The sequence below is a fragment of the Engraulis encrasicolus genome, chromosome 17, assembly GCF_034702125.1.
Source record: "Engraulis encrasicolus isolate BLACKSEA-1 chromosome 17, IST_EnEncr_1.0, whole genome shotgun sequence".
In the NCBI taxonomy this organism is placed as follows: domain Eukaryota; kingdom Metazoa; phylum Chordata; class Actinopteri; order Clupeiformes; family Engraulidae; genus Engraulis; species Engraulis encrasicolus.
In genome coordinates this window covers 15,356,210-15,469,146 of record NC_085873.1, presented here as the reverse complement: position 1 = coordinate 15,469,146, position 112,937 = coordinate 15,356,210, and the positions used below count along the sequence as shown (strand labels likewise).

The window sequence follows — 112,937 nt, the reverse complement described above, 5'->3', positions numbered from 1 at the left end:
ACTGTTACAGAATTACAACAAATGGTAGCATCCTGGGGTCACAAAGTCTCCAAATCAACCATAAGGCGCTGTCTACACGCCAACAAGCTGTTTGGGAGGCATGCACGGAGAAAACCTTTCCTCACTCACAATCATAAATGCAAGCGTCTGGAGTTCGCCAAGCGGTATTGGGGCTTCAATTGGGACCGTGTGCTTTGGTCAGATGAGACCAAGATTGAGCTTTTTGGCAACAAACACTGTAAGTGGGTCTGGCGTACCACGAAAGATGCGCATGCTGAAAAGCACCTCATACCCACTGTGAAGTATGGGGGTGGGTCAGTGATGCTGTGGGGCTGTTTCGCTTCCAAAGGCCCTGGGAACCTTGTTAGGGTGCATGGCATCATGAATAGTTTGAAATACCAGGACATTTTAAATCAAAATCTGTTGCCCTCTGCCCGAAAGCTGAAGCTGGGTCGTCACTGGGTCTTTCAGCAAGACAATGACCCTAAACATATGGCCAAATCTACACAGAAATGGTTCACCAGACACAAAATCAAGCTCCTCCCATGGCCATCTCAGTCCCCTGACCTCAACCCCATTGAGAACCTGTGGGGTGAGCTGAAGAGGAGAGTACAGAGGAGAGGACCCAGGTCTCTGGATGATTTAGAGAGATTCTGCAAAGAGGAATGGCTGAAGATCGCTCTTTCTGTCTTTTCCCATCTTGTGAAACATTATAGGAGAAGATTCGGTGCTGTTTTGTTGGCAAAAGGGGGTTGTACAAAATATTAACACCAGGGGTGCTAATAATTGTGACACACATTATTTGATGTCAAATAATTATTTCTTTATGTGGGATTTTTTCCCCACTGAATAAATGCACTTGTATTGAAGGTTGGATTTTTCTCTTTTTTTCCATTAAGGTCCCATATTATTTAGAAAAAAAATAAAATAATTGGAAGCTAAAAAACACATCTTAACCAGGGGTGCCAATAATAATGGAGGGCACTGTATATAAATCTGGACTATCAACACTTCAGTTGCTTGCCTACCTGCTGGCTGGCCTGCATGGCATAGCATAGCACTTGCCTGCCTACTGCCTACAGGCCTGCCTGCCTACAGGCCTGCCTGCCTACAGGCCTGCCTGCCTACAGGCCTGCCTGCCTACAGGCCTGCCTGCCTACAGGCCTGCCTACTGCCTACAGGCCTGCCTGCCTACAGGCCTGCCTGCCTACAGGCCTGCCTGCCTACAGGCCTGCCTGCCTACAGGCCTGCCTGCCTACAGGCCTGCCTGCCTCTTTGAGAAAACTTGGGTGGTAGCATTTGTGGCATTGTTGCATATAATGTGCTTGCTGCAAATTAGGCATTGCTTAGAGAGCTAGCTTGTAGTGCTGCTTGTTTGCTGTGCTACTTGGTGCAAATTACGTTTTTACCGACTGGCCAATGCTATTTTCATCATTGGCTCACCAAGAGCTGATACATTAAAAAGCCCACCTCAAACACTCCCATTGTCATTGTAACATAACACTGCGTACACTGAAATTGTAGTCATGCAAAGGACCACTGCAAACCAGCATCTAAATAAAGCATAGTAGCGGCATAGTATCATGCTCAAGGCACTTCAGTCATGGTGAATGATGGGAGGGTGCGAGGTAACATGGCCAGGGTACCAGAGTTATGGAGAATGATGGGTGGGCGGGAAGTTGACATGGCCATATTCATTAACGCATCTATGACCCAGTAATTGCCTGTCATCTCACAGTACATCTTCAACTTTTTAACTGAGGTGTACTGTTATTTTACCTATACTACTGTATAAATATTGTAGAGCACTTTTAGTTTAACAATACTAATACTGTGAAAATTCTGTAGAGTACTGTTTTAACAGTTCAATTGCTGCTGAAAAAATATTATATACTGTGATACATTAAACAGCACTGAGCTGTATTTGTGTTTGGTGTGAAAGTAGAATAGTAGAATGAACAGTAGAATTGCAGGTAAATATAATTGCCAGTAACCGCCGTTATTTTGCAGGGGAAATTTCTTCCAGTGTATGTATCACCAGTTCATTTTGTTTCAACCCAGGGCCAGCCCAAGACATACACAGTGAACAGTTAATAGCACCCTTCAATAAAAGAAATGTACACCCCACACAGTTTGGATTTAGAGCTAACCACTGACATCAAGGCAAATCTGGACAAGGGAGGAGTAATGGGCACATTGTTTTTAGATCAGCGAAAGGCACTTGACACCGTAAACTACCTAGTAGGCCCTACTCCTCTGCGAGCATTGTTCTGGCCAGATCGCCAGTAGATCGCCAAACACAACGTGTTTTATTGGACAAAGTAAACAATTGCTTCACTGAACAACATTTAGAAAGGAGATAAAATAGCTTCAAGACATTGTATTATCTTCAAAATGAGGGTTTTCCTCTGTAGTCCAGTAGCTATGAGTGTAGGCTACTCTTCTGTAGGCTACGGCCTGGGCAACTAGTCATCTCCTGCCTACTTCCTGGTCGCTGCTGATGGATGTGCAGCGAGTCAGCTACCCATACGCAGGACGGGTGGTGACCCTAGTGCTTCCAGGCCTATGCCAAATTTCAGGCAGCAGGCAGGTTTAGCCCTTGGTACAAACTAGGGATGTAAATAAAATGTATCGATGTATCGGAAGTATCGGCCGGCGATTTAATCAAATCGCATCGTATCGTGGGGCATTCGATTATTAAGAATCGAAATGGATCGAATCGCTGACCCCTGTGCAATGCCTTAGCTCCATAACACAATAGTAGTGGAAAAGTAATTGGAAAAAATCGAATCGAACCGAATCGCATGGTATCGTGGGGAATTCTTAAGTATAAAAAAAAAATCGAATCCCTGATTTAAGAAATCGATACCGTATCGTATTGTCATGAAGGCTATGATTTACACCCCTACAAACAGGGTTTTTTTCTGCGACTCAAAAACCCTGTGTCACTGAGTTATGTGGGTGATTATGCAAGATATTCTTTGAGGGAGGAGAGACTGGGGGAAGAGAGAGAGAGACACACACACACACAGAGACAGAGCTGACCGAGTGCACCCCGGGCAAAGGCGTGTGTAGGCCCTAGCACCCACAGCAGGCGTCAGAAGCAATTCTAGGAAATTCATAGGGCAATATATTGTGATTGTAACAGGAGTGTCTGTCTTCTGCCTTGCCATCCACTTTGCCTACAGGGCGAGATTTACCACAACAGCAATGCAACAAGTAAAGGTAGTCGTGTAACATTCCAAAATAACTTTCCATCCATCCTTTCCTTCCAAGTTTTCATGTACTTTTACAAGTTGTAAAACAAAACAAAACTTCAAAGAGAAATTCCCTGAGGCAAAATATATGCCTTTACCTCGTCAATGTTATACCTGTATTACGGGGGGGCGGGAAAGACTTTTGTAGCATACGTACAAATGCTGTCCAACAACCTGGCGGCTTATGATCCTGGGTGGGGGTAATCTCACTTGACCACTTGGGCAGTAGGCCAGTTCACTCACCCACCTCTGAAGACTCACAGTAAGCCTAATACTGAATTACTGCTTTTAAACCAGCGTTACAACTAGAATGAATACCAGTGGTGATTTACCCCTAATAATAGATCAAACTATAGGCTACTACTATTCTACTACCGGGCCTGGGACAAAAAAAATGTTGTTTGGGCACTATCACTCTTAATGGGAAAGAGAATTTATATACTGGTCGATGAGAAGTTGGCAACCTTTCAAATTCAAAATGATCCCATCTGAAAACTAGGAGGCAGATCCTGTTTGTAACTTGGCAGCAACATTATCAAACAAGACCCCAGTAACATCACCTCTGGACTCTCAAGAGCCCATTCTCGTGAAAATCAACTACAAGCTTTGTGGTGCCGCTACGATATAGCCTCACTTTTCGTAGTTGGGCAACGCGTGCTGTCGTTGAGAGTGGGTGAGAGAGAGGGTGAGAGAGAGCGAGTGAGAGAGAGAGACCACCCGAGCAGCGTGCGTGCATTCCGGGAGGGGAGCGCTGTCTCATGCCATGTCTCCCTTCCTCCAACATTATCCCTAACCTTAACTCTAAACCTAACCCTAACCCTAACCCTAACCCTAACCCTAAACTTAACCGTAAATCACTTGTTTGAAATGTTTGATTACCGTCGTTTCCAGTTAGCCTTCAGTCACGCTTGATTGTTGACGTCCGTCCGCATTATTCTTCCCCCCAGAACCAAACTACCCCAATTGTCAGTTGCCCCTTTCGTCGCCCAACCACGAGAAACGAGGCTATACGTTAAGGCACCACGAGGCTTAAAGTTGATTTTGTCTGTTTTTCTCGTAAAGACTTTACGTATGGTGCGAGTTACTGTTGCTCTCAAGCACCACACTGTGGCAATGTACTGCCCCAGTTCAGGAGCAAAGGGTGTACAAAGGAAAGCTGTCTGCCTCAGTGGTGCGTTGGACAGTTCCCCCACAGAGTAAGAGCAAAGGCTATTCATGGGTGGAAAGTCACACACACACACACACACACACACACACACACACACACACACACACACACACACACACACACACACACACACACACACACACACACACACACACACACAATGACATGGAGCACAGAAGAACAGGGAACTTCCTAGTACTGCTGAACCGCATATTTTAGGAGTCTATTGAAAAATGGGGCGTCCATGCTTCAGAGTAACTTCCATAAATAATGATAGAGTTTTTACAAGACTGTGAGAGTCAAATTACTCCAGCAGTGTTTACATTTCTGCTGATAGCAAGTGTAATGTCAATTCTACAGCTCTTAAATATACATAATTGAGTAGAATTAACTCTGAAAATAGTACACTAAACAGAGCTTAAAATTAAGCCTATTTTTGAGTGGGACCAAAAGTTATCTTCATGTCCACTCTTTAAGAGTCATATTAACACTGGTATTTTCACTGTTTATAGTCTATCAACTATGACCATCCCACATTTAAGACAAAATGCCCACTGATGAAAAGAATAATTAGTGAGTCAGACAAAGACACCATATGGTTAATGTTTCCTAAGCCTTGTACAGCTACTGCATTAACAGAAGAGATGTCAATAACTCCCTGGAGCCATAATTAGAGTATTGGCCTATTATTTTATCAACTGTGGTCTGTCTGTCATCTGGCATAAATAATATATACAGTTCTAAAGCTAAGCTTTTTTAAGTATCCATGATTGCCTGTCATTTACAATACTTTATTACTAATTGCCTCAATCACAGCATTAAAAAACCCTGAAAGACACAGTTGGTTCTATGATGGGAGCATTTGGTGAGAATCACAATCATTTGTGAATGGCATATGGGGGCAGTTGGTGAGAGTCATACACACTCCCCTCCTGCTAACTAGCATTTCATGAGGTGACTATTGACTCATTGCAAACAGCTGGGTGGAGGGATGAGAGAGCAATCTTTCTTTACCCTTCCAGGATTACGCAATATTTGCTTCATCGCTTTTTTCTCAATATGAAAATGAAGACGCTAGTTCAGCCCACAGATAACCCTCCAGCCTCCTTGCCCACAATGTAAATATTACTAAATATGTACTGTAGTTATTAAAAGGGACCTGTTGTCCATACACAAGCCTTTCGTTTTCATTCATATTTGGGTCAAAGACGTTTTTTTGGGCTCAGATGTCAGGTGGCACAACGACATCTAATGCCCATAAATTGATAAGTAATTAGTGTTATGCTGCAATGAATGATGCTTCTTAGATAGTCCGCTAAAACCCAACAAACAAAAATCCATACAATAGTGGTACTGACGGTCGTTGTGCTGCCCTGACATGTGCTACTAACTTCACTGACCCATCTACCCATATCATCAATTTCAAGTATTCTTATACATGGATTCACCGTGTTTATAAACACGATGTTGTGAGGAGGGGCAAAACACTGGCAGCAAATCACGTGAGCTTCTAACAATCAGAGGTTGAGTTGTGCGCAGCTAGTGTCACGCAGACAGGAGAAAACAAAAATTTAGAACCCATGTACTGTATTGTCCTCAAAATTGACATTTGCATTTGCCATTGTTAACATCATGCACATTACAGGGGCATAACACTTCCAAATTTCTTGTTTTGTGCTAATATTGCCGCTTCTCTGTCCAGCCTTTAATTTTAGTAGCTTATTTCGAAATGCATGATGCCCATTCATGAATGTGATCTTTTCAGATAACAGTAATATAAACTAAGCGATATGAAAATATATTTTCATCAGTTGAACATCAGTTGGCTGCATGAAAATGAAGATAACATCCAGTAGCCTAAATTCTGGAAATAAAGTATTTTAAAAAATCACACACTTTGCCTTTAAGACAGGCTGCCTTGTTTTTAAGAACAGCCTTACCAACCAGCGCTCTTTTTTTCTTAGCCAAGAGGGTGAAAACATTCTCAAACTTTCTCAAGAGCCCCCCTGGACCAGAACACTTAGCATCACAAAGTGTGCATAAACATACCTTCCTGCAAAGTCTAAAACCTTCCCATACGTTGTTAGAAACAGTATTCACTTCAATGAGTAACAGCCTAAACATATTTATTTACCAGTCCTGTGATTAACATTAAAGCTTAGCAAAATATGTTTTTGCATTTTGAAAATGGAAGGTGTGGGGTCGCGAAAATATTAAGGTCCCTACGGGGGTCCCAGCAGAAAAAAAGTGTGGGAACCACTAGGACAGGGCTATTCAAATGGAGGCCCTGGGGCCAGATGCGGCCCTTGGAGAGCAGGGCTGTGGCCCCCCATAAGGTCAGAACAAAATGAAAATATGTGAAAATATGTGTACTATCTGTGGCCATGCATAATTTGCAATCACTAACACTTCAGGTTGGGGATATCTCTCTACTATGCATTCACATGAGAGTGAAATCTTATGTGAAACAGTGTCATAAATATACCATCCTAAGGCTACTAAGAAATAGAGAAGCGAATATCTATTCTGTCTGGAAAGCTATCCGCTTGTTTCGCACCCTAACCTCAGACACTGCGCTGCTCACAATTATACAGATTCGGGCCTTTCACTGGAGGGAATTTGAAAAACTGGCCCTCTGTGACTTTTAATTGAATACCCCTGCACTAGGGGTTCTCAGCAGGGGCTCTACAGCTCCCCTCCTGGGGGCGTTAGACAGCCCTTGGGGGGCAATGAGGAGACTGATGGATGAACCATCTGCATTACCTAGGCTACATCCGCCTGATTATTTTGAAACAAAATAATGTAGCTTAATGTTTTAATGCAAATAGATAGGCTACACAGAAACATACAAGAAAAGATTATGATTACTATGCCATGTTGTTTTCATCAGTTTTATCATGATGATGCTGGGTGGAATTGGCAGACAAAAAAAGGATAGGCTAGGCCTACAGTGTGCCATTCACGTTTTCCCTTTATGAACTATTGACGTGACTGTGGTGAACCTAATAGGCCTATATAAGAACACTATTAGCCTAAACAGAAAAGTTTCAAACTTTCCCTTTCATGTAGGCTATCAATCACTCACTTTTGAGGGGTGGGGTGTGGAAGCCAGCGCTTCTCGCATGGGCTAGCGGCATGGGTAGAGTCTTTCCAAAGAAGTCTCGCAACTCCTTTCAGTCACTCGTCATCACGGTCCGCTCCTGGGCAATCAGACTGACATGTTTAATTCCCAAGAAATGGGAGGGCAGCAAGCAGGTAAGATGCGGGACAGGACCGATATAAAAAACAAGCTAATTCTGATCATCTTTACAGTCTTTTCGAAGCTATACTACAACAAGATGACTTACGGTACCCTGGCACTTGGTAAGTCTGCTGAGATATGTTTGTTTAAAATTATATATAGCCTAGGCCTAACTTTACTGAGTTAAGTTGACTCGTTATGTATTTGAAGTGTTTTTAACACCTAATGTGTGTTACTTTTGCATATAGCTGTTACTGTCAACCATGTTGTCAACTTGATCACATTTTTGACCAGCGTCTTTATGCAGCTATATTCGCAGACAGTGAATGCTGGCTACATTTTAAGAAAACATGGATAGTTCTAGAATTTAGTCTACCTCATCAGGCACGAGAGAGATGTTTAATTCACTTATTTAACGCCGGAGTGTGCAAGCTGTCTTGATGAGCACGAAGACAGACAGGTCGGTTCTCTTCTATGTAGGCTAGTTTAGTCATTCATTTAAATGTGTCAGTGAAGTTTGACGAGTTTCCATCGTATTTTGGTAGAAATCCTCTGCGTTGACCTTCGCGTCAAGGAAAACAGCAAGGCTCACAGTACGCAGGAGATCAGCAGCACCAAACGTCTCGTAGTGCGCCGTGGCCAGAACTTCCAGCTCACCCTCCACACCAGTCGGCAGTTCAAACCTGATGCGGATGAGCTGCTCTTCACTGTGGAGACAGGTGCGTTTTATTCATGTGATTTTCGGATCCATCATTCCACTATTATAGCATATTCTTTCTTATTTGGAAACCCTGACATTGTAAAATGAATCATTCACTGAAGGCTAATGTCTGTTGATAGTCAGCACTGAGAGAATTGAATTGAACACTTGCAGTTGGTCTACTCTCAAGTGTTGAATTAACTCAGTAATGACTTAAAAGCAGACATTAGAGCACAACCATGACATGGGCAGTCGTGGGTAAGCTGTTAGGGTGTCACACTTGTAGCCCAAAGGTTGCCGGTTCGACTCCCGACCCGCCAGGTTGGTGGGGGGAGTAATCAACCAGTGCTCTCCCCCATCCTCCTCCATGATTGAGGTGCCCTGAGCATGGTACCGTCCCAACGGACTGCTCCCTTGGGGCGCCATTGGGGTCTGCCCCCTTGCACGGGTGAGGCATAAATGCAATTTCTTGTGTGCAGTGTTCACTTGTGTGCTGTGGAGTGCTGTGTCACAATGACAATGGGAGTTGGGGTTTCCCAAGGGGCTTTCACTTTCACTTCATTTGAGTGTTCACGATTCTGACCTGCAGGGGCATGGCCATCGGAGGCAAAGGGCACTCGGTGTGTGTTTGGATTGGGGGAGACCAATGCAAAATCTGGCTGGACAGCCCAGGTGCAGGACAGTGACTACTCCTCCGTCACTTTGGCTATCAGCAGTCCAGCCAATGCCTGTGTGGGCCTGCACACTCTGACTGTGAAGGTCGGCTCACAGAATGCAATCTCCAAACCAGTCGCCAACCTGACGGTTCTCTTCAACCCCTGGTGTACAGGTATGTGAATGTGAGCCTGTGGCATGTGGAGAACTGAGGAACCTTCTTATATCACATTACACTTAGTTGCCGATTTCATCCAAAGCAACATAGGCCTAGGCCTACAGTTTAATTTTCTTTAAATTTAATTTCCTTGCTTTTTACTTATTTGTGAATCACATTGAATTGCATCTGTGTGTGAAATGCGCATTACAAATAAACTTGCCTTGCCTTACAGTTATTACTACTGGGTGAGATTTGAACCAGCTACCCTGTCACTAAGCCCTCTAATCATGAGGTCTCAGCTGACTAGTCATATCTGCCTGCTCATTAATATACCTATTTGTGTGTGTGTGTGTGTGTGTGTGTGTGTGTGTGTGTGTGTGTGTGTGTGTGTGTGTGTGTGTGTGTGTGTGTGTGTGTGCGTGCGTAGATGACTCGGTGTACCTCCAGGATGAGGATGAGAGGCAGGAGTATGTGATGAATGAGAACGGCCTCATCTACAGAGGCTCCAGTGACCACATGGGGCCCATGGATTGGAACTTTGGACAGGTAGGCCTACAGAGATATGCAACAGCACTGTGGTTAAATGACACTTCGTTATATGGGAGACAGAGAGGTTGTAGGCAACTTTCCCGCCTTAAAGATGGGATGTCTGGTGGGTGCATATAGGTTCCAGTAACAATTGCCCTGATTCTACGTAGTTGTGAGACAATGTAGCAAATATTTGAAAATGAAAATGACCGATGGAATATTAAAGGCAGATCCTGCAGCTATAGCAGAAATTATTTTAATGACTTCACTAGTCTGCACTCTGAGTGCTTGGTGTACAATAAAGCATGTTTGGCATATGATAGCTGGCCTCGCTCCCGGGATGATTTAAGACACAACATTTACTGTGGTCATCCCCCTGGTGTGTGTGTGTGTGTGTGTGTGTGTGTGTGTGTGTGTGTGTGTGTGTGTGTGTGTGTGTGTGTGTGTGTGTGTGTGTGTGTGTGTGTGTGTGCGTGTGCGTGTGTATGCTTGCTTCACTTCACTCCTCCCTGTTTCTTGCAGTTTGAGGAAGACATGGTTGACATCTGTCTGAAGCTGCTAGATGTGAACCCCAAGTGCCTGTGCGACTCTGCTGAAGACTTCTCTGAACGCTGCAATCCCATCTATGTAGGGAGGGTCATCAGTGCCATGGTATGTATGGGGGCACACACGCACGCACGCTCACATGCTACACAAACAGACACACACACACACAGATACACACACACACACAGATACACACACACACACACACACACACACACACACACACACACACACACACACACACACACAGTATGTCACATAAATTAGTACACCCTCACATTTTTGTAGATTTGTAAGATATCTTTTCATAGACAACATTATAGAAATGTCCCTTTGGCACAATGATCAGTGACCTGTTAACAATATATAACCACTTACATTTGTTGTTCACTCACAAAAAATCAAAATACAGCCATTCATGTTTGAACATGTACCCACAAAAGTGAGTACACCCCAGATTAAAATCTGATAGAGAAGGGGCCATGTTGGCCCAAATCGTCTTGAAATGAAAGGGGATTAAAAGGGAGGTCATCGGTGTGTGTGTTTGAACCTTTCTTTACGTTAAACTTTTACATTTTGAGTCTGCACCTGGATTAAATAGATTGGTGTGAGATTTGAATGAAATCCGATGGAGAGTATCATGATCTGCTTCAGTAGTCACAGTGCATGTTGACATGCATGTTTCTTTTAGGTGTAATTCAGATTTCCAATGTTGACGGAATTCATGCGTCCCCAAACCATGTCAGTCCCATTACCATGCTTGACTAGCCAGATGATACAAATTTCGTAAAACTCACTTGTTTACCACCACACATGCTTGACACCATCTAAAGCAAATCTGTCTATCTTGGTCTCTTCAGACCACATGACATGGTTCCAGTGATCCATATCCTTGGTCTGTTAATTTGTCTTGAGACTAAGATAAACAAACTTGCTTTACTTGAACATGGCTTGGAGCTACATAAATAAATGCGCTCATGCACGAATCGTGCCCGCGCACGTGTATCCTACAGCAAGCATACCGAGGTCCAACAGAGTGAAAAAATTCAAAAGGTTCAAGGAGTAAAAGCCAAGCACAGTTTTGCTGATACAGTATGTAAAAATATGAACTCATACACATATTGCAAGACTCTGTTTTACAGAACTCACCACGCCCAGTCATCACACACACACACACACACACACACACACACACACACACACACACACACACACACACACACACACACACACACACACACACACACAGTAAGAGGCTACAGGGTAAACGAATGACAAAGAAACACCCGGAGACTGCTAATCACAGATGGTGAATTTAAAGTTGGAAGGAAGTAAATGTATACAGATGTCACATATTCTAAAATAATAAAATGACGAGACCGAGACTGGAATGTTAGTGTCATTAGATTGAGGTCGCTGAAGGCACTCCTTGGTGAGGCATTCCTTTCTCTCTCCTTGGGCCCGAAGTCTTAAAAACGTACAGACTGTGTCCGTGTGACTTTATTGATAGTTTGCTGATCTAAAAGTTCATTTTCTTGACATCCCCCACAGATCAACGCTAATGACGACCGCGGTGTGCTAGCTGGCCGCTGGAGTGCTCCGTATTCAGGGGGTGTGGCCCCCACCCAGTGGAGCGGCAGCGTGGACATCCTCCGGCAGTGGTACAAGAAGCGCTGCGCACCCGTCAACTACGGCCAGTGCTGGGTGTTCGCCGGGGTGATGTGCACTGGTGAGCTTAAAACAGATAGGCCTACAGATACTGACGAGAACAGTACATACCGATAAAGATACTGACACAGACACGCACACACATAATCAAGATACTGACACATACACACACACACGCACACACACACACACATACAATGAAGATACTGAAACGGACACACACGCACAGCACACACAGATACAGACAGACACGTAGCTCAAAGCTCTGCAATAGTCATATTTTAATCTTCAGATTCATGAAGAATATGGTATTTTTGCAGTCATAGACATGACTGGTTGCAATTTAAACCCTCTGACTCATGTACTACAGCATACTGTTTTACAGTACACTTTCCCCAGTGCAAGATAGTGATATGTGGTGTGTGTGTGTGTGTGTGTGTGTGTGTGTGTGTGTGTGTGTGTGTGTGTGTGTGTGTGTGTGTGTGTGTGTGTGCGCGCGTGTGTGTGTGCGTGTGTACTGTACTGCTACTAGTTATGAGGTGTTTGGGAATCCCCTGCCGTGTGGTCACCAACTTCAATTCGGCCCACGACACGGACAAGAGCCTGACTATTGACTCGTACTACGATGAAAACGGCGAACGCGCTAAGGCCAGCCAGGACAGCGTCTGGTGAGTTTACTCATACTGTACATGCACTCCACAGTATACGAAATAGTCCATTTTGCAATAAACTATTATTGTCTATTGTACAGATTAATCTACAATGAATTTGTGTGTGTGTGTGTAGGAACTTCCATGTATGGGTTGAGGCATGGATGAAGCGTCCAGACCTCTCCAGGGATTCAACATATGACGGCTGGCAGGTGCTGGACCCCACCCCTCAGGAGGAGAGCAAAGGTACACACATACACACACACACACACACACACACACACACACACACACACACACACACACACACACACACACACCAAGATTTCACAATATTTTCAGATTAGTTATCCACATGGATGTGGCAGGCTATCACACACGCACACACACACACACACACACACACACACACACACACACACACACACACACACACACACACACACACACACACACACACAATTCCTCCAAGTCTTCTCTATCTTTCACATCATGACTCACTGTACTGTATATCTTAATTCATTCATATTGGTTTCTTACTCATGTTTTGCTCACTCTTGAGGTGCTCATTGTTCATCTGTCCTCTTCCCTTTAGGAGTGTACTGCTGCGGTCCATGCCCCGTTAAAGCCATCTTGGAGGGCCACACGGACATGAAGTACGACGCGCCGTTCGTCTTCGCGGAGGTGAACGCGGACCAGGTGTCCTGGATGGTGGGGAGGGACGGCTCCAAGCGCAAACTCCACACCGACACCAGGACTGTGGGCAAGAACATCAGCACCAAAGCTGTGGGCAAGAACAGACGCCAGGACCTCACGGACAACTACAAATAGAGAGAATTGGGCAGTTACGGGGACGATACAGGGGGCAATGACAGGATTGGCTCCTAATTTTCCGATAAAATGGTTGAAGAAACTTCTCTACTGTACATCAAAGTTCTCCTGATATAAATGTTGTAGTGTAGCTTCGGAATCTGAAGGACCATAATGTTCTGCTTCATGTTTAGCATGATAGGATACACCCAAAAATAGCTTACACTTTTTTTGTAAAGCAGCTTTAAAGTATATTTATTACGTTCACGAAACAAAATCTTGATTTTTCCAAGGGATCTAGTCAAGGTCAGGAGGTGTTTGTTGTCAGGCAGCCTCATTACCTTCAGGGGTGGGGAACCTATGTCTCAAACGCTGTTTACAGAATTACATTTGGCAATATTAAGTTATATTTTCATTGGACCTAGTAAAGGTGGGGTCTGTTGAAAGGGTGTCCACCTTCGATATAGGCCTAAAGTGCAGGGGGAAATCCTGGTTTGTGTTCATAGTACGGCCCTTGAAGGATTCATAGACCCATAAAGTGATGTACTGTATAATGTATAAAGTGCTGTGTGCTGGTGTTCTTCCTGGTAGGCTCTAAGCGAGAGCGTGACGTGTTTGAGGAGGCAGTGAGGAGAGGAGATATGGAGAGGCCCACTCTGCCTCCAGTGGAGGAACCGGAGGAACCGGAGAACTTCCAAAGGCTCACCGTGAAACTGACCGAGGAGAAGCAGTCGACCGTCGGGCAGGACGTGGAGCTGACCCTGGTCATCCACAGCGAGCACCAGACCTCCCAGGAGCTGAGCGTCAAGCTCAACGCCCAGGCCATGAGGTACACGGGCGTGCCCGTCAGCCTGGTGTGGAGGCAGGAGAGGGACGTCCAGCTGCAGCCTAAACAAGGTGGGTCTACCAGGGCATTATTGAGCATGTGGCTGCCTGTGTACAGTAAGAAAATAGCATTTTATGGATATCATACACATATTTGTCACACCTACATGTCACACCTTTTTCTTGGTTTGGCCTGTCCTATGATTTACCGCACAAACACACGAAAGGCGACAATGTGGTAATTGACCTTGTATAGAGGATCTGGTGACTAAAGAGACAAAAGCGGCAGTTTAACGTTGAAGTGAATATTATGATAATGAGATGTGATGTGGTTCGGAATGTTGGAATGCTTCCATTCTGCTTTTAACGGTCATACTCGCTTTTGTCGCTCATACCGTTCTCGCTTTGAAAATAGTCCAGCAACAGTTAGCAGCTTTTGTCTCTTTTGGTGTGCTTGTGCAGTTAACGCTTAGTTGTAGTGTTACACTATACTACACTAAAGTTGTGAGAGGATGCTCAAAGCTTGTGCCATTATCAGCACACATAAGTGTTTCATCTGTGTTTAGAGGTGCCAGCAAGGCCAAAAAGTTTGCGAAATGGGAGCTTGAATTAAGTGCTGTCGTCAACGGTGCTATTTGTATTTTGGTGCAATATTTTGTGTTTTCTCCTCCACTATGCATTTTTTGGGCGGTGCAACTTATATACTGAGGTTCCATTTATAGTCCTGTCATATAGAGTATGCTCTAATGACTTGTAATGTGCACATGGGATGATCATCATGATGGGGTTTGTGTGGGCCTGTGTTTGCAGACTTGGAGATTTCTATCCAGATCCCGTATTCTGCATATGGATCCAAAATGTTGGGCAATGAGAGTATGAAGGTGTCTGCCTTGGTGTTTAGTGAGCAGAACCCCAGGGAGAGCTACCTAGCTGAGAAGAACATCGTACTGGAGGACCCCACACTCACCATCAAGGTTGGTACACACTCGCAAACTGAACTGGGCATGACTAGCACACACAGAGACGGGTATGGGAACCATTCCCCAAAACTGTAACCTTAGAATGAGCTCGTTCAGATTGGCTTGGCTATGGAATTATCAAAGCTTATTGCAGCTTTATGAAATATTTAAATAATAGACAGCGTTACGTTAAGTGTTTGCGGGCCCAGCTACTCACACTACGGACACTTTAAGGTCGATTTTGCCCCCCTTTGACACTTGTATAGCTACCTTTTGTACTGTCAGTGACAGAAAACAGTGAATTTACTGTAACTTACTGTAGTGGTGTGAATAGCAAGGCAGTCATAGCAATCCATTTATGACATGACATCCAAAAGAGTCCATTGTTGAGGCTAATTTCCAGGCACTTGGAATATTGACCATGATGGTCTTGAATGCAAAGACGATGCATTTACTAATATAATGATACGTTTAAAAAAGCAGCGAAAAACACAGTGAAAATGTGTGTTTGAACTTCTTAGGCGCCAAGCACGTGCCACCAGTACATGGAGATGAGTGTGGACTTGATGTTCCACAACGACCTGGACTGCCCTCTCAGGCACGGCCTCCTTAGGATCTCGGGCAGTGGGCTAGTGAGAAACACCATGCTGATCAGGTGAGACTGACACACACACACACAAACACACACAGAGAGACAAACTACACACCATACACACACTTATATAGGTGGGCACTGCATGCTAGTCCTACTTGTCATTGTATTCCTGTGCATGTTGCAATTGTATTGCACTACATTTAGCTGAACCTTTTTTCCAAAGCAAATGACACAACGTGATTGAAAATTGTCTATCATGCCCTTTCTTCTCTACCATTACTATCAGATTTTATCCAGTATTACAGCTAATATACAATGTAATATAATTTCAAAACATTTTGTGTTGTTCAAAACATTTTGTGTTTTAAACTGATGTATTATTATTATTATTATTATTATTATTATTATTAATAATAATAATAATATGTAAGTTAATATTTTGTAACATTTTGTGTTGTCACTATGCACATTCTACGTAAGTCCGTATAACATTCGTATAATATATAAGAATAAAAAAAGATTCATTTCAAAGAGCTGTGGTTTTGCATCATGACACAGTAAAGAGAAAATAAAGAGAAATAACTGAAAACATAAGTAATTGTGGTATATTCTGATATATTGCGTTATCGTGCTATAAAGTAGTCCATATCTTGACATATACGTATATATTGTTCCATATCGGCCAGCAGTAACATCTGTATTGTGTTTGCCAGTGTCCCCCACCTGCCGGCCAATCACCGGGTGCGTCTGCAGATCCCCATCTCCCCGTACAGAGTAGGCAAGCACAAACTGGTGGCCAACTTCGACTGCAGCGCCCTCAGAGACATCAAGGCCTGCTGTGACATAGAGGTCCTTCCTGATCCGGTCTTGAATGGAAACAATGGAATAGACGACTTCATCTGTATATATCCTCTGTGAAATAACTCAATAAACTAATTGAAACATTAGCTGGCAGGTATTGAATGGAAATTACTTCCACTGAGCTCAGCATACCTGATCCTCTTGCCTGATTATCATCTACTTTCCGATCTCTGTTTGAGGCTTGGTCTGACAACGTGCATAACTATGAATGTTTCCTAGATTTTTGTTATCAGTGCTATGTAATCAGTTGATGTTAATGCTTATTGTCAATATAGTGTATTTATTATAGTGTAAAGCTGTTGCCATCATTACTATTTTCTTATGGCTATAACTGCAATGATGTATGAGCAGTTATGTACACACTGAATGTAACTGTCAGCCTTCATGTTGTATTGAAGATGAACCTACCAGTAAAAGTTCTTAAGACAACTCCTCTGTTGTGTGTTGTGTGTGTGACAATGAAAACGGTGGAAAAAATAGTGAAATTCAAAGTGTAAAAGATAAGAACAGCACAACACACACAAAACCCACAGAATCTGGGTTCTACCTAAGCCCAGCATGCCCAGTCATCCATGCGCCCCCACACACACCCTCTGATGGCTAGAATTTATGAATTTATCACCACATCATGCCCCCCCCCTTGAAATGGGTACTGAAACGATGAACTCCACCCATGTGCAGAGCGTTCATGTGATTTACTTGGCAATAGCGCTCCTGAGAATGTAACCAACCACATCAACACTGCTACAGACTCACAGAAATATTTATGTGAGAGCGGTCACAAATTGCATTATTATAATGATTGTTAATGTTATAATAGTCACAATAACATTGCACCAATTAACTGCTATCGATGGACAGGAGCCCTCATTCAAGACCAGTTTGAACCAGTTTGAACCGGTTTGACCTAAACCAGTTTGAACCAGCTTGACCTAAACCAGTTTAATCTGTTTTGAACCGGTTTACTCCGTATGAAATCATTTTCAATTAGGGATGCAAACGATTGCAAAAGACTTTAATCGATCAATGCATTAATCGATTAAAAAACATTAATCGCAATTAATCGACAATTCAACTGACAAGAGACCCAGATGAAATGGGCATGTGAAGAGTGTGTGTGAAAAGGGGTGTGAATAGTGGGAATATTTAAATCACCTTTGGATTAAGGAATTGAAATGGAATTAATTTAAATGTGGTATATTATCTCAATTTTTAATTAAAATGTTTAGATTTAGTAGTTTTTTTTTCGAGAAACATTGATATTTCGGGGGGGGAAACGCCGCTTATCAATTAATCGTAAGTCGATCGATAAGGCTATCAACTAATGATTAATGCATTAATCGATAATTTGCATCCCTATATTGAACGGGTTTGACCCAAACCATTTTTAACCGGTTTTATCCAGTTGGAACCAGTTTGAGCTGGCTTGACCTAAACCTAAACTAAACTGGTTTGACCTAAACCAGTTTCAACTGGTTTGAACCAGCTTGACCCAAACCAGTGTAATCTGTTTTGAACCAGTTTGTTCTGGATGACACAGTTTGAACCGGTTTGACACAAACCATTTTCAACCGGTTTTATCCAGTTGGAACCAGTTTGAGCTGGCTTGAACCAGTTTGATCCAGACAAGTTTGAACTGGTTTGAGATCACAAAGACAATTAGCTCCTGCAACATGATTGCATTCACAGAATTTTGGCAAAATGTGTTAAACTGCCACAGAGATTTTGGCCCAAGAGGCCATGTTTGAAAATGTTCAGAATTCTGTGAGATCAGGGGCAGCTCCTGTCACAGCCATCCTAAAAATATTGGTTCACCTTGATGTAGTCAAAATTCTACACTACTAATATTTAGTAGCCTATATAGCATCAGTTAACATCATCAGACAATATCTTGTTAGCCTCTTTGATGAAATGCCGAAGGACAAAGGATACATAAATGCACCTATCTCCACAGTAAAGAACAGCTCATTCGCATCAGGTTTGAACTGGTGTGGAGAGTGAGCTGGAAGTTCTGGCTATGATGCACAATCAGATGCGAGGTACTGATCTGGTGCGTATTGCGAGCCGCTTTGTTTTCCTCAACATGGAGCTCACTGTTGGTGCAACCATATCTCGTGCCATTCGAGAAATACTTACGAAAAACTGTACTCGCTATTCCCACTATATTCTCATCAAAGACGGGAGACACGTATATAGGGCAGAAGTTGCATACACTTCCACTTCCCCCTTAATTACAATGAAATGCGTAGTGCTCCTCAAAATGACAAAAGCGAACTGACTACCAACTCATTTTGTATGATTGTATGAAGAAAAATCCATCCACAATAAAACACTAATGCAAAATGCACCTGTCTGCACACCACATGTGCACATGGACATAAAATAGCCAGGAAAAGAAAATATCCCATCTTGGCTTGAATAGCATTTGAAACATTGTAGCAGCACACAATGAACATTAATATGTATATTCATTGAAAGTGTGTGTTATATACATATATATAGTACAACTGTGTTGTAACTATTTAGACCCTTACATACTGAGTAGTCTAATATTTTTTTTAAACGGTTGTACAAAACGCCACTGCTAGTAAAAAAAGAAGTTATATAAGAGCTCTTTTCCAAAATGAGACACATCCATTTTGTAGAATGTTGTGAAATTTACATTTTTGTACTGGGCATTCCATTGAATTGCAATGCAAATTCAAAACTCAAAACATTTGGATGACAAGAAGTCAAACATAGATGATAGGACTTCTAACAGTCAATTCCAATATTAAAATGCAAAAAGTCAAAAATAGTTTATAATATATCTCATTTTGGAAAAGAGGTCTTCATATAGGCTACACCCTGTTCCAACATGAACAAGAGCTCCTGGGCAGACGCTGAAGTGGGGAATACAGAGCCATACAGGAGGAATACTATAAAACCAAACATGGTAACCGCCAATGAACCTGCGGCTGTCACAGCACGTGTAAACCAGAAATTTCCCAGAAGTGGCGCGTTCTAGACCTAAACAACCAGGGGGCGGGGGAGGGGGGGGGGGTTTGAGGTGGGGCAATTGTAGCAGGTAGCAGGCTTCACTCAGAGTTCCTTGAGTGTGCTGGCCAAAACACTTCAAATTCAACAGAAAAGGGCGCACCTTGCATCAAATGTTTTTTTTGGTTTTTTTTTTGTGCACAGATGCGTTTTGGCGTGTGCCTTCCTCAGTCTGCATTGCAACAATGTAGCAATGTGTAACCACATTTAAACATTTGATGAAAGGTGCACCCTTTTCTGTTGAATTTGGGGTTGAGGTGGGGCAAATGGGTTTAGTTCAATATTCTATGTATTTTATATATCAATCTGTCAACAGGGGCTGCTTAAAATGACGCCTTGAGTGCTTGATCTTCTGAATGCAGAGGTAGACCAATCAGACATCTGGGCTTGTCATAAACAGACAAGCAAAAGGAGGCCATTGCCTTGGGCTCCCATCTGACAGGGCGCTGGTATGACTGGTTATGTACTTATGCAAATGACAGCAGAGAGTGGGAGTGTGGCAACATCTCCCTGAATTCAATGAGCGATAAGTGCAATGATGCTACTATCAAAATCACTCTTGAAGTTCCCCGTCCCCATTAGTTTGAAGAGAAAAAAAGGACAATGGAACCCTCTTTGCCCAGGGCCTCCTGAAAATGCCGTGAAATGGCCCTGTCTGGACATAGAAAGGTGCCGTAAATAAGTTTGCATTAAAAGTATGAATAAAAAGGAGACCCTGTCTTTCTCTCCTAGCAATGAGACACAGACATTCAGGTGAGTTGTAAATCACCAGGAATACATTAGCACGGCTTAACCTCATCTATTACTTATTTTTTTGCTAGTAAATAAGTAAGCAGTTTATTTACAGTATATATACTGTAGGCCTAGCCTAGCTCATTTCAACACAGCTTGCAATGACCTGACCATCATGCTGTATAATAAGTATGTATACTAAATAAACAAAGAAATAAGCAAATAAACAAATAAACACACAGTTTAAAAATTATTTAAAAATTGATTAAATCATGTTAATGTTATACAAGTACAACAACAAATATAATACAAAGCCTTTTATTGCCATTATATAAAGTCTAATGAGATTTTAAGCCTCCCTTCGAGGCACATGGAGTCCTTGATAAGTGGACACATTCCCACAATTGTGCGTTCAGTGTTGTGACAGCTTTGGGGAAGAAGCTATCCTTCTTTCTGTTGGTTCTGATTGCTATGGATCTGTAGCGTCTGCCAGAGGGCAACAGTGTGAGGAGATGAAAGCCAGGGTCAGACGGGTCTTTAATGATACTCCTGGCACATAGGCAGCGGGAGTTATAGGTGGTTATGGGAGGCAGGGGGCAGCCTATGATTTTTTTGCGCTGTTTTGGTCACCCTCTGCAGTCTCTTCCTATTGTATGTTGTTAATTAAATTAAAAAAAAAAGATTGATAAAAATTGCAGAGTAAAGTTCTTTTGTAGTGTTTTCTTTCTTTTTTTGGGGGGGGGGGGGGGGTCCTGTTTATTTATTTGTTTTAGAAAGTAGACTCTTTTAGTGATGATAGTATTAGTAGGCTCATTATTATTATTAGAGTGAATAGAATGTTCCATTTGGTCATAGTACTGATGCTATAATCTTTACCTCTGTGATGTCAGTAATGACATCATGTTCTGTGTAGTCCAAGTTGATGCAGTGAGACACATTGTCATACACCTCTGCATTTGTGAAGGAGGAAAACAGCATTTTCTGTGCTGAAAAGATTGATTTTATTTTTTAAATGAAGTTAGGTCCTTGCAGAAGATGAGGAAAGGTCAGTATATCCTCAGTTAAATACTCACTAGACTATTATACATCTCTAAAAAAAACCTATCTAAAAATGTCTAAAAATAGAGAGAAACTGGGTGCATTTTATAGACATGTGTCTGACGATTTCAGGCACAGAGGATCCTTTCCAGTATGAGCCTGGACCTGGGTCTTCACACTCTGATGGACCAAGCTCACCTCAACCATTTACAGTGCAGGAATATATTTCCAACCTCTCTGAGGAGTGAGTTGCGCTTCTGCTATGTTACTAATCAAGATTTTATGATTTGTGATTCTTGCACCATGCTAAACCTTAAAGGTAGAATGTGCTGCCCATTGTAACTATGCTGCCCATTCCCAAATTTGTTGCATGAATATTTTTGAGATAAAAAGTAGAGCATGTTTTACTTACTGGACATTCAAAATGGCGGACACAGGGCAGATCCACTTTTTTATGTATGAACGGTGTAATTTTCCCAGTCTGAATACTTAGAAATGTATGGTGGTGGAAAATAAGAAAAGGATAACTGGGCAAGGTGAATAGGCATCATAATTGGGCAGCATACATTTTGGAATTAAGCTGCTAAACCAATTACAAACTCTACCTCTAAATCTACCATCAGCGTTATTTTTGTTGTAATGTGTGCTCCCTGGATTTGCAAGCTGCATATGACATCAAAACAGCTCAAATGTGTATTCAGCAAGTACGGAATTCGTAAACCCTCATCCTACTTGCCGACTGTAGTTTTAATGTTGATTTTAATGTTTATGTTAGACTCCCCCCATCCCACAGATTGGTTTATTCAGATATTCTGTTAAAATGTCACAATTAAATGTATTTATATTTTTTGACAGGGACTGGATGGCTTTCAGCAGCCTGTTGAATCCCCCTGTAAGTATTGATGCTGTTTCACAGTATTTTCATGTTGTTATTAAATGATTAATTTCGCCTGTTAAAGGATCAACTTTGTAACAACATGCATTTCTGTTGATCTCAGATGACAAGGAGCCAGTTTGTGGAGATTTGTCAGACTGTGTTGAAGGTGGCCAGCTCTAGCTCCATGGGTCTGATTCTACCAGCGTTTGCGCGTATGGAGAGAGATCTGGAGTGCTACTCATACAGCCCCTCAAGGTCAAATCAGAAAGTAACCCATAAATTCAGAAAATCAATCTCATACAGCCATTTTGGAGGCACACACAGGCCTGTACTCTTATTTTGGCATAGAGGGCATTTCCTGGTGTGCCGCGACAGTCCTTAGGGGCAGAGTTTTTGTGAGTTTCCTTAGAGACTGGCCCACAATTTAGGGGCCTGCACAAAAAATGGGCCTTGTTTTGGTCCCAGTCCCAGCCATGGACACACATCTGAAGATAACAAAATGCAGCTTTCTAAAAATGAAAAAAAAAAACCCTGACTTTCTAAATAAGTTTAATTGTTTGTCTGTTTTTTTCCAATGACAGGTTTAAAAGTGCAGGCTCGTCCTCCTCAGATAGGACCACTGGAGCTCCTGTAGGTCTGGGCGGCATGCTGCGGATGCAAGGTGCCCTGGCAGCCTTCCACAAGTGCACTGCAGCATGGCGGCGTCCTGTCTCAGCTCTTGCTAATGCTGTTCGTCCTTCCACCGTGACTAAGCTTCGCATTTACTGTGCCAAGCGCAGGCCTTCTCCTGACCTGCCTGACGTTACGGTGACGCGACCTTCCACTGTGACTGAGCTTCGCGTTTACAGTGCCAATCGCATGGCTTCACTTGATCTGCCTGAAGTTGTTAGTGTGCTGCGACAAGAGGGTGAATCCCAAGACCCAACAGGCATCGACAGGATATTGGAGAAAGTGTTGTCCAACGAAGGCATCGACCACGTCGCCAAACACCTGGTTGACCAAATGCATGGTGTTCTACAGGAGGGTAGGCTGCCTGAGACTACAAGCCAATGCAGCCCTAGCTCACAGCTGACTGAGATGTACTCTTATGCAGAGGCAGCAATCAAAGACTTGCTCCAGCCTTATTTTCTGCCTCTTGTGGCTCACGCTGCTTCTGTGGACAATGCAGAATTCAGAGGTGCTGCTTTTGCTGCCGCTGATGCAGTAGATGGTGTTCAAGCCAAAGCAAAGGCTGAGGACGCAATATCTTCTCAGAGCAGGGCCCAAAGCGCCAGGTCAAGCACTGCCAGCTGTGAGCTGGACACAATCCATCCAGACTCCTCTGCATTGCAGGTGCATGCCAGCATGGTGAGCTTCTTCACCGACCTGATGGTCAACCAGGTGTTGGACAAGCTTCACTTGGACATACCTGCTCAGCAGGACGCTGCAGATGAACCAGATACAGCAAGCGCAGGAGGACCTGATGGTTGCTTGACCAGTGTCCTCATGTTGCGTCTGTTGGCGAACATGAGGGATGGAGGGAGATCCTCCGTTGATAAGGGGCTTCAAGAGCTCATTGATAAAATCCTCTCAGAGCTCAGCGGTCCCTCTGGAGTGCCAAACGTCCATGGCTACTTAAACAACACCGGGATTCAGAACATCAACAGGACCATGGAGAAGTTCCTGCTGAAGGAGTTTGGCTCCAAAAACATCCTGCAGAGAGCAGCGAACCCAAAGGACAACTCGTTTAACATGACCTTTCTGGCAAAGTTGAGGGAAGTCTTGAATGCAGAAGCCACTGGTGCCCCATCTGCCCTGAGTGGCTCAGCTTTCCCCGGGTCAGACTCAGGGCCAAAAGCAGCAGGTGGAATGAAAACAGGGAAGAAATCCAAATTTGGAGTGAAGGTACAGTAAGAAAAGACAAACTTTAAAAATATATATTTTTCATAAAGAGTTTCAGTCTCCCTTTTCGACAGCAGTGTAGTGGCAGCCTGTGAGTTAAAAGCACCTTTCTTCCTTGTGTAGATACCAAACAGACGAAAGCGAAGCTCAAAGGTGTCTCCAATCGGTGTTGCTGCTGACAAGGGTAAGGTTTTTATGACTTTGAAAGGGTAAAATATTCATTTTAATAGTGATCATTTTATTTTAATAATCACTCTCCTCTGCTTTTACTAATTGTTGCTTATTTCCACTGCAGGTCAACAAACAGTTACACCTGCTCCATCCGGGAACACCTCTGCTGCACCTGCTGATAAAGTGAAGCCTCGTAAACGCTCCTGGATCAAGAAGCTGTTCAGCTGCTGCGTGCCAAGTGAAACTCAATTTTGAACAAACCCCACACACCCAGCACCATCCACACCCTAATGATTCCTCCATCCCCATCCATTCCATATCCATAACCAATGTCAACACACACACAATTATATTTTGAGATGTAACAGAGAAAACCTCGTATCACCCCACAAAACACACACAGCATTAATATTAAAGCAAAAAAACAAAAAAACAAAAAACCCAAAACTTTTCCTCTTTGTTTATGTTTTCAATTGAAATGATACTGTAGATTTCATGCAAGTAACAAGTCTAGAAACATAGGAATCTGAAAAAAAAAATCTACTTCATGATCCAGTCACTTTGAAGTATTACTCTGTTGACTTAGTCTTAGGTCAGTTGAATTTGGGTTTGTGCGAGTATTTTTTTTTTTTTTTAAATCTTCAGTTTAAAATGTTGGCCTCAATGACTGTACTCTGTAAGTCGATACATGGTTAGCCTACTTCGCTAAATCAAATCACAATGTATTTATATACCACAATATCAGAATAGTTGACTCAAAGTGCTTTCAAATACCCATACCCACTTACCAGCTCTGGAGGCTGCCAAGAAGGCACCAATTGTCCAGGGTTCAGTCAGAGGCAGGTCCTTTGGTAAGGCCCAGGACAAACTCATCTGAAAGGGCCCCAAACCCAATATATCAGATTTAATGAGGACCCATGAAAGGACAGTTTGTAATTGAACTTAAGTGAATATTATGGTAATGAGCTATGATGTGGTTGGGCGACAGCCACCGGAGCCAATTGGAATGTTGGAATGCTTGCATTCCGCTTTTAACGATCATACTCACTTTTATCATTTTTGAGGTTTTGAAAAGAACACCTTGAGTGTTCCACACAGCTACACTGGCACAATAGTCTGTGCACAGATGAAGCCAAACTTGAGATGTTGACTTGAAGGGACACAGTGCTACATGTGGAGGAAAAAAGGCCTCAGAACCCCATCCCAAATGTGAAATATGGGCAAGGGGGCACAATGGTTAGGGGCTGCTTTGCATGCCTCAGAGCCTGAATACATTTCTGACATCAACAAAAAAAAAATCCCAATCGTGTCAAGAAATTTGGCAGGAAAATGTAAGACCTCTTGTCTTCCAACTGAAGCTCAAAAGAGGATTGGCGATGGACAGGACAACAACCCAATGCATACAAGCAAATTCCCATCTAGAGTGGCCTAGTATCAGAGCTGCTGTGACGTGATCTCAAGAGAGCAATTGCACCAGACATCCCAAGAATATTTCTGAATGGAAACAGTTTTGTGAAGCATTTGCTTCAGATTATTGATGTCATAAGAGACAGGTATACCAGTTATACTAATATGCATACGTTTCCCACCTCGCACTGTTAAGTATTCAATTAATTAAAAAAAACAAAAAAAACCTACTGTAGGCGAGCCCTATCTCGCGCCAGTCGTAAAGTCTTCACGAAAAAAATGGGGGAATTTCTGGGGGAAATTGTGTACAAGGACGTGGTGAATTCACGATATTGCCCGTGTTTCGTGGTTGATTTACGGTTTCAGTCTCGTGGTTGATTTACGATATGCATTGAAAACTACGTGGTTGATTTACGATATGCATGCGTTGGCATTTGCGCATCGCTTGAATTCCGGTGCATATAACAAAAGCTGCCACACCGGCCGCCTCCCGATTTAAAACACAGCTGATAGCCTGATTACACTCATGCCCGTAGCCCTACTCCACACCGCTGATAGCCTGATTACACTTCATTTTATTATTGCCCGTGTTTCGTGGTTGATTTAAGATTTAAGATTTGGCATTTGAAAACTACGTGGTTGATTTACGATATGCATGCATGTAGTCTACAACTTCTGTTTAAAATGACACGGGGAGACTCATGCCCGTAGCCCTACTCCACACCGCTGATAGCCACACCGGCCGCCTCCCGATTTAAAACACAGCTGATAGCCTGATTACACTCATGCCCGTAGCCCTACTCCACACCGCTGATAGCCTGATTACACTTCATTTTATTATTGCCCGTGTTTCGTGGTTGATTTAAGATTTAAGATTTGGCATTTGAAAACTACGTGGTTGATTTACGATATGCATGCATGTAGTCTACAACTTCTGTTTAAAATGACACGGGGAGACTCATGCCCGTAGCCCTACTCCACACCGCTGATAGCCTGATTACACTTCATTTTATTATTGCCCGTGTTTCGTGGTTGATTTAAGATTTAAGATTTGGCATTTGAAAACTACGTGGTTGATTTACGATATGCATGCATGTAGTCTACAACTTCTGTTTAAAATGACACGGGGAGGGAGTGACATAAGCCGCCTCCGGATTTAAAACACCGCTGGTAATTACACTCCTGCCCGTAGGCTATCTTTGAATTTACATGAAGCCGCCCACCGGCGATTTGAAGCCACGGGTAGGACTACTGCGACAGAAGATTTGAGTCTCGTGGTTGATTTACGATAGGCCTATGCATGCGTTGGCATTTGAAAACTACGTGGTTGATTTACGATATGCATGTAGTCTACAACTTCTGTTTAAAATTACACGGGGAGGGAGTGACATAAGCCGCCTCCGGATTTAAAACACCGCTGGTAATTACACTCCTGCCCGTAGGCTATCTTTGAATTTACATGAAGCCGCCCACCGGCGATTTGAAGCCACGGGTAGGACTACTGCGACAGGGCGGTGGGTTAGGGTGCGGGGTTGTCCACCCGAAGTCCGGACAGATGGTCACCCTATGATCATGCCCAGACGTTGATGCTCCACTGATGGTGATGCACGCACCACTCCTATTCACCTTTTCTCTGAAAGATGCTGATGCTGATGTAGGCCTAGTCACCACATTGACCAGTGGTTTTCAAAGTGTGTGTGTGTGTGTGTGTGTGTGTGTGTGGGGGGGGGGGGGTCACAAAGTGTTGATTACTGTATTATTTTATGTGTTCTTTCTATCTATGGGGTTGTAGGTTTTAATCCCACCCTAACCTCTCCCTACACCTCCATCCATGGCTGAAGTGCCGTTGAGCAGGACACCTAACCCCAAGCATTGCTAGAGGGACTTTAACCTTGAAAAGTAATACCGGCAATTCATAATGTAATGTTTAAGCCTTTAAATGGGATAGAAGAATTGACTATGAATATTAGGCTATTAAAGACACACTATACATTTCATATGCAAGAACCTACCAAGTAAAGAAACTCACACGAGAGGCATGTTCAAACATTCAAGTATTTATTTACAACACAAACATACACATGCAGCAGTGGAACAAAACAAAAAAAAGTCCCCCCCCCCCACACACACACACACACATACACACACACAGCACATTCCACTGGCTGAATAACTCACAGCAATCACTTAGTTCTTGGTGGAATGGCAATAGCTTAACAGAGTTTTTTAACAGTTTAATTTAAATGTTGTGTTTTCTGTCCTGGGTGCTACTGAGGGCATGAATGCCAGTGCTGCTGCTGGGGGTGACATGGATGGCACTGCTGCTGCACTGGAGATCAGGATGGAGGAGACAGAGGAGAGCAGGACAGAGAGAGGCTGTTGGTGTGTTGGAGAAAGCAGGAGAAAGGAGACAGCTGCGGGTGTCTTGGAGGAGATGATGGAGGGAATAGGGATAATAAGTAAATATACAGCAGTTATAACTTCATGCTGTCTAATGTTCCTTGTGTCAATATCATTTTAAGAAATGTCCCATTTAAAGAAACACTTACAAAAATGCAGACAAGTGAGAAATGTACTCACTTCTTTTATATACATACTACAGTAATTACAGAAGATATCAAACATTGGTATTCAAAGTATTCTTTCAAAACACTTACCAAGGAATGATGATTGATGATTCCAAACCGTCTCAGATTAAAGAACTAGAAAGATGACAAAGACAGAAAATGGATTAGGGAAAGATTAGTAGCTAAGGGATACATTAGCATGCCCCTTCACACTCTGTGAGGTAAAACAAAGTAAGTTGGACATTGTGTTTTTCCCATGCAATGTTTGTTTCTCTACACCGTACCTACACTCCGTTTCTTCCTCATCACTGGTGTATGAGAAATCACTGCTGTGTACATCGTCCTCATTCCCGTCATCTCCCTGCCCTTCCTCACAAGATGGCCTATTGGTCCCCTGTGGGCTTAAAACAGCCCTGTAGCTTGCCACAGCAGAAAGATGGACGATTGTCAGGTCATGAAGCCGTCTTCGACAGAAGGCAGAAAGGCCCTCATTTTGTGACTCTGCAGATGCAACATCAAAAATACGACGACAAACACATGGCATGTCAGAATACAACCTCCAAGTTGAACAGTGCAGATAAATGTCAAAGAAAGCAAAATTCTCATTTTTTTATTTGATGGTACATATACAGTAGGTTTGACAATTGCAACTTACCTGCCGATGACATCTTTGCTTCTAGACAAGACATCAATCTTTTCAGTGATGTAGTGTGCTGTTCCATCTCCTTCACGAGGATGCCTTTCTCTTCTTCCAAGCGCTTCCTGCGCATCGAGGCCACAAAGTAGGCATGCTTGTCCTCAAGTCTGACTGAAAGGCAAAGAGTAGAGTAGAGTAGAGTACAGACATATTAACAGCATTGTTGTTTCCTTACAAGTGTGAAAAAGTACTAGTAAATTAATCCAGTTTCTGTTGTTTGAATACTAATTAGATGGGCCTGTAACACCCTTGATGGCCCCCACCCCCTGTCACTTTTCCATGTGGTAATTGTCAGTATGTAATTGAAAACTGGCAGTTTCAAGATTTGTAATGGTGTCACTTAAATGTTTGAATGACAAAAAAAAACACTTGAGTAGCCTAAAACAGAATAAATGAACAATTCTCTTACCACTCCCCTGCACATCCCAAGGCCAAAAAACAGCTGGTCCATCTCCTGACAATGATCGCTCCACGGTTCCAATGTCGATTGTCGTTGTTGGCGATGCACTGTTGAAGGTGGCAATGTCTTTAAGAAGCCTGTTCTTAACAACAGTCATCTCGCTCCGCAGACGATGACGCAACTGACCACTGTCTGGAAAACAATCAGAAAATACAAGGACTGAGAGGTTATGCGTAAGCTGCACTAACTAAAAAATCCTGAAATACTTTCTATGGACATTACAAAGATACCATTCTTTCGGTACAGAGCTTGCTTCCTCTGTCGAAGGTTAAGATAGCGGCCCTCTATGTCCTGCTGCAGCTTCAAAGGGCGTGTTCTTACTGTGAATATAAAGACAAACCTGTGAGTTGTCAAAAGTCAATGAATCTGCCAAAACTGTAGCTGGTAAATGTAAGACATTAACATTAGCTCAAGATGAAATGAAATACAATACAGGCTGCCGTTTTCACACCATCATTTCAGTGAAGAGTTTGGAGGATCCAATTTAGGAGGAAAGAAGTATGGGAGAACAGAAAATAATAATAGCTGCATTTACCGCGGGTTGCCCATTCCTGCACTTCAGCAACCCATGCAGCTCCATCAGTGCAGGCCAGATCCTCCTTTTTCTGCTGCTCTTCCTTCTCAGCTTCCGTCAGCATCTTGCATGTCTGGAAAAAGCAATACAAAAATACAAAAAGATACAAAAAACATCCATGAAGGCTGTAGTGCAGTGCAACAGTACCACAGAAGTGTTTCACAAGCAATGTTGCAGCAAAAAAAGACAGCCTCAATGACTGTGAAATGACGGCCTTACCTTGGCATATCGGGAGCACAGGGCTTGTTGCAGTCCAGAGGTTTTCTTCTTGTTCCACCCTAAGGCATGAACAGTCAGCATGTCCACACGTGCTGTCAAAAGACAAAAGAGTTAAAATGGACATGAAGGCCATTGTGCAATGAACAGCAACAAAAGCCCAGAAACATGTAGGCCTATAGCAAGAGGAGCAAATACCTCCTTTGGACATGTACTTTGTTGTCAAAGCACAGCGGGACAGGTAGCTGTTCACTTGCTCTACTTCCTCTCCCGCAGTAGTCCCGGCACCCTCAATGTATTTTCCACTCCAAGCAATCTACAAAGATCACAACATGGCATTTCAACACTGACACCATTTCAACACTAACACCTGACACGAAATCTATTGCCATTTCAATACCCGTACACATGAATACATCATTACTTACCTGACACTTGGTCTCGTGGTTTTGTGCATGCATGACACTAAGGAGGGGTGTGGAATTCAAAAGCTCTAGGAGCTCTGGCAGGTGGTTGGCAGCCTTCTGAAGGTATGGCCAGTACTTGCAAGCCACATCCATTGCAAAGAAGGTTGCGTTGCATGGCATTAGCGCTTTATGGAGAAACATTGGATAGGCGAAGATCTCCCCTGTGAATAAATTGTTGTGCACGTTATGAGACAGGTATGGCAAACTTTGAAAAGGTTACTAAATGTTACTAAATACTAAATTGCACAAACCCCCATAAAATACAGGGTTTGTAAAATACAGGGTTTAGGGGAGGCGAATTAAGATTTTGTTCAGGTAGTAGGCAACTGTTGTAAAGGTAGCTGCCGTAGCTATTAAGTGCTGGGGTCTGATATTGAAGAGTTTAATTGCAAAATGGTGTATTCACCCAGTCCCTTCATCTTACCTCTGTACATATTCAGGGCTTTCAATAGAAAGCCATGCCTACAAACAGCAACTTCCATGCCTTCTTCGTCCATCTTATTTGCCCTCCTAGAAATCTCCTTCGCTGCAGCCCAGGATGTCCCCCCACAGGTACCCTGACCACGTGTCTGAAGAAAAACAATATAACATGAAGACACGAACATGACATTTTGTGTCAATGTTTTACAAATTTTGGCATAAGTTTGTTTTACAAAGTAAATGAAATAACAGGTATAAATACCTGTTTCACTGCACGATGTAGTGTGCCGACAAAGTCTGCAACAGCCGCATCCTCTGCCACAAACACACCATCAAAATAGGGCTTGTCTGCAGAACAAGCACTGTAGAGAGGGAGAAAAAGAAATGGTTCAAGACAAATGATTCAAGGCATTTCAAGACATGTCATAATGAGCATTAAGTTGTTGTTCAACATGCATAATAGAAAGAGCTGGGGAAAAGTACCTTCTACTTTTGAAGCGGTAAAGCTTTTGATCCTGAAAGAAATTAAGTTATACAGAAGCTTACACAGACATGGTATTAACAAACATACAATGACAAATGACAACCTGCAACATGTTCCATACTGACATATTTTCAGTGCCTGTTGGATGATGAATGTACTATGTTTAACACTTTATCACATAGTAAACATTGTTGTCTATCTAACATCTACAGACTGGCAGAAGGACGATGTGGTCACCCTCAACCTCGAAGAGGTACCGCAGCAGGCCCCAGAGCAGGTGCTCGGGGAAGAGGTGATGGCCGAGGAAGAGCAGGTGGCAGAGGGAGAGGAGGTGATGGCCGAGGAAGAGCAGGTGGCAGAGGGAGAGGAGGTGATGGCCGAGGAAGAGCAGGTGGCAGAGGGAGAGGAGGTGATGGCCGAGGAAGAGCAGGTGGCAGAGGGAGAGGAGGTGGTGACCGAGGAAGAGCAGGTGGCAGAGGGAGAGGAGGTGGTGACCGAGGAAGAGCAGGTGGCAGAGGAAGTGGAAGAGGCGGTGGTTGAAGTTGAAGAAGGGGAGCAGGAGAAGGAAGTGGTGCAGATGCAGGAGAAAGCAGAGGAGAGACAAGGTATCTAGCTATTATAGTGCAGTAACGTATCAATGTAGGAATTGTAAGCTAGCATATACGTATTTTACTGTGTTAACCCCACTGTAGGCCTGGAGAAGGCAACAGTCGCATACATTTCATATGTTGTATGTTATCTGTGAAATCTAATTGTGTTGACATATGCTACAATTTGAGTAAATACTTGTTTATATCAAATCATGTAGGCAAAAGAAGAGTTGCCGGCCTGGTGAGAAAACAACGAGGTAAGCGCAAATGACTACATAATAAATCACTTAAGTGTGCATGTGTTAACCAGTAGTGAACCAGTGGTCTCTCAAACCAGTGGTCTCTCAATTAAATATTGTTACCGGAGTAATAAGTAACTTATTTGTCCCTTTTCTGTTATCAGCGTGCCAGTACCACCAGGCCGAAACATACCCCATTGCTGGGGTTTTGAAAGAAAGAACAAGGAGGGTAAGACATGCTTATTGCATATGAAAAGTACAGTAGAAATAATAAACTGGTGTTAACGTTAGGGGAAAATATAATTGGTACGGGGTTGCCTCTCACTTATTAACAAGTAAATCATTCAAAATTATACCATGTTTGAACAATGTATGGATCTATACAAGTGAATGGTGCATTTTACGGAATAAAGACAAGTCATGTAATGGTAATTGCAGTGTATACACACTTTTACAAACTACAAATTACATAATTGTATTCCCTTCACAGGGAGTGTTCCAAAGACTTCTGAAATGGGAACCATGCCCAGAATGGTAAGTACTACACAGCAAATTACTGTTACGATAGCACTTGTACCCTACTTGTGACCTAGTTAATGAACTGTTAACAAACTCTTTTTCAGCGGGAAGGATTTCGCTCCAACCTGGCAGACAGTTTAAGGTAATTATGTTGCATGTTTCATTGATGTTACATCTACAGTATCCAAGGCTTTGAACCAGATTTTTTTTCTTTACTACTTACACTATGTATGTACATGTCACTATGTATGTACGAGTACAACTTGAAAACTAAACTAAAAATAAACCTCAACATCAATCACAGTCATTTAAAGGGACATAATTAACCATTATCAACTGGTCACAATTAATTTTGTTTACAGTTTTGTTTCAAATGTTGAGAAATGAAACTGGTGCTCCTCTTCCTGCAAAATGGCAACGTTTAAAATGTGTGAAATAGTAGCAGTGTGTTGAGTAACAGCTCTAAGTGCACTTAATGGCTGAAAGCGACCGGGTGTCATAACAACCTTACTTGCAAATGGGTGAGCGACTTGCAAATTACTGTGTTGACATGAATGGCCCAGCTACACCAGTATTTTCCAGCGGAAAAGGCCAGATTCCCTGCTGTCATGTTGCTGTCTCCACATATATATTCACATGCAATTGTGGTACAAATTAACAATTATAGATTTGGTAGAAATGAAAAACTACAGAGCTGTCTAATGTTTACAATTCTCTCTCTCAGTGACCTCAAAGCTCCCCAGCACTCGCCATGAAGGGAGGCACCATGACGCTGGCCTGATTATCATCGACATTCAAATCTATTTCCAGAATTCATGCTGCCCTTTCACTAATGTTACCTTTTTCATGAGTACACAACCACCATCAAATTCTAAGTATTCATTATGACTGGAAAAATTGCACTTTTCATACATGAAAAAGGGATCTTCAACATAGTCCGCCATTTTGAATTTCCAAAAATAGCCACTTTCAGCTGCAAAAATGACTGCACTCGGACCATACTAGAAAATATTTGTTTATTACTTAGTACACTTTCATGTAAAGACCAAATTTGGCAATATGCAGCCCAGTTTCAATGAGCAGCATAGTTGCAGTACCTTTTTTGACCATTTCCTGCACAGTGTCCCTTTAACATTTACCAAGTACTTTACTCCAGACCTGATTCACAAGGAGGGCTCAGTCTGGCTACCGTGAGGCACATTTTAGTTGTTTTTGTGTTGATTTCTTTTGTTTTTATTACTATCATTATAGTGTTATTATTATTATTATTCAAAGCTTATTTGTTTTTTTGTGTGTGATTTTTTTAAACAATGCACCTGCCCCCCAAAATCTGTGCACGCGCATGTGTGTGTGTGTGTGTGTGTGTGTGTGTGTGTGTGTGTGTAAGGCACATTTTAGTTGTTTTTGTGTTGATTTCTTTTGTTTTTATTACTATCATTATAGTGTTATTATTATTATTATTCAAAGCTTATTTGTTTTTTTGTGTGTGTTTTTTTTAAACAATGCACCTGCCCCCCAAAATCTGTGCACGCGCATGTGTGTGTGTGTGTGTGTGTGTGTGTTTGTGTGTATTGTATGTGTGTGTGTGTGTGTGTGTGTGTGTAAGGCACATTTTAGTTGTTTTTGTGTTGATTTCTTTTGTTTTTATTACTATCATTATAGTGTTATTATTATTATTATTCAAAGCTTATTTGTTTTTTTTGTGTGTTTTCTAACAATGCACCTACCCCCCAAAATCTGTGCACGTGTGTGTGTGTGTGTGTGTGTGTGTGTGTTTGTAAATAAATACTGTAAATAAATACTTGAAATCGTGTGAGTTTCTTCTATAATATCAGTGGTAAATGCACATTAAATGTTAGTGTATACCGTGTCTGTAATAATCCTGGTCAATTCTTCTGGATGGAGATGTAGTGAGGTATCAAACCTACCTATACAATAATAGTCCCATTGAAAATACCGCCCATTGAAAATGAATGGGAGCTCTTGCACCATTCTAGAGTGCCTTATAATAATACAGTAAGAGTAGTGTTAAGAGAGACCATTTAATCAACACTTTGTGACACACACACTTTGAAAACCACTGGGCAAGGTGGTGACTAGGCCTACATCAGCATCTTTCAGAGAAAAGGTGAGTAGGAGTGGTGCATCAGCATCAGTAGCATCAGCGTCTGGGACCCACCGCCCTGACGCAGTAGGCTACATATGCATGTGGATACGGATACGGGCAGGAGTGTAAATTCAAAGATAGCCTACGGGCAGGAGTGTAGCCTAATCACCAGCGGTGTTTTAAATCGGTGGGCGGCTTCATGTCACTCCCCGTGTCATTTTAAACAGAAGGTGGAAATCAGGAAGATGCGCTGCCATTCATCAGCTGCCAAAACACGTTTTAGTTGTAGACTACATGCATGCATATCGTAAATCAACCACGTAGTTTTCAAATGCCAACGCATTCATATCGTAAATCCACCACGAGACTCAAATCTTAAATCAACCACGAAACACGGGCAATAATAAAATGTTTTCGCTTTTCATTGCACCTAACTCCTCACTCCGATATTTTCATTGCACCTACCTCCGCATTCCAATAAAGAAGGCACGAGGGGCTACTTATTTATTCAATCGTTATTTTATTTTATTTTTACTGGGAAGGAGTAGGCCTACGGGCATGAGTGTAATCAGGCTATCAGCGGTGTTTTAAATCGGGAGGCGGCCGGTTCTGTCATGGCTACAGTGCATTTGATGTAGGCTACTTTGATCAAAGGAATGTATCTGCAGTGTTCTGTCGCGGCCGGTGTGGCAGCTTTTGTGATATGCACCGGAATTCTCATCAAGCGATGTGGGACAAATGTATGGCAGGAACCGATATCGATATGCACCGGAATTCGGCTATATTTGATTTACCCCACTGTACGGCAGGAACCGAATTGTTACACAGGTAGGCTATATTTGATTTACCCCACTGTACGGCAGGAACCGAATTGTTACACAGGTAGGCTATATTTGATTTACCCCACTGTACCCTGTACAAGGCGGATGAGAATTCCGGTGCATATCACAAAATTGTTACACAGGTAGGCCATATTTGATTTACCCCACTGTACGGCAGGAACCGAATTGTTACACAGGTAGGCTATATTTGATTTACCCCACTGTACCCTGTACAAGGCGGATGAGAATTCCGGTGCATATCACAAAAGCTGCCGTTCCCTGGTTCTGGTTCTGTCGCGGCCGGTCCCCGCCCCTGTGCAAAAATGCCAACGCAAATGCCAACGCATGCATATCGTAAATCAACCACGTAGTTTTCAATGCATATCGTAAATCAACCACGAGACTGAAACCGTAAATCAACCACGAAACACGGGCAATATCGTGAATTCACCACGTCCTTGTACACAATTTCCCCCAGAAATTCCCCCATTTTTTTCGTGAAGACTTTACGACTGGTGCGTGATACGGTTGTGTAGGCCTATACCCTTTTTGGCAGTAGTCTATTGGTTCAAGCAAAATGTAGGCTATGTGCAATGTTGTGAATTAGAAGATGAATTTTGTAGAAGAAGATACCACACACTCTTGTCCATCGTGCTGCAATTTATTAACAAACCAACGAAAGGCCATACGGGCCGAAACGCTGGTTTGTTAATAAATTGCAGCACGATGGACAAGAGTGTGCGGTATCTTCTTCTACAAAATTGATCTTGCACCCGCTACCTGCACCTCGAAACCTCTGGTGCGTTGGTTTCCTCCTTCAAAAGTGAATTAGAAGAGGATCAGAGTTTATGCCCAATTCATGCAGAAATCCAAGTAACTCCCAAGAGTTCATATAGCTTACTTTTCCAAGCACCACTGTTGCTGCTTTGTTCTGTGATTGCTCTGTTATGACTGTTCTGTCCTACAAAGTCAAAGTCACTTGAAACTGAGAAAAATGCCTTCAAAGCCTATGGTTTGTCTTCATAATAGACTAGACTAGGCCTACGACCCTTGGAGGACTTCATAAAATGTGAAGTAGCCCCTCTTCAAATGAAAAAGGTTTCCCACCCCTGCTATAGTAGGCTTAGTAGGCCTAGCCACTACACAAACGTGCAAACACAGGAAGAGGCAAAGGTTTTTTTGTCATTGGACCAGAAACCATTTATTGCCAGATGAGATGTAAGTTAACTTTCCATATTGTCAAAGATTGTTGGATGTGTTTGAAGCAGTTGCATAATACTATTTTGCTCAGACTCTTCAACTGCCCAGTTCTAGACCTTTTTCCTCGCCCTCACAGCAGGTCTTGCTTTAGTCCCCCACCCTGGACCCCTACCAGTTCGCATACCGAGCCAAGCGATCCACGGAGGATGCTATCTGCTCTGCCCTCCATCCAGCCCTCACCCACTTGGACAATAAAGACTCATATGTGAGAATGCTGTTCATTGACTTCAGCTCAGCATTCAATACCATAATACCACAACAACTCATCAGAAAACTGGACAAACTAGGTTTCAGCACCTCCCTCTGCAACTGGCTGCTGGACTTCCTGATGCAGAGACCACAAGCAGTACGGGTAGGGAATAACACCTCAAGCACCCTGACCCTGAGCACGGGGGCTCCGCAAGGTTGTGTTCTCAGCCCCCTGCTGTTCACGCTGCTGACACATGACTGCACAACGACCCACAGCACTAACCATCTAGTGAAGTTTGCGGATGATACAACACTGGTGGGCCTCATCACTAAGGGCGATGAGACCCACTACAGAGAAGAAGTAGACCTGCTGGCCAGATGGTGCAAAGACAACAACCTCCTGCTGAATGTCAACAAGACCAAGGAGATTGTTGTCAACTTTCAGAGGGTCCAAAAACAACTGCCACCACTGACCATCGACGGTGATGCTGTGGAGAGAGTGAGCAGCACCAAGTTCCTTGGAGTGCACATCAGCGACGACCTCTCTTGGACCACCAACACTACATCACTGGCGAAGAAGGCCCATCAGCGTCTCTACTTCTTGCGCAAACTAAAGAAGGCAAGTGCTACACCCTCCATCATGACAACATTCTACAGAGGAACCATAGAGAGCGTCGTGTCCAGCTGCATCACAGTGTGGGGAGGAAGCTGCACGGAGAAAAACAGGAAGACACTCCAGCGTGTTGTGAACACAGCGAAGAAGATCATTGGAGTACCACTCCCCTCCCTGCAGGACATTTACACCGCACGCCTCACCCGGAAAGCACTGATGATCATCAAAGACACAAGCCACCCTGCACACAAACTGTTCAGCCTCCTGCCCTCTGGAAAGAGGTACAGGCGCCTCCGTTCCCGTACCACCAGACTTGCAAGCAGCACGATGCATCAAGCAATCAAGATACTGAACACTCAACCCACTCTCCCTTCACTGTCAGCCTCTAGCCAGCCAGGCCACTGACAACGCTCCCCCCCCTCATCCCCACCACCATATCTGCGACTGAACATTCCACCTGCACTACTACATCTGTGACTGAACTTTCAACCTGCACTAACTCAAAACATACACATGCACGCACACACACACACACACACACACACACACACACACACACACACACACACACACACACACACAAGCACACTGCACTTTCTGCACTAAACCCAAACATACACACACTGACACACAACTCATACTCACACACATACACACACACACACACACACACACACACACACACACATACACAGGTACACACACACAGACGCACACCACACTTTCTACCTGCACTAAACACACACACACACACACACACACACACACACACACACACACACACACGCACACGCACACAAAACACATACAAACACACACACACACACACACATACTGCTGCTGGTGTATTTAATAAAAACCTTTTTTTTAATTATTTATTTCTTCAAATGCTACTATTACTATGTCAGAACGCTATAAAGGACTTTTAGAAAAAGACCAACAAATACCTCCTCTTAATGTATGTTCTCTACAAGTCTTCTGTTGTCCAGTCTTGCACTTTAAATGTCTGTATGAGCAATGTCTACGTCCATACTGTCTATGTCCATGTATGAGTACTGTCTATGTCTATACTGTCTATCTATGTCCTTACCTAGATTAGTCTATGTCTGCATGGGAGAGCAAGAAACGCAATTTCAAATTCTTTGTATGACCAGTGCATGTAAAGAAATTGACAATAAACTTGACTTGACTTGACTTGAGTAGGCCTAGGCGCCTAGCTTAAAAGATTTAGGCCTAGGCTACAACTAACAGAGGTTATAGGCTACACGAACATATAAAAAGAGGGAAATATTCTTAAATAAAAATCCAAATGAAGCCTTGGTAACATCAATAGGTGAATTTAATAGGCCGCTTTGCTTTTTGCTGCCATGACTTATCTCAAATAGGCACTCTTGGTCTGTTAGGTAACTTGATGTGACATCAGTCGGCCCCTCCATCCTCTGCGGCTGGTTCATACTGGGCAAGCCGATTCTTGAGCTCTTTGTTTTCTTCAACGAGAGCGTCGCATTTCTGCTGTAGCTCCATCATGTCTTGACGGAGAGCTTCAATGTCAACCGCCTCGACACCAGCTGCACCGAGATGGCTCTTGATAAAGTCCAACGCGTTGTTTGGCTTGTCTGCTTCTTCGTAAAGAGCAACGAGTACATTGGTGAGGCCGTCCACCACTCCGGTCTTCGCCAGGTAGCGACGGAATTGTTCACGCTTGGAATCTGAGCCTCCTACGTTTGTCATTTTTTTGTCGCTATCTGTGATCTTTTTTCCGTGGTAACTCGACAAACAGCTGGAGATTTCGTCTGGTAGCGGGTGCCAAGTTTTTCCACTCAGCTGTCCGCAGTCGCAAAGTGTGGTTGCTAGGTGACGGTGATACAACACACGGCACCAGCACAGAAGAGCAGACGATGTATCTTCTCAGATGTATCCCGTCGCTATATGTTCTAATTGTTTGATGTGAAAGTAGTACTACTTGTTTATTTGATCAGCGTTAGTGATTTAAACTGTTACGGTTTCATTGATCTTCATACGGGGCATCCATTGTTTATAATTTCAACGTAAAGTCAACCAAAAGGCGTAGCAATTTTGCTTGTCGCGAGACGCAGTCAGGTAAGGTCAACGACGTGGTGCAATCATGAATAGGTTAGCCTTTAACTGTCTTAGTAGACGACTTTCTGTCTGTTTTAAGTGTATTTGTGTTGCAAAAATGATACCAAACGCTATCATGTTTGGTGATGGTGCAGGATGTCAGCAGGACGACACATGGAAGGCGCGGGCTGTGTCACATGGTGGGGTTTCAGCCCAGCTGTAGATCTCCTAAACGCTGGTAAGGGATTTTTTGTCGCTAAGAGTTTAACTTTGTTACATAAATGCTCATTTGCAAATGGTAGAAATTGCCCAAAGTGACTCTGAAAACTACCAAAGTAGTTTTACTCTATCTTTCCTTGAATTGAATTGATATTATGGCATCTCCTGGCTCTACTGTAGCCTACTGTGTGCGCAGCCTATGTAAAATCCAGGCAGGGTGAAATGACATTATTTAGTCTTTATGCTGCCAAATGTTGGAACCAGCTTTCTGTCCAAACTAGATCTGCTCCAACAGTATCATGTTTAAAAATAAATTAAAATCAGCTTTTATTTTAAATCTGCCTTTAGTCATAGGCTAGTCAGTTAGTTATCTATTCTCTGTAATACATTCTACATGCTACATTATTTCTCTTTTTCTTTTCTCTCACATTGAATGTATGAAGGTATGATAGTGCTATACAAATCATACTGCTATATTGCTATTTGCTATTGCTTGTGCACCTGCCTGTTGGTGAACTCACCTTTAGGCCTATGTGAAGTTGTGCAGCTATTATGAATGCTTTCAAAGTACTTTGCGATGACAGTAAAATGACTGTTCAACACAAAGGCCCAGATGGACTGCATGGAGAGGTCAATGTTTTACTACTGGGCTGTGCTGACCCAAGACATATCCTGAAGACTCTATCTGGACTGAAAGACACAGACACACTATCTGTGAGTTGCATTGTCAAATTGTCTCCATGAAACCAATTAAACATCAGCATAAGGTCATAGTTTTCTTTCATTAACATGCATTGTCCACATTTGTGTGTGCTTTTTTGTTTATAACTAGGTGTGGGTAATTGAAAGCAGTATGGACGTTGTGGCCCGGCAGCTGCTGCTTCTGTATGTGTCATTAATTTCCACGAAAGGAATGGGGCTACATGGCAAGTACCATTCAGTCATTTTGGAAAAGAGCATGCTAGATAAAGAAGCTACTGAAGTTCACTTTTAATTCAATTATTTAATTATAAGTGAAATTCAGTTAAATTATTTAATTATTAGTGAGCTTTAGTTCAGTATAACCTGTATGTTACATAAATAATAATAATGATGATGATAATAATAATGATGTTATAATTATTATCATTATTATTATTAGTAATAACATAATTAGCTGGGGCAGCCGTGGCCTAATGGTTAAGGAGAGGGGCTTTGAGGGTTGCTAGTTCAAATCTCACAATTCCACACCCTACCTTACTCAATGGCTAAGGTGCCCTTGAGCATGGCACCTAACCCCAAACTGCCCCAGCGACTGTAACCTTACCCTGTCGTAAATAACTAAGTAGCTTTGGATGAAAGCATCACCTAAGTGTAATGTAATTATTTGCTTTTATATAGCGCCTTTCAAAACACACAAGGTCACTTCACTTTGCGTCTGTGTAAGCATGTGAGTGTACATGTATGTGCAAGTTGGTGCCGAAAACCCTGAAAAAAAAGATGTGCTTTTTTATGTGCTTTTTGAACAGGCCCGTTTTTCTATTGCACATGTGTGTGTGGTTAAGTTTGCATTATGAGTGAATGTGTCAGAGAAAGTATGTAAATAAATGTACGTTTTACTGCACTGTGTGTGTGTGTGTGTGTGTGTGTGTGTGTGTTTTTTGTGAATGTCTTAAATGTATTTTTAGTTTAACTGCACATTGGAGACTGCTCAAACGCAATTTCAAGCTTCTGCTAACATAGATTTTTGACAATATAGTACACTTGACTTGACTTGACATGATTGGGCGCTTTGAATGGAGGGTTTATTCCAAAGGGTGGGGCTCTGCCATTACAACAGTGGTCCTGAATCTGCTGGATGAGGCCTCCTGGCCCTTGGTAGGGGACCGCAGGGATCTTGAGGGGGTTTAGGAGTGGAGGAGGTCTGTGAGGTAGTGGGGCGCCAGACCACGGAGAAACCTTGAATGTTGTGTTCCGTTACTGTGATTGCAGAAAAGGTGGAGGTCTTTCTGGAGCTGTTTGGGAACACAGAGATCCGTAGCCAAACGGAAGAGATCTTACGATACGCCACCACTCAACTCTCCCTGTCCGTCTCTGACATGCTTAGTACACCAATACATCCCTGCCTTGACACCGAGCTTCTGAAGGTCAGTCAAAATGATGCATTCGGAGTGTTTCAACTGTTTTGTGTGTGTGTGGGTGTGTGTCTCAGATGTTGAATTTCCTAAATGACTACGGATAATTCCTGCCAATTTAAACAGCTGTGTTGCTCATGCTATCAATGACTCGTTAATACCTGACAACACGATATAGTATATACTGTATTTATTTTTTGCCCCTTCTTAAGACCCTGGCTATTCTAAATGGGTTAATGTGTTTAACATACGCCAAATATCATCCCAAAAGTTATGCTACAGCAGCCGGCACTTTACAGCACAGCAAAGAGTTTTTCGGGAAGTTCTTACCATGGGTTCCACCTCATTGACTTGAAACCTCGTTGAATGTTACCGCTTGAAAAAATGACGGTGACTTTTGATGTCTACATCCCAGTATAAGGAGCGAGATGAGCTGGCGTGGATTTGGAAGCAGTGGCTGCATCCTGCGCCACAAAGTCCCTCCGTGAAGAAGGCCTGGGACGGCCGAGTGAGGCAGCATTTGGGCTCTCGATATGACTCTAGACACGGTTGCTATGACTGGGATCTCACCATGAAGCTCCATCAGAAAGAGGTTTGTACAATTTACACAGTACACGCTTTACTATCAATGCAGCAAACAGGATCCACAGAATGGGTAGTGGTGCTGGGATGGAGCAGTCCACCGTATCTCAGGCCTACTGCATCACCGTATTTCATGTATTTTCCTCAAATTGTGTAGCATTGTATTGCACATCAGCATGCACCCACTTTTCAAATGTTTTTTTGCAAAACGTCTTAAACTCTACTTATGTGTTCGTTGTCATGTTTTCATCCATGTAGTGTAGTGTCATCAGTAAGCAGCAGTATGTGAGGTGGCGGGACACAGGTTTGGCTTTTGAACTGAGAGAAGGCCATTTCCAGACCACCAATCAGAGTCTTCTCTCTAACCGCATATTCAATCATGTAAGTAGAACTACAACGGCTTGCAAAATAGCGTGCTTAAATACAATCGAAAGTAATAATAATAATAATAATAATGCATTTTATTTAAAAGCGCCTTTCAAAACACTCAAGGACACTGTACAGAGAGAAACAAAAAATAAAACAAGACACAAACAGATTTATTTTTAAACAAAAATAAAGAAAAAAGTATAAAATATGAAATAAAATAAAATAAAACAAAACAGAGTTAAAGAATCATAAAGAATAGGCTAACTGAAACAGATGGGTTTTTAGTCTGGATTTGAACAGGGGCAGAGAGTCAATATTGCGGATGTCAGGGGGAAGCGCATTCCACAGCTGAGGAGCAGAGCAGCTGAAAGCTCTATACCCCATGGTACTAAGACGGGCAGAGGGGACAGAGAGGAGAATGGAGGAAGAGATACGGAGGGGGCGGGAGGGAACAGCAATGTGAATAAGATTAGATAGATAAGGGGGGGACAAGATTGTGGATAGCCTTGAAGGTGTGAAGAAGTATTTTAAAATTAATTCTAAATTTGATAGGGAGCCAGTGGAGATGTTGCAGTGCAGGGGTAATATGGTGACAGGGAGGGGTTTTAGTAATGATGTGGGCAGCTGAGTTCTGGACCAGTTGGAGCTAGTGGAGAGATTTTTTAGGGAGACCAAAGAGGAGAACTACAGTAATCAATGCGGGAGGTGACAAGACTGTCTACAAGAATAAAGGTAGAATGGGAAGTGAGAGAGGGGCGGAGACGGTTAATGTTACATAGGTGGAAATAAGCAGACGGTGTGATGTTGTTAATGTGGGGTAGGAAGGATAGAGAGCCATCAAGCATGACGCCCAAACTCTTAACTTGAGGGGAGGGGGAGACAGGAGAGTTATCAATTGAGAAGGAAAAACTATTTGCTTTGGATAAGGTGGATTTGGTGCCTACTAGTAGGACTTCAGTTTTGTTAGAATTCAGTTAAAATTGGGAACCAGGATTTGATTTCAGAAAGACAGGTGGTGAGGGAGGGGGGATGGAGAGTGTCAGAGGGTTTGCCAGATAAATAGAGCTGGGTGTCATCAGCATAGCAATGGAAATTAATTTTGAATTTGCGGAAGATATTACCAAGGGGAAGGAGGTAGGTGATGAAGAGGAGGGGCCCCAGAACAGAACCTTGAGGAACACCAGAGGTGACAGGGGAGGGCTGGGTTTTAAAGACTTCATTTGAATAAATTGAGAACGGCCAGAGAGATAAGAATGGAACCAGTCAAGGGGTGTGTTAGTTATGCCAATTGAGGAGAGTCTGTGGAGAAGGATGGAATGAGAGATGGTGTCAAATGCTGCACTGAGGTCAAGGAGAATGACAATAGAGAGTAGGCCAGAGTCAGCAGCCATGAGCAGGTCATTAGTGATTTTAACTAGGGTGGTTTCAGTGCTATGTCGAGGGCAAAAAACAGACTAGAAGTGCTCATAGAGGGAGTTATGAGTTAGATGGGTATGGAGTTGAGAGGCTACAATTGAAGTGACCATCCAACTGGGAAACTCCAACTCCCATTGTCACTGTGACACAGCACTCCAATGAACATTACACACATGAAATTGCATTTATGCCTCACCCGTACTTAGCCTGGGAACTCCCATACTGCCTTTAGTGCTACACAATCGTTTTGATCTGAAAGACACTGGTGATTAGGTCTGGTGGTAACCAGGCAAACCCGTACTAAGGGGTAGCCCTCAATGGTGTCCGAAAGGGAGCAGTGTGGCGGACGGTACCATGCTCAGGGTACCTGGAGGGTCGGGAGTCGAACTGGAAACCTTTGGGCTACCAGTCTGACGCTCTAACCACTTACCCATGACTGCCTTCTAGGACAATAGTTGGCTTAAGCTACGAAAGTGTGATGTCAAGCTCCATAACAAATGAGTTTTTGGTTCAATTCAAACCAAATGAAAAAATGTGGAATCCTATGCCAGACAAACAGCAATCTCTCTTTTTTTGTTGCAAATGAACACATTTAGCTTTTAGCTTTTCTGAGAGTGATATTGAAAATAGAAAGATTCTAACTGAAGGAACCAATATTGTGCGTTAACCGTTAACTGTCAGCGCTTCATCCCAGAATAAATACAGGCATCATATCAGTTTGAGTGTTCCGTTTGATCAGTTTTTGGAATGCATCTAGTTGGGTTGTGCAAAAGCAAAACTTTTCCTGTAAACATGAACGCATCAATATCAATTGGTAGGGAGTTTCACCACTTTCTATTTATTTAGGTATTTCCATTTTCTTGAAGAAATAACAGTGAGTTGATGGAAATGCCATTGTTTCATTGTTTATTCGTTGTTTAGAACTAGTTGCTGTGACAACGTGATGTTTTTCACTTAAATACTCTACCTTCTAAATTTTGTTTCAGAGAGGAAAGAAGATTGCAGCAAGAGGATACTGGGGTGACATTGTATCTAGTCCATACATCTGTTTTGGCATTGAGACCGATGACAAAGACCTTCTCAAAAGGCACAACAACCAGCATGTCAAGGTTAAAGATTTGTTGCAGAGAAAGTAGTACGGTAATTCTTCTCAAGACATGGATGACAAACTTACTGCAGACAGTTGCTGTATGTTTCTCTGTTCTGTTTGTGTACTAGACAGCACAAGACGTCTCCTTTGCAAATGTACTGGCGCTGTTCCAGGCCCTATCCAATAGAGGCAGTGTGCCGCCATGTCCTCAGGCGGTCAGTGGTGCCGGTGACCAAGAGCAGTGCCCGGCGTCTGAAGAGGTGCAGTCAGAGTCAGTGTGTCAGAGTGAACCACAAACACGTCCTGACCATCCTCCTGGTGACCTGTCTGAGGAGTCATCTGAGCACCAGCCAGACGCAAAGGAAAAGTCTGTGCATTATGGTAGGTTTTGGTGAGCTACATTTTCATCTCAGTTAGAACAGGTCCCAGAGTTATATGATTCTTGGCCCAAAACTTACATTTCCTACTATACAGTGAGGAAAATAAGTATTTGATCCCTTGCTGATTTTGTTGGTTTGCCCACTAATAAAGACATGATCATTCTATAATATTAATGATCAAATGTATTCTAATATAGAGAGACATAATATCAAAAAGAAAATCCAGAAAATAACTTTGAAGAATATATTTTAATTGATTTGTATTCCATTGAGGAGAATAAGTATTTGACCCCTCTAGTCAAAGAAGACAAAATACTTGGTGGCAAAGCCCTTGTTTTCTCATACAGAGGTCAGATGTTTCTTTCAGTTAATGACAATGTTTGTGGATATATTAGAAAGGATTTTTATCCACTTTTCTTTGCAGATCATCACTAAATCACTTAAGTTGTATGACTGTAGCTTGCCAAATGGGAGCTTCTGTTCCCTTCCCTCCACAGGATTATTATAGGGTTAATGTTTGGAAACTGTCTAGGCCACTTCATGACCTTAATGTGCTTCTGCTTGAGCTACTCCTTCGTTGCTTGGGCTGTATGTTATGGATTATTATTATTTTGGGAGGCCAATCCATGACCCACCTTCAGTCTAGTGGTGGTGGGAAAGAGGTTGGCATGCAGCATTGTATGTTTACATTTCTCCCTCCAACCATTTTTTGACGATGTGAAGTTGTCCTGTGTCTTGGATTGACAAACAACCTCAAAACATAATGTTACCACTTTCATGAATGATGTTGGAGAAGGTGTTATTCTTTGGATCATAGGCAGCATTTTTCTTCCTCCAAACACATCGAGTTGTGTCAATGCCAAACAGTTTGATTTTGGTGTCATCTGATTCCAGCACCTCCCAATCATATCCTATTCCAGTTTGACGTTCATTGGCAAACCTCAGGTGAGCCTGAACAGGTTCCTTCTGAAGCCAGGGTACCATACATGCACTGCAGGATTTTAATCCGCTGTGGTACAGTATCAAGTGTTTCCAATAGTTTTCTTAGTGATTGAGGTCCCAGCTGCCTTGAGATCATTTCCTAGCTCCTCCCATACAGTTTTAAGGTGGTTTATCTCCTTTTTTCTGATTATTAAATTCCCACAAGGTCAAATCTTGTATGGAACCAGAGACAGGCCTAAGATTGATGATTGATGATCATTTTGTATGTCCTACAATTGGGAAGAAATGCACCAACAGTTTGCTCTTTAATATCCAGGAGCCCATTTCAGCCTTGTTGAGTCCTAAAATCTTGTCCCTGACATCCTTTAACAGCTTTGGTGTCTGTCCCATGTTGGCGAGTTTAGTTTGATTGATTGACTGATTCTATGGACTGATTCTGCAGATTCAATGTGTCTTTTGTGCAGGTTACTATTAACAGGTGTGTTCAGTTCAGATAACAAGTTGATTGGAAGTGCCATTTGATCTGCGGGATCAGAACTCTTAATGGTTGGCAGGGGATCAAATACTTATTTCCCTCAATTAAATATAAATCAATTATTATATATTCTTTAGAGTTAGTTTCTGGATTTACTTTTTGATATTCTGTCTCTCCATATACATATTATCATTAACATTAAAGACTGATCATGTCTATATTAGTGGGCAAACCAACAAAATCAGCAAGGGATCAAATACTTATTCTCCTCACTGTACATTTCCTATAAGAAAACTACAATTTCAGCTTGATTTCCTGGTAGTTGTTAAGATGTGGCTCCTCAAATAGGAAGAGATGTGCCCTAAAAATGCTGATAGTTGCTATATTTTACAAGCACCATAAAAAATATATTAAAAAACCCTTTTATCTCAAAGCAGTTGGTCCAGGATATAGTTCATGTCAGAGTGTGTATATTACAAACAGAAAGATTCTCCTATTATTTTAACTTAATAATTACAATGGTTTTCCTAACTGCTCTGTTATAGATCTCATGGATGTGAGCGGCGTGAGAGTTTTCTTCCTCCCACTCGACTCCCTTACAAAACTTTTTGAGAAACACAAGTTTTCCAGTTTCTTCAACACCATCTACTGCTCAGCAAGGTAAAATAAATATCTCTTATTAAGCAGACATACATTTTTTTGTAACAGATGAATTCATACAATTGAATCTAATGATCTTTTCTTCTCTCCTGTCGTCAGTATGGTGCATGAATTGAAACCCTCACTGAAACAAATTGCTGCGCCAAAGGCCGTTCTCATAGTGGAGCTGTGCAAGTGAGTGTAACCAAGAACTTCCATGCGTACTGAGACCTTGATAGTCCTGCCAGTTCTCTCATTGCATTTATTTTTCTCATATGTATTTCAGGTTCCTGTTGGACCTATCCAAAGACCAAGAAAATGGATTTCGAGAGAGAGTGGAAGAGATCTCCATTGAAGCAGGTTTTACACCTACACAGGAACACACAAGTGATGTGCATGCAGTCTTCACAATGGAGTAGCAGTGGCATTAGTCACAAAGAAAAACATTAGAAGATGTACAGTTGAAGGTACAGGGTTGTTCTTCAATGGAGTGTTTACTGCTGTAATGAAAAATAAATGTTTATTTTTGTTATGAGTGTCATTGAATAGCTCATTGGCTATCAAAGTACTGAGTGGAGGGTAGGGTGAATCCTGTATGATGTTAAGACAACAAACAACATTTTCTGCCGCCAGTTCTTTGATACCATACGGTCGGTCAGGCGAGTGATCTCTAGAGTAGAGGAGAGAGAGAGAGAGAATGCTGATGGGAAGCCTTTTAAAGGCCACCCTAATAGGCAGCCCTCAGATGTTCCAGTCCACAGTCCACAGCTCCACCTGTGGGCTAGGGGAGAGAAGACACACATCATGGGCATCATGTACAAAGACCTCTGTAGATGTCCTGAATCTTTACATAAGTGAAAATCTGAAAAGTTTCAAATGTAGCAGTCCATGCATGAACAGGTGTTCATGCTGATTCATATGGTATGTCCGATTTCACATACAATTTTGTACACATGTACTTTTTCATGCTAAGTCAGTATACTATTCGTTTATTTGAATATTTGTGTGAAAAGTTACTTACGGAACTTTTTTGCGCATACACAGGTTTTTTACATGAGGCCCCAGTCCACCAGCAGAGCCAGAAATGACATAATAGCACACTGCAGTTTAGTAAGAATTATTTATATTAATACATTTATAAGAATGACTAATAATTTTAATTTTCATGTCAACATATAGGTTGTAAATGAACGTTTGACATTTAAATGATGTTAAAACAATTATAATTAAATTAAATAAATGAGAGATTGTTGTCTATACATTTACATGGAGATTCATTACAAACAACTAATATTTATACCGGTATATGGAAAACTGATACTGCTGTAAAACATCCTTTCAGATTGTGTCATAGTTTGGTACCTATGACAAAACCTAACACAGAAAGCCTGTTTTGCAGCAAGTTTTGTGTTAACTTTCATGTCACAAATGCTCAATGTATTTAATGCTATATTGTGTTACGGGCAACCAAATAAGCCATAATAGTTTGAAAACAGAAATATCCTGTCATTATAGTGTCATTAAATAGTGAGAAATATACATAAAGACAATAGCTAACACATGATTTAAAGCATGCTAATTAAGTCTTTACAAATGCTTAGTAAATACTTAACAAACAGTAGGTGTTAGTGGATAAATAATTTATTGTTAACAAAGGAAATTAACCATACACAAAATGTTAAAAGACAATATTCATTCATGATCAAGTGATGATGAATAACAAAAAGATAATGACTCACTTGTGTTTTTTATTTTTTTTTATACATAATCAAATCAAATGCCGGCCCATCTACCCAAGACAGTTTAACATTGTCGGTTGTTTATAATATACCGGTACCACCAAAGCATATGCAAATGCTATTGTATTCCTGGGACTTTTAAATAATAACATTAGCAGCCAACAGAACAGATACACATCTTGTCATTCAACCCCCCCACTCCACCCCCCTCTCTTGACCCACACCAGTTTGCTTACAGGGCCACAGGACAAACAGACTGAATAATAACATTTACCCAGCAGATATTACTGCACTAAATGATGCTACCAAAGTACAGCATGAAAGTGTATGTGTATGTGTGTGACGTTTGAGTAGTATGTACTTGTATAGTACTTGTATAGTATGTACTATGTGTGTGTGTGTGTGTGTGTGTGTGTGTGTGTGTGTGTGTGTGTGTGTGTGTGTGTGTGTGTGTGTGTGTGTGTGTGTGTGTGTGTGTGTGGTTTTGAGTACTCCTGTTATATCTTTTATTTCAATTATTGCTTCTCTGAACAAGAAATGCTGCTTGTTACAATGACAAATTAACAGATATTCTATTCTATAAAAATGTCACTAATGTTTAATAAATGCTTAACATGGAGGAGCTATTATAATGTCACCAAAGAGGAAAAGATTCAAATATAAGATGCAAATGAAGATTTCCCCTTCATTAATTCAAAACTTGCCAGGAAAGAGCGGAAGTGAAAACCCAACATCCTTACAAAGTATAAAAATAGGCAGATTTTTTTTTTCAAAATTAAAAACTATTCTTGTCTCTGATTTAGAAGATGGTTATGACTATGGAACTTAGAGCATCTTTCATGTACAAATGTAACCCCCCCATTCAAAAAAACAAAACAGAACAAAACAATGGAGGAATACTTGAAATGGATGGTAAGGGTTTGCAAATGGTCAAAAAGTTATTTTTTTGTAATGAACATCTAAAAACAATTCCCATGGGAAGTGATAACAAGCCCCAAAAGCAATCAGCACATTACATTTGGTTTCATATTCCCCAGAAAGGACAGATGTGCAGTAGTTAACAATAGTGTGCAACATTTGATGATTTCATGAATTGCTTGACAAACCCTTCACTCCACATTTATGCCTTTATGTCCCCTTGACTTCAGTGTCCTGAGCCATTACAGGTGCAGTTCACATCTGAGGGTTGTTGAGTCGTTCCTCCATGATGACAGCGATGATATGGCACAGCTCCTTTGCCTTATGGCACAGACACACAAGCTCTGTTAGATATCTACTCTATAATAGCATATTATGAAGTAGTATTCATGAGAATGTGTGACGTCAAATGCAGTTGGGAGGTTGGGGCGTGCACATCCACCAAACAATTATCCATGTGGCAGACAAAAGTGGTAGACCGTGTAATGAAGTGGTCTGCACACTGGGCGCTCACCTGCCAGGTAGCCTACCTGGAGGTCATGTGATATAAGTCATCCCAGACCATTGTTCTCATTGCCTGAGGAAAATCCCACTGGTGGATCGAAACTTTTCCGTTTGTATTATAGCAAAACTTCTATATTTTTGGAGCCCATGCCCAGTGTGCGGACCACTTCATCACACTTTAAATGACAACTTTGTTATTTTTACCTGCTTCAAATTAATCGAGATGCATTTGGGATGGCCATCAATCGCACAGTTGATTTCAACCGCTGCTGTTTTGCCCTTTTTTGGCTGATAGGAGCGAAGTGACTGTACTTCTGCCAGTGGTACCACCATAACGATCTCCTACAACATTGTGGAAGAGACATACATTCACCATACAGAATGGCATAGCGTAAATATGGTCTTTTAAACTTTTGTCAGTTCATTGTGTACATGTTCCTCAAATCTCTGCTATTCCATTCCCAATCATTTGTGTCCTCGTAATGTAACAATCTTTTTCATCTTTTGAAAATACCTGGACTGGATAGCACAAAATACCAATGGAATACACCTTCACAGGCAACCAAAAAAGTACCAAGCAGTTTACCTGCGTTTTGGGATGACAGAAGGTGATATCTTCCACTCTCACAGCTACGATGCAGGGAGATGGACAGCCCTTGTAGCTGACCTTCTGAGCCAGGAAGACGTTCGCTCCAAAAAGAGGCAAGGAGCTAAGGTCCTCTGAGGGGATGATGATTGGTGCATATATTCAATACGTTAATAATGAATTAGGCCAGTGGAGGGCAGTAGTATATACACATATACACGATACAAATACTACAATAGAGGAGTTATGGGAATCCACCAAGAAGTTGAAGATCTATTGAAGTTGATGTGTTCAGGTTAAATCAATACAAAAGAAGCCTGGGGAGAGAAGTGGTACAGTACTGTATGTTGTATCATCATCACTCCCAGGAGAACAAAGAAACTCACGGAGGAAACGTGTTTTGGCCTCAAATGGATGCAATGCGCCCATGCTTGATAGGAGATTGTGGCATGCAGACAGCACCTCGCCATTTTTAGCATTCACTCCATCCATCCGGGGCAAATATTCTTTCAGCTCAGATCTGGAAGGTCGGGCACATTGTCAAGATCTTGTTCAGTTAAACATTCAAATTCCATCCCAAGACATCATGTCCCAGAGGACCCAGACAAACTAAAGACCATGAAATAAATGCATCAAAAACTAAATAAGTGAGAGTGTAGTGTGCAGCTGTGGCCAAATGGCTAGAAATTAGGGTCATTGGTTTGTGTGTAACAGTGCAGAGGTCAGAGGTCATCCTGCTCTCGAACCAGCGAAACTTAATATCAAAGAGGGTGGAGTAATAAAGAGGCTTCGAAACCCGCCCACCCAATGCAAAAGAGTGTGCTCAAGTTGGGTCTCCTAAGGGGGCGTTGTCCCCTCCTTCTTCTTCTATTTTTGAGGTGTTTGCACGAGAAGTGCGCTACCGCCATCTACAGTGGTAAGGGGACTCCATTTATTCTCAACCTGAGGACTCCGAAGGTCTCCTAACCGAAGGTCTCCTAAAGGGGCGTTCACCTGACAGAAAGTGGATACCAGAAATGAACTAGAATGACTTATCTCTGTCTAGAGTATCTCTGGTAATATGGTAAGCAGATGCACTTCTGAGTGCCACCAGCAAATTCCTTCAAAACTCTTGTCTGTTCATTTTTTAAATAATCGATATGTGGTACATCTGACAACACAGTTTGAAGTTGCAGAGCCGATGCAGACGTGTGATTTCTTTGGCTCCCTGTGTCTTTCCATCTCTATTAATCTCCCTAAATAGGTGGGTACATTATATTATTTGAACCCATAATTTTCTGGCAAGAGCCAGGTTAAGTACGCTTTGGGTCACTGTCCATTTGTAAGACCCATTGCTGCAGCTTGTGAACATTAAGTTAAACGTGTTGATTAATTAACATGTTGATTTTTTAATTCATTTATATCAATTCTTCTGGGTAGATTTTTTAAGGGGGGTGGGGTTTTTGACACAAGTAAAAATAGCTTTAAGAAAAAAAAAGGATAAAAACCACTGTAGAGAACATACTGTGATGGTAGGTTTGGATTGCCCAGTGCAAGATGCTGAAGTGCAGCCAATCCCACAATCTGTTCAATGACTGGTGTACCGTTTCCTGGCAACATCAGTCTTCCATCCAGATAGTCAGCTAGGACCTGTGAGAAAACCACACATAAAACCACATCTAATGATGATTGGTCACCACTCGATACATTGTCAACTGAGTAGCAGTTTCAAGGCAATATTTATTCACAAGTAGTGCCCACTGCCCATTTCACCAGTCCATCACTTGACAGCTTGTGTAACTGAGGCTAACTAGCAGAGTTGGTGTGGAACGTTGGTAAAACCTCCCTCCAATAGCCTCATACAGTATCGTGCGGTATCATACTGTGTCTCCCATTGCCGGACCGTTGTAGTTGACGAGGTCGCAGGTTCGATCCCGAGGGGGGTGAACAGGTGCAAGATGACCTCCATCACAGTGGTGCCGTTCGACCCGGATTTGGAGTGAGGTTTAAGGGGGAGAGTGTAACGAAGGCTAACTAGCAGAGTTGGCGTGGAATGTTGGTAAAACCTCCCTCCGATAGCCTCATACAGTCTCATGCCGTTGGGCCGGGAGACTAATCTCTTGGCCCAGCGGTATTGTACTGTGTCTCCCATTGCCGGACCGTTGTAGTTGACGAGGTCGCAGGTTCGATCCCCGAGGGGGGTGAACAGGTGCAAGATGACCTCCGTCACACTCGCATCACAACATTAGGAAAACTGATGGCAGATACAGCACTTTCAAGAAAATAAATTGTCGACAACTGAGGAGGAACAGAAAAAAGGAGACTGAATATTTTCATGCTGCCTTATAAATAGAAAACAGAGACAGTAGCCCATGTGACTAATTTGAACCACCTGATCGATCATGCATCATCATAATTGTCCCTCAAAGCAGATGAACCTTTTTGCAGTATTTGCTTCATGCGACATACTTTTACTCAACAGGCCTCAAATATGGAGGACTTGCCATAATGGTAAGTTACATTTCCATATGTGGCGGAACAACTTCACACAGGCCGCAGGGCAAAACACTGACAGGGCCCCACAGCCTGCCAAGCTCATAACTGGTCCCCCACCACCACCCTGGGCCTACGGGGAAATGCCCTGCCTGCCCCATGGGGATTGACAAAAAAAGATTTATTTAGGATTAAAAGTCAGCACAGTCCACTTTGCTGTGGTATTTGTACATTCTTCAGAAATATTAAGCAATCAAATAATTCTTATGAAAAAAAAACCTGACCCTACTTTGCATCTGCACTTGCTGTTCACTTGTTATCTGCTAGTGATGTTGGCTATGATTATGTCCTCGATTGTAAGTCGCTTTGGCTAAACGTCTGCCAAATGCGATGTAATGTAATGTAATGTAATAATTAGACTGACCTGCTGGTAGTGAAACTCAATGTAGAGTTCATTCTCAAACCGCAGCGGAGATTCCCAAATCACTCTTTGGAATGAGAGTGTGATGGAGCCATCATCCAGCAGGAAATCAAACAGGTATTCATTTGGGTGAATGGGCCTCACCACTAGGACATAAGCAGGAAGTTAGAAGTTGGTAAGCAATGTACTGGTGTACTGCAGGGTAAAGTATGGGAAACCTATAGCGGTCACAAAGTATGTCAAACAGGTAACTTTTTTATTAAAAAAAACCCAAAATATTGAAAAAATATGACTTTCTTTCTATTCATACCTTGTCCACGGGTAGCTTTAATTGAAAATTCCTTCACTTCAGAGGGGTCATTTAAACCCATCTCCATACATAAATCAGTTGCTACGTCCAGGGCCACCTACACAAAGCATAATCATTTACAATCATTGTCAAATTTATAAACAAGCAGTTCAGCTCAGTAGCAGAATGTATTAATTTATTGTTCATCTTATAATAATGACAATAATAATACTAAATTTAATTAGTATTACTTAAATGTAAAAATGTGCCAATAAATGTTAAAACAGACTTTGTGTGCATCTTGACATGGTATCGTTGACTGGACATATTGTTAGCGGTAACCAACCAACACACTTACACTGAAGTTTCGAATTTTGCAAGGGAACTCAACTCCACCAGGCAACACGATTGGCAGTTGGCGAATACTTCGACCATTCTAAGAGCAGAAAGAGCACTTGTCACAAACAGATATTTAATAACAACTGAAAATTAATACAACTGAATATCTGGACGTAATTAGCTATTAAGAGATAATGGTGCAAAAAAAAAAGTTAATCCTCTTCAAATGGTGTGCAGGGGCAGGGACTCGAGTTAAAGGCAGGATTCATGTGTAACTTCTGGATGTCTTACTAGGCTAAAGAGGCTATATACTGTATTATATTGGGGAGATTATTGTCACATGTTCCTCCTCAAGCATTTGTAGATGATCAAGTCAACATTGACCACAGTGCATTCTGACAAAAAAAACTTAACAAAAAATTAAAAACTTTCAAAAAGGGCATTTTTGTCCAGTAAGGCAAATGGGCAGGTGCTTTAGCACCACCTTGGATATTGAAGCATTTCAATATCCTAATGTCCTTTACAATGAAAGTCTCTGTTACTCCAGCAGACTTCAAGATTTGTAGTTAGTCAATATTTTAGTTTGTCAATACTGTTGTGTTTGAAACAACATTCAACATTTGTAAGCATTTTCCTGAAGAAAAATAGTGCTCAAAAACAGAACTATGAAATGAGGGGGTTAAAAACGGACTGAAAGTTTTGTTTGAATTTATCTGATCCATTCAATAACATCCCAATTATACATGGCAATTTAAGCCAGTCTTGCTTACAAGTAGGGCATCCATTTCTCCATGGGATGGAATATGTCTTCGGCCTCCAAACATCAGAGATCGTCCAAAGTTTTCTTGACAGCTAAGAGAGAATTCTATGGGGTACAAAAATATTACAATATTCCATCAAATAATGAATATGCAATGTAACAATGCAAACTCAAGTTGACCTTATCTTTGAAAATGGTTTTCATCAGTGAAGTGGATCAATTCATTCATGAAATTAGCTTTACTTATTTAAAAGACTGGCTGCACTTACTGTGTTGTACTGTATGGTGCTTTTTGGCTTTTTGATTGCATGCTTATTCTATGAACAATTGTTACTTTTTTCTTTCATTCTTTCTTTTGAATACCCCAATTTCCTCATATAATAGCCAGGCCATTATTAACAAAAAGTTGTTTCGACCAGGCTACAAATAAGGGGTATCATCTGAACTTACTAAGACAGGCAGGCTACAGGATATAAATTGAGGAAATGCATTGTGTGCTTACAGAGGATATAAAAGGAGATAAGAGAAAAAAGGCAGAGAAATAACCACCGTGAAGAGGATCCGCCGTGTTCTGGGAGAAGTCCTCGATATAACTGTTGAAGTAGGGCATTAGCGTGGGGGAGCACGGGAAGAAGCCGGTCATCAGAGCCAACAGCTGCCACCCACGTGCACAACTCTCTCTGAAGGGGACACAGGAAAGATACGTGAAATAGTTAGGCATGTTAACAAAGGATACCTTAGAAGAAGACACCTTAAACAAAAACTAGTTTTTGCTTAATTTCCATACCCACCTGTTGGGGTTTTGTGTGACTTGTTTGATAATCTGGCAGTAGATTTCATCCCTCAAATACTCCTTCTCCTTCCCTAACTGAAGAAGAACAGCAGAATGATTTAATCAGCACTCTCAGGAAACGTTAAGGTTGCAGTTTAAACAATTGTTTGCAGTTTCCAGATTCAAGATCCTATCCAGAACCAATATAAGGTAATCTCATTCTCAAACACTAGACAATTAAAAAAAAAAACCTCCCGCACACTGACCATTTCGCGGTTTTCTTTAATACACAACGTTTCGGTCCTAGACCTTCACCAGGTAAATTTCAGTCAGTGTGCGGGAGCTTTTTCAAATTGTCTGATGAGTGACCCATGGGCCATCTTCTACACACCTGCCAGCTGAGGTATGCAGGGGAAAAAACTTAAAGGGACACTCCACCCATTTGCATTAGGCTTTCCATTGCTAGTACCCAGTCATACTTTTGAATGGTCGTGCAACACTCTCTCAATTCCCCCTGAGACAGGAGAAATCCGTATTCACCTCTTAACACTTCCTCCTACAATTATGTAAAATTCGTCATTTTGCATCATTGTAGGAGGAAGTGTTAGAGAGGTGGATTTCTGTTGAGACTACAAGCCTTCTTCACATAGGGGGTTATACCTAATGCGCTAACAGACCTATCACAGATCAGTGTGTCAGTGCTTTTGAAATCACTGGCATTGAGGCTCCAGTAAGTCACTGGCAGAGCTGCCTGGGTGTGGTCTGTGGAACTTGAGCATTGCAATGCATTATGGGGATTGTTGTCACAAATCCACAAGCACTAAAAAGTCATTTTCTGCCTTTTCTCGGCCAAGAAGGCAACAAATTAGAAATGTATGATACTATTCTACTATATATATGACCCACTTTCAATACATATTCATGTCTCCACCGGTGGAATGCTCCTTTAAGTTAATTCTCAAACACTACAAAAGCTGTGAATGTTGGAATGGAATGACCATCTGAAAAACACACATCAGTTTAGAGGCCATGCACGGCCAAGAGAGAGTCACCTGAAGAATATGGTTGACACAGTCGCCCTCTGACTGGTGCTTCTTCAATGGCAGGTCACCCATAAACTGCATGATGCCTGCAAAAGGGAGAGGCAGAGGGTGCACTGAGAATCGCCTGTCATTAAGACATCTATGTATAGTATGGCAGTAACAGTTTTGGAGAGAAAAAAAACGCTGAGTGGCGTGTCAACTCACATGTGAAGCAAGGAACTGACAATTCATTGAGTTCGTTGTCAGAAAACAAGATCAACGATTCCAGAATTGGTTCCTGTCATTGATTACAACCGCAATTTAAAAAAAACATGAGGACATATTAATAACATAAATGCGTCATACAGTGTTACACAAAATCTAGTTTCCATAAGAAACTATCCACCTGAGTATACTGTGCAAAGCAATAATGAGTACATCCCTTTTGAAAACTAACATTATGAACAATATTTGGAAAAGTTATTTCCAAAATGTGCATAGAGTAAGTTTGATACATCTGTTGACCTCACAACAGAAAAGTAAGATGAATAATATAACATATTTTTTTCATTTTTGTGAAATTATGGTGGTGGAAATATGATTACACCCCAGACTGATGCCCAATTTGTCTTTTCAAAACTGGCAGCGACCATAGGTGTGTGTTTAGGGTCATTGTCATGTTGGAAAGGAAAACAATGGTCTTCTACGAATGGTCTCAAGTTTTGAACGGAATGTCCGATCGGAAAAGTGCGTTGAACGAATCGACCGGTCCCCAATACAATGAACCCACAATGAAGGGCATGGAGTGATGGTTATATCTTTGCAAGTCGTAGTGCACTATATCGACAGTGGCTAGGAAAAGAATGTGAATCGTTTGGAATTCCTTGTATATCTGCTTGACTAGGACATAATATTAACCTGACTCTCACTAGACGACTGGGTTCTGCCTGCCTTACTCTATGAACATTCATTTGGAGCTACGCCATAGGCATAGTTTTGTTAAAAATTCCTTGCACATGATTGTTGGAGAAATACTTGACTGACATTTTAATGAGGTGCAACTTTAACTACTCACAAATTGGAAAATACAGTTGAAGTAACAGAATCAATGTCCATGAGAGAGTCCATGAGAACGGGCATTAATATCTGACACAACTTTCGCATTTCACTTACTCTTCTCCAATACATTTAAAATGTGACAAAGTCACATCTCTGAAAATCCTGCGATCCTGATTGGTTCTACTGCATTTTGGTTTGGGAGCATGGAGCAGGGCAAATTCGAAGGTCCTCCAGATCCCCGTGTGAGCTCATGAAGCTGAACGTAAATTCTCTGTCCATTGTGTTGGCCATGTTTTGTGTTTATTGAAATATTGTTCAGTTCAAAATATTGCTTTTCAACAACAAGGGTGTACTGTACTTATTGTTGTTTTGCACTGTATACCATAATGATTAAAAAACAAGGCCCAATAAAACAATGTACCATGGTGTGGTAAGTCATCTCTGCAAAACTTCTTCCAGCAGCAGTCAAACCTTGACCGTCTGACCTAAAAAACAAACACACATCAGCAAAGAGCCATTCACCTGTGATGAGAAAGTAAGGGGCTATGTACCGAACGGTGCTAGAAAACACAAGTACATGTTCTAAATTTAAACAATTTACTTTATTTTTTTATTTTACCTTTATTTAACCAGGGAAATAAAATCACATTGAGAATAAAATTCTCTTTTACAAGTGAGCCGTGGCCAAATAGTTAATGACATATTAATGAATAATTGTTTACACGATACTTAGTTAAATACTAATTCATACTTAATGACATGTTACCTAATGGTTTAATACATTAAATGCCATGCTATCTTTGTTTTTCTTTGCAGCAGAGTGCCAGCAATCTACCCAGTGTTCTACATTTTTGCAACAGCCACAGAATATTTTGATCTATGGGTCGCCTCCCAGTTACCTTGTGGCAACATCTCTGAAGTATTTCTGGGCAAATTCTGCCATGATTCCGCCATACTGCTCGATTTCGGGGAATGGCCCTTGTTCCTCTGGGGATGACATTTGTCCCATAAACCCTCCATTCATGGGCTGATCCATCACTGCATTTTGAGCAGGTTGAGTTGCGGGCAGCAGTTGCCTTGGCCGTGGCTGTGGTTGTGGTTGTGGTTGAGTCTCTGGTTGTGTCTGCGGTTGTGTCTGTGCCCGGGGTGCCCTAGTGCTCTTCCTCCTCTCATCCTGCCGGTCCAGCTGAGGAGCGTGGTAGTCTGGTGGGGCTGAGGGCTGTGTAACTTCCGCAGGAAACAAGCCTGAACGTCCACCAACGGAGCCGAACAGCCATCCTGGAGGGTTGGGAGTGTGGGACACAACGCTGTTGTCACACGTTCACACCTACAGTATATCTATACAAACTTTTGCAGAAACCTATTTTGGTAGCTGTTTGTGGTCATTGACATTTTTAGTAGCAGTCAGATGGTGCAGTGACAGCTGTTGCATCTATTGCATGGATTAAATTAAATGAAACATGTTAATGAAACATGTTAAAAAATTGTACCAACTTCACAAAATAATAATACATGGTAATACACTATTGTCTGCCTCTAACAAAGGTCAATGCCCCTTTTGCATGTCACAGAAGACTGGGTAGTCTGATCAATAGAAACTCACCACTCTCTACGCTCTCCATCTTCTGCAGCTTGATAATATCTCCCTTGTGGAAACTAAGGAGACTCTTGTCATCTGTCACATAACTCTTTGTTGCAATGACATACTCAGATCCCTAAAAATACAAGAATGGACAAAAAAAGTAGGCTATGGACTTTAATAACCACCCTTCAAACCTGAAACGCAGCCTATGAGAAATATGGGAAGAAACTGAAGACAGTGCACAAAAAATGTCTATGTATGTAATACTCCTGATTCTCAGTATAAAGATAGATGCATAGAGTCAATAAAATGATAATGACTAATGATAAAGCTAAAAAAAAAAAGACAATGCATGCAAATATACAGTACAGATTATTGCATTATTCTCATATTATATTATATTATATTATATTATATTATATTATATTATGTTATATTATGAACTGTATATTTTTTTTTATTTTTTGAGCAGTACCTTGACAAGTTCTCGAAGGAAGAACTGGACCATGGCCGTGATCTGAGGAGCATGAAGGGACTGCAGCTCCAGAGATTCATTTTTGAGGGAGAAGACAACCGTATCAGATCCATTGACTTCCACAGACAAAATTTCAGCATAGCTACAGGGGGAGAGAGAGGGAGGGAGGGAGAGAGAGAGAGAGAAGGGGGGGTAAGAGGGGGTATTTACAGCATTTAAAACAAGCTAATGTAAGACATGGACAATATTCCTGATGTGGCCAACATGAATGTGCTCACTTGATCTGTGCAAGATGTACATCATATTTTCTGTATGTAAAAGTTTACTGTGATAGCTGAGTAAAGAGACCTTACCTGTAATTGCAGAGGTTCTTCAGGTGTTTAGAGTTGATTCCTGTGGCCTTCGCCACACGCAAGAGTTTAATTCCTCGATGAGAGACTCCTAAGATCTGGGCATCTCCTACAACGCCAGCCTGGTGCAACCATGTCAAAAGAAAACACAAAAAGAGCTACTTCACAACACACCTACTGTAAGCCTATGGAGTCAGCCCCAAGTGCCAGAGCTTTCAACACTGACCCAAAAACAAGCTCTCAGGTTAGTTCATAAAGCGCCAGCCATGATGACCATTTGAGACTCTCTGACAAAAGCAGTTGCTCATCACTTGATAGCATGACACTCCAGGTTGAGTTCACGGGTCGAAGGATATCAGGTGCCCAAGTTTGTATCCAAATACACTCGCCTCCAAAAGAGTTGTCGCCTACCCATCTGTTTGGAACAGCTTATAACCTGACTTTCAATTAATCACTTGGCTTCAGAAGTCACTCATATGAAAGCTACAACCCTCTCGAATGAAAATGTATGTACAAAAATGAATTTCATGCACCAAAGAAAGATTGACCCTTTAATGAACACAGACAGGGCAGACTTTGACAAGACAAAAGTTTTGTCGCCTATCGAACATAATGTGAAAATGAGTAGATAAGTCACTTCAAAACACTTCAAATACTTCATGATGTCATCAATGATAAAAGCCCTCACACACCAACAGCATGCATGCAACTCCACATAAGAGCTGTATCCCTCCCATGTTTGACTTTAGGCACCATGTATTTTTTCCAAATTCTTCACCTTTAACACCAAAGAAGTCTCTCCCACTGTCCTGTCTCAAAAAAGTCAGCCAAGAGTATGTCAGGCCTAATTCTGATAAAAATGAAGGCTAATGGGACTCATACTCTGAAGTCAAGATCCCAAGATCAATCATTTTAGAACTGATAGCATCAAAACTATATGGTGTTGGAGATGAAGAATATGAAAAAAGAGAAATGGTGCATAAAGTGAAACATGGTGCAGATACAGCTCTTATGAGGAGCTGCATGCATGCTGCAGGTGTTTGAGGGCTTTTATCATTGATTAAATCATGAAGTTAAACATGTATTGCTCTACGAATAGCGAATATGTCACCATCTCTCATTGAACTCCATTGATTTTCATTGTGTTGCTTTCCATGGTTACAATGACCCTAAACATACACCTAAGGACAAAGTCGATTTTCTGGAGATGTGAGAGTGATTCAGTGATTAAGTATGACACCCAATCTGCGTATTTGAAGTGTTTTGAAGTGACTTATCTGCTCATTTTCACATTATGTTCGATAGGCGACAAAACTTTTGTCTTGTGAAAATCTGCCCTGTCTGTGTTCAATAAAGGGTCAATCTTTATTTGGTGCATGAAATTTATTTTTGTACATACATTTTCATTCGGGAGGGTTGTAGCTTTCATATGAGTGACTTCTGAAGCCAAGTGATTAATTTAAAGTCAGGTTATTAGCTGTTATTCCAAACAGATGGATAGGCGACAACTCTTTTGGAGGCGAGTGTATATATATACAGTGCTTTATTTCTGTATACAAACATGGATACTGTATGCATGAGGGCAACTCAGAATAATCCAAACTGAAACACTGCACTGGCAAAGAAACTACTTAATCCAATTCAGGAAGCATCTAAGATTGAAGGAGTCTGAAAACATGATTCATGATTCAAGTGGATGGTTCACATGAGACAAACAGTTTGACGATAAATAGAACAATGGGTGAATCCGGTGGTGGCTTACCTTAACAGGAAACAGACGACTGAAGTAGTTCTCCCAGTTGTCTCTGGCCGCCATGACAACTCTCTTCTTTACGGCATCATCCTCCATCGTGCTGATGCTCGTACCCACTGAGAACCGAGCTAGAAAGGTGACAAATAGACTTTCTGTGTAAGTTGCTGAGGTAGAACTTAAATGCGTTCAGCCTCATTCGTTTGACGTGTCATGACACCTCTTTGTAGTTGCTCACCCAATAAGTCTTTCATCTTGCGCCGTTCCTCGCGGGTTATTCTCACGCAAGAATCAGAGAAGGTGTCTCTCATTATCTAGAAAAAATCATGAAAATCATGAATAAAATCATGATCCAGAAACATTTTTAGCTACTTCTATTGTACAACACATGATGTAATAACACATTATGTAATATCCCAGAAAAAGAACACTTCATGAAAGTCTTCTTGGACGCAATGAGAGAAATGACCACCACCCCACCATAAGTCACTTAGGGTCCCTTTCAGCCATTTAAGCGTACTCAGACCTATGACTCAGTGTTTTCTGCCCATATGTGAATGCTCCAAAGTGTAGGCCTACCCAGACAACTCGGAAGTGAACCGTACTGAGACCTTTATTGGCGTGGCTTGACAAGTTACATTTGTGACAAGGTGTAAACACTTGAGGAGAGCTCTAGATGACTAGGTGTGATCAAAAAAAGGACAGACACACCTTAAAGCAGCGCATTCAACACCATACAACCACTGCTGCTGAGAGATAAATTGGTGCGGATTGGAGTGAAGCCTGGCCTGGTAACCTGGATCACTGATTACCTCACAGAGCAGCCCCAGTTTGTAAGGATGGGTGACATTACATCTGAAACAGTGATTAGCAGCACAGGAGCGCCACAAGGAATGGTGCTCTCCCCGGTCCTGTTCACCCTGTATACAACTGACTTCAGCAACAATTTTGGGACATGCCACATGCAGAAGTTCTCAGACGACACTGCAATTGTGGGGTGTATAAGAGACGGCCAGGAAAAGGAGTATAGGGGACTGGTGGACGACTTTGTAGGATGGTGCCAAAACAATCAGCTGCACCTGAACACCACCAAAACCAAGGATATGGTGATTGATTTGAGGCGCTCCACTCCGCCCTTGGTGCGTGTTTCTATTGGGGGAGAGAATGTGGAGACTGTCTGTACTTACAAGTACTTAGGAGTGCACCTCGACAATAAACTGGACTGGTCCACAAATTCAGATGCACTTTACAGGAAAGGTCAAAGCAGGCTCTATTTCCTCAGAAGGCTGAGGTCCTTTAATGTCTCCAGCCAACTTCTGCTTATGTTCTACCAGTCTGTCATGGCCAGCGTGCTCTTCTATGCTGTGACTTGCTGGGGTGGAAGCATTAGGAAGAGAGACGCGGGACGCCTTGACAGACTGGTGAGGAAGGCAGGGTCAGTGGTGGGCATGGAGCTGGAGACTCTCACCTCAACAGCTGAGAGCAGAGCCCTGAACAGACTGGACTGTATTATGAATAATCAGTTACACCCCCTTCACACCACCTTCAGTAACCAGCTGAGTCTGTTCAGCCACAGACTCTGTGCTCTCACTTGCAGGACAGACAGGCTAAGGAGGTCCTTTGTCCCATGGGCCATTCAACTGTTTAACAGTATACAGAAAGATACTAAATGGACTGCATTTATATAGCGCTTTTCCACTCCTTCGAGCATTCAAAGCGCTTTACATTGTTTGCCTCACATTCACCCATTCACACTCACATTCACACACCGGAGGCAGTGGCTGCCACACGCAGGGTACCACCCTGTCACCAGGAGCAACTTGGGGGTTAAGCGTCTTGCTCAAGGGCACAATGATGGAGTCAGGCCGAGCTGGGCTTGAACCGGCAACCTTAAGGTTGCCGAACGGCTCCTGAACCAACTGAGTTACCACCGCCCACTAAGGAGGACATCATTATTGGGGATTGGACTGCCTGATATGCCAGAGCTGGCCCAGATCGGGAAACCTCTTGTTGTGTGTGTCTGTGTCTGTGTTTGTTTTTTTATGTAGCTACTTGACACCTGAATTTCCCCCTGGGGATCAATAAAGTTTCTCTACTCTACTCTACTCTACTCTAAAAGACAAACGTGACTGGAAAGAGCAGCCAGTTCTTTTTGTAATATAGCACAATATGAACAAAAACAGAACTGAGTGCTTTTGCTGTTGGTTCACTTGTTGGTCCACTTAAAGGGGAATGAGTTAAAAGGGACTAGGAAAATACCCAGTGACATTTTCCCCAAATAATGGGGACTACTGGAAGGCAAAGGTCTTGATCTGCTTCAGTAGTCATGGTACGTGTAGATCTTGACATGCTTGTTTCTTTTGGTGAAATTCAGCTTTCCAATGTTGACGGCATTCATGCAGCCTCAGTCCCCACTACCATGCTTGACTGTGCATGGGACACTTGTCTTTTTTTCTACTCACTAACTCATTTAGTTGTGGGTTAAAACTACACAGTCCATCATTAGGCCCATGTCATTTTCAATTAGCTAAGACACTATTAGGGAGACTGACTTACCTGCTCACATAGCAGGTTAAGAATGTATGTGTGGTTAAACCGTTCCTTAGGATAAAACACCTACCAAAAACAGGCAACAATGTTGATTGTTAGTTGTCTTGTTTCATTTTATTCTACAATGAAAAGAGTGTATCAACAAATCACACTAAATGAGCACATGCTATATCGAACTCACCTCTTTCCTCAAGAAGAGTCTACCTGGCATATTGGGGTATGAAAAGTATACACTAGCAGAGAATTTGTAGAGCTGAGATCGAACTCCATCATCCATTGCATTGTGATATTGATCTGTAAAAAGTAAAAAAATAAAAATAAAAAAAACATTTGTGACAAACATCTTCTTAAACAGATTTTTGTCACAGACTGCTCAGTTAAAACTTTGACACAATGTAGTGTATTAACAGCCGTTAATGCCTATTAATAGGAGAGTGAAGGTTCCCCACTAGCTCTGTCTGCAGCAGGGTCATTTCACGTGAAATCAGACACTTTGGGACCCGACCGACCCGGATTTCAATCATACTTGGTGTGCCTTTTTAGTAGCAAGGTAGCACCCCAAAACTGCATTGGTTTGAATCTGACACTAATATTAAGGGAGAAACAGACTAGGAAAGGTTCACATGTGAGGGTAGGACACTATACATTCAGCCTTGAATATATCAGTCAGTGTTAGTCACAAAAAGATGTCTGTGGTGTTGTTTGAAAGCTCTTTTCTGGCTCTACATATTACACAATCAGCTTGGAATACAACAACTCTCAGAATATGAATTATGATAAATTGAAAAATTAAAAATTGAATATCTAAAAAAGCTATATTTTAAAATGGCCAGTTCCTTGTTCAAACGTAGCCGGCAATGTCATGAGCAACACCTCAAATGCTGGTGTTTGGTTTGTTATTCATTTCAGAGAGAATTTGACTCACAAATATGGCATCATACAGACCACTTACTAATAATATGGTAATACCATAGTAGCATCACATGACAAAACAAAAACAAAACAAAAATAGTCAGTGTCCATGGTCCCAGGTTTCAGAAACTAAGGCAGATGTCCATTTATACACACCAAATGATGAAATGTGAATGTTTGAACATTCCTTCTCTGTGTACCTGTGCCATCCTCCCTTTACCGTACTTTAAAGAGATAATCAATGGCTACACTCTCATTTTGTACTCTACCAGTGCATTTGAAGCAGCAGCTGTGTCTTTTGTAGATAATGTATAGTACGTCCCGTTGCAGTTACAGGTTCCACTACCAGAAGCACATCCTGATGATCCATGACAAGTCTATCTGGTCTGAAGGGAAAAGTGAAGGATGGAGATGGTCCATGAGGATGCAGGAAGTTCAGTTTCACCTCTCCAGTGCTCGGCATACATTCCTCAACACATGCTAGCCACCAGTTGCCATCATATACAGCTACAACATACCCTTTGATGCTTGGAAATGTAACACATTCCTTTACTGAGCTCACTCTTTCAACTCTGCCTTCTCTGAATGCTGAAAATGGCCTAACTTCCACTGTGTCCATTGACAATGGGCAGAAGCTGTGTAGTTTTTGAGTACCTGGAATAGTTCTTGCAGATTCAAACCTTTTCAACAGGTTCTCAGCTTCATGATGGTACATCTCTGTTGTGGCAAACTGGCAATGGATGTTCTTGACATTATCCTTGACTGACTCCCTTGAACCAGGAACGTTTTTAGTGGTAGCAGATTTTGCAGAAAACTATAGTTTTGTAATTCAAGATGCTATTCAATCATTTCACTGGAACAACCAGTGCAGGCCACAATCCATCCATTTGTATGCTACTACCAAGATCAGTTGAAATTGGAAAAAATCTGTTTTGTTGTTATTTCAGACTGCAACATTCATGATACAATTGCTGTACATCTGTTTCAGAAGCTCCTAATTCAGTTCCTCAATGACACTTCATCAATGATAGAACGTCCAAAGAAGATCATATATTTTTCTGATGGCTGTGCTGCACAATATAAGAACCTTAAAAACACAACAAATTTGTGCCACCACGAGGCAGATTTTCACATACCTGCAGAGTGGCACTTTTTTGCCACATCACATGGCAAAGGTCCATGTGATGGCGTTGGAGGGACAGTTAAATGGCTTGCTGTACGAGCAAGTCTGCAACGTCCTATTGACAATTAAATTGTAACGCCATACCAACTGTTTTGTCAAGGATAATGTCAAGAACATCCATTGCCAGTTTGCCACAACAGAGATGTACCATCACGAAGCTGAGAACCTGTTGAAAAGGTTTGAATCTGCAAGAACTATTCCAGGTACTCAAAAACTACACAGCTTCTGCCCATTGTCAATGGACACAGTGGAAGTTAGGCCATTTTCAGCATTCAGAGAAGGCAGAGTTGAAAGAGTGAGCTCAGTAAAGGAATGTGTTACATTTCCAAGCATCAAAGGGTATGTTGTAGCTGTATATGATGGCAACTGGTGGCTAGCATGTGTTGAGGAATGTATGCCGAGCACATAAACATAAGTGTCATTTCATTTGGCCCGGGAGGTCATTTCAAATGTCTATAAAATAAACTAATGATATTTAGCAATTTTGTGAGTCACACAAATTGTGAGTGGCCTGCAGTGTAGCACACAAGTGCATCATTAGTAAAATCTCCTACTCAGAATATGTACAGGCCCATTTGAACTACCAGATATGATACAGGCCAGAGAGAATAGGCATGGATCTAGAACAATGATACAGTAACAACTGATCTAGAGCCTGCAAAGGCTTCTCTAAATGCGATGACATCATAAATGAGGCAGCATGTTGAAGTAGAATCTTCAAACTAGAATGTTCGTGGCAGAATGTTCAAACTAGAATGTTCAAATTAGAATGCTGTTATTCAACTTCACTTTACTGAAGGTACTGAGAGAGAACAGCTACTTTTCTTTACTGAGAGATACTGCACTTTTCAATATCAGAGAATTCTGGACATCATTTTATGAAAATGTCACAAAACATTGGAGATGGATTGTGCAACAAACAAGGTATAGTTTAATTCTTTATTTGAAAAAAAAAAAACATAAAAACTAGAAAGGGGCAAGAAAGCAAGGTATAGTTTCAATGTCTGTAGCCTATGTGTACCGTCTAGGCTATGTTTATACGGTCTATGTCCATACCTAAAGTATGTCTATGTCTGCATGGGAAAGTAAGAAACATAATTTCAAATTCTTTGTATGACCTGTGTGCATGTAAAGAAACTGACAATAAAACCGACTGATTCGACTTCATCAAGGTTTTTTTTAATATATTGTGTATCTTTCTTGGTCAGGGACAGTATTGCTGGTGGTTTGTTTGCTATTCACTTGAACTACTGCACACATATTGAAAAAAACACAAGATCCAACTTTAGCCTTGTTGCACCAATATAACCTGACCCTGAATGTGCCCATGCAGAAAATCAGAGGGCCACTGATCACTGCTTAGCCTGAATGAGCTCCCATAAGAAGCAACAGAGAAATAGAAAAAAAAAACCTTTTCTCGTTTTAAATAGCTTTCCTTGAATGTGAACCAACTTTGATGACATATCAAATCAATGAATTCTTAGTATCAGTTCACGTTAAAGAAGCTTACAAAAAATGTTAAACTATATATATAAAAAACTTGCTTTGAAAAACGTCATGTGATATGCACAGCAGTGCACCTACTGTATGGTATGATAGAAGTGCAATAAGCCTAAAGGTAAAAGTAATTCATTTCAATGTATTGTTACCTCATCATTGCTTGTTATGCATTGTTAGCCTCTAGCGAAATGAAAACCGCTGTGTGGAATTATTTGAATCTACATGACTTATGTCACCAACCGACTTCCTGTACCCAGGTTGTCACAACTCTGAATTCTATGGCTGTGTGTTAGCATAATTTACTCACTCAGGGTGGGTGCAGCCATGGGCGGCGGCTCTGGAATAGCAGGCGAGGGTGGAGGATGCGCGGGTGGAGGATGCGCGGGAGGGGGTGGGGGCGGCGCTTCTTGGGTGCGTTGCTGTGAGCCAAAGAGGCCGGCCAGCCCACGCTGCTTCTGCTTCATGCTGTTGGAGATGGAGCGTGGCGGTGGGGGATGAGAAGGGGGAGGGGCCAGAGGAGGTGGTGGGGGCTGTTCCACCTTGCGCTGTGGAGGTTTCCACTCTCTCTATAAAAAAGACATTAAAGGTAGAGTATGTGTTATTATAGTGGTTTATTTCCAGAATGTATGCTGCCCATTCACAAGTGTTATTTTTATGTATACTGTATTTACCACCACCATCAATTTCTATCCCAAGTATTCATTATGACTTGGAAATGTACACGTTTTATACATGTATAGGTGGATCTTTTCCATTTTTAAATTACAGCATCTTTGACATCTTTGGCTGCAAAACTTACTGTTCACACTCAAAGACAGTCTCTGATGAGAGCACTGTCAATAACTGGTTAATAATTCGTTCAATTATTAGTTGAGTTAGCCCTAATTTACAATAATTTAATAATAAGAATGGTTGATAATTTCAGTTACCTTTTCTTGTACAACTGGACCTTTGCCTCGGAGGATGGCAAGTGCCTCTTCTTTGGGGTCATTCTTTTTTACAAATGACTTGCCGGCTGGCCTGGAATGAATCAAGCTTTGTCATTCCCACCATACCAGGCTACATTAGTTCACAAAAAAAAGCTGTGTGAAACATGTAAGGAGTAATTTATTGTCCCGTGTGGACAATATATTATCCCGCTTATTATACCCTACGCCCATCTGCCGTCGTTAGACAACACAAATAGTTTACCAATAGTTAATAACAGGCCCTAATCGTTTACCAATAGTTAATAATGGGCCCTAATCGTTTATTCCCATTGCAAGACTTGCGGCAAGAAAAAAAAATGGAACGCTCATGTTTCAAAAGGTTGCCAAGCAACAGAGTTACTTTCTAACTTGTTACAACATTGTTGCGATTGAAACTGGTTGCAGCCTTTGTGACTATGCGATGTTTACTAAACAAAACAAAAAAAAGTGAATTATGAAAGATGTCACTACTGTGGTAGTGACAGCTGTTTTGTTGAAAGTACAACAACGAGGCATGGTTCACAAAAAAAGATCCTCTGTGCCAATATGAATCTTGATTAAGGGTCTTTGTTATTATTAGCATTTATGCTTTTATGCTTTCTCCCGAAGCCTCATACAGTGTGGTAGCGTTGGGCTAAAACACATAACTTAATAACTTAATGATTGCTCCATCTTACCTCTGAGGCTCATATGACTTGGGTTCTGGCGTAGGGCGACTATTGTACCGCTTGATGATCTCACGGATGTTGCTGCTAGGCTCCGGCCTGGGTGAAGCAGCTCTGGGACTTGGTGGTTCGGGTTCAGGCTCTGGCGAAGGCTTTCTTGGGACAGGTTTTAGCACAGGAGGCTTTTCTGATCAGAGATGAGCACAAATTAGAGGCACGTTTGTGATATTCAAGTTTTTTACATCTTTGCAATGCCATCAGAGAACATCTGACAAATTTAATGATAATGTGTTTTTTTCAAGCATGTTGATCATTTCCCAGTCTTGTGTGTGTATGTTGAAGCACAGCTGTGCTTTATAACAGAACAAGAAAGAAATTCAGACATATCTTGTAGCCATATGCTCACTGGGTTCAAGCCAAATGCAAACAAAAGTTGAGTGAAAGTGAAGGACTGTGACACTAACCTGCTTCCACAACGGGGGCAGGAGGGGGTTTAGGTTTAGGTGTGGGAGGGGTGGCATACAGAGGTTTTGCAGACCTGGCCGCTGGCTTTGCCTTAGTATCCCCGGAACCTGGGCAAAGAGGAACGCTGACTGTATTAAATTTCTTTTAGCCAAATTACAGTTCAGATACAAAAAAGACACCAAATAGTGTAGCCTTTTTTTCTTTGTCATGAAGTTTCGACCTAGATCCAGCTCCTCTTACCAATCCTCTGGAAGAAGTTTTGTTTGTCCTTGAAGGACTCAAGCTCGTCTTCAGGGTTTGATAGATCTACATCTTCCTGCCAAATGTCAAAACCACATGGAAGAAAGTTATGTAAGTCATAACAGAGCAATCACAGAACAATAAGTGCAAACCAGTGGCTAGGAAACGTATGTGAACCCTTTGGAGTTACTTGGATTTCTGTGTCATTTGGGCATTAACTTTTTTCTGATCCTCTTCTAATTCACAGCTGTGCACATATAAAACATTCTCCTTGAACTGATACTGCTCAAAAGAATATATGTTTCATTTTTTATTTAATACATGTTAACATTCAATAGTGGTTGACACTCCTATGACATCACACCCCTGAGTGACCTCTAGGTGACATTAAGTGGGTGGTCCCCCCCAGACCATATCTCACTTGTGATATAGTCCGCTGATAACCAGCCCAGGCTGATAACTCAATTACCATAAGCATCTGTATGTGACCGTCGGAAGGGAGGTTTGCAAATGCACACTGCATCCAGGAAGCCAACAGTGCCAGTTGTCCCGGGTAAATATAGAGAGGGGGCCCAGAATTGATTCCTCATTACATTGTTATGTATTGGGTGGAGGGGCCCTTTCAAATAACTTTGTCCTGGGCCTGGCCAAAGCTGTCAGCGGCCTTGCACAGCATTGCAGTACAGTGCAGTACAGTGCAGTGCAGTGCAGTGCAGTGCAGTGCAGTGCAGTACAGTACAGTACAGTACAGTTCGTATGTAGACACATGATAAACATCACATCACGTACCTCTTGGGGATTTGGTGGTGGTGGTGGTGCTGGTGGAGCTAGTGTGGGCTGCTTCTTGACAGGAGGGGGCTTCGGGGCCTGTGTCACCGCAGGTTGCTGACGGGGCCGTGGGGGAGAGTTGTCTGGACTACGCTGCCGTTGACTCTGGCGCCTCTGGCTCTGTTGCTGCTGCTGTTGAGCCTGTTGCTGTGACAGCGTCATGGCCTGCAGAGTCATCTGCTGTGCCTAAAGGAAGATGTACAAGATTATAGAAGGATTTTTTTTAGGTATCTTTTTGGCTTGTATACCTTAATTTAGGATAGGACAGTGTGAGATTGTGACAGGAAACAAGTAGGAGAAAGAGAGGAATCGAACCGACTGGAATCGAACCTGGATCGCCAACATAATGGTATGCCGTCTAAACTCATTGAGCCACGGTGCCCCCATGTTTGATATATTATTAACTCCACAAAGGCTGGTACATGGAGGATTACAGTAGATTTGATATCCATATGGAAATACTGTGACTGAATGACAGACTTTCTGTGATGCAATTTTAGGAGAAACATAGGGGGACTCGGGACACTCCTCAGAACAGGTCTTTTGGAGTTAGATGATGCTGCAATTTCTGATGGCCTTGCCAAATTGCAGGAAATGTCATACATGGCAACCACCTCAAAAAGGTTACAACGTGTGCGAAAGAAAGGAATAATAATAACAAGAAACAAAGCAAAAACGTTACAGCTTCGCGCCTCAGGTGCGGGGTCACATTTGAGCTCAGCACCTTGGTGCTCGGGCCCAAATAACAAGAAACAGAGTGAAAACAATATGCTCTTCAAGATCTACAACAGACAAACGGATGAAACTTGAGGCAATTGAGTCAATGGTCCCTCACCATCAGCAATGCCTGCTGTTGTATCATTGCCTGTTGAGTGGCAGCCATGTCCTGAGCGTTGACTCCTGGCATGCCTGGAGCCATTTGAGGCATCGCCGCCTGGGGCATCATCATAGCTGCAAACAAAAACACAAGACAGAGAACATGGCTATTGTTGTACAAGTCAACACATAGGTGAAATGCACACAAGGGGATGGGAAAAAAAAGGAAAAATGATGGAAAATGTGTTTACAAATGAATACCATGCTTGTTTATGAACTCACTGAAGCTTGAATGAACACAATGAAGTATGAAAAAAGAAAGTCAACAAGTAACTAAACTTAAATTGAATAAAAGCAATACTTAATTACCTCACTGCGACTTAGTTAAGAACAGGGGTGAAAGTAGTTTTCATGTCTCATTGGTGCACAATGGTTTGCTTTCACCCCTGGTTACATAATCCATACTAATCTAGAAATAATTTTAAGGATTAATTTAAATTTGAGAGATGTACATACGTTGCATGGCTGGCATGGTTGGCATCATGGGCATAGTGGCGGGCATCATGTTTGGCATCATTGGATTGGCTGCGTATCCTCCGTATCCTGAAGGACAAAAAAACACACTGTGACTTATAAGGTCTTGTTATTTCAAAATACAAAAATAAGCGATATGGAACTACTTCATATCTATACTGCTACGTAGCCTGAGAAAATAATTTGCATTACACAACTATTTATTTTCGGCACAATATCACAACTACAAAGTTGACTAAAAGGGTTTTGCATTCACACACCAGGCCTGAGGGTTGCCATGCAAGGCGCCAGTATTACCAATTAGTTCTTCCCAATAGACCATCTCTGGTATTACTACCACTGCTGGTGGTATAAAGATCCCCTCTCCCTCAATATTCACCTGCAGGGAACATCCCTCCCGCTCCTCTCATCCGGCGGTTGAGCATGGCCATTCGCTCCATGTCCTAAAAAAATAAAACACAGGATGAAGATGTTTTTTTTTGTTTTTGTTGTTGTTGTTGAATTGGTGAATCTCTAGCCAAATCTCAGATTATGATGACGATGTTCATCAGTACACACCGGAGGGCCTTGGTCCAGCACGGAGCCAAACAAATCATCCACAAAAGCATCTGGTCCCTGTCTGGACCCTGTACAACAGAGGAACATCACATTACTGTCTTAGTCTCATTGCAACAAACAGTCATTGGGCCACAGACATGGTGTGGTGATTTTTATTAGTCAACAGGCACCCTGCAAACATCCTTGAAAGCAATGCGATGTGGCTCTATGCGAGTTCCACACCTACAGTACCATCCGAAGGTCTCAACTACACTGTATCTATACAGTAGATTACTATTTGCCACATGAGCAGGTTTGTTTAGTCAAATTTCAACAAAAATCAACACTATTGTTTAAAATCAACACTATTTATGTCTACAAATTAATATACAGTTTAATATACGGTAACATGAACTGTAACATACGGTTTAATATGCTGTATTANATGGTTGTGACNTAATCTGTCGAATGCTCCATTCATTTCAAAGGGGCTCCCCAACGTTCGGACGTCTGTTATTTTTCGATAACGGACGGGTTGGTCTATAACAGACCGCTGTCAATGGCAACAAGACTTTTCACTGCTAAAGCGACTTTTCAACAAGACTCTAATCAGCTGCTGTGATAGACAGCACCCGTTGTCCTGGCTACTGCTGTCAATGGCAACAAGACGTTCACTGCTAAAGCCACTGGTATGTCGCCTATAGGCTACAAGTCAGTGGCTAAAGCGAATGTTTCATATCACTCCGCAGGGGGTCCGGTCTTTTGTCACTCTAATCAGCTGCTGTGATAGACAACACCTGTTGTAAAAAAAAAAAAAAAAAAAAAAACACCTGTTGTCCTGGCTAGCCTACCTAGCTGTTGCCTAGCGGTGCATGTTCCACAACGGCACTGTTTTGTTTTGCGCAGCAACAATCTTAACATTAAATAGGTCTAAAGAAATGTCCCCGCATGTGTGAATCATTTAAGTATATCCATATAATAAGCGGGTTAACTTTCGGCGAGTCGGTCGCTTTGTGGAATAGCAGCACTTCAGAGAGAACAAGACCCCTCCGCTCCGCGTCGGGGTCTAAAGATTCTCTCTGTCGTGCTGCTATTCCACGGTAGCGACCTTCTCGCCGAACGTTAACCCTTACGTAACATAAGCTGCTTCCTGGAATTATTTGAATCTCCATGAATGTCAACAACCGAACGAACGCGTCAAGTCCTGTACCCCGGTTGTCACAACTCTGAATTCCATGGCTCTGGACTGAACAATGGCAGTGCCACAGACTGAAGGAGTATCAGTCTTTCAAAGTGCATGGTCTCGAGAGAACTCCATACGTACCGTCTGATTGGTGATAGTTGTCCCAGCCAGACATGCCGTCTGGTGGTAAACCCGGGGCTTGCATGGCAGGAGCAGGAGGAATGAAGTCATCTAGATCAGTCATGGCCATGCTGAAGGTACAAAACAAAAACAAGGTAAGAGTTTATTGTAATGATAAAAAATATTCATTTAAACATATTGTATTATGTTTACATTGTTGAAGCCAGGGCCACACACAGGGATGGTCCTCTTTTCCCATTGGGCAATAATAATTGTTGTATTGTTTTATGTGGGTAAGCCATCATCTAATCTGAATCATCTAATTACCCGTCATTACTAAAGAGATAGTCAGGATATGAAGAGCCTTGATCCAGGGACACGTCGGCCTCCATTCCAGCTAACAGATCCATGACAAAGTCACAGCCAATCAGATCCTTCCAGTTATCTTCCGCCAACAAAGACACAGACCATCCTTTCAGGCTCTCTGGCACACCCCTGTTGGCAGGAAGTGAAAAATAAAACAAATCAGAAAAGACACAAGTAGCCAGGACCTAATGGTTAGGGTGGTGGACTTAAGATCAGAGGGTTGCTTGTTCGAATCACACCCTTGACTCTCCATACCTCACCCATGCCTCTCATGAAGTGCCCAAGAGCAAGGCACATTGCCTTTGAGCAAGGGACTCTAAACAATACCCTTTAAAATAATAACTGTATGTTGCTTTGGATAAAAGCATCAGCTAAGTGTAATGTAATGTAATCTTATCTTATCTTAGCACTTTGGTCAGCTGCCTTTGCTGTTTTATAAGTGCATTATAAATAAACTTTGACTTGACTATCTATCTACGACTACGTACTTGATTATGAATGGCTAGAATACATGCCAGTCATTATAAAGGTATCCAGAAATACAAGTGGGAAGCTTGCAAAAAGAAACCCCCCAAGCATTAACACTGTCACGCAGAGTAGAAAGTGTGTGACTACAGAGTGAGAGTACAGACCCAACAAAACAAACGTTTTAATATAATCGCATGATAACTGAGGACTGAATACAGTTCCACGATAGTAATGTGATGTTAATACAGATGACAAGTGATGATGGCAGTATCATGATGAACAATCTAGAACTACACTAATATTACAACCAGGGCTCTATACTAAATTTTTTCATCACCATCCAAAATGGCTAATAGATAGTAATTCTTACTAGTCAAACATACACTCCCTAATGGGTCAAAGTGGCTAGTAGTAAGTTGGTCTTTTCTACCAGCCAAACTCAAATGTTACCGCCATTAAAGCCCTGATTACAACTACTCACACTAGTGTGACTGTTACCAGAACTATCTATTGGATGAAGACCAATTGTGTTCCTGTTTGCTGTTTTATACCTGAACTGTAACAACCAGGCAGCCAGTTGTTCTCCCGTGGTCCATGAATCGACTTCCACCATCAAATCCTCCTCTAGAAAAAAAGTTGCGGCACTGCTGTTTGTAGTTGCATTTCAAACTCATCATTTGTATATTTGTCCTCATAATATACAGATAAGAATACAGATAAGAAGGTGAGTTTACCATTGAAAGTGTTAACATTCACCACCATTTTCCCCCTGCGTTGAATGGAGGTCCACTCTAACTGAGTGGGTGGGTATCGTCGTGTGGTTGGGCCTGGTAGCTGGAGTGATGTAAGGAGCTTGTGCTGACAAAGTGCGCGGTACTCTCCTGGCCCTCGGTCTGAAACAAACCTGATCACAATACAGGTTAAACCCTCAGCAGCATATTTTCTGGCATGAACTAGAAACAAATAGTGTATTGTTTCTTTATTTAAAATCAAGATGAAAGATGAAAATCATGTAAAATAAAAGATTAAGTGACACACACACACAAACACACAGACACACAGACACACAGACACACATACACACACACACACACACACACACACACACACACACACACACACACACACACACACACAGGGTTACACACAGATTCACACGCTCTGACACACAGAGGCACACACACACACACACACACACACACACACACACACACACACACACACACACACACACACACACACAAACACACAGACACACAGACACACAGACACACATACACACACACTGCACCCTGAGTGTAATAAAACTATAATACCAATGATCAGAATCTACTACATTCTTTGTGCCTTTACATACTGTAGACATTGAAATAGTAATACTCAGAATGCATTAACCAGAGACACATAAAGGTGTCATTGTGGGGTTTTTGTATTACTTAATATGTAAACTGTTATGATATCAGACTCTAAAGGGCAGAGGAAATACACAGTGGAGTTATGATGCATATTTTGTACTTTAATGATTAACATCTAGCCTAATCGCAGAGATACACCAGCGGCGACGCAATTCAAGCGACAGAGTGTAGCAGCAAGCGATACGAGAGATTGAGGAGACTAGAGTATGTCCGCACAGGCAGAAGGCAAAGCATTCAAGCATTCCCATTGGCTGTGGTCACTGACCTCTATACAGTCATTGGCTGTCGCGGCTTGTCGCCGAACCGCGTCATAGAAAGTTGAAAAGATTTCAACTTCAAATTGTCGCGCTCGTCGCGCAAATCGCTCTAGTCTCCAGAATCGCTTTTGTCTCTCGACTCAATACAAAGTCAATTACTTCCGTCGCTCGACTCGCTCAGATCGCCGCTGGTGTATCTCTGCGGTTAGGCTGCACAGCCACAGCTGAATTGGTCAATTCTTGGCACAGCACACATGGGTTTGGTTTTCACTGGGTGAAGCTACACCGCCATATAAATGACCATATATGCAATTTATCTTATTAATAATAATAATTAACATTTTTTTGTGTATTTTAAAGTCTGCACTATGACCCAGTGCACTTTATTGTTGCCTTTGTACCTAGTTCAAGAAGACGCTTTCGCACACCTCTGTAGTTGGGCAGGTGCGTAGGATATTATCCCAGTGGGGTTCAAGTGTAAAGAAATCCCGCACACCACCCATTCCACCAACAAACTTTAATACAACGTTTCGGTCATGCAACCTTTTTCGGGTAAAGTTGACCGAAACGTTGTATTAAAGTTTGTTGGTGGAATGGATAGTGTGCGGGATTTCTTTACACTTGAATGCCTTTGTACAAAGTACCTACATTTGCATTGATATGATATTATATACAAATACTGTATTTCCCCCAGTACAGAGGCTAACTGATCTGATAGAATTGAAGACTAAGGTTTGGGGAATAGACTTACTTGAGAAATGGTTTGTCCAGGGTTGGAGAGGGAGTGAAGGCAGAGAGACAGGAAGCCAGGAGCAGCCATGCCCGGGCATTTCCCTCGTCATTCTCGTGGCCCCAGGTGATGTATGCCAGCTGAGCCAAGATCTCATCCCTGAGAGCTGGCCTGCTCTGGCCTTTCTCTATGATGTAATTCCCCAATATGACCTCGTGTTGACTACTAAGGCTCGGATCGCCAACAAACCTAAGAATCTGAAGCAAAATGAATGGAATTGGATATGGAACTTTTCTACAGTGACACAGAAAGTGAATTGTAATTTTATGTGTAATGTAATCTTGTAATCATATGTCGGTAACACTTCCAAATAAGGGGCCATAATTAACAGTAAAGTAGCTAAAACCTAATACTTAAGTAAGGGTTAATAATCATTACTTAATGCCACATTAGACACATATTAATTGTTATTAATGCATTAGTAAGCAGTTACTTAACTATTAGATAACTATTACCTTGTGTTACAAGTTAATAGCATATTATTATTTAACTAATAGATAAGTAAGGGCACAATTAATAGTTAAGTATCAGGTCATACTTAACTAAGGACCAAAAGTAACACTTACTTAATACAAAAGCAACGCATAACTAATGGTTATATAATACATAAATATTGGGTTTTGGGACCCTTATATTAGAGTTGGCTGAGGATAACTAATGGTTAATTAATAGATAGATATTGGTGTTTGGGACCCTTATATTAGAGTTGGCTGCGGATAACTAATGGTTAATTAATCGATAGATATTGGTGTTTGGGACCCTTATAATAGAGTTGGCTGAGCATACCTAATAGTTAAGTAATTAATCTACTGTGACATCTAGTTTTCACTCGTTCAAATCACTGTAATAGTGGCAACAGGAGCCATTATATAGCAAGGATTGGACGTACACTTCTCAATGATGGTGGGGTGATGAGATGTAATTTTTTCATGTACCACTTATTAAATTTAATGGTAAAAACCCTACAATAAATGCAGAACATTATGAAGAGTAACAGTTTTGAAGCGAAACTAAACCATTCCTTTGTGATAATTAGGTTAATGTTTGAGAATATTAGCTCAAAGAAGAGCAGTGCATGATGGGTACGCAATCTATAGACAACAATAATTCGGTATTATTTAATCATTAGATATGCCTTACTTTTGTAATAAGTAAGTGTTAATTAAGGTCCTTAGTTAAGTATGACCTAATAGCTACTTAACTATTAACTGTACCCTTACTTATCTATTAGTTAAATAATTATATGCTATTAACTTGAGACACATGGTAATAGTTATCTAATAGTTAAGTAACTGCTTACTAATGTTTAACATGTGAATTAATAACAGTTTATATGTGTCTAATGTGGCATTAAGTAGTGAGTATTAACTGTTACTAAAGTATTAGGTTATAGCTAATTTGCTGTTAATTATGTTAATTATAATTATATATATGGCCCCTTACCATGTGTCTCAAGTTAATAGCATATCATTATTTAACTAATAGATAAGTAAGGGTACAGTTAATAGTTAAGTAGCTATTAGGTCATACTTAACTAAGGACCTTAATTAACACTTACTTAATACAAAAGTAAGGCATATCTAATGATTAAATAATACCGAATTATTGTTGTCTATAGATTGCGTACCCATCATGCACTGCTCTTCTTGGAGCTAATATTCTCAAACATTAACCTAATTATCACAAAGGAATGGTTTAGTTTCGCTTCAAAACTATTACTCTTCATAATGTTCTGCATTTATTGGAGGGTTTTTACCGTTAAAAATAATAAGTGGTACATGAAAAAATTACATCACATCACCCTACCATCATTGAGAAGTGTACGTCCAATCCTTGCTATATAATGGCTCCTGTTGCCACTATTACAGTGGTTTGAACGAGTGAAAACTAGATGTCACAGTAGATTAATTACTTGACTATTAGGTATGCTCAGCCAACTCTATTATAAGGGTCCCAAACACCAATATCTATCGATTAATTAACCATTAGTTATCCGCAGCCAACTCTAATATAAGGGTCCCAAATATCAATATTTATCTATTAATTAACCATTAGTTATCCTCAGCCAACTCTAATATAAGGGTCCCAAAACCCAATATTTATGTATTAATTAACCATTAGTTATGCCTTGCTTTTGTATTAAGTAAGTGTTAATTTTGGTCCTTAGTTAAGTATGACCTGATAGCTACTTAACTATTAACTGTGCCCTTACTTATCTATTAGTTAAATAATAATATGCTATTAACTTGTAACACAAGGTAATAGTTATCTAATAGTTAAGTAACTGCTTACTAATGTTCAACATATGCATTAATAACAATTAATATGTGTCTAATGTGGCATTAAAAAATGATTATTAACCCTTACTTAAGTATTAGGTTGTAGCTACTTTACTGTTAATTATGGCCCCTTATTTGGAAGTGTTACCCATATGTCTTCTTACAGGAGGAGAACAACAACAGAATTTCTTCTCACATAGCCTCCCATTTTATCTTATCATTTTGACTAAAATTGAAAAGAAAATGTGAGTAATGATCGAAGAGAGACTGCAGGAGTCCGACTCACCAGCTTGTACAGTTCCAGAGCTGCATAGGAGTCCTCTGGCTCCAAACGTGTGAGTGCCCTCGCCAGAGCATTTCCCATAGGTTGAGACCAGCCATCCTAACACATACAGATTAGGGCATGTTTATGTTTAAAGGTGCACTGTGTAGTAGTGGTGTCAACAATAATCAATTCGGCAATGCATCGCTATGTGGGGTAGGACAATTCAATTAAAATTCGGCAAGTGCCATAAGCAATGCAGCATATTTTTTCACGTTTCAACTACTTCTGTTCTGTGGATATTTCTGGAGCAAATGAACGTTTATTTAAATTAAAGCACTTCAAAGCATTGAAAACTGTAAGACTGATATAGAAAACAGCCAATAAAATGTTGTTCAGTATCTGATTGTCTGTATTTCCTCATGACTGATGAAAAAAATGCCTTTGCTTTCAGTAGAAGCAGTAAGGAGGAACTCGCACACCACTGATGCCGATGCATAAATGATTTTAATGCATAAGGAAAATAAAGAAGGTGCTACCCAGTGAAGTGCAAAACGTTTTCGGTCCTTCAGACCATCATCAGTGCCAAACTTTTCAAATAAAAAGACACGCCCAGATGTACTCCCGGCTACAAACATAAAGGCGCGACACCCCTTTGGAGTATATACTACACTTTGCTTTCAGTAGAAAATGTAATGCATTGCAATGCATCGTAGAATCGAACTGAAACGATTCAAATCGAATCGTTACCTCCAGAATCGTAATTGTAATTGAATCGAATCGTGAGAGCAGTGCCAATGCACACCACTACTGTGTAGGATGGTGGTCAGAGAAGGTATTGCAACTATGCTGCTAATTAAAACTGTGCTGCCTACTGTCAAATTTTATATTTCCATGAATATTTACTAAATAATAACCTAGTGTTTACTAGTCTATTGTTTACTATAGTTTACTATACCTTGAAATTCAAAACAGCAGACATGGAGAAGATACCCCTTTTATGTATGAAAAGGGAAAAAACTAACACTTGTGAATGGGCAGCATGAATTCCAGAAATATAAACTGCTAAAAATATTACACAGTGCACCCTTAAAGGTCCAGTACGTAATTTGTTCTGGTAGTTTATTTCCAGAAATGATGTTGCCTATTCACCAATTTTCTCAGTAGTCATTATGGCATGGAAATGTATACTTTCCATACATGAATAGGTCGTGTTCTCCATGTTCTCCAGTCGTAGATATCTAAACCTACTATAGTCAGACCAGTATATAACAGTTTAATCATACATTCTTGAAATAAACTACAATTACACACTACACTTTCTTTTTTTCTTACCAAAACTTGGTCAAATATTAAATAAACTGGCCACTTCAAAGACCTATATGTAAAATCTACAATAACGCTGCGACAAGCATCGCACTAGAAACACAATTTGTAAAGTCATTACTAATCAACAGCACTAGAAAATGTTGAAAGGAAATTGCACTGCTGCATGTCTTTAACTACAGTTGGAATCTCAGTATGTAAATTAAGTCTGTGCATTATACCTTTAGCGTTGTGTTTGCATACTGTGAGAATGGAAAACTGTCGATGTCGAGGGGCAGAGTGAGCCTGTGGTCTGCTTTGACTTGAGGTGGAGCAACCTCAGTCACACCGGCGCCTTGACGCTGTCCTGAGAGAGGGACACCGGATCAACCAGACATTTACATACAGTATATGAAGCAAAACCGAAACATGTAGAAACAAAACTAAGAGGTGATCTAGTGAGGTGATTAGTAGAGCAGCTCCACGGCTTGTACTGTAACCATTTCAGTTAATTATTCATGATCATAAAGTAACACTAATGACAAAATGAAAACATCCAAGCTCCCCCCAAAAAAAATATCCCAATTTTCAAGTGTGTGTTGATGTTTGGTGTTCACCTTGATCCAACCAAATGTAAGCAGTCCGAAAGAAGTAAATATAAGCAGTCTCTCTTTACAATAAAATGTTTGTTAATTTTGTTAATTCATCACTATTCTGAGAACACTGTATAGGGGGACGATTCCATATTGTACTACATCCAACTTCATTGTTGGATCTTAATTGTTAAAACCAACTCTCAGAAGTGTGAAATTCAACTGTAAGTGTTGAAAACAGCAATGGCTAAATTATCAATTTCACAGTGTTATCCCAATACTAATCTTTAGTTTTAGGGTCTGATTCTTACCTCCTGCACTCCGTAACCTGGCGGACAGCTCCGCAGGAATCTCCAATGTGGCAACATCCTAAAAAAAAAAAAGTGGCTCAGTCTTAAATTACAATGCACTGATTCTTGAAAGTTTGGCAAAAACATGTCCCTGCAGTAAAATATTAATTCTGTTGAAAATCAACTAAATTTTCACAAACAAAATGAACCCAGGTAATGGCCAAGGGGTCTGTCACACGAATACACAGTTGTTTGAAATATTTAAGTGTAATTTTATTACTTTTCATGGCTATAAACCTGTCCACACCCTGTAAAAACGCCTGTCCCAAGGACTAGTAACATCATTTCAATTGACTTAAAATACAAAAATCACTAACAGAATTGAACAATATCACCATGATGTGGAAGACCATATTAAAGTGGTTCTACAGATGTGCACATAGTGGATGTAAAACAATATTTACTATTATTTACTGATTGCTCAAAATGTGTCCAGCATATTGGTCACCACCGTCAGATTTTTTCTAAAAGACAATAAAATCAGGTATGCACAAGGTAATTTTCATTACTGAGGACCCCTTTTCAAACCTTTAGCTCTACTGCCTACTTCACCATCACTGAAGCTCCTGTAAGTTTATTATTTTGCCCTCAATTTGTTAATTTGTTTGGACACTGGTACTGTCCCAACCATAAACTGTCAACACCGTCGGGGGTTTTAATAGTATTGTATTACATTAATGTTGATAAATATAATTTTTTTCAGAAAAGGTATGAAGTACCCAAGAAACAGAGCGAAAATGAAATGGCTAATGTGAACAAACAATGCATAATATTTAAAAGAGTGTTTTTTTGTCTCACACCGTCAGATGTCACCACCGTCAGATTTTGTTCTGCTCATCATGTTGTTCCATATTTTACTAAATTGTGCTGGTTAATGAAACATTACTAGGCATGTAGTAATAATTTGTGATCCAAAATGATACTCTAGCCACCACTGAGGTGCATTTGGAGGTTTTTTTGTCAGAAAACCTGACGGTGGTGACATCTGATGGAGTTCACCAAAAAACACATGTTTTATGTGTTTTTGACATGTTTTAATAATATGCTTAGGTCTACAATAAGTATCTACAGTTATGTTGAAGTAATTCACTTTAATACAGTAAACATGTGTTTTTACTTCTAATTCTGTCTGCCGCTGTTGACAAAACAAGAAAGAGCCCATTTTATGAAAAATGTTAAACATGGGGAGCTTGACCAATGCATTCACTGCACAGCCGATATCATCTATGATAATACACCTCTATATTTTGGATTTGAACAACTCAAAAGCTGTTTTTACCACATTTTCAACAACCATATGGCTTTCAGGCCGACCAGAACGGAGCCGGTGTCGGTGCTCGCACCAGTTACGTTCGGCACTAAAGTGTTTGTCTGCGAACCGCCAGTGTTCATACCGGGAGGCTGTTCCAAACTTCGTACTGTCCGCCCTTCCCGCACTGTGTTTGGGTACGCAGGGCAGTTCCATTTCTAATCGCGGCGGTGAAGTGTACTGTAAACTACCCGGATAACGCCCTCAAATCGGCCATTTTTTGAAGTGTGCAGTTATGTACACTTTTCGCACTCAACGGCCGCCATGTTTGTTACGTAGTTTCCTCTCTGGTTGAGTGTCAGATTGGTCAAACTGCCGAATCTCTGTGATGACAGCATAGCTTTGATTCAAAAGACAATAGCCATGTGTATAAGAGAAGGGGGTAACTTTTAAAAATTGTCAACATAAGGAACAGTGTCTTCCGTGATGAATTGTATATTGGCGGTTGGTAAACGCTGATGACACGCGACAACCGTCATTTCCGTGAAGTGTATCAGACAGAACGTGAATTGGACCTGCACTTCACCCTCAAATTTAGCCGTTAAGTTGAGGGTGGAAAGTGCACTGTATCACAGTACACAGTGCAGAGTGTAGAGAATGGAACACGCCCCGGGCTCTCAACTTCTTCCGCACGTGACTGTGTTACGCGGATGAACCTGCTGACGACCCAGAGCCATCTAATAACAGAGTTACGCCACTCCCATAGACCTCTATGGACCAATCTTTCCACAGCAATGGCGGCTCTCATGGAGCCTCACGGAGAGTTAACATGGAAATCCCCATTGACTTTAGTTCTATTAGAAGTTACTTAGTTCCAGGAGGTGGCGGTATAACACAGAAAATGTGGTAAAGGTCATGTAATTTGTTTGTACTTAATCTTTGTTTGGTATGTGATGGTTCTGTGTTAGTTTCCAACGAACAGAAGTTTACTGTTAAGAAACATTTTAATCTACGCGAATCACATCACCAACCGACTTCCTGGTCCCCGGTTTGCGCAACTCTGTTATTAGATGGCTCTGTGACGACCACGCTGTCGTCACGGTTCGCAGAGAAAAACCTAGTATTTTGCGGTTCGCATTGCGAACCAATTTTCTGGTTCGCGAACGCAAACATCTGTGGCGTGAACACGACAGTCGGTTCGCGATTAGGTGCGGGAACGGGCTCCAGCACGGTTCTCAGTCGGCCTGAATGCGCTACCAGTGGCTTACTTCCTAGATAATCTAACTAATGAAGTAAAAACACATGCTCATACTGTGCACACACAAAAATAAAGTGTTTATGCAAGATGCCATTGACTTGAGAGGGCAATTTATTTTGCTAAATGCAGGTACTAATTAGGCCACTTTCACCACTCTCAGATTACTGTCACCACTGTCAGTTCTTAAGTCACCACCGTAAGAAGGAGTTTTGGACATTTTAAAGGAATGTGCTTACAACATTTTCCTTAGGAGTTGTTGAAATATCAAAGTAATAGCCAATTTAAGCCTACACGAATATTTGTGAAATTACAAAAAATTGTTTGTTGTATTTAGGCGTTAAGTAAGCATCATATGACGGTACATATTTTAAAATTAGAACACATTAAACAGTATTAAAATAGAACAAAAGTGAATTTTCAACATTTAAAGGCATATGTGTGAACCAAAAAATACACATAATCACTTAAAAACTCCAGATACATATGCAACCAAATCAATACAATTTTAATAACTTTTAATTGTGTCTGACGGTGTTGACAAAAAACAAGGTATGATCGGAGAAAAGCCTGATTTCTGAAAAAAAGACATAATGGGGAGATTGGCCTTGTGCATTTCTGAAAAGCCAAGACCTTAGTCTACGAGGATATACCATATAATTTTGTAATTCACTTTGTTTTTTTCTGTCAACATTACAACCTGTTTTAGCCACTTTCTCAAGAATCAGTGATTGACATTGAAATTGGGCCTGTGTGTCCGTGTACAGTAGCAGTGTAACTCACCATAGCAGCTAGAATGCTATGCTGTGCTTTGGCGGCGACTTTAGCTGTGCTCTTTTTGGGATTTTCCTGAGAACAGAGCAATAACAAAAAAATATTACCAACTTGACTTACATGTTTGTCAGCTACGTACGTGGCAATTCATATGCTTAGAATAATGTGTGGCAACTGTGTCCTTAATAGAGTAGTTTTCACCATGAGGCAATAATGTCAGTCAATCGATAGGAAACCCTTTTTTGTGTGTGTTTACACCCAACGTAGATCTATTGACCATGTTTATTGATACATTTGTAAAGAGTCAAATTAAGCAACTTGCTTGTTTGAACTATACCTTTTAATTCTCCTCTCTTACCTGTTCTGCCTTCTTCAAGGAAGTTCAAGAAAAAGCTTCTATTCTTAGGGCCTCTGGGTTTATATAACCTCCTATCATCATACTCCACCTTAAAGGGCACGCTCATGAGGAAATACTTGAGCTCCACCTCAGTGTTACAGTCACATGTCAAGGCTTCAGAGACTAGCCAGGGCATCATCACTAGCTGGATATGTCAATGCACACTTTCAGGCGTACATAAAAACATTTGCAATATCAAAGCAGTGCAAGCCTCTCAGAAGAATACAAAAGTATTTTCAACATCAGAGAAATTATGAATTGGTATATAACTCATCTATACATTCAGAAGTTTTTTCTAATTATGTTATTATTATTTCTCAAATTAATTATAGCCAAATTATTGCTGACTTTGGGAAGGCATACTTTCAGCAAGAGCTTGCATACGTGCAAAGGCAAGTGCAAAGTAAAATGCAGAATAACAGCTGTTTTAGTCAAAGTGATGACATGGAAAAATGCGGTCTTAGGTCATTTTATAATCATGCTTGTAAATAAGTGCTAGATTATCCAGGGTAGCAAAGTTCAAACGCCATAAAAAACTAAGCGCATAGAGATAGGTAGAAATACCACTTCCTTAAAGTATCTAAAGAAACATCTTCCTTCATTTGCTTCATGCTAGAAATGAAGGGTAACCAAACACCAATACATAATGTTTAAATACCAAACAGTTATATTAACACACAAACAGTGGAGACGTACACAAAATGTCCAAGTTAATAATACCCGGGGTTGCAATCTGTTTATGTGTGCCTTTCCTCGTTCAAACAATGCAAAGTCAAACATTAAACCCATTTACTTAAGTGAGTTGAGGCTTACCTGTTGCAGGCGCTATTGATGGGGTAAATCCATATGCAAGCACAAAACAAAATGAAATGATGAAGGTGAGAGGGATGAGTTTTCTTACCCTCAGGATAAAGGTTTGAAGTCCAAGACTTTGAGGGCGTGTACATCTGTGTGGAGGGGTGTGACTGTGTCTGGTGTGGTTGGGCATACCTACTTGAAGGTGTGTAAGCGTGTGAGCCGGTTTGCATACAAAACAAATAGGAAAGCTACTTGAAAAAAAGAAAATATTAACTAGGAGAGGAAATGTTGGAATGCTAGTTATGTAATGGAACATCTGTTATTTGTAAGAATCAAAACCAATGATGTGATTTCAATTTTGGAATGAGGGTTGAGGGTGGCAGTATACTATATGCTGCCTGTGACATATTCGAGGATGGGTGGGGGCAATTTGCCGTGGCGATTTGGTACCTGTGACCCCCTGTGGCCTGGCACGGTTAGGCACATTCATGAGTCCATCCCTGCCTGCGTCCCATAAGATATTTCTGAATAGTTTGACTGGACTCAACAGTTAATTACTGTCAAACCAACAATATTGCTTGCGCAACCTCAGACTTTGACCTTAGCCACCATGAGAGCCAATAAATGTATTACCCTAAACCAGGGAATAGACTGTCTCTTGGAAATAGTCAACACCCACGTAATAAAAGGCAAATGGTTGCTATGCAACTGATGATTTCAACCGTGAGCAGTGTCCACAAATGAAACATGGTCATACAAACATGGTTGTACTAGGTTCATCTAGGTGGACTTTAACCTATATCTAGGCTAAGGCTCTTTGGTGATGCGCACATTTAACATTACTGCATGATGATGTGTAGGACAAATAATATTTGGTTGGGATTGGACTTGTATGACTTACATGGATTAATTTCATATCTGTGGCTTTGACAAGTTTTTCATAGAATTTCCTCCTCAAATAGTTTATACTGATGTGCTCATTGTGGGGAGATCTTTATTGACAAGTTTTATCAGCCCCAAACACGCCTCACAGGGTGATTAATTTCTCTATGACTTTCCACACGTCATTCTCTACAAGAGCATGTAGACTTTCCCCCATTTCATACTCACCACGCCCTTAGAGCACACAGCTGACAGCCCACTACATATATCTTAAGATTAACCATTTGACACAAATGTTTTAGTCGTCAATGAAAACAAAAGCTAACATGGCCCTGCCGTCAGATACCACAGAGAGACACACAGGTCTGGCCTAGCCAGGCTACGCCCTCTTAGTCAGGTCAAGAGCAATATAAATATTGTTTCTGAACTCCAGAAAAATGGGGAACTCCACCCAGTTTGTCAGCAACCAACCAATTTTGGGCAGATCCAACAGCCCTGGGTAGAGGCGTGTTCAAGACAGTGACGTGGTTTAAGCAGATACGTTCTATTGGGACTAAGAAAATGTTTGGTTTAAACTTCGGCACAGCCTTTTCTGGCCTCAACCAGTTGCAAACCGAGGGAGGTGGATCAACCATGTTGTTTAGTAAAAGTTAATCGTTATGCACGGGGTCAAAGCAAGTCTCGAACAGAGATTTGAAAGTCGATGATAATCAGGCTAGGTCTGGCACAGTCTCCCTTTGGCTTTTTCATCTACGTAGACTCGCCAGCTATCCTTTCAACAATAGTCTCGTCCCTTATTTGGCAGTAAAATCATGTGTCCTGCATTGAATTAATACTACTTGAAGTTATAGCTACTACGGGACACTACTGTTTGCAAGAAATAGAGTAGACTTTGTAAGAATTATTGAGGAGATACATTGCTTCAAGTCTTCCATAGAGATGAATGGGAATTGGCGATTTTCTTCCTGTTTCCAGGTCTAGTCCCACCACCTGTCATTACCTCACTTTAGCATCAAACGTACGCCGTTCCTCTATATTCAGGTCAGTTGTCGTATATTCCAAAGCTAAGAGCAATGGGTGTGCTTGGTGCATTTAAAGAAGAATATGTGTGATTGCTAAGGCCACAATTAAAATCTGTGAAAAAAGTAGTTTAACCTGGAAAAGAATATAACTTTGCTTGTGTTGATTCATGAACATGAGGATGCATTTGCTTGCCAAAGCCCTACCCTCCATTTCCGTCTCTTGATGGTGTTCCTGGTGATCATCATAACAGCCCAGAACTGAGTGAAGGAGCGTCGTAGCCTTTTGTAATACTTCCTGTTGTTTCATGCAGGTTTCAGTCAGGGCAGTGAACAGAAAGAGAGAAAAAACTTATCAAAACATTATCTCTCACACTGAGCATTTATTTTCCCCAGTCACCTGAATGTTGGTCATTTCTGGAAACCCCAGAGTCTGGGGCCCAGACTTTTCGAATATTGGTCCACATTGCCCTACATTTTTTTCACCTCGGAAATAAGTGATGCATCACCAAAGCAAAGATCTCATAACCAAGCTGTCAGATAGTTTCTGTGTTGGTCATCTTTTTTCTTGTTTTTTTTTAAAACTTTATTTATGATAGGACAGTGAAGGTGGTGACAGGAAGCGAGTGGGGGGAGAGAGACGGGGAAGGGCCGGCAAAGGACCCGGGCCGGGAATCGAACCCAGGTCAGCCGCATGGTAGACAAGTGCCCTATCGGTTGGCCACGGCAGGGCCAGGCCTCCATCTTTTTTTCAATGATATTTGTCCCTGCTGTCATTACTATGGTACGCCCCAGAGCCATAGAATTCAGAGTTGGGCATTTCCATTTCTACACAATAATGGCGGCTAGGTTAATGCTGTGTATATGCAGCATCCAGCATCAATAGGTTAATGTAAACGAAAACTCTCAAGTGCCATGAGAGAGCAATAGTACAGGTGACCATGGGGAGTTTGGTGAAGTTTGCTAACTGTTAAATGACATTAAGCTAATCCTATCTTCCTCCCATAGGAAAACTCCTACAGGCAGGGAGGGGTTAAATAGGGCTCGGCACATATGCTAATAGTAATAAACTGCTGCATCATGGTGCATCAACAGCACCTTTTTCCACACTAATCAATAATCAAACCTCCCCACTTAGGAATTCCCAATTTAGTCCCTGCCAACAGGTGTAGACCTGGTGCACATTTATGATGGACTATGAATGTCTCACCTGGCCTGGTGCCCACGAATGTGGGACTGAATAACAATGGCCTTCTGCTTGAAGAATCGAAAGTTTCGTCTGCAGATGAAGCCCCTTATGTTCCGCTGAATGGTGACGGCGGCCCAGGTCTGTGTGCTACTCCAGCGCTCATCCACTCGCTGGTAAAGGGCTTCTTTCATGAACACCTGTCAGAGTTTGTTTGTGGATGTGAGCAAGAGCAAGTTTTAAAGAAACAGCAACATCAGTGCATTTCTGTTAACAGAAGTAGAAATATATATATACAGTAGCTGTAAGCAACGATGCATGGGCAAGCAGTGGTGCGGGGCCAAACAGCAAAGCAGTTGAGGCAGTACTGCCATGCCAACATAATGACCTTAGCACAGACAGATTGTCACACAGGCCCATAAGATTTTCATATCTACAGTATACAGTAAAGTTTGGCTGCGATAGGAAACCACTTCCTATATGGTGATCTTCCCATCCAATATGATTGGCCATCAATGGGACAACCTAAAGTGTGATGGGACATCCGAATTTTGTTACAAACCAAAGCATCATGAGATGAGCCAAACTACATTTGCCCCTGGCCCTGATGGTCAAATTGCACAATATGTGATGTGTATGCTTCCAAAGCAATAGGCATCAGCTGTACTAAGTTTGGCTTTGATATGTTAAAGCAGTGCTATTTGATATTTTTCCTCAAGAGCCACATTGGAAGAAAAAATATCAGGAGGAGAATGAAGGAAAGCTGACCCTTTCAGAGGTGGTGGGTGCCAATAAGGTTAAAGTTAGTTTTGATATGACAAGGAGCCAACTTATGAGCTCACTTCCTGTTTGGCATTGTTGTTGCCGCCAATTTTGAAAGGCTGCTGAACGCTGATGCGCTGATCAATCACTCCTAAAAAAAATGGATGAACTTGGCCTGAAGATGGTTCTGAAGATGGTCTAAATCGAATTTCGTGAAAATCCGCCAGAAAATTGCTGTTACAGAAGAAAGGTTATACACACTATGAGAGTGCATATGGAGCGTAGTTGCTTGGCCCCTAATAATAAAAAAATATAATGTGAATAAATCGAACAGCTACTGTATATTCAAACCTTAGTGAGCCCCAGCTGGTATTCCCCATCCTCTACCCCCACGGTCTCCAACAGTGTCACCACTAGCTGCTTCTCAGTGTGGTCAGGAGGCCGCTGGACCAGGAGGACACCATACCTAAATTACAACACAGAGACCAGGTTACAACATGACCATCACAAGCCTGTGAAGATTCTCATTCGTCCAGGGCATCATAGAAGCTGTTTACAGGTATGCAGAATTTAAAAAAATGCATTGGTTTAGGCCTCTGATTTACATGTAAACAGAGTTTAAGACTGTGTATTTCAAAACCCTGGTATTAGAAATATCCCATTTAGGGGGCAAAAACGCACCTGGAGCTTTGCACAATGGAGTTTTTACACGTGTTGTGTTTACACGTAAACGGATGAAATAATATAAAGCTATATAAACCAATCCGCATATGTGTAACCAGTGCCTTTATCTGGACTTGGTTTTGTAAGTCTGATGTGGAAATCTTCCCATTCTTATTGTGGTGTGATTCGTTTATCTCAGTGGAAGACATCTTTCAAGCACAAAAAAAGTCCAGTTGTCTGGAACAAAACTCGTTTTGTTGTGCATTGGAAATAGACCACTTAAATTACCTTTCCAAAAATATTGTGAAGGGGATGCGTATGGGGAAACCATCCTTCCGTATCTGGATGGTCTCCAGAATCCCGGCGTGCCTCAGCTGTGTTGACATGTAGTGTATGTCAAACATACCTGGTGCCTTAGAAAATGGGACAAATAGAAATTACACACTGCCCAGCCAAAAAAAGTTGCAGCCCAATAAACGGTTACTCACACTCAAGTTTTTTTGCAAAGCCTTTAGCTTTGATTATGACACACATTTGTGTGTACCATGTTTTTGAAAAGGGAAAAGAATAAGTATAAAGTATTTATAAGTGGGATAAATTCAAAGCTCATCTCAAAGCTCAAAGCTCAAAGCTGATCTCAATGAGCTTGATGTCAGTTTGGCCGTAGTCATGCACCCCTGAATTCAGAGCAAATTAACATAGTTGCTTACCTTCATGTAATTAGGTTTGAAACAGCGTATGAAGGTAGTTTTGCATCTGAGAAGAAACACAATCACACATGGCGAGTGTATTTACAAAACAAAATGCAAAATTAAAATATTGTGTTTTATAGTTTTCTTACTTGCTCCTTTCTTTGATGGACAAAGATAAGCCTGTGTGATGGACATGGATGTGATTGTGTTAATGTAAAGTGTTGTGGTATACTTGAAACTGAGAGGGTATCGTGAATAAAGCTTAGGTGTATATCACATGCACAATGTATGTACAGTGGTGCTCATATGTTTACATACCCCAGCAGAATATACGCTTTCTCTGCGATTTCTCACAAAATATGAAGGATTACACAAAACCTTTTTTTTTCACTCATTGCTAGTGACTGGCTTAAGGTCCCTGATGTTAAACAGGGCCATATTCAGCATCAGAAACTAGGGTATGTAAACTTTTGAACAGGGTAATTTGGGTAGTTTGGGTTGTGATCATGCTTTTGAAAGAGTAAACACAAATGATTGCTAATAAATATCTTAAGCCAGTCACTAGCAATGAGTGAAAAAAAAGGTTTTGTGTAATCCTTCATATTTTGTGAGAAATCGCCAAGAAAGCGTAAATTCTGCTGGGGTATGTAAACATATGAGCACCACTGTATGTTCACTCATAGCAACATGGCATCATGCAACTGCGTTTTGATAACATGATGTCGTGTTTGCACCACGACTTTGCATGTTAACGCTCTGTGACAGGTTAGGGTTAGGGGTGGTTTTGGTCACAATTTCGCCATTTCCCTTGCTTGTTTTGCTGTTGTTGGTAACAATACAGTGGCAGAAACGCTAGGGTTAGGGAAGGTTTTGGTCAGGGCACAGCTAAGCATTTTCGCTTTTAGCAACAGAAATTCGTCGCGGGCAACAGAAATTTGCCACGACAGCGGGAAAAGTCCTTGTCTCGCGTGAGCCTGGTCACGTGACAAAATTGCTTTTCAGCAATGTTGTAGACTTAACATGCAAAGTTGTTGCACCACAATGTGAAATGTACTAGCGTTAAATACAAACGCCTTTGCATGACGCAGTCTTCTAATATAGACGAATAATGTCAGTCACCTCTCAAGTCGGGTCGTAAGCTCTATCAGTGACTGCTGGAAGTGTGAGGACACAGTTGAAGATTGTTGTCTAATACCTCTTCCCCGGGAGTTAAGTTCTTTTTGTTGCAGATAGCGTTCCTGAACCTCATGGAACAACGCTGAAACTTTCTGGTAGCAAGAAATGTCGTATTAATCATACAGGATGTCCCAAAAACTGTATACACACTTTAAATGATAGTAAAGCAGATAAAATTCAAATAATTTTCAAAGGCCCGAATTTTCAGGTGACTAGATCAATCAGAATTTGCGGGGAGAAGTTTAAACATATAGAGAAGGGACAAAAGAAGTGAAAAGTGAAAGTTGTTTTAGACCATTTGCAATTTGCATCAGTTTTGCAATTTCAACTGTATTTTGAAATATGTGAGGGGTTAAAGCAGAGATATTCGAAACTATTCGAACATTCATCTGGAACTATGACCAAAACATACTGTATCTCTCCAAATGCTTGATTTAATCTAAAGTCCTTGCATGTGATCGAAGAAACCACATGTCTGACATTTTTATTATATAGTTGTAAAAAAGTATAAGAGGCTGAAGTGGAAAAATCCTTGGAACTGCTTGGAAAATTCTTATAAATATATATATAAAAATATTTATAAATATATTTGACCCTAGAACCTGACTGGAATGAATTTTAAAGAAACTTAAGCCCCGTGTACATTGGAAGCGAACTAAGCGACCTGCGCGGCGGAGGTCATTGTTTCTCTATGGAGGGAAGGCGAATAAAGCTACCAGAGCGAATTCGCCAGGAGTGAAGCTTCTTGAGCGACCAGGGCGAATTTTGACGATTCAACTCAAGCTAATCTTAAGTGAATTCGCTATGACGCGGTTCGGCGAAAACTAATTGGAACGTTCCTATCGAGGAATGTCCCTGGCTGTCAAGACAGAGACAGAGCGTGATTAGCTGAATCAAACATGTCAGTGCAGCGTTCAGAGCGAATAAAACAAATTAATGGCGAAACTTCTTCAACCACCCCAGCTACCTGGGTCGCGTAGGTAGCGCCTGATGTACACGGGCCATTAGAGTGCTTTTTTGTGGCAAAGTAGAACCCCAGGATGGCATTTGCATGAATCTGGGACCAATATGAAAGGTGAAACTAATGACGAAAGTTTTAATTAAGAGGGTAGGACATACTTCCATCCTTGATTATGTCATAATAATCATCATCATCATCACTCAAATATGAATTATGACATACTAAAATATTAAAAATCAGATATCCAAAAAAAGCTTTATTTTACAATGAGTCATTTTTCTGTGAAGTTAGTATATTTGGCTATAATATCATTATTAACATCTTCAGAAAGTGTTATCTTTGGTTGAGTCATTCTGTAACAACCTGTCATTCGAGCCCCAAAGTGATTTTCCGTGAAATGACCCATTCAATATTTCAAAGAGGAAAACAAATACAGTAAACAAAACAAACCACTTGCCTGCTGCCGACTTCGAACAAAGAGCTCCAGGACCTCCAGGCGGATCTGGTCGTGGTTTTTATTCAAAAAGTTATGCACCTATGGAAGAAAAAAACATTTTAAGTAAACAAATCTGCATAACATGAAAAATGTGTTGAAATGTACCATGGCCTCATCCCAACCAATGTGTACCTGATAGGTGACTGCTCCTGCGTAGTGGTAAATTGTAAAAACCGGGAGAGGAATTTTGGGCTTAGTGTAGAACGGACTGTTGCCATGATGATAATGACACTTTTGGAGAAATGTGTGATCAGTGGCCTGGAAGAGAAGGATTCAAAATTTGTAACGGAACCATTGAAACGTTTTTTTTTTGTTTGTTTTTTAAACAATCCTTATCGTCTTCCAATTTTGGTATGTCAATTTAGAAGATCAAACAAATATTCATTATACACATGGCAGTGCCTTGGTTTCGGACTGAAGAAGTGAACGGCACCTGAGGCAGTAGTGTCTGGTCATCAAGGATACGGAGGATGCCGTGGGGGCGTGCTGTGATCAGCTCAATACAGGAGTGGAGGTCCTGAACAGGGACAGGGTACCACTCTATCTGCTCAGCACTGTAGTCTTCCTGAAGGCATATGGGCGCACCACAAGGGGAATACATACAAAAGATTTTACAAAACTACAAAACTGCTGTCATACTTGAAAATAAATAGATTTATATAATACAAAGGTTTATAAAATAAGACAATTCAGTAAAACGTGCGTTTGTGTGTGTGGGCATGTGCGTGCGTGCGTGCGTGCGTGCGTGCGTGCGTGCGTGTGTGTATGTTCCCCCTGCCTACTCCTTCCTTCCTCCTCCATACACAACACAAAGGGGAAAATAGCACTGGACATTAGAATGAAAACATGAACTAGTCAAAATATATTCTAATAAGTTAACAAATTACTGAGAGGAAAAACGTTTTTCATGGTACCTGTTCCTGGGTTAGGACTGCTTTGCTGACAAACTGCTGCAGCTGCTCGTTGGCAAAATTAATGCAAAGCTGCTCAAAGCTGTTCACAGCAAGGTCCTGTAATATGAAGCTTGTTAGCCTGGCTTGTTATTCTTCCATTTAATAGTACCCCATAGAGAACTTTGTCCAGAAAAATAAATAAAACAAGACACATACACATACTTTCAAGGGGATACGTTTCAAGGGGATATTAAACAGCTAACCTCAAACCCATAGATGTCCACCAGGCCAATTGAGCTGTCCATTTCAGTGGGAATGAGCCATTGGTTTATGCAGTCCAAAAGCCAGTCAAATAGCACAGAGTACAGAGTCTTGGCTATGGCATCCCTAACAAATGATAATCAAGAAATGCAAAGCATAATCAGCACTGCAGAGAGGACTATAGGCACAACACTTCCCTCTACGGGCTCCATGTACTGTATGTGCAGTGCAGCCAGAGGAGAGCAGAGATAATCATTAAAGACCCACTCCATCCAGATAACTCTCTGCTCAGACACAAGCACTGCAAATACCACCTGAGACAGAGTAGAGCGGACAATATCTCTACTAAAAGGAGCAAGGAGCGGCTTCTTCTGCGCTACAGTCAGACTGATGGCAAAACTGAACATTTGACTAACTTAATGATTTTTCCTACTTGGATCATTTCTTTTTTGTCTTTTCTCTTTTTCTTTATTTCTATTGATTGACTCAGAGGACCTACACAAGAGTTTCACAAGAGGGCCTGCAATACTAGTTCATGCACAAATGGCAAATGATGATATTTGACTTTAAAATGGAATTATAGGAGGATATGGATAGGATGAGGGTAATGTTCTTCCTCTCTGCCTCTGATTAAACCACACACGTCAACAAATGTACACAAAACAAACACTCAACAAGTCATAGGAAAGGACACCATACTGTACCTAGATTCAATGGCACTTTCTACAGAGAGGGGGCAGTAGATTCTGTCATAAATGGTTTCCTTTCCAAAATAAATGAGAGGCAGAGGTCAGTTTTCATTCATGTTAGATGTATTGACAATCAACAGTGACATGCTATGTAGTAGTAATGTCAGTCCTCACCGTGACACGGTGTGTAATAACCGTTTGCAGAGCCTCTGCTGATATCTGCAACAGCATTCCTACCCGGCGCACCTCAGATTCACTGAAGATCTGTGCTACTTCAAAGGACTCACTCTGCACTCAGAAATAGATAAATAAACATCACTTTCCCAATATCACAACATGGCAAGAGGGGTGTCACTATTGGACAAACCCCCACACATGAAGCCAGTGGCGTGCACAGAGATTATGGAGGGCAGGTGCTCGAGGTGGGTGGGGTGAACGTGAAACTTCCGACTGCCTTACTTGTCTATAGAGGCGATATATTGTATCGGGTAATTATCACCACACGTTATTAATCGCCAAGGATTTCTAGATGATCATGTCAACAACAACATGGACCACAGTACAATTTTTTTTTCTCTCAAAAGGGGCATTTTTTGTAGCACCACCTCATCCATATCTGTGCACGCCTAAGCATGAGGCATTTGTCTAATGCTTCTTTGAGTGTTCCGCTAATCAGAAGGAGATCCAAGTCACCTCGTAAGAGCGGAAGCAGATGTTGCCTAGCTGCAGGATGGCTGAGAGTATGGCCCATATGGTTGCCAACTCGTCGGGGTGCAGGCCGATGGTCATCAAACACTGGACAAGGAGCAGGAAGTCCTGCTTATCGTTCTTCCCTTTCAATTCACAAGCCCTGCCCTGAACCAGGAAGCAGGCTACAGGTCAGCTGGCAACTACTAGTGAAGTCGATTTCAATCACATTAAATCTGTATTTTTCAATGTAATGTTATATCATTTGTGCAAATATTTCACAAAACTACATAGCTACTGTCACACTTGAAAAGACATATATATGCCAGGAAAAAAGTACAAATCTTTATATAATAAGACAATTCATTAAAGTGTGTGTGTGTGTGTGTGTGTGTGTGTGTGTGTGTGTGTGTGTGTGTGTGTGTGTGTGTGTGTGTGTGTGTGTGTGTGTGTGTGTGTGTACCTGGTTGAGGTAATAGTAGGTTTCTGCCCCTTGAAGATACAAGTCTTGTTTGTGCCATTCATTCATGCCTGCCAGTAGCTCATAAAAGACGTGGTAATTTCTCTCCTCACTGGCCTGAGTTATTAAAGCATCATTAATTTGTGTGTTATAGAAGAAACTGGATCATTTGTAAACACAATGAGTTACTAAATGAGTATCTCTACTACTGTGTTGTATGTATTTACGCCCAATCATTGATTTGGAATAATGTGAGTATAGGGGGAGTTCTCTTATACCTCTTTCCGACCAGGGCCGTGAGGCATTAAAGGGACACTGCAGGAAATTGTCAAAAAAGGTACTGCAACAGTCATTATTGCAGCTAAAAATGGCTATTTTTGGAAATTCAAAATGGCGGACCATGGAGAAGATCACCCTTTTCATGTATGAAAAGTGCAATTTTTCCAGTCATAATGAATACTTAGAATTAGATGCTGGTGGTAAGTGTTCATGAAAAAGGTAACATTAGTGAATGGGCAGCATAAATTCTGGAAATAAACAACTAAAAATCTCACACAGTGTCCCTTTAAAGGTGCACTATGTAGGATGGTGGCCAGCGTAGGTATTGCAACTATTCTACTCATTGAAACTAAGTTGATATTTTCCATGAATAATTGTTAAGTAATTAACTATTTTTTCACTAGTATGAGCAAAGTACATTAAGTTTTGCAGCTAAAAATGTCAATTTCTGGAAATTCAAAATGGGGGATCCACCTTTTCATGTATGAAAAGTGCAATTTTCCCAGTCATAATGAATAAGAATTTGATGGTTGTGATTAGTTTTATTCATGAAAAAGGCAACATTTGTGAATGAACAGTATGGATTCTGTAAATAAACTTCAAAAAATATTACACAGTGCACCTTTAAAAAAACACTTGAAAAGAGGAAAGTAAAACATAGCTAGATCACCTGGAAGACAACACGGGATTTTTCAAGAAGATATTTGGAAAGTGAAGTACCAACTACAACACCACTGTCAAAACATCAAAAGAGAAGTTCTGGATTAGTTAGGAACTAAAAACATTGCGTTTTAAATATAATAACTATTTTTTTTGTTCAGTGACACAAACTTACTGGCAAATATGAATGTGAAGGTATTTGCCGAAACGACTTGAGTTGTTGTTGAGAATAGTCTTAGCATTGCCAAAACTTTCCAAAATTGGTAAGACATCCATTGGCTAAAAAACATGCAAAAAATATGAGATTACTCTTACAGTGTAAAATCAAGATGCAATTGATTAATTCAGTGTACATAAAGTCAAGTAACAAAGCAGACCTGTCGGAGGTTGTCATTTCTGCCCTGATACATGGCATTTAGGTAGTGGACGATTAACTTGGCTGCCTCCGTTTTTCCAGATCCACTCTGACCACTGGTAAAGGAGAACTTCATATTATATACAGCAACTACGCTGCAAGGGACTGCTTACCTCTACATCTTTATTGATAACATTCATCACATATTTTACACACAGAAATGAGTAATGACATCATATAACTAAATACAAGGATACCAATTAGATGCCGGATGCTGTGTGTATATGCAACATTGACCCAGGTGCCTGTGCGGACCTCTGTTATTCAAAACCTGAATCATACTGTCCTATCTCAAGAGAAGCAAAAAGACCAAAAATATCTTGGGGAAAAAAATGGAATAGCCTTGCATTATGACAAGGGATGTAACAATTTTTCATCTCAGTTTATTTCCAATAGAGGACTGAATTCCTCACCTTATGACAATGCACTGCTCTTGTGCTGTCTGCTGTGACTCCCTGAATGCTGCATCCGCAAGTGCATACACGTGACTAAGACAGACACTGACAAGGTAAGTCACATGAAATTGCCAATGCCTGCACATCATCCGTACATACGATCATCAATCACGACCATTAACTCATACTACTACAACTAATAATAACAACAACAACAACAACAACAATTATTATGATGATGATGATATGATGGTGATTATTATTATTATTAATTTTATTATTATCATTATCATCATCATCATCACCATCAAATAAATAGCATATACTTGCCATATTTGCCACTTGCCAAATAACACTTGCCAATGTGCTTTGGTCGTTTTAACAACTGATTAGTTATAATTTATCAATTTATTAATCTAAAAAAACATAGTGCCAGGTAGCTAGATTTTACAAAAAATCAAGGAATGACAGAAGATCATAAAAATCTGAAAACTCACGGCGGGTTCTTCCGCTGCTCTTTGGACTGATACTGTAGTCTGATCTCATCCGTGTAGATATTTATGGATTTGAAGGGATTTACAGAAAGTAACATATTTCCTATATAAGTCTGTAAAATGTTATAAAGACAGTATACATTAAATAGCTCAATAATTGGTGAGTTGACACACTGATGCATGAATTTTCATATCTGATGAAGAATATAAATTATGCTGTTGTTTCACTGAAAGCCACAGCAGTTCCAAATCTAAATGTTTAAAACGAGTTAAGCGTTTATGCTTACATAGATGGAGTCTCTGGAAAATCTCTTCCTCAGATTTAACAGGACAGAGCTCTCACACACCTCACTGAGAAAAAAATGTTTTGTCAGAATTGGAATTGTAGGTAACACTTTGTAATAAGGGAAGCATAAAAAACATTATACAGACTTAGTAAATAATTAACTAATGATGAACAAAACATTAACAAATGTTTTATTAGTAACTACGTTTTATAAATGCTTTATAAAATATCTAGAAATATTATGTTCAAGGTTTTACAAACCTTTTAACAGATTATGTTTATTCATTTACAAGCAATTTGTAAATGTTTGATAAATATAAAATACGAGTGATGTCTGAAGTCAATTGATTAATTGACAGTCAGGTTATTAGCTGTTGATCCAACAACATGGAAAGGCGACAAAACGTATGGCAAGGGCTGTACCAACAATTATTAGCCTGTTAAAAAGGAGGAATAAAACACATCAAGTGATTGTGTGCTAGAATAAGGGTTTTTTCAGGTCACACTCACTTTAATTGAGATAGGTCTTGCACCTCGTCAAGCTCGACTGCCTGTTCGCTGCCTGGCATAATCACCTACAGCTCAACACATGGGGGAAATAGATGTGCAAATACAATTAAGATCGCATACTCCTAAAGCTGCCACAAAGATACATTGTCATATGCACACAAAGGACCATTTTGTTTTTATTTTGTCTAACTGAAACAAATTATGTGAACGACCTTCTTCTTTATTAATGGAGTGTTTGTCCCCACTAATGACGTCTTTAGACAAGAGAGAGCAATACTCTGCAGGTATGTGCGTGCGTGCGTGCGTGCGTGCGTGTGTGTGTGTGTACCTGGTTGGAGTAATAGTGTGTGTGTGTGTGTGTGTGTGTGTGTGTACCTGGTTGGGGTAATAGTGTGTGTGTGTGTGTGTGTGTGTGTGTGTGTGTGTGTGTGTGTGTGTGTGTGTGTGTGTGCCTGGTTGGGGTAATAGTGTGTGTGCGTACATGTGTGTGCGTGTGTATGTGTGTAATGTTAGCATCCCACAGTACCTGGGTGCTGTTGAGCTTGCTCTCCAGCATGTGCTGTGTGGGGTCCTCAGACTCCCAGGGCCCGCCGCCGGTGTGCACAGGCACGGTCGGAGGCTTGCTGTCGTCCTGATACACCGTCCATTTGGTCAACTTCTCAACAGTCTGGTGGGGCAGCAGACTCTCTGCCCTCAGCCAATCCTGAGGGTCCCCCAGCGTTCCATCGTCATGGAGGGCCCAGTGTATCTCTGTGGAGGAGGGGCGGAGGCTGTTGCCCATCAAGCGGGCCACCTCCAGGTCCGCTTCTTCTTCCAGTATGGAGGAGACCATTCCCTGCCTGTGCACGTCAGGGTCTGGTGCGGCGAGAGACATAGGCCTGCCCCTCTCTCTCTGTTGTTCCTCTCTGTCTGTAATTTGCACTGCTTGCTTCTGTCCTCCCAGGGACACCGGTTTAGATAGGGATAGCTTGTTGAATTTTAATGGTGTCGACCCCAATTTCTCTCTGGCTGCACGCAGGATACTAGCTCCATCGTCATCATTTAGTATTGCTCTATCTCCCTTGTTGGCCGCAGGCTGTGGTGCCGTGGTTTTATTCCTGTCTGGTTGGTTTGGATGAATGCCACTTTTTATAGATTTAAGAACACTGAGGTCAGGCTTTGCGGGAAGCACAAGGCGAGCGCCTGGTTTTGGGGGCTTGCTCTGAGTCGGGGCTCCTCCTCCTGGGCTCCTGCCTGCCACAGCTGCTGCTGGTGCTGCGCCACCTAGGGGTTTGCCGAGCTTATTCATCCTGGGTAAAACTATGGCATACTTGGCGTCCCCAGCGTTGTTTTTTCCGTCTTGGCCACTCTGGCCTTCACCTGTGGACGGATCCTCTGACGGATCAGGTGTGTTCGTCTGGGCCTTTGCTTCCTCGTCGGCCTTCTCTTGACGCGTTCTCCTGCTGGCCGCTCGCATGGCCATTCTCTGTCGAAAAAAGTTCTTGCCCGCCGAGGTGGAGCCGCTCTTCTTCTTGGAGATGTGCACGACGAGCCATTTGGATACGCCGATGACCTGCGTGATGGCCCTCATCCTTCTGTTGATGTTGATCTTGCTGTTGCTGCCTCGTGGCATCTTCTTCTGCATCCAGCCTGACACGCGGCTTAGAGTGGTCGCACCTTTTTGCTTTGTCGCGTTGGGAGGCAGCTTTACATTATTTGAAATGGCCTTAATGTCCTCTTCAGTTTCATTAGTATTTTGGGTCTTCTTTCCTTTGCTCTTCATGGTCAACATCATACGTGACGGATTGTGGAAAATAGATTTAGTGCCTTTGTCAGCACTTTCCTGCGGTTTGGGGTCTGGCTCTTTCTTGGTCAGAGTCTTTGTTTTGTTGGCTAGCTGAAGAATCTGAGACTTTCCTTTGGCTGCTGTAGCCTTGTTCAAACTCAATCCCTTCAGCTGCAGAGGTTTAGGAGCAGACTGACTATCACTTTGTGCATCTGGTTGATTATGCTCCTTCTTTGGCAGCATTTTAGATTTGAACCCTATCTTTTGTCCTAGCAGTTCCGATGTCTTGCCTAGTGTGGCGATGTTTCTACGAAAGTCTGTAGTGCGTCCTGATTTCTCAGGCTTGGTTCTGTCACTTGATTCTTCCTTAGCTGATGATTCCTCCTCACTGCTAGATGGGACATCCTCAGTCGTCTCTTTCCCGCTTGCTTTTCCTCCACAGTCTTCAGGAGTACAGCTGATTTCATTATTATTATCTTTTTCATCTTCCTCATCTGATTTTCTCTCGCTACCTCTGTCTCTGTCTGTATCCTCACTGTCATCTTTACCCTGTTCAGCTTCAGCAGGCTCCTTCGCACAATCTGACAATTGGTCTTTGTCATCCTCACTTTCTCTTTCGCAGCTGTTTTCCTCACTCTCAGCACTCTTCTCTTCTACTTCCACCGCTTTGGAATTCTTCTTATTCCCCACCCTTTGAGGTTTGCCTTTTCTGCCCTCAGGCTTTTTGCTGGCGACCTGTTTGGATTTGGAAGCCCTATCTCTACCGTTAACTGCTCTTTCAGTGACACCACTCGTGTCCTTCGTTGGTGTGGCCTTGCTTTGTCGTCCTCTTGTTTTTCTGGCTTGCTTTGGGGACGCTTCTTCCCTCTTCCCCCTTTTTCGTCCTTTAGTTGGTTTGTGACTCTCCACCTGCTTTGTCCTCCCATTTCCCTCATCGTCGTCACCATCATCATCATCTTCTTGTTCTTCTTCATGTGAGGAGAGGTCATCGTCTTTGGTATCTGTGCGCTTCTCAAACTTTCCTTTAGCTGGGCTTTTATTGTCACTGGCTGTGGCCTTTCCTCTCTTTGGTGTCGATTTTGTGTCAGCTGCTTTGCTGTCTTCCCTTTTCCCTCCTTTTCGTTTTTGTTTGCCTCCCATGGCTTTCCAGAAATGTTGTCTATTTCAAGTCCATTGAATGTGGAAAGTCCTGTGAAATTGGTCAAACGTATGCACAGTTAACACATGCTCGCTCAAAAAGGATTTCTCATCCTACTGCGAAAGCACTTGGCTAAAAATATAAGCACAAAAAAATCTGCTTAATATATGCGCATAAAATTCAAACTTCCAAGAAATCATAAAATATAAATGGCACAAATACACTGCAGCAAAAAGAGCTGTGCAATGCACAATGGGATCCCTTACAGTCAATCATCATTCAGACTAAGTTTCAAGTGCTCTGCTCTTCCACATAGTGTAGTGGTTTTTGGTCGGACATCTCACACCATAGTGCAAATTGTGCCCTTTCAATATAAAAAACAATAGTCAAATGCCATTGTTCATCAGCACTTCAATTTCAGAGCAAGATACTTTATGTTTTCCCACGAAAAACTGTGTTTGTACATGAAATGCATTTACAGACGTCCAGAGCAAAAACATTAAAACATGGAAGAGGAATCATCCTAAGTGATTCTTACCTTTCCTAGGTGGTCACAGACATTCAGTCTTCAGTGAGTTTCAGAGTTCAATCTTGCCATGAGACATTTGAAATTCCTGTATCCTCACAAAGATGTTAGAATGGCACTCACAGGAAAACACACACTCACACTCCGATACTCAAACCACAAACAAACACACTCACACTCCGATACTCAAGACTCATGAATAATGAAAGCCCGCTGGATGGCCCATACCATTATGTGCCCATTCCTAATGGCAGCTGTTAGGCAGAAACTGGTAAGGGGAGAAGGTGCGCTGGAGAGGGCACAATAGCTGATGACATATGAGAGAAACCAACACACTGACAGTGCAACAATGCAGGCATGTGGGGTAGGGACCTGCTAATAAATTCATTTGGAATTTAAATTTATGTTTTATGCAAGATCGAGTGGTATCGTGTAGTGTGCTTTTAATTACTTTAGTTGTTGTAGACCTAACAACTGAATTGAGCGGACATCAATTAACTGTCAAAATCCCATTAAAGACAAAAACAAAAACAGCAGAACAACAACAACAAAACAATGACTGCCAGATGGAGTAACCTCTTTGCGTAGATGGGACATTACTGAGAGTCTAAGTAACAGATGAATATTTGATGAAAATTATCATTTTGGTGGCAGTAGTAAGGTTATAAAATAGTATTTGCACGAAGGGGTTAAATTAGTGGTGTCCTTTAATTCTGAATGTTCTGAAAAATATGTTGTAGGATGGACAATTTTGAAAGTATGCACAGTATGAAAGCATGCAGCCTATGGTAACAATGTACAAAGCAACAACACCCAGCAAGAAAACACAAATATATCAATAAAAGAATTGAAACCCTTGCTAATAGTCCAATATGTACATCTAGCGAACGCGTTCAGAAATTAATTGGGAATTTGGGGTTGGGTTTCACCAGGATGGTTCATTAGCTATGGTAGGTCAGAGTCAACCGCAGGCTTTATTTAACCTCACCCTGGAGAGGTTTCAGATGTCGCTGAGACACCTGTATCCAAGGCCATTAGTGGACAAAACGGCTTGTAATAATTGATCACCATTTTGCTGAGTAAGCAAATGACCTGATGCATCCTTTATCCATTTCCATGTGCTGTAGGGCTGATGGCAAATTTTAGGCATAGGCTATACACAAGGCCGTTGCTGAAAGGGGAAAATGAATTGCTTCCAATATAGCTGGAAATGCTTGATTCATCTCCCTCCATTAATTTTGATGATTATTTTAAACCGCTTTCATTTTCTAGATTTTTAATTTACCTTAGGTCTATTTAATATTTTATCCATAAGCTTAGCCAACATACTGTCGCAGGCCATTATCTCTTTCCTATTCAGTAACAAGAAAATACAAGTATTTTGCTGAGCAAGGTTTTTTTTCATTAGTGCTTGGTTTTCTCAGTCTGCAAGAATATTTTATCTTTTAGCAATCAAGGATACAATCTATGATCAAGTAGCTATATTCTTTTAAAAGTCCCCATAATTAAGACAGAATTAGGTAAAACTGATTTTATTTAATGTGCCTCTGCATGGAACGAGATTTTTTTTAAAAAACTCCCAAATTTGCTGTTTTATGTCCGTCAAGGAGTTTCAATCGTATCATTCAAATCAACCACACATTCAAATCTGTTTGCACTTGTTTTTACACCCAATGTGATTGTTTCCCTAATTAGATAAATGTTTAAAAAAATAATCTATAAACAGCCTGGCGAAAAAAGAAATGCCACGAAAAAAGCCTCACACACATAGCCTACTATGCTGTGTTTGACTATGACCCATATTTGGTATTGCATCTGCAATGTCTAGATTTAGGCTACTTCCATGTAGCATTGCTTTCATTTTCCACCAAGATCTTGCATTGATGACGGTAGTGTCCCAACGCTGTGCAAAGCCTTCTCCACAACATCCCAGAGAGATCTGGACTTGGCGTAATCAAAGCTAAAAGCAGTCCAACAACTGTAGACAGTGTTTTTGTGGTTGTGCTACAAAATTGTGTAAGTAGTTGTGTTAAGTATGCTTGGTTGAAGCCATGTAATATCATACCACTAGTGTTGTAATTACATCTGTAAGAGAAATTCTACGGTAACACTTTACAACAACGTCCTATTCACAGCTTTATAAACACTTAATTAACATTTAATAACAATTAACATTTAACAAATGAGTAATAACCAAACTATGACTGCACTGTGGAGTGGGAATCAATTCTACTGTGTGAGTTTTATGCGGTTTCATGCCCTCTGGTCTTTGGAGGAGAAACTTTCAGGACCGCTACGACTGCGCTGTGTCTGCTGTGTTAGCATAGTATTCTTGCCCATTTATAAACATTTGTAAACATTTTGTTGATAAACAGGTCATTATTTATAAAGTGTTTATAAAGCTGTGTGAATAGGACGTTATTGTACTTCTACTTCCACGCTGTGTAAATTGCCATGTGCATTAGAGAACACCGTTTCCAGGGGAAATATAACAGCCCCTGATGAAACAGGGGAAATAACCCTATTTGATTAATTCAATTTGCTTGATTCTGCTCCCACCAATAATTTTAATCAAATAGCTTTTTTTAAAACAGCAACAGATATTCTAGATGAGAGATTAACAGTGACAAACCACACAAACAAACTGAGTTAACGTGATTGTGAAAAAATTTACTCACAGGAGCAAAGTGTAGTGTAAAAATTACAAATGATAGAGTTGTCGTACTTGATTATGCCACTACAAAAATATATTCTACAACCCCCGCCAAAGCCATCACATGGAGCATTTCAGGAGACCATACTAAAATAGATCCATGCCAGAATACAAACAGCAGCCCCATAAAAATATTAAATTGGTACAAATTGGCTTGCACACATATATTAAAACATTTGGACTAAAAAAAAAAAGAAAAAATTAAAATCACATTCCTAAATAACATTATTCAATATTGCATTGATAAACTAAAATAATTAAATTAACAACCAAGACCCCTTTAAAAGTTTTTTCACCCTAATAATTACAGCATTTTCAGAGCTACACAGTAAAGTAAAGTACCTCTCTTCAAAAGTAAGAAAATATTCACTGTTTTAGGTGGACGGACAGGGAAAGAGGTAGAGACGCTAATGCCTTGTCAGTACTGCAAAACAATTACACACGCTTCCACAGTAAGTTTACATCAACATATAGGAAGTCTCTTTTTTTCTGTAACATGCACAGTACTATAATGTTAACAGTCAGCGTGATAGGTTTTTCCCTTTTGTGTTTAACCGTCCGTGCAGATGCAAGAAATATTACATAGAAAAGGAAGAATCACATAGGAAAGAAACGAGAAAACGAGAGAAAAAACAAAGCACGCTCATGGGGGAGACTTCCACCACACATTGATGTCTAATCCTTTTATGTGAGGGTTACTTTGAGGCTTGCCTGCTTTCTGATTGTGCAAATGTAATGCCCCCGATAGAGGGGGGAAAAATCCTGGGAATGAACGATAGGCTAAGGCAAGCAATGGAATCGGTGGGAAAACAGTGGTTGGTCATGGCAGGCAAATATGAGGCTCTCTTACGTCTTCTGTTCCCCTTGCAGTGGTGTGGGTCCATGCGTCAGACTTCTGGCATCAGGCTGAGGCATTTGCCCAAAAGAGTTCAGTAGTCGTAAAAAAAGCAATAGTGTTTAGGCCACGCTAGTAAGGCTGGAGTATGGATGAACTCCAAATTAGGCACTCTTGCGGATCTTTCAGTCTGTAAACACACAGAGAGAGTAGATTAAGGACAGTTGTCTGAAAACAAATATGGTAAGAGACACAAAAAGATGGTGGAAAACAGTCAGGACTGTAATACATTTATCTTTTACCATCACCCGGTTAGTCAGTTGACATACTTAAACATGTTAAATTTATATCGCTTAGGTACCACCTACATCTACCTTTACAACCTTAAATTAACATAGTGGTGTATAGTTACTGGGCATGTCTAAAAAAAACCACAACAATGCCTGTACTGCTACAGTACTACTACAGTACTGACAGTCTGCACAAGAGGACCTTGAAGACTGTTAAAAAGCACAAGTTCTTTCAATGGCATCCAAAAGTCACTTACCGCCATTGCTCAGCATGTTGAACTGGGAAGTTTGCATATGGTCTGTGTGCCCCCTAAGGAAGACAAAATAAAGATTGTTTTGCATGCAGCAATGCACAGAACAGGAAAAAAAGAATAATAGTCCTCATACTCAACAAAAATAAGACTCACGTCTGACCTCCATCTCCTTCAAGAGACTTTTGGATCTCTTGCAGAACTTCTGTTAGACAAGATGAAAATGTCATGATTATGGCAAACGTATAGGAGAGTGGTCACAGTGCGCACAGGGTATAAGCTTAAAAAATATATACTTTATTGTTTAACAATCAGCAACATTTCAATCCACTAGTAGGATCTTCATTTGTTGAAAATTGAAAAAAGGATACTGTGCAAATCAATGCAAAATCACTTTCAAGTCCCTCCGTGGTCTGGTGCCTCACTACCTCACAGACCTCAACCATGCCTACACCCTAAGACCCTGTGGTCCTCTTCCAATGGGCTAGTTGGCCATCCGTCGCACCACACTCAAGACCACCAGTGACAGCCTTTCATGTAGCTGCTCCAGTCCTTTGGAATAAACTATCCAACCTTTTCAAAATGCCCCTTCACTGGCGATGTTTAAACAACGCATCTCTTCTTGGAGGCATTCATAGCCTCCAGAGCTGGTGTGTCAATGTGTGCGCTTTGTGAATGTGTGCGCTATGAGTTAACTTCATAGCTGTCATACTGCGCTATATAAATACATGTATTGTATTGAAAATTATCACATACAGAAAAGTTTAGAGCCGGAAAAATACTTGGTTTTCTCTGTGAACTGTAACGACAACGTGGACGTAAGCAGGTTCACCCGGGTATCAGCTAGTAGGCTAGGGCTTAATGTTAGGAAATTAGGCTATGTTATAACTTCCAGAGTATTTTTTGGGACTAATATTAGGCCACTGTATTTGTGTGCGTATGTGCATGCTTGTGTGTGCACTTTCTTACATGAAACCCGTTGTCATCACGGTTTGTGGAGAAAAGCCAAGCATTTTCCGGTTTGCCTTGTAAACCAACTTCCCGGTTCTCGAACGCTCAGACTTGTTGCGTGAACATGCCAGCCCGTTCGAGATTAGGTGCGGGAACAGGCACCAGCATGGTTCTCATTTGGCCTGAACGAGCCGTGAGAGACATTAGGTTTTGGTAAAGACAGCCCAAACAATGTCAACTTTTCATAAAACGTGTACGACATTGACAATGTTTAGGACATGTTGATGACACCGTTTTGACACCGTCATGTCATGCGTATGATGCCCACGTCAAGTAAAGTGTAAACAATCATTCTTGTATGTGATCCCAACAATATCAATCAGCATGTTGTTGTTACATGTGATATGTGAACGACACCTGTCACTAACAGTTAAAACTATTTTTCGCTATTATAGATGTGATCAGACCATAAAGGAAAATTTAGATTTTTAAATAGTGCATTTATATTTTGTACAATTCTGTACAATTCCTGCCTGTGCCTAAAACACGTCATGCCATTTTACAGTTAGAACGACCAACCATGAATACTAGACGCAAAAGCAGACAAAATGCAGTTCCACAAACATGAATAAGCAAACACGGCCGGCGACACAGAAAAAGCACGATAGCAGCTCTACCTTCTACAGAGACTCAATTGGTTACTTGGTTACTAATGTACTCACTCTCATCATTCAGCAAAGCATGCTCCATAACATGGCTAGCAGAATTATCTGGAACACATACACAAACACGCATCCGTTGGAAGAGCACAAGCATTCAAGAGACCATGCAGAAAGCAATAACAACCGAGTACTCTAAAACCCAATTGCACACATCAAATTGGGCTGCACAATCGTGGCATTCAGCTGTGTGTGTGTGTGTGTGTCTGTGTGTGTGTGTGTGTGTGTGTGTGTGTGTCTGTGTGTGTGTGTGTGTGTGTGTATCAACTCCTATGTGGTTACATTAAAATGATTCTAATGCAGAATGATTAGCAGCATTTGACGATGTAGAATAACGTAACCTTGTTCTAAGTATGAAAAACATTTGGCCATGCATGAAACACTAAAAAGTCAAAAGCAATGCAAGTAAATTAGAACAAACAAAATTCCATGACAGCGGATTAAAAGCAATGCAGGTCAATTAGAAGAAAAACTAATTCTCACCATCATCGCTGTTGCCTCTGCCACCTCTGAAATGCAGAGAAAAATTAGGTGCGTGAGAAGGACTGTAAAAACATAATGATGGCGCCATTTGCAGAACTAGAAAGTCGCTCAGAGTGCAGACCTCTGCCATGGAAGCTGTTTGTTAGAGCATTTGACTATGTGACACCCTATTTTTTCCCAAGTCTTTCTGTCTTGTTTTTGAGGAGTTGGAAACTAGAGTGTCAAAAAAATCATGATCAGGATCACCACCAAAATTTAATAATAACCTGTTCATTTTGTCATTTCCAACTCCAAAATGTGCATAACTTTTTGAGTTATCCTGCCGACAAACAGACAGACAAACAAACCAACGCGACCATAACCTCCTTAGTGTAGTAGTAGGCAACTGGAGTTCTTTTTGTAGCATTTAATATTTTTGTCTGCTCACAATTCTTGACTGTTTTGACTAAGATGACTTGGATGAATGAAAATAATACAAGTCAACAGCACTGTTATACGCTCCCAAATGGTGTTTTGGATGCTCAGTCCTTCATCAAGTCCAAACCAAGTGTTGCGGACATGTATTATTATTATTTATTTTTTTTAAAATATTTTTTTAGGGGCTTTTATGCCTTTATTTGACAGGACAGTCAAAGATGGTGACAGGAAGCGAATGGGACAGAGACGGGGGATGATAGGGAAATGACCCCGGCCGGACTCGAACCGGGGTTCCCGAGGGTGGGCATGCAAGCCCAAATGTGAGGGGCTTAGTGCGCTGCGCCACAGCGCCCCCCCCCCGGACATGTATTATTAAAGTTATGTTTAGGGGCTGTGCAATATATCGAATTTATATTGTGATATCAATATTGCTGTCAAACAATATCAAATTTCATAATATCGAGTTGAAACAATATTTTTCTGTGATTTGTCTATAGCAGGGGTCCCCAAACTTTTTTCACTGGGGGCCACATTTTCGTTCCTGACTGTGATCAGGGGCCAGGATGAATCATGCGGGCTGTATACTAGGCCACT

At 41.3% G+C, this 112,937-nt stretch overlaps 8 protein-coding genes across 10 annotated transcripts in view; 4 read left to right on the top strand and 4 right to left on the bottom strand.

Moving 5' to 3' along the window:
* Positions 1-7,594: 7,594 nt before the first annotated feature.
* LOC134467272 (protein-glutamine gamma-glutamyltransferase E-like) lies at positions 7,595-17,051 on the top strand. The gene is made up of 13 exons (XM_063221173.1): positions 7,595-7,680; positions 8,212-8,385; positions 8,956-9,195; positions 9,608-9,726; positions 10,231-10,359; positions 11,806-11,983; positions 12,455-12,590; positions 12,709-12,818; positions 13,168-13,402; positions 13,966-14,279; positions 15,018-15,181; positions 15,688-15,821; positions 16,475-17,051. Exons 1-13 carry the CDS (start codon positions 7,644-7,646, stop codon positions 16,677-16,679), a joined length of 2,175 nt encoding a protein of 724 aa, XP_063077243.1. The 5' UTR covers positions 7,595-7,643; the 3' UTR covers positions 16,680-17,051.
* A 4,280-nt stretch (positions 17,052-21,331) lies between these two features.
* Positions 21,332-24,778, top strand: LOC134467271 (uncharacterized). The gene is made up of 7 exons (XM_063221172.1): positions 21,332-21,435; positions 21,561-21,672; positions 22,284-22,320; positions 22,427-22,560; positions 22,887-24,189; positions 24,310-24,370; positions 24,482-24,778. Exons 1-7 carry the CDS (start codon positions 21,426-21,428, stop codon positions 24,610-24,612), a joined length of 1,788 nt encoding a protein of 595 aa, XP_063077242.1. The 5' UTR covers positions 21,332-21,425; the 3' UTR covers positions 24,613-24,778.
* A 2,750-nt stretch (positions 24,779-27,528) lies between these two features.
* Positions 27,529-31,559, bottom strand: LOC134467634 (uncharacterized; the record flags this gene model as incomplete). The annotated part of the gene is made up of 12 exons (XM_063221473.1): positions 27,529-28,188; positions 28,422-28,466; positions 28,616-28,832; positions 28,987-29,139; positions 29,438-29,620; positions 29,719-29,808; positions 30,024-30,135; positions 30,282-30,373; positions 30,477-30,594; positions 30,707-30,906; positions 31,170-31,314; positions 31,428-31,559. Coding segments are annotated over 11 exons (1,455 nt in total), but the record flags the coding sequence as incomplete, so codon positions are not given.
* A 199-nt stretch (positions 31,560-31,758) lies between these two features.
* Positions 31,759-34,530, top strand: LOC134467869 (sodium/potassium/calcium exchanger 1-like). Of its 2 annotated transcripts, XM_063221840.1 has the most exons (6): positions 31,759-32,254; positions 32,458-32,496; positions 32,643-32,707; positions 32,969-33,012; positions 33,102-33,139; positions 33,722-34,530. In XM_063221840.1, exons 1-5 carry the CDS (start codon positions 31,795-31,797, stop codon positions 33,136-33,138), a joined length of 645 nt encoding a protein of 214 aa, XP_063077910.1. In that variant the 5' UTR covers positions 31,759-31,794; the 3' UTR covers position 33,139; positions 33,722-34,530. The 2 variants fall into 2 exon arrangements, with proteins under 2 accessions (XP_063077910.1, XP_063077911.1); XM_063221841.1 differs by having other exon boundaries at positions 33,102-34,530.
* Positions 34,531-39,254: 4,724 nt separating this feature from the next.
* Positions 39,255-39,833, bottom strand: mycbp (MYC binding protein). Its single transcript, XM_063221839.1, has one exon. It carries the CDS (start codon positions 39,716-39,718, stop codon positions 39,407-39,409), a length of 312 nt encoding a protein of 103 aa, XP_063077909.1. The 5' UTR covers positions 39,719-39,833; the 3' UTR covers positions 39,255-39,406.
* Positions 39,834-39,896: 63 nt separating this feature from the next.
* Positions 39,897-48,824, top strand: LOC134467867 (dynein axonemal assembly factor 3-like). The gene is made up of 12 exons (XM_063221837.1): positions 39,897-40,087; positions 40,222-40,304; positions 40,893-40,999; positions 41,118-41,211; positions 42,257-42,411; positions 42,815-42,991; positions 43,240-43,362; positions 45,753-45,875; positions 45,985-46,237; positions 48,199-48,313; positions 48,413-48,487; positions 48,579-48,824. Exons 2-12 carry the CDS (start codon positions 40,223-40,225, stop codon positions 48,709-48,711), a joined length of 1,437 nt encoding a protein of 478 aa, XP_063077907.1. The 5' UTR covers positions 39,897-40,087; position 40,222; the 3' UTR covers positions 48,712-48,824.
* Positions 48,825-49,924: 1,100 nt separating this feature from the next.
* Positions 49,925-103,811, bottom strand: myo15b (myosin XVB). The gene is given in 63 exon segments (XM_063221836.1): positions 49,925-51,270; positions 51,658-51,795; positions 52,040-52,173; positions 52,426-52,559; positions 53,544-53,668; positions 54,936-55,078; positions 55,243-55,339; positions 55,580-55,657; positions 56,331-56,425; positions 56,870-57,000; positions 57,112-57,188; positions 58,145-58,221; positions 58,340-58,412; positions 59,595-59,658; positions 60,073-60,451; positions 60,777-60,888; positions 61,231-61,372; positions 61,584-61,702; positions 63,343-63,461; positions 63,569-63,644; positions 65,887-65,946; positions 66,062-66,174; positions 69,783-70,005; positions 70,420-70,495; positions 71,121-71,295; positions 71,573-71,680; positions 71,814-71,889; positions 72,603-72,827; positions 73,477-73,592; positions 73,974-74,060; positions 74,371-74,434; positions 74,550-74,610; positions 75,849-75,962; positions 76,159-76,326; positions 77,217-77,289; positions 77,400-77,569; positions 79,089-79,324; positions 81,693-81,788; positions 83,216-83,340; positions 83,878-83,935; positions 90,444-90,588; positions 91,501-91,676; positions 92,590-92,704; positions 93,190-93,314; positions 93,612-93,657; positions 94,713-94,857; positions 96,184-96,265; positions 96,359-96,484; positions 96,660-96,791; positions 97,141-97,236; positions 97,383-97,506; positions 98,085-98,143; positions 98,244-98,357; positions 98,763-98,924; positions 99,220-99,333; positions 100,166-100,229; positions 100,331-100,434; positions 100,533-100,626; positions 100,984-101,058; positions 101,463-101,572; positions 101,747-101,810; positions 102,256-102,320; positions 102,782-103,811. Coding segments are annotated over 63 exon segments (8,076 nt in total). The 5' UTR covers positions 103,718-103,811; the 3' UTR covers positions 49,925-51,204.
* Positions 103,812-108,333: 4,522 nt separating this feature from the next.
* Positions 108,334-112,937, bottom strand: part of llgl2 (LLGL scribble cell polarity complex component 2) — a 24,802-nt gene continuing 20,198 nt past the window's right edge. The window contains exons 22-26 of one of the 2 annotated variants that reach the window (XM_063221834.1): positions 111,927-111,952; positions 111,447-111,494; positions 109,930-109,978; positions 109,780-109,832; positions 108,334-109,422 (exon numbers count right to left, since the gene is read on the bottom strand). In XM_063221834.1, the coding sequence (XP_063077904.1) occupies positions 109,418-109,422; positions 109,780-109,832; positions 109,930-109,978; positions 111,447-111,494; positions 111,927-111,952 (181 nt within the window). In that variant the 3' untranslated portion in view covers positions 108,334-109,417. The remainder of the gene's footprint in view (positions 109,423-109,779; positions 109,833-109,929; positions 109,979-111,446; positions 111,495-111,926; positions 111,953-112,937) is intronic. The other variant, XM_063221835.1, reaches the window with a different exon arrangement.

What these genes read in the sequence shown, in the direction of transcription:
- LOC134467869 (XM_063221840.1), top strand. Translation starts at nt 31,795, where the DNA reads ATGATGAATGTACTATGTTTAACACTTTATCACATAGTAAACATTGTT. An exon ending in GAAAGCAGAGGAGAGACAAG is followed by an intron (nt 32,255 to 32,457) that starts GTATCTAGCTAT and finishes CAAATCATGTAG; the next exon opens with GCAAAAGAAGAGTTGCCGGC. An exon ending in CCTGGTGAGAAAACAACGAG is followed by an intron (nt 32,497 to 32,642) that starts GTAAGCGCAAAT and finishes TTCTGTTATCAG; the next exon opens with CGTGCCAGTACCACCAGGCC.
- mycbp (XM_063221839.1), bottom strand. Translation starts at nt 39,718, where the DNA reads ATGACAAACGTAGGAGGCTCAGATTCCAAGCGTGAACAATTCCGTCGC.
- LOC134467272 (XM_063221173.1), top strand. Translation starts at nt 7,644, where the DNA reads ATGTTTAATTCCCAAGAAATGGGAGGGCAGCAAGCAG. An exon ending in CTCACGGACAACTACAAATA is followed by an intron (nt 13,403 to 13,965) that starts GAGAGAATTGGG and finishes GCTGGTGTTCTT; the next exon opens with CCTGGTAGGCTCTAAGCGAG. An exon ending in ACCCCACACTCACCATCAAG is followed by an intron (nt 15,182 to 15,687) that starts GTTGGTACACAC and finishes TGAACTTCTTAG; the next exon opens with GCGCCAAGCACGTGCCACCA.
- LOC134467867 (XM_063221837.1), top strand. Translation starts at nt 40,223, where the DNA reads ATGTCAGCAGGACGACACATGGAAGGCGCGGGCTGTGTCACATGGTGG. An exon ending in TGAAGCTCCATCAGAAAGAG is followed by an intron (nt 42,992 to 43,239) that starts GTTTGTACAATT and finishes TCATCCATGTAG; the next exon opens with TGTAGTGTCATCAGTAAGCA. An exon ending in CTAACCGCATATTCAATCAT is followed by an intron (nt 43,363 to 45,752) that starts GTAAGTAGAACT and finishes ATTTTGTTTCAG; the next exon opens with AGAGGAAAGAAGATTGCAGC.
- LOC134467271 (XM_063221172.1), top strand. An exon ending in AATCCAAATTTGGAGTGAAG is followed by an intron (nt 24,190 to 24,309) that starts GTACAGTAAGAA and finishes TTCCTTGTGTAG; the next exon opens with ATACCAAACAGACGAAAGCG. An exon ending in CGGTGTTGCTGCTGACAAGG is followed by an intron (nt 24,371 to 24,481) that starts GTAAGGTTTTTA and finishes TTTCCACTGCAG; the next exon opens with GTCAACAAACAGTTACACCT.